At 31.4% G+C, this 144,179-nt stretch overlaps 1 protein-coding gene across 3 annotated transcripts; it reads right to left on the reverse strand.

Annotated features, from left to right (window-relative positions):
- Positions 1-4,269: 4,269 nt before the first annotated feature.
- On the reverse strand, positions 4,270-111,851 carry LOC108915469 (UNC93-like protein). 3 transcript variants are annotated; one of them, XM_018721503.1, is made up of 6 exons: positions 111,467-111,851; positions 45,160-45,871; positions 32,871-33,084; positions 18,980-19,416; positions 11,094-11,430; positions 4,270-5,093 (listed from the first exon to the last, which is right to left on the reverse strand). In XM_018721503.1, exons 2-5 carry the CDS (start codon positions 45,842-45,844, stop codon positions 11,099-11,101), a joined length of 1,668 nt encoding a protein of 555 aa, XP_018577019.1. In that variant the 5' UTR covers positions 45,845-45,871; positions 111,467-111,851; the 3' UTR covers positions 4,270-5,093; positions 11,094-11,098. The 3 variants fall into 3 exon arrangements, with proteins under 3 accessions (XP_018577019.1, XP_018577020.1, XP_018577018.1); XM_018721504.2 differs by lacking the exon at positions 111,467-111,851 and adding an exon at positions 80,226-80,355; XM_018721502.1 differs by lacking the exon at positions 111,467-111,851 and adding an exon at positions 61,860-61,985.
- Positions 111,852-144,179: the final 32,328 nt, after the last annotated feature.

Consider the following 144,179-nt stretch of genomic DNA (forward strand, 5'->3'; position numbering starts at 1 on the left):
ACTCTGACGTCAAGGTAGAAGGGTTTTCAAAGCAATTGCAGCACTAGAAGGGGTACTGGTACTGGGAAGAATTCTCTCAGCAATTTTATTTTTATTTGTAATGGAATCCTCGATGTAGCCCACAGCAACGGCTGATGATTTCCATCCACCATGTCGTTTTACTGTAATTAAATTAGCTCCCGAATCTGCTAACAAAGATGCCGAAGACCTGGGAAACAATGGCCAGTAAATTGCTTCGATCAGGCATTTCAGAAATTTGGCAATATTAGTAGGAACCTTTCCAAAAGTATTTTTCCCAACAGGTTGAATAGTACATTAAAAATTTGTCGTTAATGTAATTTAGAAAAAAGCGACAGTGGATAACGGTGGCTGGCGTTAATGCAGCATATTTATGTAATAATTCATGTAACTTCCCCCGATACAAAAACTACGGCGCACCTTGGTTTTAGTCTCCAAAATATGAATCGATAAGGAGTTTTCTGATTTTTCAATATTATCCAGTGTTAATTTACAAGCTCTTCACGACGACATGCTTCAAATAAATCAAAAATTGATTGACGCAACTTTTATCATTAGATATTTAGTGTCTGGAGTCTCATGCAAACATGTAGATATTAATCTGTTCGCTAGTAAATATTTTCGATTTTTGTCCAATTTCTACACTTTTTCATTTTAAAAACGCTATTTATATTATACGTTATTTATATTATAAAAACGCTATTTATATTATACGCGCTATTATACTTGCTTTTATCTACATTGTTCTTGATTCGCAAACTAGCTTTTATTATAGAGAAATTAGACCACAGTGTTGATGCCTTCCATAAATTACATTTTTCTTCGAAGTAAGCCAAAAGTATATTTTCAGTGAACTTGTGTGCTACTTTCTTCATTTTACACCTTTCAATAAATCTTTTATATGCTGTATCATATTGTTGCCGCGATTTCAAGCGCAATAGATCTAAAGTTGCCCTATTTGCGTGTTCTTCAATATTTGATGGAATAATAGAATTACCTACTTTCATTTCCCGTATTTTCTTCAAAATCCATTTTTTTAGCCATAAAATTTATAATATTTAAGTACTTACAGCATCAAATTTTAGTTATTAATTACTAATTAGTTACCCTTTCCACAGTATATTATACAGGGTGTTACAAATTCGCTTCTCACTACAGGGATCTCGGAAACGGTAAGAAAGAGATACGAAGTAGCTTAAATGGGGGCAAAGTTGCATAATCAGGGGAGCATAATTATACCTCTAAAAAATCAAGGCTAACACGATTACTTTTCGAAATATTTGAAAAAAAACGAAATTTTGGAAATCCGTTTTTGTTTCATTTCAGCCTTGTTTGAGGTAAGATTGAAAAAAGAAGAACACTTTCTGAAGGCAACATTTTGCCCTCTATCGAATGTAATAATTAGTTTTTATATGTAACGTTTCGTCTCTCCAGGACCAACATCAATTTCATTTTTTTAAATACGACCCTGGAAATTTTAGTACATTTTTTGCAAGCCTTCATGACCCCCAATACTGTACTGCCTCAGTCCTAACCAGATTCAGACGTTTTGCCTCGAAAAATTCATTTTTAGTATATTCGTTCCAAATTTATCTAAATTTTTTATTTAAATTTCTTTATTTATTGAATTATCGTACACTGTAACTGTCGTTAGACCCTCTGAAATCCATCTAGTTATTCAAATTCAAATTCAAACAAATTTCGATCTATTTTTTTCAGGATATTCATACAAATACATCTGACATGCTCTTTCACAGTTGCGGTTACAGATATAATAAATTCCGATAACATTATGCTGATCTTCATTTTTAACCTTTGCCAAAACGAAAATGTTTTTGAACATTTACTGAAATTTTTTAAAGAGTAATATTCAGTTGGCGTTTTGGTTGTTCATATGCATTTTTAAGAATTAATTTGACATAATAAAATTAAAACTGTAACAATGATTTAATTTGGACGCAACAACTTATTATGGCCAAGTGATGGAATAGTTAATAATAATAAATTATTATTGTAGCGCGTGGTGGTAATAGTTTAAATAACTAGATGGATTTCACAGGGTCTAACGAGACTTACAGTGTACGATAATTCAATAAACAAAGGAATCTGAATAAAAAATTTAGATAAATTTGGAACGAATGCACTGAAGATAAATTTTTCGAGACAAAACGTCTGAATCTGGTTAGGGCTGAGACAATACAGTATTGGGGGTCATGAAGGCTTGCAAAAAATGTACTAAAATTTCCAGGGTCGTATTTAAAAAAATGAAATTGATGTTGGTCCTGGAGAGACGAAACGTTACATATAAAAATTGATTATGCCATTTGATAGAGGGCAAAAAGTGGCCATGAGAAAGTGTTCTTCGTTTTTCAATATCTCCTCAAACAAGGCTGAAATTAAACAACGACGGATTTCCAAAATTTCGGTTTCTTTCAAATATTTCGAAAACTAATCATGTTAACCTTGATTTTTTAGAAGCATATTGTTGGTCCCCTGATTACGTAACTTTGCCCCCATTTAAGCTACTTCGTAGCTCTTACCGTTTCAGAGATCCCTGTAGTGAGAAGCGAATTTGTAACAGCCTGTATATCTTATCGTCGTAAACACTCATTAAGAATTGTCAGGCACAATGATTTAAAGATCAGACTGAAATTACAGTCAACCTACAGAATCAGTGCCTACTAGCACTTTGTCAAGTATTATAATATGGGTGGCAGGATAATGTAGGCATTTAATCCAAATTCTACAAGAGGCCCAAAAACTCCCAAATGGAATCATCTATCAGATAAAAAATATTTGTCGTTATTGCCTGAAAGAGGAAAAAGTTATGAAAGGTTGTTATTACCATACATCAATTTTGTAGGAGTTGTAGGTCTCAAAAAACATTCTTTATAACACCAAAATGTGTAGATTGAAAGATCAACCACAACCCAAAAATAATCAAAATCGATTATTAGGTACCTATTCGAGTTATTTACAAAATTCAAAACATTTTCACCAACTTTGAGGCCATCTAGCGGCCAAATGAAGCGATTTGGAATATAGGTGAATTGGTTTATATCTGCCTATTTTGAGTCCACGAATCTGCGGTCTTCCGTTGTACACGTTATTCTGGGACACCCTGTATATATTTTTTTTAGATTTCTATGTTTATTGAATTATCGTACACTCTAAGTATCGTTAGACTCTGTGAAATGCACATAGCTTTTTAAGCTACTTCGTATCTCTTACCGTTTCCGAGATCCCTGCAGTGAATTTGTAACAGCCTGTATATACTTTTTTGTCACATGTAATTGAAACGAACGGGTGGAGTGACACGTAAGCGATAGATTGGGAGTTCAAACCAACAGACGGTATTTGTTTTTTACTAACAGTTTTACAAATAATATTGTATGATAATTTGTTAAAAGTGATTTTATTTTGTTCGTGGGGTTGCTCCACTCGCTACGCTCTTTCCGCAATATTCCCCACTCACATAATAAAATGTCACTTTTAAACTTGTATATTACATCTATTTTTTGTTTCCATTAGCATTAAATAGCAATTCATGACCTTTCTTTTTTTTTTAGGTTACAGGGTGATACACATTTTTTTGACATTTGCGCACTTGCCTCTAAATGAGTGTTAGGTAAAGTTATAACTGAGCCATTGAATAATTGTTGTCATAATAGTTTTTTAAATGGATGTTTGGTTACGACTATAAAGCAAACTTGATGGAAATAGTAGTTGACTATGGTCCAGATAGGTAGAGAATTTGTTTTTTGTTTTACGGTTACATAAAATATGTCACAGTTATTTCCACTAAATTCGGAAAAACATGGTGTTCTACAGATAAACAGGTGTAGAAAATATCTAGAAAGTGAATAAGTCCTGTTATTTGAATACAAAATAAAGATATCAATTTTCTGATTTAAAATGTCTAGAATATATCAAAGATTTTTCTGCATCTCTATGAATTTTTGATATATGTACTTACCTTCATTTCTATCCTATAACCACCATGTAGCACTATTTGAATAATGTTTTAACATTTCTTTCCAGAATAGATACTGTGAATTTTTAGTGATTCGTTTAAGAGATACAGATCGTTTTTATTATTTTAATTTTAACATCCAGACACTTTATTGTTTATGGAAAAAAACATCAAAAATTATTTTTTTTGAAATTCAGTTGTTTCATAAAATACTTAGTTGAGCGTGCTATGGATTATTAAGGTAAGGTTTTTTTGGTTGGAAATTAATGAAGAAAATATATCAATAACTTAAAGTTTTTATTGTTACAGTATTGCTCACGAATACTGAATATCTTTATAATTTCAGTAAATTTCTATAACATCCTAATATATAATAATATTTGCTACTAATACCTAATTTCTATAATTACTGTACAGAATCTATAATTATCAGGAAAATAAAATATAAATAAAATAATAACACGTAGGTAGGTATTAACTATGTTGTATCGACGGATATCCAAAAGAAAATATTTGGGTATCCTAGAAACAGCCTAATATATGTATAGCTTAATGTGAATAAAAATTAGTTGAAACACTCATTTTGTGAATGAACAAATACTTTGCGACAATTGCAGTAAACACAAATAACCTTATACAAAAACAAAAATAATTACTTTTTGATTATAATGGCACATATTTAAATCAAAAGATTAATACAAATCAAACAAGCTTGAAAGTAGAATTAAACATGAAATTCCATTTATTTAAGTATAAGGCACAATATTATCATCATCAGTAACTCAAAAAACTATTTTCTTGTTTTATTCCTTAATAATTTACCATCACAGATAATGTAATGATAAAAACTACATTGTAAAAATATTGCGTATACTCCCGTAACACGATATTATGAGTGCTTAGCTATAAGTCTCATGAATATACGTACAACTGTTGCTAAATAATCAGAAATATTATATACAATATATTATACCAGTATGATATGGGCGAATACTGATCTTCTCCAATGCATTTTCATAAAAAAATGTCATAAAAATATACACACTGGTCCCTTGGATCTTGAACACAGCGCATGAATGTACATTTAAATCACTTGGAATGCCTGAAAAAAATAAAAAAGGTTACTTAATATTTATAGGTTATTTTGCATTCATTTCTAGTCCTTTAATTTTTGTTTTAATTTTGCTTTTATTGTACAGTTGTTCTTTTATAAGAAATACTCAATTGGATGGTTGCTGCCAAAGAAAATAAAACACAAGGATGATTAATAGAGGTACGTATTTTTGCTGTATAATTGTTTTCTTTTATTTATTTTTTTAAAAAGTCGTAGAATATTAATTAAAACCAGTGATATCTAAATAAAAAAATAAACAAACAAACTGAAGGTATGTCTAAGTTTTCTAATAGGTATATGCTACAATCTAGTGCAGGCATGTGTTAAACTGTTTAAAATAAAAACAAGTAATAACTAAATGTTTTGACGTTCCATGTAGCGGGTAGCCGAATAACCAAACAATTCGGATAGGTACTCTTAATGGGCCCCACATACAGGATGTTTCCTAAGTGATTCAAAATATTGAGAGGGGGCGATTTATCAAATCACTTTTAAGTAGAAAACTTCATACAAGTATAAACATATACTTAGGTTTAAATTGTCACAACCAGCTTAATACGAGTTTGTACGAGAACTTTGGCTTTCCAGATTTGAACTAAACATACATACAAACAAACGTACATGTGAAGTTAAATAAAAGCTTATAATAATAGAAATGAATAAGTAATCATTTTTAACCAAAATTTGTTACAATCACAATTATGGCAACTGCACGAGATTTTGCTCAGTATATTTAATTAGTATTCGAAAGAAAAAATACTTTAAATTTCATTGAGAATTGCCAATGTTACATACAGAATTTATTTTTTAAATGTAAATAAAACATTAATTGTAGTAATATTTAAAAATATCTTCAGTTTGCACATAAATATTCTATTATTGCTATGTGCTTTGCAATTAATTCCAACAGAATTTATTACTTTCGCGATTTATTTACGGAATTCCTTTTTTTCAGTAATTTTTTTGTCAGTTGAAATCCACGTGTGAGAATTGAAAATAAATAGTTAATGCCGGTAAATAAATTTATGGAAATTGCAATAAGACAAAAGGAAATGCCAATTAACTAAGGTGATTTATTTACTAACGTGATAATTAAAAAACTTATGCGCATCAGACAATTCATTGCCTAAATTCTTAGTTTTCAATCCATTGCTATTATAGAGTATTTCGTTTATTTGTGTAAAAATCTATGGTATGAGTGGTCTGTGGTGTAGATGTCAAAAACATGTTAAAAGCATACATTTCAATAAAATGGCCTTTAGTTAATTAAAAATAGTTTACTCGTAAACGGAGTTTTTGCTAAAAAGATTTCTTTAACTTTTTTTGTTATGTCGAGTGTGCAAACAAAAATGCATTGTTCTGACGCTACGCGATCTACTGATTTTTGTGGTGTCGGATCGCCTGACGTGTTGTAATGTGTCGCGTCAGAACAATGCGCATGCAAAGGTCCTATCGTACACGTAAAATGGCATAACAAATTTATGAAATTTTATTAACTGGACAGGTCCACGAGCATGAATGTCTTTATAATTAAAAATCTTTCTACAGACAAAAATATTACAGTAAAATTAATATTAAATCATTATGTGTGATATTACTTATTATTGCGTTGGTTTTGATACGTAATATATTTTATTTTTGAAAAATTTTATAACAGTTATTCATGTCAAGTACTCGCATTAACGCAGCATGACATCGAATCATCGTGTGATTACATGGAATGACGTCATGCACAAGTTTATAAAAGTAAATATTTAAATATTAAGGATAATAATATAATGAAATTTTATAAATATTAGGCAATTTAAAGTTTTCCTTATTTTTCCTTTATACGTGATAGAAATGAAATACTGCTCCATGCCAGGTTGTAAGTATAATACTTGCAATTATGCCGAAAACGATAGCTAATTATGTAATTAATATTAATTATCCCAGTAAAGTTCTTAATGTTAATTTTATACTGTCACATATTTCTGGTAAAACCACATTTGGTCCATTATTGCATGGGAATAATTGTTTTATATATTACCAGGAATCACTGCTCATTCTTATAAAGAAATGCTAATTGATCCTCAGAAATTAAAAAAAATACTTGACACGAATATTGTTTTCATTCTTCAGAATAATCAACGATCTGGAATTATGTTGTTTTCATTTCTAATGTAGATTATGTCCTAAAATATTAATTTTCCTGAATTTCCATTAAATGTAAGAAATACACGAAATGTAACAATAATTTATTAGCACAGGAGACTTAAATAGTACCTAAATAGAGTATTCTGAAGCGCATTCCTTTAAAGAGGCAATAGAACAAATTATTTTGAATAAAAAGTTTCTGAAATATCTCTAAGGATATTTGTTGTCGGCCACTGATTTATCTAAGTAGAATTAAAAGTCCGCTAAGTTGGTTTATAAATATGTCTATGCCAGTGGCGGAGACACGAGGGATCAGTATCACTAGGAGTCTCATAATATCGACGCCAATGAGTAGTCTGCAAATTCGATTAATGGTATTAATATCAATAGAATTTCCAAGGAAAAAGATCTTTTAAAATTTTGTTCGAATGACAAGCCTTTTAGAGTTCTGATTACGTTGTATTTTATGAAAAGAATAGCTTTAGTGTTATTTTCAATTTATTTAACTGTATTGTAAACTTAACTTCGACTTGTTCTTCAAATAAACTGGGTGCGATTTTATTTCTTAGAATTCCTATAGGTAATAAAAAGCACTAATCGAATTTGCGGAATACTCATTGATCTCGAAGTTTTGCGACTTCTAGTGGTATTTCTACTTGATAAATCAGTGACTCAAGTTTCCTTAGTTTACGTCAAATATCCTAAGGGATATTTCAGAAAAGTGTCATATTTTCTAATATATCTCGACATTTTGATTAAAATAACTTGTTACCTTTTTGAAGGGACGCACTTATTTTAAAAATACTCTGTATAATTCGCTTCTAATTACTACATTTAAAACGGTAACAAATTTTGAATTATGAAATATTTCAGATTAAGCGTAGATAAATAATGTTAATATGTAAAAACATAAGCGTAAAAATAAAGTTTGAGATAGATCTGTCTCCCATTAATTGTTTTTCGTGTACTTGTTCCAAAAAAAAGGATAATCAAAAGATAATACAGCGTCAATAAAGCCTGCCCAATCGTATTCTGTATCTTTAATCAGTATGTAAATAATTCAGAGATTAATTTAATTTTAGGAACGTTCTTAGCAGCTCCTTTTTTTAAATTTCAAGTTCAATTTTATTTATGTATTATGTCGATGTCGAAAATAACCAAGGTTTTTTGACAGTAGACTTATTCGCTCATGCGTTTACTGTCAAGGTAGTCACGTATACTTTCTGCTGTCACAGCATTAATGACCTACACTTGGGAGGGTGCCTGCTACTCTAATAATTCATATCTTACTTAATATTTAATACATACTGAAAATTTCGCGAGTGTTTGCCAAAAATTTTTGTTAAAACGGTGCACTCGGATATTTAGCACATATCTACTTTAGAGCTAGATGGTTTCCAATGTTCCCAGATTATTACAGTGAAGTAATTAATAATAGTTTCCGCCTGTTATAATAAGGAAATTAGCCAAGTTATATTGATCCATGTACTACAAAAATTGTGGTAAATTCCTTAGTTTCAATAAATCGACTAAAAATTTTTAGATAAATTTAATCAATAGTGTCCATTTTATTTCATTTCTATAATTTCGAAACTTTATTTAAGTTGTTGCAGCTGCTGTCTAGTATACAATAAAAGTCTATTAAAGCTAGTGGTACACATTGTTCTTGTATTTCTTCTAAAGTTGGCATCATTAAATTTGGCCACTATTTTAGTGAGTTTACTAGAACACAAATATAGTGAATTGTAACTGTTTTTGGACCTATTATTTTAACCATTTATTGGGTCAAACATTAAGTGTAAAACCCGTTTAAAATCCGATAAAAAAACTGGGTCTAAAGTTCATATGAATATCGACATATATTTGAAATAATATTTTATATACAGTGTGGACCATTTTGGGGATGCATGTATTGGTATCTCGGAAACTGTAAGATATAAAAAAATGGTTAAATGGAGAAAGTTTTAGACAGTTCTGTTGCTAACTTAATGGTACTTGCAGACCGGTCCTAGCTCTTCAGGTTTTGAGTTAATTTGAAAAATAGTAAATGTGGCATTTTTGAAAATCGTATGTAACTTTTATTTAGAGGAATTTTTAAAATCTGAAGACACTTTTTCACAGCAAGTTTTTTCGAGGAATTTCACTGTATATTCAGATCTTCATTGCGACGTTTCGGTTGCGAGAAACCATCATCAACTTTCTTTTTTCTTATGGGGGTCATATTGAATTTTAATCTGAGCAAATAGAGCATTGTTTGCCTTTTCAATGATATAGTATAACTAAGAAAAAAATTCAAAAACTACCGCAAAAATCAATATTCTAATATTTTCAATAAATCTGGCAACACCGCATAATTTTTTGAAACTATTATAGAATAATCTCAAATCTTTGTAAAAGCTTATTATTAATGTCTTGACATTGAGTGAAAAAATGATAGTAATGGCCACAAGTTTACGAAGAAAAGCCCCATTGGTAGTCGATGAATCTCCATGACGATAATAATATTTGTTTCAAACTGCTTGTCATTTTGAATTATTGTTAATCTTCGAGTTAATTATTAACAGTTTGAGTGACACTTGTTTTAAAATCGGCAAAATGGCTTTGCGTTATTCCAATGAAAAAAAAAAAAAATTATTGCCTGAATTATCTCTTTCGTAGTTCTTAGCATGTAGCTTTTCAACATTCTCAAAGTTGCTATACATTTATAAAAATATATTTCATTTGGTGGTTGTCTTTCGGGATAATTTCCAATAAAACTGTTTAATGCCACAGTTGCTTTTTTATTATTTTTACTAAAGCACATTTTTCTTCATTGGAATAACGCAAAGCGTAATTTTTTCACTCGACTTCATGACATTAATGAAAACCTTTTACAAAAATTTGAGACTATTCTATAATAGTTTTGAAAAATTATACGGTGTTGCCAAATTTGTAAAAAATATTAAAATATTGATTTTTGAGGTTGTTTTTAAATTTTTTCTTACTTATTGAAAAACCAAAAAAATGCTCTATTTGCTCAGCTTAAAATTCAATATAGCACCCATAAGAAAAAAGAAAGTTGATGATGGTTTCTCGCAACCGAAACGTCGCCATGAAAATCTAAATATACAGTAATATTTCTCGAAAAAACTCGCTGTGGAAAAGTGTTTTCAGATTTTAAAAATTCCTCTAAATAAAAAGGTTACAGACGATTTTCGAAAATGCCACATTTACTTTTTTTCAAAATAACTCAAAAACCTGAAGAGCGAGGACCGGTCTGCAAGCACCATTAAGTTAGCAACAGTACTATCTAAAACTTTCTCCATTTAATCACTTTCCTATCTCTTATAGTTTCCAAGATGCCAATACATGAATCATCAAAATGATCCACGCTGTATACATTATTATGTTTAGTTCATTCAATACAAATTAAAAATATTAAATAAGTTTCAGTTATTATTTTTGAACCTCTCTAGGACAAATATACCAAACAATCTATATGTGTGATATAACTATATCCATAATTATGTACTCCCTGCCAAATACCGTTGGTTTAGAAAATTGTGAATATAAAATTTGTTTTGTAAATACCTACTCGTATTACCTAAAATAAGGTGTAATACTTTTACTATTACTTGTGTTAATAATTTCTTTGAAAAACATTATATTGAAATAACTATGTTCATCAAACAACATCCTACGTATATCTTTGAAATGGAACAATTAGGATAATTGTGTAAAGTTTTCATCTTAAAACGGATCTGGGGAATCACCTTCAATATTTTAGACTGCTTAGAAAACACTGTACAATTTTCCCGATTTCTATCTCCTATCCCTATTTCTAATAGTGTAAGTGGTATTAATTATAATTACCTAGTTTATAAATGTGTGACAATGATTTCATCGTCGATATCATCTTTTTCATCATCCGTTTCTTCTGGTTCTGGAGGTACTTGTTGTTTACTCGCTTCCAGTGCGGCGGCCTTCTTTTCTTTCGCCTTCTGTCTCCTGATTTTATGTAAGTGGTGAATTTCTACGATAACGTATAGAATAAATCCAGCAAGGAGTATCGTCAGTTGGACGTAAAGTTTCATTCGGCAACACAGATGCGTTGAATAAGCATAAGCAATTACGAATCCCACGCTCTCCCATAACCTATAATTGGAAAATGCGGCTTCTTTGTTTCTTCTGAATAGAGTACCATATAATCCTGAAAAATATACCTTGAATATAGCTTTTATCTACTTTTAATCTTAAAGAATTTAATAAAGCTTTATGGTTGATATGTACAATACAGTGGACTATTATATCAATCAATTTTTCAAATGTTATTTTATAATTTATAAAAAATTGTGCATAATGTAACCTTGCACCTTACGCAATGACTTTTCCTGCTTTCCAAATGTCAAGGAAAGACAGAGGTGCAAAGGAAAATTAACATGCTTTTGACTGTATGATTAACGCATTGAATATTAAATGCAACAAAAAACAATAAATTCAATGAAGATTATTATAATCACCGACAGACACAATTTTCGGGTTAAAGTCTTTTGACTTGTGGCTGTTTTCTGTTGTAGTTAATGAGATTAGTCCTCCGGCAATGTAAACTAGCTAAAACTGGTTCTTCTTCTGCTCCAGGCAAGGCAAGTTAGCGAGTCTCCATGAGAATATACTTCTGACTAAGCAACAGGAATATATCAACGTATTAAAACTTTTATTACTTGGTACTGTTTGTTGTAGCTATTACATAGCATAAAAAAATAATGAATTGCCATCGGCAATATTGCCGCATTTGCGCCAAACTAATGAACATGATTAATTAATTACTTCTACGAATTAGTGATTATATTCGTACATGCCCATTTTTAGTTATCCCGAGTTCACGCTAAATGATCCTACTACTAAAAAAAGCCAACAGGTAGATACGTTTAGTAACGCTACTTAATTAATTAATTATTATTATTATTTATTATTATTAATTTAATTATTTTATGTTCATAATATATTACATTTTAATACTTTTTTCTATAATAGATTGCCATGCTAGATTTCATAAAGTGGCTTGCAAGATCACCGGATCTAACTCAAATTGATTATTTCTAATGCTTAAAACTATATTATACTTAGAAGCAAGTGTAGCGAATTTAATTCATTATTATTATTGCTTGCTACTATTTTTTATGTTTGTATTAGATTCTAAGCTTATATACAGTGTTTCACTTAAAGTCGGTACACCTCCGTATTTAGGAGGGCGTTGGCCGATTTCTAAAATTCTTTTTTTTTATATGGTACTACTCAAAAAGGCCTACTTTTTGATATTACATTTTTTGACATATGATATTTTCAACGGTTACTATCATCAACAAAAGACCCTCAAAAATTAAAAAACATATTAGGTATTTTTTTAAGAAAGAAATGGATAGCATATTCGATTTGATCACAGCTCAAAACCCTAAATACAAAGTTTCACTATTATAGTTTTTACAGGGTGTTCACAAAATAGGTGCAAACTTTGAAAAATTTCACTCATTGCAGTGTCCTGTATTAACAGTGGAAATATTTTCAAGGTATTTTTTCATAATTTTATTAACCGGAGGTATATCCATGCAGATTCATTGATTTCACTCAAACAGGGTGCTCACAATAAGATATATATTTTTTATAATACCAGAAATGAGTTTCACAACGAAATAAAATTTAAATATTACTGTCTTCTATTAGTCCACCATCATTTGGTGTGCACTGTTCAATTCGCCTCCTCTTGTTTCTAATAACTCTCCTCACTTGATGTGGTGATATTGGTCAACATACATGATTGTCTAATTCTATTACATAAATCTTCTGTGCCGGAGCCTTGTTTTATACAATTTATTTTTCACAGGTCCCCATAAAAATATATCAAGGGGAGTCAAGTCTGGAGCTCTTGGCGACCACTCAACTAACGGATTGTTGGGACCCATCCATTTTCTCGGGAAATTCTCATTCAGCCACCGCATTATAAATAGGTGCCCCATCTAGTTGAAGGTAAAGGTTCTATCTTACATGAAGAGGAAGTGCGTGTACTAAATCCCAGAAATCATTATTTAAAAAATTCAAAAAAATTTCTGGGTATATGTAGATTAACGTTAAAAAAGAAGGGCCCGATTATTCGATCACAGAAAATTCCACAAAACACATTCATTTTTTTAATTAAGATTTATGTAATAGAATTAGAAAAGAATGTCGATAAATAACACCACTTCAGTCGAGGAGACTTATTAGAAATAAGAGGAGACGAATTAAACAGTGCATATCAAATGATGATGAGTTAATAGAAAACAATAATATTTAAATATTATTTCACTGTGAAACTCATTTCTGCTATAATAAAAGAAATATGTATATGATTTGGCTGTCTTATTATGAGCAACCTGTATGAGTGAAATCAATGAAATTGCATGGATATACCTTTGGTTAATAAAATTATGGAAAAATACCTTGAAAATATTTCCACTGTTAATACAGGAAACTCTGCTACTCAACAGGGTGTTAGAAGGAATGCACCATACTCAGGTAGGGGTGTATTTTCTTTACTGATATTCATTTGTTTTCAAACTATAGCCTATCACGACAAAATATCCTACACACATTGTTTTAACTGCAGTATTTTTGTAATAAATGGCGTTTCGTTTGTTTTCGAACTACTGCATCTTACACTTATATAATAAAATATAAATAAATATATTTTACATGCGGATTATCCTTTTTTTTTACAAAAACTCAATTAGCCATTTGAATTAATCCGTTGCAGTCACAGGATTGGTCGCGGTGGTCTTATTAGTTGACCTCCAAGTTTTCCAGAACTCATGTCATTAGTCTTTCGTTTGTGTGGTTGGTTAAAAAGTGAGGTGTATAAAGTAGAAGGTGATAGTCGGGATGAACCGACGCGATGCGACGTGTTAGAAATGTTACAACTGATGTTAAAGAAAGAACACCAACTTTTTATAGACGAACTAGACAATATCTACAGGCCAATAGCAGTATTTTTGGAAATTTGTTGATAAGAATGCTACACACGGAAAATATTCTCATTAAAATTAACACAATTGTTCCTGAAATTCACTGAAAATTGCAGACGATATTGTGTAAAGGTTTGTGAAAATCTGCAATTTTCACTACTCCAAAAATAATCACAATGTAAATATTGAATTTTCAAAGTGCCTGTGGAGTTTAGGAACAATTGTGTGAATTTAAATCATAATGTTTTTTCACTGTATATTTAAAACAATGGGGTATTTTGCCATGACGTTGTAATTTGAAAACAAATGAAAATCCTGTAGTATATATTTAGTATTATGGGAGACCATTAAAGAGAAATTTTATAAGGAGACACTCATTATAAACAAACTTGTCTCATGTCTTAACACATTTGAGCAATTTAGAACGTGCCTCTCCTTATAACTGGATTTTAATTCATTTAATGAATTCCTGTTTACACTGTACGTTCTTAGGCTCTTTCCATTATTTTGAATGGTAAAAAATACGATTAATATTCAGATAAATATAACTGTTTAAAATTCTGATACAATTTAAATAACTGCGCTTCATATGAATTCGATCGGCGAATCGGCATTCGTCTTAAATTAAATTAGCGTTGAAATTTATTTAAGTATTCACATATATTGACTTCGCCAAGAAAAGAAGAACTAATATTATTCTACAGGGTGTAATTAATATAATAGAAGTGAATGTTAACTAAGTAAAAAAAACATAAAAATGTGTCCGCAAACACTGTTAAAGTATACAGAAAAAAACAGTTTAAATAAAACGCGATTTCATTCAAATTTGACAATCAGCTTTTTCTCCAAACCGAAAGCAATATTCGAGCATCTACCACTACAATATTATTTAATAGATAAAATACAAAATGTATTTGTTAGACACATATTTAAATTTAGTTCTAATCTAGGAAAAAAAAACGATAAAATTTCAAAATAGCAATTGTTTAATAATTCCAATGCAAAAATATGTTTTATTTATAGCATCGCCGTAGAGGTGTAATTATGTTGTTAAAAAGTGCGAATAATTATAAAACCGATAATAAAGATCGCCAATTAGAAAATCCTCCGTTGTTTAACGAAACACTTGATGAAGTACTTAAATCACCAGATCGGTGTTGTTAAACATAATTCAGTACAGACATGGTGAGAAATTTCGAATTAATTTATTATTGAACAATGTTTTTCCTGCAATTTGTCTGCAAAGATAATTGTTTATGTACTACAATTAATTGACAGATAATTTTCCTTTATTTCATAATATTTTTTTCCAGATAAATAGTTTTCAAATTGCGAAATCAACAAAATTGAGATTCGATTAAGAATGTTTAATTATTTAAAAGAAATCATTGTTTAACCACATTCTTATAAGCTGTTTTTATACCTACTGAGTCGAATTATTTAGGTCTGGAATAGTTGTTGTAAACCGCGTGAATTACGTTTTGTTTTTCGCTCCAATTTATAGGTAGGTTACTGAAAAATCATAATAAAATTAATCTCTTTACATCTTGGATTGGATTGGGTTAGAACTAACCATTAGAGAAGATGATGAACAAGAAGAAGAAATCTATTTTAATACGAAATATATCTAACTAAAGTCTCTATAGAATTTTATGAAAAATTATTTCATGTCGCAGTAGATTTTCAAATGACCAAAAAGTTATTTTTAAAAAGTCATAATTTGGTAAAAACGCCACTAGCAATTTTCTGTAGAAATAATGATAAAACTCAGGAACTGTTACTTTAAATGAATGAAAACTGATTCTTCGTATTTTTTAATAGTAGCAGCCGTTTAGGGGATAATTTAGTTATTTGGCGAACATAATGCGCAAATTTAGTCCACTTAATCATATTTGTTTAAAATCCATCAGCAAAAATTGAATCTTTTGTTCGCATTATCAGTTAGTAAGCTTTACGATGATCTCGTTTTAGTAGGTATTATAACTAGCTTTGTTTATTTATTTGCTGAAGCTGCAGTCCTTGTTGGGCTTATGAACACGAGACGAATTGTGGCAAAGAATAGAGGAAAATTGTAATCTCAGGGAAAATCATGTCATGATAAGTTCCTCTATAAATAGATTAGAAGATGTCAAAAATGTATCGATGCGGAAGGATTTCGTTTTGGACAATTGTTGTAGGACTCATTACTTAATTACTTACTCAACCTATTTGTTAATGTTATTTTATTATTTAGTTTCATTTTCTCCCAGAAATAACATTATTTCTAGAAAAAACCGCCAGTGGTGTTCTTGGCGGACGCTAGTAGCACGCCACTAGTTAAAACCAGGTTTTCATCAAATAAACAGATTAGTTTATAAGGAAAATTCAATAAAACGTAAACACAAGCCCATATATCTCCTAAACGGCTGCTACTATTAAAAAACACCACGAAACATTTTTCTTTCATTTAACGTAATTGTACCTGAATGTAACATTATTTCTACAAAAAAACACCAGTGGCGTATTAGTGGAGTCAAGATAGCTTAAAATTACGCATTATTTCGAAATAATTATGGGAAGCATGGATTTTCCTAAAACCTTTTGAATTTACTTGGAGATAAGTATTAGAAAAAAAGTTATAAACTTATTTTTGTACGCTAATTGTTTTTTAATTATTTAAACAATAATAAATAGTTTTTTTAAGAACATTTAAAATAATTCAATGAATTTTAAATCGAATTCTTTCAAATTGACAATATAGGGGTTTTCGATGTCGCTGAACAAGATTATGAAGTCGGAAACTGAAAATTCAAAATGGCTGATCCAATATGGCCGACTATTTTAAACAATTTATTTAACAATTATCGATTTTAAATCAAACTCGCTCATATTTGTAATATAGAGGTTCGAAAAATGAAAATTATAAATGGCTAGAGATTTTATTGAAAATATGTTTTATTTTTTAAAAAACAAATTTATTACAAAATAATTAATTTTTAAATCTCATCTCATCAAGAGTTCTTGCTCTTCTTCAAAAATAACTGGGCAATTAAACTTTAAACCAATAAAATTGAAAAAAAACACTGATTTTAAATACAAAATTACAAAATCAAAATCAACGTCCCCTATTATTAATCTATTCATTAATTATTTTAAAAATGGATCAATATTCATATATAAATATCAAACTCATCATTACATTAAAGAATTACAAGTGTAGGAGAGTATAACCTCAAAATGGACAAAATATGTGAATAATACACTTTTTAACACTGATAGCAGCAGCTTACTTGAAAACATAAAAATAATATTCTTATACCATTTATAATAATATTATTTAATTCTTATAAACGAAAAACGCTTTTAAAATAAAACTGTAAGTAACAAAAAAATATTTGGTGTGCTCACAACTTCCAAAATTCCCTTTCGCAAGCAAGGCTATTGTATATATTTCTATGTAGTAGAATACACCATGCGCGTGCCATACTCACCGAGCAGGTTTCGAACTTATATTCACAATTTCAGATACAGAATATACTTTTTAAAAATGAATATTAAATCAATTAATTAAAAAACGTTATTTTTTTGCTATTACAACAATTTTCCACTTTTTACTATAAATAAAAAAAAATTTTTTTTCGCATATTTCTCTTCACGTAATTTTCGCGAAGTCAAAATCTATCTTGACTCCACTATATTGTTTTCTTAGGAAAATGGGGCGGCACCTCCAGTAGCACGCCACTGGTTAAAGCCACAAGGTTAATATTACATTCAATAAAAGGTTTAATTAAGTAAATACACTGTAGTAAATTTCATTACATTCCGTCAGCGCATTATGAAGATATAGCAGAAAATATATATTTTTTTGTAAATTTTAACACCCTGTATCTCGAATAAAGTAACAGTTCCTGAATTTATCATTATTTCTACAGAAAATTGCTAGTGGCGTATTTTTTTTTTGGGAAAACATAGCGGCACCTTCAGTAGCACACCACTGATTAATGCCACGAAGTTAATATTACTTTCAATAAAAGGTCTAATTAAGTAAATACGCTGTAGTAAATTTCATTCAATTCCGTCAGCGCATTATGAAGATATAGCAGAAAATATACCTATATTTTTTTGGAAACGTTAACACCCTGTATCTCGAATACCGAGTCCGCAGCAAAAAAAGTTTATAGAGCAAACTCAACTCATTGTTTGGTAATGAATCTAGTCCTGCAGTTTCTGTATTTAAAGTGAAATCACCCTGTATAGTGCGCTATTAAGAAAAAATTATGCGCCATCCTTTTTTCTACTTCATTGACTTTACCACAATGAGATTTTTTTCTAAGGCAAAGGATAAAGCATAGAAGATACATACGTATCCAGAAAGATTTAGGGTTAGACAATTACTAGTTTTTGAGAAAAGACCCACCTAGTACACTCAGGTTTTGAAGGAACGAATAATAAATATATTATGCATTTTCCCTTTTTTATAGTATAGTATAGCTTCAATTAATATCCTCCAAGATTAGATGTCATGTTCCGTTTTTAAATAATAATCAGCCATTACTATAAATTTATACGCTTATAAACGGTCTCCGAGTACAAACATCGATTTCGAAATAATGCACTATTGTGAAATTCGCTAGCAGTTTTGTCACGGTTATAAAATGGAAGGCGTAGATAATTTTGTGAAGGACTAGAGGACTGCGGTTATGTGAAGTGACTCGTTGACCAATATGCAATCGATGCAGGTGCCAATAAAAAAAGAACTAATAAGTATTACGTCGCCCTTACCGTTAACTTGAGTTTGCCACACAGCATCGCCGACACCCCATAGTCCGGCAGCCATGAAGAATTTCATAGGAGCATCAGGGTGAGGCCTCCATATCAACATCCACGACTGTAGACCAGTATGTACAAGGACTCCCAGACCCATAATTGGTGCTCTCCCGATATATTTCATGATCGAACCGAATAAGAGACTGCATATTGCATTCACGCACCCGAAGCAGATCATGACGTAACCAACCTGGGAAACCCCCATAGCGCACGTAATGTACGACTGAGTGAAATCGGCACCGATGAATGCTTGTTCCATTCCAATAAAAACCGTTATGGGAATCAACAACTGTTGATAGGGTTTCTTAAGCTGATAAGCGGTAGCCGACAGAAGTTGGATGGGGGTCATTTCTTGCTGATGGCTGCTCCTTCTTCCCTGTTTCTCACCATATCTACAAATATACTGTGTTTAGAGCATTATATTACTATTATGATATTTTAATATCCGTTTTAACTAAAGCTAACGAAAAACATGTGGTTCATACGCTGACGGCAATATATAACGTATTGATTGCTGTGATACCATGTAAGCAAGTAACCTCTCATATTTGAGCCTCACCCTAATTATGACTAGTACGTAACCTTGACTTGTCGTTTTTTTTGCACAAAGTAAATATAAAACTAGTTAAGTATTTTCAGGAATACGATTGTAATACTAAACTCTTAGGATTAACTTTAAAAACAAAGTAAAACCCCGGTACTAAGTTTTTTAGCTTATGCAAGTATTTCAACCATTTTTCAATGCAATTTATCAGCTAGTTATATACGCTGCTATTCTCACTTAACGTTTACATCTCTTCTATAATTATAAGAAGGTATGCATACACATATCGTTTTCAAATTCGACGGATGAAGTTTTGGATTTACGTTGATATTTAATTCTATTTATAACAATTTAATTTTAATTAAATTGTAATACTATTTGGTAAAGACAATAATAATAAATTGAAAAGGTTGAGGTTAGTAGCAACGCAGTCCAAGTTGTTGCAGGCTAATGCAAATTCAATCTTTTTATAAAATGCTTAGGTGTTTTATAAATGACTAGCCAAATTGTAAAATGATGTGTAAATACAATTTTTCTACAATTTGAAGTAAAATTTTAGGCGTTAGACTGGCTCTCTCCAGTCGTTTTGTAAACGACTGAAAATCAATTAGGCATATCATGAAATATCAATTTATATTATTGCTAGTACTGCATACAATTAAAAACTATTTTCTAATTCTACATAATCTGGCATGAAAAAATAAATACTAATTCTTACATTTGATTTTTTAACAATAAGAGTGTTAAGTTCTAAATCTACTAGTTTAAAATATGTATTATGTCTTGAAACCCAAATTTTTGAAGTGAAAATAGCAAAAAATTGCTGCTAATTTAGCGTTTGTTTACATAATGTCATACCACGGTACAAACTCATAAATTGAGTGAAGTGGAAAACTAATCTAGAAACTAGAAAATGCCTTACAATTCGGATAACTGGAGGACAGTATCGGCAGTAAGCACGCTTGAATATGATCAATTTATTCTAGGCGTAATGTAAAAATAATGGCTTTTGTGTTCATTTTACAATAAGACATAACTATTCAGCATTTTGTAAAATGCCTAAAATTTGCAGTCAAATTATAAAAAAATTGTTATTTACACATCATTTTACAATTTGCCTAGTCATTTATAAAAAGCTTAGACATTTTATAAAAGAATTATATAAAAAATATATAAATATACAGGGTGTCCGAAAAGATCATGTCAAAAAGGAAGGGGTGTACTAAGGAGGTCAAAATAGTTGTAATACTTCATAGAAAATTTGTTCCTATCGGGCTTCGTTGTGGAGTTATTCGCCTTCAAAGAAAGGAGTTTGAGAAACAAATTCCAATTATAACTTCCAAGTTGTTACCATGACAATAATGAAATTTGGGCAATTAAAGTAACTCATGGTAATGTTCATTTCCAAGTTTAAACTGATATTCAATATGCCTGGATTATACAGGAGTAGACGAAATTATTTATTTAAATTTATACATCTTTGACAGCGTTGCCAAATTTCACATTTTTCTTTCATAATTCGATTCCTCTCTCACTTTCCTAAAAAAAAAGTATACCGTATATCAGTTGATAACTTGTATCGTTTTTCTGAAAATCGAATTTTATTAACAACATACATTTATTGTATCATCACTTGTGTATTGTAGCATCACTTTCATTAAAAAAAAAAATAGATTTAACATATTTTATATTATGATTTACAGTGTACTTTCCCAGATTTGTATTCATTTTAAGATCTTAAACCTGTTTTATTTATTATTTACTGATTTTTTATCTAAGAAAGTCATTAAGAAATTGACCTAGTTATATTAGTATACCTACACATAGGTAATGTAAAAATTGGGGTAAATTTCTCAGATTCCCATGATGCTCTGGGTCGTACTCAATGTTACGAATAGTTTTCACGATTTAAAAATGGGCGTCAGTCAATTGAAGAGGATTCTCGACCACGAAGGCTTTCGGCTTCAACTGATGACCACCCACCTTCATAAAGTTAAAGATTTGGGTAAGTAAATCGTCAATTGACTGTCAGAGAATTTATAGAGGAGGTTATCATCTCAATCGGGTCATGCCATGAAATTTTGACTGAAAAACTGAACATGCATCGAGTTGCAGCAAAATTTGTTCCTCGTTTGATGAACGAACAGAAAGAAAATCGTGTAGACGTTTGTGGGTAACTCCTGGAACAATCTAATGACGATGAAACATTCATTCAAAGGATCATAACAAGAGACGAATGCTGAGTTTACAGTTACGAAAGGGGTACTTTGAAGGAGACAAGGACCAATAATGTATAAAATTAATAATAAAGTTAAAAAAAATAAAGTTCGGTTATTTTCTGCATAGACCTCGTATATGTTTATTATTGTGTTAGTTGGATATAAGTTGTAAGTTACAATCTGTTATGGGTTGCTGTTTGATTGAAGATTTTTCTTCTGAATATTTGATAAAATCTGATAAATAAATTATACAGGGTGTATATAAACTTTTTTGATCGCCTTGATGAGTACAATATGGCTATGTATAGCCAGCCCACCTTTTTTGTTACACCCTGTATATTTATGTTTCAATAAATTAGCAAATTCATTTATAAATTTTGTTGACCTTTTTGTTTTTGGCCCCGTTAATCGTTACAAATACTTCTGTCGTTCTGAAAAGAACAATATTCACAACCAAAACAATTCCAGTAACATTTCTGAGAAGAAAACGTTTATCGGCTCTCTTATTATTTATTACAGCGATACAGGTAAAAATGAGTAAACCAGAAAAAATAGGCGCCACACGATCCTAATAAAATGTCAGAAGAAATTATCATATTTTATCCTTATGTAGGTACACGGTGTGCTGTTGAAATTCAGCTTGTCAAAGAATATCTGCGGTTTGCTTTCATGAAATTTCATAATAGCTACAGTATTGTTTAGAAAACAAGCGAAACAAATATAAAACAGTAATATATCTTTTGTAAACAAACAAAAGAAATGAAGGTTACCATAACGTAAAGGTCGGTGTGATTAATATATTTGAAGCACTCGATATTTTCGATTGTGACGGTGACGTCTGTAATATGTATAATTAGTAGACACATTCCAATAAAGTACGCGACCTTGCGGAGATAAATAAATAACAGGCCGTAACGTATCCAAGATGGCGGCCTTCGCTGGAGAAAGGTGGATGCCAAGTCGCTATTCAGCGACGGCTCGTAGTAACTGCTAACCTGCTATATTCGCTTATTTAGTTACAATATCTTTAGGCAAGTATTAGAAAAGTGTGAGACATTATGTAAATCTTAATGGTTTGAGTGCAAACGTATTTCGTTGATGACTCCTTTGTTAGCATGTGTCGATCCTCATTATAAAAAACATGTGGCAGTATGAAGTTAGACTTTTCGAATTTGCTAGTAATTTTGAAATTTGTGAATTGAATTTTTTAAAGGATCTCCGGAAATGAATTGGTCATACTTCAAGGACAGTTTCCTTAGATGAAAATAAACTGATGAATATGTGTTGCAATACAACACTTATTTATTTCGTACCTAAAGCACAGAGGTTGCTAAAAATATCTTCTATCGACTTTCGTTGTTTGTTGGTTGAGATTTTTGGAAAAAATAGGCATTTTATGTAAATCTACTGTACCTATTTACTGTAAAAAGGTATACTATTACACCTCGCTAAAATCCTTCGTTCCAGAGAAATGCAATTCAATTTTCTGCAGTAATTGTTAGGTTCAGAAAACTGCGTATAATTGGAGGTTTTCTAATGTAGGTAAACATCACCCTTTTGTTTTATTAAATACTCTTTAACTATTTCGACGGTTTTAGCTCTACTAGAATGTGAACTCATAGTATATAGACATCTAAATGTTTTTTCATGGATATATACAGGGTGTCCCGAAATTAATGGGACACAGAGCAAGAGTAGATTCCCTACATCAAAATAATGCGATTAAGCCAAACTTACCTTGGTCCATTTGTGGCTAATAAAAAAGTTACAGGGCGTTAAAGTTGAAATTTTGAATTCGAAATTCTTAAAATTCTTATAAAGTTTTCAAAGGATTCTTTTGAAAATTTGGATTAGAGGGTTTTCTGGGACGAGAAAAACGAATCCTTACTTAATTTTGCTGTAAACGCTAGAGGGCGCTACGTAATGTACTCTTGGTTGATAAAAACTGGTTATAACTTTTTTATCAGTGTGTGTACGAAAGTTTTAATAGAAAAATATTGTTCACCTATCTATTTTTTACAAATAAGGGATACTTGTTTTATGTCGAACCGTTTTCGATTTATTTCTTGTTTTTCTATTGGATGCAATAAAATAAAATAAAATAAAAGTTTGTAGTTACTTACGTAAAAAACTAAAAATTATTTTTAATAATAATTTAATTACATTCAGGTGGCTACATTAAATTTTTATAATTAAAAAAATATTCCTTTCACTTTTTTCTTTTTTTCGTTATTTAACATTTTTTGATGAAAAAGATTAGATTCAGTAGTTCAGTAGTTTTAATAAATTATGTATTTTATTTTATTGCATCCAATAGAAAAACAAGAAATAAATCGAAAACGGTTAAATTTATCGACATAAAACAAGTATCCCTTATTTATGAAAAATAGATAGGAGAACAATATTTACTTTCGTACACACACTGATAAAAAAGTTATAACCAGTTTTTATCAACCAAGAGTACATTTCGTAGTGCCCTCTAGCGTCTACAGCAAAATTAAGTACGGATTTGTTTTTCTCGTCCCAGGAAACCCCCTAATCCAAATTTTCAAAAGAATCCTTTGAAAACTTTCTAAGAATTTTAAGAATTTCGAATTCTAAATTTCAACTTTAACGCCCTGTAACTTTTTTATTAGCCACAAATGGACCAAGGTAAGTTTGGCTTAAACGCATTATTTTGATGTAAGGAATCTACTCTTGCTCTGTGTCCCATTAATTTCGGGACACCCTGTATATTATAAGAGCTCGTTTGATCTGACATGGAGGTAAATTAGCCTAAATCATAAAAAATATTTAATACTACAAATTTAGTGGAATGATCGTTTAATTTGATTAGAAACCTGAGATGTCCGTAATTGATATATGTTTTTCTCGGGAACGAAGCATTTTAGCGACATGTAACAAGGAGACATTTTTTACAGTAATAAAGTGGGGTTTCATGAAACGTCACCATCTTCTCTAAGTTTCGTCAAAGTTTCAGGTAATAAATAAGCTTCTACCCAAACACTTTCCTATACGAAATATTTTAAAAAGTGAAGGGAGATCTTACAAAAATGGTATAAAACAAAAATTGTTGAATGTCTATTTATTTTTCTTTCAGTTATTAAATTTTATCCTACATTCTAAAACGTTAACTAGTTAATTAAATAAAGTAATAAATTTTTAAATTCGCCAAAGGGTTAAAAAATTTCGTCACATTTTAATGGTGCATCATCTCTTATCACCCCTTTTTCAGTTAATGCTCTTGGTACACTCACACGTATACCAAATTTCGTTTTCCTAAGTTCAAGTATAAACTGAGATATTGATTTTTTTTTGAAATTTGAAACCCCCACTTTCAAGGCCTATAACTTCTCAGGGGTGCAGCCTAGTATAAAGGTAAGTTGCGTTAAATCACCATATTTTGGGTTCCCCTACATGCCCCTGCTCTGTGTCGGTTCTTATTCAAAACACCCTGTATATCGCACAAAATCAAAATGAGTTATGAAGAAGATTTAAGTTTTACAGTTTTATGTGGAATATCTGGTAAGTATATAGAATTTTTTTTTAGCATATTTTCTTTTATGTGCTATATCAATTTCTTTTTATTACAATTTAATTTTAGTTTAATAATAGTAACCTGACAAGAGAGCAACTGCAGATTGAAATATTTATGATAATGTCGGAATGAGTTAATATTTACATTTACTAAAAAATACGAAGGCAAACATATTAAGTACATATTTATATTTTCGAAATTTCAGATTTCAAAAATACGGGGTATTCCATTTAAAAAACATAATTTACATCTAAAAGTTAATTGTTTCATCTTAAAATTAATTTGATACTTTCAAATGACCGTACAATAGGTTGTTATGGGAAATCATTTTTCTAAAGCGAAAATTAAAAAAAATACTTGGGTCAAAATTTTCCGTACATGTTAATGGTTTATTATTACACTTTTTTTAAACTCAGATGATTGAATATTATTTCAGCAAAATGTTCTTTTTTGCCTTCTTCCCTTCTAATAAATATTAAAAAAAGCAATTGTTTAAGATTTCGTCCAATAAATACTTAAAAATTTATTGTAAATTACGATACAAAAATGTCGTTTGTTTTCCATTACAATGTCAGAAAATAATATTACTCTAATCCAAATTGAACTATTGTTAACATAATTAGTTCCTCGATAGTATGAATAGGAATAACCAGCTTACTCAGTAGGAAAACTACTACATTAAATCCTGGTAAATAACAACTTATCTTTATTTCATCTACGTTGAATTAAGAATATAAAGGAAGTGTGAGAACACTAATTAAACAAAAAATGTTTTTAATGTTTCCTTTCCTAAACCTTATTGTTATTATATATTTATACCACTGATAAATGCACACTTTTATTGGTAAATAATTGACATAAATATTATAAACTCTATAAGCTGTAGTAAACTTAATGTGCAAAAAAAATAAGGCATACTTCTTTATTTATTATGTCAATCTTTACGGAAACGTGCACGACATGCTATCATTTTATTTCACACAATACAATGGCCGATTCACGGTACTGCAAGTAAACTTATGTTTAATATATGCTTCATACGCCAAGGTAACCGTATTTAATTGTTATTTTTAATTACTTTAACTATGAACGTTTAATATATCTGCAATACACACTAATGCGTTATATAACAAAGGACGTTAAAATTAATACAATACCCGCATCCCATATACTACTGCGATTTTTAATGAAGTCGCAAATTTTACAAGCAACACTACATAGTTTTTTTACTGAATATTACCTGGTACAATATTTTGAAATCACTAAAAAACGTAATGTACCTATTAGTCAATGGTTCAATTTGCAATTTTAATTTAATAAATCAGCAAATTTCTTAAAAAAAGATAATGAGATAGAATCTTTTTAAAGGGGGATCGTATATATCATGTCCTTTGTGGTATTTTAAAAGCAGTGGCGTACTATTTTATTTAGAAAAATATGCCACCGATACCCTATATCTCCGCCACTGGAGCATCTAAATTTTAGAAAAAGGCCTCAGATTTTGGACAATGTTTATAACGAGCGTTCAAATAAAAACGTGGTCAAGTTGGTTCTGAAAATTTGGACGTAGGGCGTAGCGTATAGCAAATGAACTTAAACGTCACCTGTCAAAGCGCTATATCGCCGCTATCAATTTGAATATTTTCGTTTTAAAAAGCGTTTAAAATGGTGTTTTCTCAAGAACAAAAAGTGTTTATCATAGAGTCCTACTTTAGAAATGGACGCAAGATTGATGGAATATGGAAGTATTCTATTGAGGCATGTTTCATAGAATTTCAAAATCAATTTCCCGGCGTTGTTGAATACAAAATTTTTCGAAGTGCAGTTCAGCGTTGTGTTAATGTTTTTCATGAAACGGGCAGTGTAACAAGAAAAGAAGGAAGCGGCCGACCTAAAAAGCGGACTGAAGAATTAAAAGAAAATGTCCAACAAATAATGGAAAATGCGCCAAGAATTTCTGTACATGTTTTATCACAAATGGTGGGAGTATCAGTCGGTACCTGCCACACAGTGTTAAAAAAAGATTTGCGTTTGTTCTCCTATCGTTTAACTTGTCAGCAAGAACTTCATGAAGTTGATTTTCCGCGACGGACGGGCTGTATTTTGTGAATGGTTTTTAAACAACTACGGTGAACTTCATAATATCACCTTTTTCTGATGAAGCCTGGTTTCATTTAAGTGGTTACGTAAACTCACAGAATATGAGAATGTGGTCTTCTGATTTCTTTTTGTGGCCTTACCTTAAAAACACTATTTTTGAACTGCCTATTCCTGATTTAAACCATCTGCAGGCTCGACTTATAGACAAGATTCGTGAAATTAACAATACCCCGGGTATCTTAGAAAATGTCTTTAATTCTTTGAGGAACAGGTGTGAAAAGTGCTTGGAACAAGGAGGGGACACTTTCAGCAGCTGCTTTAATTTATTGTTATAACAAGGAGGGGGACACTTTCCGCAGCTCCTTTAATTGTTTGTTATTGTTATCACGATTATTCTTTGAAATAAAGTTATATAGTCATTAACGTTATTGAAACTGACAGCTGCTATACAGCTCGTTGAGAAATGAGGTTAAGTTGGTCGCTATAAGCTACTCCCTACGTCCAATGTGTCAGAGCCAACTTCGACCACGTTTTTATTTGAACCCTCGTTATAAATACGTGTGCCCAATTTTAAATTATTTCACTTACTAGTTTTTATAAAAAAAAATTAAAAATATATTTTTTTTATGTTTAACACCCTGTATCTATTGAACAAAGTTTGTGAATCACCTTGTATAACGGGTGATTTTTTAACTTGAAACTTGTAAATATCTCGAGTAATAAGCGCTCTACGAAAAAAATGTTCATAATCAAAATTTAATGATTCCGCGGGAGAAATATATTACTGCTAAAATTAGCGCTCCCGCTTCCTCTGGTAGATAGGGCGGGGAGTAACTTAGAAATCTTAAATAGCAACTTCTATTTTTTATTGCAGATTCAGATTCTATGGCTAAAAGCACGTAGGATTTGTCTGAAACAGTTATTTCGATTGACAATGAGAACCTACGCATACGATTCTGCAATACATTTACAACAAAAAGTACTACATTTTCACTGTAAATAATCCAAATTAGTCTTAAAACAAATTTTATTTCTAAAATTTTCAGTTATTAAAAAATTACTTGTCAAGGAAGTACCTACTATTATCGTAACCAAGGAACATGCGTCCTTTTTGGTATATCAACGCGATTTCCGCAGCTTATAATTTATTGGAGTGTTTGATTAAATCTGCTTTCAAACGAATTAATTTTTTTGTATTTTGTTTTAAATATAACACTTCTTTTGTTAAAAATAATGTCTATGAAAATGTTTTATGTTTACATTTAACGTTTGTGTCTGCAAAAACACAAAATAAACGTAGAAAGAAAGAAATAACATTAAGGAACAACTCATTTTAATCGAGCACCCTGAAGGAAACAGAAAACTACTATGTCCACGCCGTTGTTTCTGGGTTAGGTGCGCTAAAATTAATTTATTCACCAGCGATTTACATTTCTACAGGTAACAATTTCCCAGTTATTCGAAATTTGTAAAATGAATAAACTTTTTTGACGACGAATTTCGAGTATTTAGGTACATAAAACGTGGTATTTTATATTACAAACAGATTGCAGAATCGAAGAAAATTGAGTTTCGTCGAATACAGTGCCATCTGTCATGAATCGAAAAAAATGTCTCGGACAAAGCCTACATCTTTTAACCGCAGAAACCGAATCTGTGCTAAAAAATAAGGGTTTTTAATTAAGATTTCTAAGTTGCCCCCCAACCCACCTACAAAAAATCACATACAGTACATATTTTATTTTTACTGTTTGGCAGATGCAAGAGCTAATAAAAAATTTTCTCACATGAATTGAATCTTTACCTAAATAAGCTTGATTCAGGTAATTACTAAAAATATCAAGCTATTTAACTTGATAAATTCCTACTCCGTTACAAAATATATAGTCAAAATTTAAAAAATAATTCATAAAGAACTTCAGATTTGGCCCTCTATTCCATGATTCTATTTCAGTTCCAGTTAATGAGCAATATAAGCCAATTGTCTATTTCATCTCAGTAAAATTTTTGTGTTTCCAAGCCATTAGTTAGGATCATATTTTTACATTACTTTTCAATACCGTTTATCAGCACTAAGTTATATGTATATTAATAAACGAGAAACGTTTGTGGTACAACAAAGCCTACCAATGAAAAGTTAATAGAACAATTAAGCTATCGTCAATACTATCTATTGTTTGATTACTTCTAATAACTGTTCCTGGGGGAAAAACTTACAGAACGACGCAGTGGAGTAATAATAGCAGTCAGTATGCTACTTAAAATAACGAATATAATGAAAATCTGGATATAAAAATGAAATTTGAATGAACCCACTAATAAAATTCATGTTAGTTGTCTCATTATTCGAATACATGGTCAGGATTTTTGGAAATTTAAATCATAAGTAAAAAAATATGTTCACAGTAGGTAAACTGAAATATGTGAATGTAAGTTTTCCATTACCACTCTGGAATTGTGCAATTCTGACTAAAAGAGTATATTGGCGTTTAGTAGATTATGTTAAATTCCAAAACTAAGTAAAAGGTGTCACAAAAGTAACGCAGGACTTAAATTGTGAGCCATTTTTATTGCAAAAAGTTGGCAGCATTGTGCAGTGTTATATGTTGAAGTAAACATGCCGCGGTTAGACAAAATGTAACGCTAGACACGAATGAGTGAGTGAAGACTGTGAAAATTCATTTCAAGTACGAAGGGTGTGTAGCTGAGACTGTGCGCAAATTATGTTGAGTTTGCGGTAGAAGGAAAACCCCGAATGACACACTTTGAAAAGACCCGTAATCTTTCAAAACGTACAATGCAGCGGATTTTAACAAAATTATCTGCATCTGTATCCATTCGAGATTCAGCTAACCTAGAAATTGAAACGAGATGACCATTTAATACGCCGGACATTTGTTAATTGGATGTTGGGAATCAACAAGTGGGCAGTGATTTTGCTAAGAAAATCATCTTTCAATGAGGAAGATATCGATAGATGCTGTTGAACTTTTTGTAGTCTCATTTGGCTGGCATGGAATTGGACGACATGATGGCTCCAGGAGGATGGTGCCACCTGCCATAATCATGCGATCTTACGCTATGTGACTTTTCTTGTGAAGTTTCGTAAAGTTCAAAGTTTATTCTGCTCAAATATACCATTTCTGAATTAAAAGCAGAAATTCGGAGAGTTATCAACGAAATTCAGCCGCAGGTCATCTGTCCGATATTCTCTTCCATATTTAATGGCAATGTATACTCTTTAAAAACATGTAAAAACTTTGCCAACTTTTTAATTAAGAAAATCTCCTCCTCATATGAAATTCTGCGTTTATTTTGTTACATCCTCTTTATGTACATAAAAACACATTTGTTTTTTCGTTATTTATACTTACTTATTTGCATAATACTGCAAATATGTAAATAGTTCTTAAATATATCTATATAATTTAGGCCGGTCAAAATCGACACAAAAAATCGCTAAATTTGCAAAACATGATGTATCTCTGATTTTTTAGTATGTTGTTTGGACCCATTAGGGCTATGTATACCCAAGTTTGCAACTCTCAAAAAGTTGTGGAAAAATTTTTAAACACCAAAAACCGCGAAAATTTTGGACTTGTTTCAGATTCTGCTCTATGTATGTCTTATAATCCATGCATTTTTCGTCGAAAGCTACTCTATACGTTTTTAAGAGCATCAAATTTGTGACAAATTAAGCCCCGGAGCTCTGTAGGTCAATTGGTTATCGAATTACGGCACTTTGAAAATAGGCCAGTTTTTCCAAAAATTGAAAATTTTAGTTTTAGACCTTCTTTGGACCGAAATTGCGTCGAAACCATTGATCCTACGAGTAGAACTTGTAGAATATAATTTGTAGGCAATTTCATTACCTTTAAATTAAGCGTAGAGCGGGGTCTGTAAGCCTCATAGTTTTCTCAAAATCGCAAAAAACCTATATAAGGTAAAATCACATTTTTCCAGAAATAACCTTTCCTTTTTGGTTTGATAATGAAAAAGAAGGCATGAAATCATTAAAAAAAAAAACGGTGAAATGTATTTTAATATAAACATTAATCAAAAGTCCAGTAATTTAATCAATCAATCAGTCAATCAAATTAGACACGTAGTCAAATTCTCGCATTGTTTTTGATGGCCCTGGGCCGTCACTTTCGTTGCTCTCTTCAATAGGTATGTCGTCCACTATTGGTGGGTCGCCGTCTTCGTCCCCTGTAGATAGGTACTCCAGTATTGGTGGATCGTCAGGGTTGTCTTGAGGCTCATCATCGTCGTCCTCTTCAATGATGATAAGGGCAGCGTTCTGGCACGTTTCCCCAAAGCAGGTACCACACATCACAGAACATCTGAGCCCTGCTTTGAGGCAAGTGCAGCCACCTCTGCACCCCTTCTTGCATTCGCAAGAGAGGAGTTTTAGGAGCTCTGCGGGGGAGGAGCTTACCGACTAGTAATGGGGATGAGTCCAGCTGAGGTCAATTCCCAACCCCAGTCGGTGGCCTCTTGCTCCACCCCCAACCACTTTTGCACCTGGTGGTATGTGCGGTAGTGGTGATACGACGCAGCCTCTGTGGTTGGAGGCAAACGGACCAGATTCGTTTTGGCGTTGGCTGCTGTCTTCACAAAAGTACGGAAGCCACTTCAGACAAAATCAAGCCCTAGTGGACCAAGCAAGAGTTTTCCTCCAGATAGATGCCACACACCAACAAGTCGCAGCAGCCGGTGACAAGTGCCTAGTTGCCCTATATGGAGGAGACGAAACGAAAGACACCCTCAACGATGTACGCGATTTGATGCTCTTAAAAAACGTATAGAATAGCTTTCGACGAAAAATGCATGGATTAGGAGATATAGAGCAGAATCTGAAACAAGTCCAAAAATTTCGCGGTTTTTGGTATGTAAAAATTTTTCCACAACATTTTGAGAGTTGCAAACTTGGGTATACATAGCCTTAATGGGTCCAAATAACATACTAAAAAATCAGAGATACATAATGTTTTGCGAATTTATTGTCGATTTTGACCGGCCTAATTAATGCACAGTGTTTTTTGTATTTTTTAATTTTGGACGTAAATATTTTTTGTATAACTCTAACTTACATATTTGTAATAACTTTTTCTATCTGTCTGTAGCCATAATAAGATTCAGTTATTGAACATTCACACAGTACCTATAGAGTTTCCTTGTGAAACTCCGTTTATAGTAACAGTAACATAAACGGAGAAGGTGTTTCAGAAATAAAGAGATAGTCAGAGAAGGAACATTACAATATAATGCAGGTGTTATACCTATTATCTATTAGATTTAATATAATTGTTATAGAATCTACTACATTAATTGATATTTGTTATTTGTATGACAAGCTTTAGAGCACTCTTAGAAATAAAATAACTAATTTACGATTAAAAATAAGTATACCTTTAACCAAAGCATAAGGCTCGTTAAACTTACCTCGAAAGAGGATCTACGACGAGTGCAATCATAATTACAGCTGTTACTATGCATGCCAAATAAATTCCGGAAATTTCATAGATTTCGCTATCAGCGGGCCTATCCAGATTGTCATTGCTATTAATTAAAGATTGGCAAAAATTCGCACCACACCCCTCATAGTTCGACGAATTGCCTGAAGAACTACTGCTTCCATGTGCGCTGGTACTTAAAACTAGAAAAAAGAGAGGATTACATTAAAAAAATATTCTATCCTAATATATGTTAAATAGAAAATGTATGCCTATTTGTTCATTATAAATTTAACCAATTATTTTGTAATACATATTTTTTATTTAGAGTTGTTTCAACAACTTGAAACAACTCTGACGAATAAAAATTAATAAATAGGTCACAACATAAAACATGAGTTCTACATGAAAATAATAATGTATTAGGTAATATAATAATCAATATTTTAAGTACATACGCATTAAAATAGACTGACAAAAGCAGTAAATTTTTCGAGAACAAAATAAAGGGTTATTAATTACAATCAGGTACTGTTAAAAACACAAATATTTGTGACAAAGTTGTGATGGCTATTTGTATAGGAAATAGAAAATCAAGGGCAATTACTCGTACTTCGTAAGAAAACAAAATGAATAAAGTTACAGAATAGGTATAAAAAGATAAAAAAGCACGATATTAATAAAAATAAAATATTTCTTATTATGATTAATATATCACTGATTTGGTATAATTTTAATTTTAATTTTCTGTTTTGTTTGTCACTTCGGTGCATAAATAAGACAGCGTGATAACAGAGCATAATGTGTTCGTGAAACGATTTTCTTGAGATGTAGGGTAAAAGGTATAACGAAAGTCAAATGGATTTTATGTTCACTGTGTGTAATATTACGACGTACGTGACCGATAATGACTAATTGCTTCACTGGGAAAAAATGTGATTCTGGTAAGTTTATTTTACTATATAGGGTGTTAGAAGTTTGACTGCCTTAATTTTAACAGACGATAGAATACATTAAAATAAACAAGAAAACCTTATATGACATGGGTCCTAAACTCATCCATTTCCGAGAAAAAAATGATAAAAATCTCCAACTTGATGTTCGACTAATTAAGGAATATTGACATAACTGCGTGCATAGAATACCATAAAATATAATGTTTATCACATTTTTGAACTTCTTTATGCTTACTTCTAAAAAATAATTATACTTTGTAAAAAACTTAAAATTCGATAAAATTCATATCGAGCAATGTGACAACGGCGCGACGGATAACACGAGGTACCTACTAAGCTCTCCAACATTACGCAGTTCAGTTGGTATCTGGAATTGGACCGTGTCTGACTGTTTTTTGCATACTACTATTTCCTTTTCTTGAGGTGTTTTCCAGAGAGTGCGTGAAAATTGGATTCGAAGATGTCGTGCGTACATAAAAACGGTGGTGGACATTTTGAGCATATGTTATAGTTTGCTTTGTACTTGTACGTTTAAAAATTACTGAATTATTCTTTTTGGTAAGTACCTAAATTATTTTTAATACGTATGATTATTTGGATGACGTGAATCCTTGGGTGTTTTAATTACATATTTTTCAAATACGTAATTTGATTAAAAGTTAAGTTCCTGTTTTAAGAGATTCATAATTATGTATTTACTTAAAAACTGGAAAATAATTGTCTTGAAATTTACTACATTTTTCACAATAATAACTGTTTACATTTTTTCCGTAGGATAAGTCTGCCGCATGTACAAGTGGTGTGCATCAGCGGTTAAGCGCTGTTGTCACGTTGTGATGAAACTCCCCAATATTAATACTCGCTATATTTTGAAAACTGTTAATCTTACGCCCCTCTAATATAAAACTTTTTGTTCATTTATGATTACTATATCTACTGCTGAAGTAATAACAATCTTCTTACTTCATACACCCTGTATGATAGTGTATTTTTAAATATCAGTGACTGCACTGATACTGAATGGAACTATTTATCTGCACAACCAATCTCAATGTTTTTAATATTTTATGAATATTTTTGTCGAATGAAGGCTTAAATGATGTTATCCGTCGAATTGAGAATCATTGTAGGATTTAAATTTAATCAGTCAAAAAGCAACGAACAACTGATGTTCGAGGTAGTAAATGTTAATTTGAAAATAAAGGGAAGTTTTCTTTGAAATGTAGTATTTAATTAAATAATAACAAAACATCAGAAGTGGGATAGACCGTGCCTTCGTGTTGCAAAAAAGAGGAGTGAATATATAAAGAGAAATTAAAAAAGAAACAATTATGTGAATATAAAATTAGCGTATCTGTTCCAGCGTAACTAAAAAAATGAGTATTGAAAATATTTCTGATCCGAAGCTACTGCAGCCGACATTGATGCTGTTCAAATTGTCTGTTCCGTATAAATTGCTGTGGTCTGTGTTGCTGAATATGTAAGCAACTTTGCGGGGTCTTATTTCCCATACGATTTTTCTCAAATCGTGTCCTAATGTGTCCATGAACACATTCATGGTAAGCATAATAAACTCTGTGACAGTACCAGCATCAACAAAGGTAAGAGAATATTTAACTTCTAACTTCAGATGTTTCGACCGTTTTCGGATAAAGTATATAACTGTATGGCAATATTAAAAACAGAAGAAGCTCTATGCGGCGAAGGTTGACGTTTTCATAATGGGTGGGCCCCTTTGTCACGCTGCTTTTGAAGAGCATCTGCTATCTGTCTTTTTTGATTATGAATCATTTGAATATTGGGAGATAACATTCAACACGTTTCAGTTTCAAACATTTATGACTATTCTCGAATTAAAATTCGAGATTTGTATTGATTTCGGATTTTCCGTGGGAAAAAGTGTATCCGTTGTTGAGGGTATTAACTGCGATTCTATTTATATGATAATGATGGATTTCAAAATCTTAAAAATCGCGGGGCCATGAAGTATTATGATGAGAACTTATAGTAATGACCTTGTAACAACAATCGAAGGCTACTAAATCGTTATTGTATTGAAAGTAGATTTCCAGGAAACTGTTACATTTGTGAAAAAATTCGGTCTAAAAAGTTCTGTAACTGTAGAAACGCAACCAATGGGTTTTCCTAAAAAGTCCATTACCGAATGTAATTCTGTAAAAAAGTAGGCCATGATGAAAATTATTGTTGAGAAAAGAAAGGAAACGTAAGATATTGAGTGCAAGTGATGATGTCCACATCTATATTCCAGGCAAGGAACCACCAAATCTACGTAATCAACTAGATACACTAGGAAAAGTATTCAGAGAGATTGAAAAACATTGAAAAATTTAAAGATTTCTATCCGAAAATAACATTTCAACTATTAAAGAAAATAAATGGACATCAGTAATTTCTCAAATTGAGACCGTTTCCAATGAATCCAAGTAAAAGAACTAGTTTCACCCCAATTTGTTGATCTTGGTGAAAAGTGTCGATTGTCAGGAGAAAAAGAACTTTTGAAGGGTATCCCTCAATAAAAACTCGAAAGTATATCAGAAACAAGAAAAGTAATGTCCGCTTGGTACTAAATTGTATAGTTTGCCCATAAAATGATAGTAGCAAATACCCAAGTGTCTGGCAGAAAACTGAAATCCAAATGGTTTGTGTAAGTATTGCATTTGCTTGATAATAAAACATAATTGATAATAAGCAAAAGAAGACTTATTACAAAAACTGCAGGACAAAGTTGTCAAAATCCGAAGTTTAATTTTGTTGGCTTTAATGGTTGTTACTTTACTTTTTGACTCTTAAACAGTGTCAATTGAACCTGAACCTTCCATGTTTACTAAATACTTTTTGAATCTTTAATGGTTGTTACTTTATTTTCTGAACTTTAAATGGAGTAATTCTAAATATTAAGATTGCAAATGGTACCAGTTGGACCGACCTTTACTAAGTACTAATAGCGTACCATAACTATGGTAGTAACTGTTACTGAACCTTTAATGGTTGTTATTTTACTTTTCGAACATAAATAATGGTGGCACTTTACTAATTAATAGTAGTATCTATAGTAAATTCCTGAATCTTTACTTTATTTGTAGTCGAGGAAATAAAGCACTGAACCTATGAAATTTTTCGATCAAGTCGGATCAAGATGGGTTTTTTTGTATTTGGTTTATAAAATTATGTGAAAAAAATGTAGCAACTTTGTATTATGTTTTTCGGCCAAATTGCATTTGTACAGTGCAAAATGCACCCGGAAAAATGCATATTTTAAAGTCACTTAGAAAAAATTCATAACTCGGTTAATAATCCCTGGAATGAACTCAAATCAGGGTCCTGGTGGTTTTCGAGGTCGCTGATCCCGAATATGACCTTCAAATTGGTCTATCGCCGACCTGGAGCTTAGGAATGATGAAGAACGTCATCTCCGAGGCCTCTCCTGAATTTCACTCTTAAATGCAACGAGACTTGACGAATCGCTGATTCCTAATCTGGCGTCGGCGAGCACCCCCCGGACACCTGGTGCACCGGAACCTGGAAATGGACGTCATCTCTGGGAGTTTTCCTTTAAAATTCGCATAAACGAGTCGAAAATCGCATCAGGGTTTTTTTCGGAGTGCTCTTCTCGAATCTGGCGTCGGCGACCACCCCCGGACACCTGGTGCACCGAAATGAGATCAACAATTCCAAACAAGTTATTGCAGTATTAACGGCAGTCTCAAATATATTGAAAATTCACTGTTTATTGATTTTTCTGGCGATGACGCCGATTTCAAGGTACCGTTCCGGTGCACCAGGTGTCCGGGGGGTGCTCGCCGACATCAGATTAGGAATCAGCGACCCGAAAACCCCCCCGTGTGTCAAGTCTCGTTGCATTTAAGAGTGAAATTCAGGAGAAGCCTCAGATATCACGTTCATCATCAATCCTAAGCTCCAGGTCGGCGATGGACCAATTTGAAGGTCATATTCGGGATCAGCGACCTCGAAAACCCCCGGGACCCTGATTTGAGTCCATTCCAGGCATTATTAACCGAGTTATGAATTTTTTCTAAGTGACTTTAAAATATGCATTTTTCCGGGTGCATTTTGCACTGTACAAATGCAATTTGGCCGAAAAACATAATGAAAAGTTGCTACATTTTTTCCACATAATTTTAGAAACCGAAAGCAAAAAACCCCCATCTTGATAAGACTTGATCGAAATTCGGCTCTTTTTGTGCTTTTTTTCCTCGACTATTGGACCTGGAATGGTAACGATAGCTAATGAACACATATTTCACTTTTCCAGAGAGTGAATAGTCATTTCTAAACTTTAATTATATTTTATTTTTACAACTGGACAGTTCAGTATTGTAGTAAACTATTATTATAGACAATTATCCTCACCATCATCTTCCTAATACATATTCAGAAATTTTTACAGAATAATTATTTGTATATGATATAAATAACCGTTTCATCAAGAAATTTCTGGAATATAATAACAGGGCTCTGAGATAATTTTATATTATTTTTTAATAGTGGAATTATGTGACCGCCTAATTAAATTTTTTATTCAGCTTTATTACGCAAATTTTATTTTTAGATATATTTTAAACAAATTAGTTTTAATGAAGATGTAATTAAACTAGTTGACAGTTTGTTGATTAAATACAATTTTCTTAGTTATGGGTGATACGAATCTCAACAAAAATATATGATAACTATATCCGCTAATTTAACGAGTTATGAGTCATTTTGGAAGTTAATTATTTTTTATTGGCTGGATTACCTCATATTTTTTTGGTTATTATGATTCAAGATTACATTTTAAATACTTCGATGCTGTTTAAAATTTATTGGACAGCTAATTATAATTCAATCGATTTTTGTTACTAATTCAATCAATTTTTGTTACTACGTAAATAGATAAAATATTAATTACAAAATTTAGCGAAAAAAACTACTACTTTCTATATGTCATCCTGTATGTGTTACAAATGCAATATACAGACAGACTCATTATTCCACGTTATTATAAATAAAAAATACGTTTTATACAAAACTTGCTTGAATATTGGTAGAACATCTGCCAAAAATTTTTTCTTGTGACCCTGTGTGAAATTTTAATGCCTCTAAAAAATTATTTCTATACCTCAATGGCCACAGAAAAATCATTTGCAGAGCTCACTGGTAGGTACTTCGAAGAACAAACAATATTTATTTATGTGATATTCTAAAAAATCGCTGGCGATAAGCATGAACAACCTTGTGTCAATAGAAAAATAATTTTATAGCATGTAACAGTGGTAAAAATTTAGTGACATGTAACAGTATTAACAAATATTGATGTTTCTAGTTGTTATGCGATCTCGGAAGTTTAGGTATTGTACAACGGATTCTTATAAGAGCGAATATCTTCTAGTAGTCAAAAATAATCCAGGCTGAAGTGAATAGTGAAAACCCCGAGTTTACTGAGATTATCTTCATCAAACTGATTTTTTTTTCAAAAACAACTCGAAATCAAAACATTTAGACACGAAACATTTGCATAGTGTCATTTTAAAATTAAATGAGGTTTAGGGTGTTCCATCTAAGAGGTCAAAGTTGGGTAGCGCCCAGGCCAAAGTAAACACCCTGTACTCTGAAAATATTTTTGTCAGAAGTATTACCAGAATTATTGAAGATTCTGTTTTCTTTAATTAATAATGGTAGCTATGGAACAATGAAACGTTGCTAGGACACCACGTACTTATGATCTGACAATGAATAAGCTTATCTACATTGACGAAAATTATGAAAACTCAGAATTTTTATATACCTATATGTAAATAATACAGGAAAAATGTAAATGAATTGAATATACATGATATTTTATGTAGAATTACATGTTTGAGTGTATATTTTCTTTTTGCGCTGTATTCTTACCTTTTACATACTTTTACATTTTAAAATTTACCTTATGTGTTTTTACTATATTTATTTGATGTAAATATAATAATAATACGTGAATTTACAAGATTTGGTTCAACCAAATAGATTAATCCAGTGGGGTATCTCTGCGCCTGTGCAGTGTGCTAGTTTTTCAGTAGGCATGTTTACATTCATTGTGGCGTAATAGTATCAAATATTGCTTTAACTAACTAATATAACGCGTTATAACTAAATACTGAGGTATGACTGTGTAAATTATATAAATCTCTCGACATCTTATGCATTTTGATAAATTATGACATTTTTAATATCATTTTTCATTTTAAAAATAATATTTCAATAATTTTAGAATTTTTTTAATTATAAATCAATTTTATCGAAGAAAATGTATCTAATTTGTCTTAGATAAGTACCTACATACCTACTATTTATTTAATTGCAAGATTTATACGGTTTTCGAGAGTATGAAAACGTATTTGGTAGCTCATATTCAAATTTAAACATTGAAGGAAGATGGCGTCACTAAACAAAGTGTTTAAAATTAAATATATACTTTGTCCCCTTTAAATAAGCATAGGGAGGTTTTTTTACAGATAATGCCTTATTTTTAATTTTTACTAAATTTGTTAATTTAAACCAGCTGTACCAAGTTTTTCATTGTATTATTATTTTAAATTTATTATTTACCTTTAGGTACCTATAATTTAGAAATTTATATTTTACTCTAAAAAAATGTGTCATTTACTGAATTAATAAATCTTCTTAAGTTTATTTAGTGTTATTTTCTCTTCATTTAGGTACGTCGTAACTTATCTTGGAAAAATATTTAAGTATGTAAAAAAGATATACTTTTTAAAAATATTACAAAACAATAATGCCTAGATTTTTTTCTCCCTAAAACTACTATGTAGTTTTCCCGTTTCTTAGTAAAATTACGCTGTAGGTGTAGTAAATATACATATTATTACATCGATAATGTAAATTTACATTTTGAATGAATTACAAAAAATGTAAAATTACATGCTTAGTGTAACTTTACTTGTATGATGTATAATTTTACGTTACCCACTGTATGTGGCGACAAAGTAACCAATAATATAATTTTACAAAAAAATTTTGTCAGTGTACAGTAATATACTACTTTTAATTGTTATTTAATATACACCGTAATAAAAAGTATGGTAAAATTCCTTGAACTTTCTATGGTAATCTGTTGGCATGGAATGTTCAAGTAAAATTCATGTAAGATTTATGTAATATTACTTGAACATTTCATGGCAACAGGTTACCATGGAAAGTTCGAGGAATTTTACCATACTTTTATTACAGTGTATATTACCTATATAAAAATACACATTGTATGTCCATTATAAAAGTTCTAAGTACTTTTAAAATTGAAAATTTTGTAATACGTATTTATTAAGATACATGATAAAGTATAAATATTTTTCTTCCAAGGTCGTTATCTACCAGTAACTGATGACCCAGTAGTGGCGATGCTCATAGTTATTTAGATGGTTCCGCTAAATCACTGTTTTCTTCGTAATTTGCATAAACTAAGAACCGTTTTTAAATTATTCACCTAATCGAATTTTGTCAACTATTTATGCCAAGGACTTTTCAACGTAAAATTTATCTTGCAAAATTAAGGTAGCATGCATTCAAATTTACAAACCATCTAAAAATAAATGAACTTAATAACTCATTGTTATATTTTTAGGTTGCATATTATGATAATATGTATATCTCTTACAATATATGAAATATGAAAAGAACCATAGATTAAAAAATTTAATACCATGATGTGAGAACAAAACATAGTTAGCTGGTGTCAGAAAGATGATTCCTGTATTATCCACATACTGTTCACAAACACACCTCTTTCAGATACGTTTTTAGCAATCTATTCTGAATATCAAGTAGGTTAATGCAGGAAGTTTGTTATTGCAAGTTAGTTATCGGGAATTGAATAGATTCCTAGGTACAGTGTTACTGGCTATAAACGTCAACGATCCTATACTTTTTTTATTTTTCAGTTAAAAAAACGTTAAATCCGAAAGTTGTGTCTGTCGAGTAGGAGATGTTTATGAGGATATTGAACTTTGAACAGGGTGTTCTCAAAAAGCGCGACAAACTAAAATATGTTTTTTTTTTTAAACGAAATATTTAAGTATTCGTCCACGTCTTTTCTTCCATCCGTTTAACACAAAAAAAAACATGTAAATGAAATGCAAAAAATTTTATTAATATCTAGAATAAATTTTTAAATTAGTTTTCTTTTAAATCTATTTGTTTAGTTGTTTTATTACGAACACTTTGAAGATAATGGTGTCAAAAGTGCAATATGGACACAAACCATGCCTATTTGAAGGCCAAATCAACCTAACCGAAGCTGAAACTAGTTTTCAGTATAAGCGTATTGTTGAAAATGTTATTAGACGATTGCAGTTAAATTTCGATTCCCTTCCACCTAGTCCACTTAATATCAGAAATACGGAAAACTGCTTTTAATTTTGGTTAGGCAGATCTGGTTATATTCAGCGGGCTGAAAATAGTCCTGATTTAATCCTCCATATACATTTTTGTGGGGTTACCTTGAATATAAACTTTAATGAAGTAGAACCACAAAAGCTTCAAAATATTCGTGATAAAATGAGAACCACGAAATAAGAGCAAAAGCAATAAATACATTAAAATGCAATTACAAGTTATGTACAGAACAAACAGGAAGACATTTTGAACATTTACTTTAGTAATACAATTTGTCACGTTTCATTACACATTTTTCATGTTGATAAGGATAATGGTTAAGCCAAATATACAGCGTATATGTATATACACGGTGTAACCATTAGAAAACCATAAGTTCGGTTTGTTATGTTTTTTGAAAACACTCCGTACAATGTTTAATGTTATCATATAATACATCTAAAATAAAGAATAACACCGTACTTTTATACACTGATAATGAAAACAAGTTCAGAACATTTCTATAAAATTTCGTAAACCTCTTTTGGTTGCACTTAACAATCATATTATTTTTTAAATTATACACTTTTTATTACTTATTACTAGTTTCTGCACATTATTATAAAGGTTTTAAGCAAATTCAAATTCAATTTACAATTTTGTTTCATCAAATGAAGTTGCATAATCTTGAGGCCAAAATTTGATAAGTAGTCCTGATTTATCTTTGCTCAAAGTAGCCTCATTTTATAGGGTGTTCAATTTGAAATAAATTAAAGATAATATTTTTGTCTGCAACGGAACCTAACATTTTTAAAGAAAAAGATAAAGTGGTAAAGACAAAATAAAGAATTGAGTTATTAAATTTTATAATTAACAAAGAAGCAAACATACACTAAACGATTTTTTAAATATCTATCTCTTTCTTATACGTGATTTTGGTTAGTAACATAATGTTTTATCTTGAAATGGGGCCTGGTTATATCACGTTACTGAAGCAACAAGAAATTGTGTATTTTTTACACTATTGTACAACATGTCAAAATTGAAAATAATCGGTTTATTGGTTTCGCAGTTATAAAAATATTTCGTTTTTAACTTCAACTTAAACATCCTGTAACTTGAAGATGCAGTAACCTGTCTAAAGTATAATACTCATAATTTGGCTCAATAGGAGTTATTATTTGTTTCGGAAAGAAAAAAGTTTGATGGGTCACCTAAAGACAAAATGGGCTTAGAAGATTTTTTTGTAAATTAGTCGTATCCTAAGTATGGTATTCGCTAATTCTTCGGTATTGGGATAACAAATGAAATATCCCATACTACATTTCTATGCTTCATAATAAAAAAAAATAAGGAAAAGTCAGTATAGTCGTGTTAGGGTGTAATTTTATATTTGATTGTCTTCTGATTCTGAACAACATTTCTTAACATATGTTTTTATACTTTTAGAATATGAACAGTTTACACTTGAGCAACATTTAAACGTGCAGTTCTTATACCTACATCATGGCAGTTTTTCGATATTTTTTAGTTGACTTCAGGTGATACACTAACGTTTTTAAATTCAAATTTATATGGTACATCAAATAGGAGCATTTTTTGACATATAATTTTGAAATTTTTATATGATAATTCTGAAAACTATATGTATTGGACTTTATCATACAGGAAATTAACCGGTGCTACTAATTAAATAAAAAAAGTATTACAGCCCTAGGAAGATGGGGTTGGAAATCAATATTTTATAAACTAAATTTATGGAATTAAGAAACAGTGCGAAAGAGAGGAACCAAATAAAGTTCACAATTTAAGCTGGATTAAAGGGAAAGAAAGATATAGAGGAAGTAAAAAGTTTTATGTATTTGGTAACATTAATCTATAATAAAATTGAAGTGGCTAGTGAGATAAATTCGAGAATAGCAAAAGGTAGCGTTATGGAGGGGAGACTAAACAAAATTTTAAGATCGAAACAAATATCCAAGCAATCAAAGATAAGGTTATATAAAACGGCATTAAGACCAACAGTATTATATTAAGCGGAAACGTGGACAATGAATACGAGAACCCAGAATCAACTTGAAAGGTGGGAAAGAAGAATATTACGCATAATTTTTGGAGGGGAAAAAGGTGAAAGAAGGATGGGAAAAAAGAACAAACTGTGAAGTATACGAACTTTTTAATGAAACACTGATTAGCGAAATAGTTCGGACGCGCACATTGCAGTGGCTGGGACACCTGGAAAGGATGGGAAATGAGAGAATAGTCAAAACGATAGCAAGGTGCCAGAAAGTAAGAAATGAAGAGGAAGGCCAAGAAGAAAATGGATGGAGGGGGTTGTGGAAGACTTGAAAGATAAAAATGTGGTTAACTGGAGATAAAAGGCTAAGTATAGAATGAGGTGGAAGAAAACCTTAAAGCTATGGGCCTAAACGCCTAAAGCTATTAGCTGTAAATGCTCACCAACGAAAAAGGGTAGAATCAACCCCGGTCTCCCCTGGTCACATGATACCACAGATCTGGGTATGTTAAAGAAACAACTTCATTTGATGAGACAATTTTAAGAACGTTGAATTAGCTGAATACCTTTCAAGTAGAATAAAAATTTTTATAACTAGTTTTAACTAAAATTATTTTAAAATTTATATTTTATTTCTTCAGGCAACATATCTGTATTGCTTTCAAGTAGCTTTAATAATAAACAGGGAAACCATTTCGTCTTATAATAGTACTATTATGTAACATGTTACAGCGAAGACCTTCAGCTTTTAACTTTTTTTTAGTAAATGTAATCAATAATACAGCAAAAAGTATTAATGAAATTTCATTAGTTTTATATCGCGTGATATTTTTTTATCACTGTAAACTTACAGCACTGTGAGAAAATTACAGAATAGCACCATTAGCGTGAACTATTATAAAGCGAAGAAGACTTACCCAGAGAAGAAATCAAATTTCCCCAAAGTTCTGCAGTCTGCCAGGCCAAGAAGAAGAATCCGAAGAACCTTACGATGATACCGTCAACAGCTTGGTCGGTGAGCTTTGCGTAAACCCCAGCGACTTGCGTCAAGTACGTAGCCTTTGACGCCCACATAGGTGCAGCACCGATACCCAGTAACACACCGGCAGGTACGAGAGTATAAAATTTGGGATAAAACTGCGATCCGATGTAAGGAGCGTAACACATCAGCGACAAACATAGGGTCCATTTTACGGTTAATTTTTTAATTAAAAATGTAGGTACGAAGATACAACTAACGACGAGCGCCGCGTATATAGCACAAAGAGATACAGTACCAAGACCGTCCTTAGCGTTAATACTGCTTTGCAAGTTTGCCGTGCCCTGGAAGGCTGTGAATTGAATCATGAAGGCACATGATATAGCTGAGACATTTTTCAATATTCTCCATTTTTCTTTGGTGGGTAATTTGAATTTTCCCTGTTGGGAGGCTTCTTCGTCGGTTATTTCTCGTGGTGGTTTCTTGGGGTCGTCGTTGTTTCCATCGCCTTTGAAGCCTTGATTGTCGTAGCCGCCAGTTACCGATACTGTGTAAACCCCGTCGTCGTTGCGCTTGTTTGCGCCATTCCTATCAGCGCCCGAATTGTCGGGGGACGCGGTCATTTCTTGGCCGCGATCACCCTCCTCGATCTGAAAAAAAAAATGCACCATTAGTTCTGTTACGAAATAATGAAATACAAGATTGTAAAGAGTAATTATGACAAAAAAAATTAGCTCATACAAAAGTGAGTTGTTTTAATTACAAAAAATCATCAAAATTTAACTTTTCTTTTTCGTCAGAATAGAGAAAAAAATGTCACTTTAATATCGGCTAAGCCATGAGAAAATCCTTATTTTCGCATAATTCAATAGAATACTATATTGTTATATTAGGATTAAAAATTTTAATCCGAATAAAACATGCTATTTTTCTCCAACCGAAATCCTCCATTTAATTATTAATTTGTGCTTTGAAATTATTCAAACTAAATTTTGATAATAAAGCAAAGTAGGTTAAGTAGGATATATCGATGTAGAAATAGATACTTTGTCAAACATTAGTCGCCATATTGATAATTAAGTTAATTTGTGATTGTTTGTGGTTTAATTTGCTGAAAACTTTGTAAAAATGGTATCTAATGAAGATTTAGGTGTACCTACCTGAAGAGTGCACCTGAATTTATATTTGATGATCAAACGCTTTAAAAATAAAAGAACAACATTTTCGCCCTAATACTCATATTGAGGGTTGCAGGTGCATGCCGTTTTGATGAATTAGTCAATTTAACAATTGATAATGTTGAAGATGTGAAATCCGCCTTAATTATAAAAATTCTCAATATCAAAACCAATCACGTTCTTTTACTGTGCTGGAAGACAATTATTTTAGTTTTTATCGAAAATATGTTGCTTTACGTTCACCCCGATTGGTAGAACGTCAATTATTTTTCAGATATGTTAGTGGAAAGTGTCATCAAATGATAGTTGGTATTCATAAAATCAGTGCCGTCTCGCAATAAGTGGCAAAATTTTTGAGGCTAGACAACTGGAAAGAGTACAGTGGACACGCATTACCACGAACGTCTGGTACCCTTTTTGTTGACGGCGGTGGTGATCTCACTTGTCTTAAAAGACAACGGGGATGGAGATCGAGCACTGTAGCGGAAGGCTACATTGAAGACTCATTTTTGAATAAAGAACATATTACGAAAAGAATCTTGAAAGTTGATAGTGGTAATGATAAACCAAGCACCGTTGTCATTTTTGATTTCGCAACATCAGAAAATAATATAATTATTAACGAAACTGGACTGCTTCGAGAATTGCTCCAAAAATGAGGGTAGTGGCCGTTTTAGCGGTTTATTTAATTTTAATACTTGTTCAAACTGTGTATTTAATATCAATGTCGATGGATAAACAAAAATTATTGTAAATATTGTTGAATAAACTTTTATAAATTAAAACTTGATTAACACATAATTAAAAGTGTCAACTTTAGCTCCTAGGATTAAAAGTGAATACTTTTATTGCTAAGACACAATTTTTTTCTCAGTAAGGAAAATGTCAACCTTAGAGACTTCTGACAGTCGAAAAATGTTAGTTTTCCAACGGTTGGAGAAAATAGTTATTTATGATACAAGTGTTAAAAGTGGCATTTTATTTTGTGAGTGAAGATGATTAAAAAACGAGCGTAGCGAGTTTTTTAACTTCACGAACAAAACAAAATCACTTTTAACACGTATATCATACACTATTTTTTCTACAAAACAATCGGAGGAACTTTAAACTCAATAAAAATAAGAAATCAAAAAATACCACACAGATCGCAGTGTTTATGAACCAAAATTTTCGTGTTAAAAGTAACTTACTTTTAACACGCGTGTCAAAATATGACATTTTTAACATCAAAAATGACAATTAAAAAGCCCACTTTTAACAGTTTTGTAGAAAAAATATTTTTATTTCTGATATATACAGGGTGTTTCAGGATTAAGTCGACATTAAGAAGATATTCCTCATAAAAAAATAAGAAAAAAATCAAGTAAAATTTTTTTTCCAGAGATGCTTCATTTTCGAAATATAGGGCGTTAAAAGATTTTTTAAAAAATTCGAATTTTTTAAATAACTTCTGTTTTTTTTAGAAAAAAATAATTTTGATGAAAACAATAGACATATTTAAGTACCTAACATCTAATGTGACTATGTCGTAATGCGACCCTTGCAATACTCCTAAATTTTTTCAGGCGGTTTGTAGTCACTTCATTTACTTGTGTATTTTTAAATAAAATAAGAAGGCAAACAATACATGAAAATTTATTTGTACATTGAAACAATCAAAAAATTAACAAAAGTGAATCAAAAATGAAATGATTTAAAAAATATTTTGTTCAAAATGGGCGCCCCTGTAGACAAGCACGACATCTTCTAATTATGGAGGTAGTGGCCGATCGATACTGAATTGAAGTTAATTTTCAACACGCTTGGATTATTCGCTGTCTTAGATTTTCTAGGGTAGCAACTGGCACCTCGTAGATTCTTTGTTTAACAGCACCCCAAATGAAATAATCCATCGGTGTCAAGTCCGGTGAACGTGCGGGCCACGCTGCAGGTCTTCCACGACCAATTCATCTTCTGGGATAATTAATGTTTAACCACTCCCTAACAGATCTTGAAAACCATTTTCAAGGAACTCGGTAAACATGTCAGTATTTAACCGATGCGGAAGGAAGTAGGGACCAACTATAGTGTTGTCCAACACACCCAACCACGTTACATGGTAATTCACGCTGAAAACTTTGTTCCCTTACCGCCCGTGGATTCTCATAGGACCAAATATGGTTGTTTCTTTGGTTTAAAATTCCCCTTCGGGTAAATGTTGCCTCATCTGTCCACATTACTTTTTGCGTAAACTGATCATCATTCTCTACTTGGCTCAACATCCAGTCACAAAACACGCGCCTACATCGTATGTCCTGTGGCAATAAATGTTGTACACGCTAGATATGGTACGCATGGCGTCCATCAGCTCGAAGAGTCCTCCAAATGGAACTTGACGAAATACCTAGCTCATAGCTAGATCTTCTGACACTCGTGGATGGATTTTCATCGAAATGGTTTAAAATAGTATTCGATCTTACTTCGTCCTGAAGTGGAGCAAAATGTCTATCAGCATAAGTTGGAATACCGAAAGAACCAGTTTGTCTGAGACGACTGAATGTCGTTGAAAATGTTTCCTTTGTTGGTAGTCTGCGATGAAGAAATCTTACTACATATTCACGGCGAGCCGCCGTGGCATTTCCATCACAAAAACCATATACAAAGACCATATCAGCATATTCATTTTTCGAAAATATGGACGGCATTATTAAACTTATTTTTATTATTAGTTTTAACGCTTTATCTAATGGATAATTTTGCAACAATTCGCAAAATAACATTTAAAACGTCAAATTAACATTGCTTGACAGCAGACTACTCGAAAATTTTTGTTGAGGTTAATTTTAAAGTTTATCGACAAAATCCAGAATCACCCTTCCGAAAAATCAATTTTGCCATGAAACTATAAGAGTTAGGAAAAAAGTGAATGTACACTTTTTGTCAATAACAAACTGTTCTATCTAAAAACAGCATCATTTTTTATTTTCAGTAGGGCCGTATTAATTTTTTTATAATTTAATGAGTCTGAGTCCCCATAACTCCGCCACTGGTTGCTTGCGGGACTTCTACTTCTATGGAAAAAATGGTATCTTATAAGAAGATGTGTCATGCCAAATTTGGCTTAAATAGCCTTCTTCATTTAGAAGTAATTTAAAAAATTCGGATTTAAAAAAAATCTTTTAACGCCCTATATTTCGAAAATGAAGCGTCTCTGGAAAAAAATTTATACTTGATTTTTTTCTTATTTTTTAATGAGGAATATCTCCTTAAAGTTTGTCGAATTAATCCTGAAACACCCTGTATATGAAATAAAATACAAATAAGTAACTCCTTTCTAGTTACATAAATAAGGCACAATCGTCGATTTCTGATAATAAAAGATGTTTAACCTTGATAATACCAAGGGAGATCTCATATAACAACAATTTTTCCAAACCATTTGAAATTGTGAATGCCTTTCCCAATTTTTTTGGCAGTACCAAAAGGTATTATTAAAAAAACAATCTGATTCTAAAATGTTGAAAGGCACCACTAATTGCTGTTTTATGACTGTAATAAATGAATTTACAGAGCCTGACATTTTTACTCCATTTCTTAATGAATAATTGAAAAATAAAATTCAAATAAGAATGGAAGAAGCAAACGTTTATTTAACAAAAATGTAAAAGACTATTAAATATATGCAGGTATACGAGACATAAATCTGCCGTTTTAAAATGTTGGCAGCCTACGGTTGAATAAAATTTTGTTGCCAATATTACTGTTTACATTGGATCAGTGCCGAAAACAGACACAATTTCATAACTGCGACGACTAACAAATAAAACTGTAGAATATCTCAAATCTTCACACAGAATAGGCTTTTGTGTGAATCCTCTAACACTTTCCTTTCCAGTTCAAATCAAAATGTGTACATATTTTAGACTTAATAGGTCAAGCATTATGACTTTTACAATAACAAAAGTAATTGTGTTATGTGTTTATAGCTCTACCGTTTTGATAATTTTAATGTGAATACAAGTTCATGTTATGACGATATTTTTACATTACGTAAGCTACTGGAAATAAATATAAAGTGATTTTGATAGGTTCAATTGTCGTATTTGAGGCTAATAATACCTATGTTTATATTCTTCATATTATTAGCGTCTGTAAAAAAAGTTGTAACGTGAGTATACAAATTATTTAGTAATTTTCCTAATGTGGGGCAACTAAAATTATTTTCAAGGTATCATTATAGTAAAAAAAGTTACTGAAAACGTTGAATGATATTAACACGTTTTTCGTGGAAATGGACTGATTGATATACGAGGTCTCTTCAGAAAGTAACCGAACTTTTTGAATTAAGCAATAATGGAGATATTTAGTGATATGCAGTTGGCAGTATTGCGTTCCACGTAACCTCATCTGTAACCACAATCATGTTCTTGGATTCTTTTAAAACAAGCTTACGTACATGATGAAAAGTTACGATTAGTTTTCACGATTTAAAAGTGGTCGTTAGTCGATTGAAGATGATCCTCGACCAGGAAGATCTTCGACTTCAACTGATGATTTCCACGTTCAGCAAGTCAAAGGTCTGGTGCGTGCAAATCGCCAATTGACTGTCAGAGAAATTGCAAAAGAGGTTCGCATCTCAACTGGGTCATGCCATGAAATTTTGACAGAAAAATTGAACATGCATTGAGTTGCATTAAAATTTGTTCTCTTTTGATGACGGGACGTATTCGTGAAATGGAAACACCGTTGAGAAAATTGTGTGGATAGAGGAGGACTGTACTTTGAAGAAGGCAAGGACCAATAATGTATAAAATTAATAATACAGTTTTAAAAAAATAAGTACGGTTATTTTCTGGACAGACCTCGTATAAAGTATTCTAGAATTATTAAGCATGTGTCTATATATCGCACAGAAACCTTCCTTATCAATACTTTCTACAAATTGATTGTACGTATTTTTGTTGCTAAAACGAAAATTCAGTTTAGATTAACAATTTGTATCAATAATAATTTGCCGAACCAAATAAATATAAGATACATCGAGCAAATACAAACACGAACAAAGAAATATGTCCATTTATATTCTGGAACAATAATGGGAGGTCAACGATCTATGTGAACAATTTATTGTCTTTATTTTTGTGAATGTTTAGTACTCGATAAAATTCTTATACCTATATAACATTAATTCTAACAATCTGTATTAAACATTGTCGAAATTAAATGTTTTGTCTATGACCAGTTAATAATTCCACAAAATATTGAATTTACACTGTTAACGTATTATTACAGGTAAAAGAAACAAAAAATCTGTATTATCTTTCTCTGAAGAAATTAATTACTTTGTCAGTTACGGACGGAAAATTTCATTAATAAGTAAATCAATAAAGTAAATTCGAAAGTAATCACAATCCAGCACCTATTTGTAACAGACGTCCACATCAAAATAACGCGAGCTGTTAGTTAATTATATTTGACGTGACACCTTAGACTGTTACCTACATGTGTATCAAGTTATAACAGCAGTATTTTAAAAACTACATTAAATATTAACAAATTTCGCTAAGTGCAAATAAATGCGCACTGTTACATGTTTTTTAGCAGTCCCAAACCACAAATTGTTAACTCTTTGCTGTTTATGGAAAGATGTCCCATTTGTCGTAACTAAAGATTTTTAGCATGAGTGGACCAAGTCATCAAACAAGGTGGTGATATTGCTTTTGATACGTTCCATATAAGATTTTTAAAATTTGATTGGTCATGAGATCCTACACAAAAATCTGTGCTAGACGGATAATAAGCGACCAATGTAAACAAGTGTTGTGGGAACTAGTGGAGAGTCCTATGAACTCGGAATACAAATTTTGCGTGGAACTGGGGAAAACTTTCATGGAAACGTTTCAACTTTTGAAGCAAGCTTACGGAGATGATGTTCTGTGTCGTACACAGTGTTACGAATGATTTTCACAATTTAAAAGTGGTCGTCAGTTAATTGAACGTGATTCTTGACCAGGAAGGCCTTCAGAAAGTCAAAGATCTGATGCGTGCAAATCGCCGATTGACTGTCAGAGAAATTGCAGAAGAGGTTAGCATCTCAAGTGGGTCATGCCATGAAATTTTGACTGAAAAAATTGAACATGCATCAGGTTGCAGCAAAATTTGTTCCTCGTTTGATGAAAAATCATGTGGTTTGTCGGTTGCTCCTTGAACAATTCAATGACGATGAAACATTCATTCAAAGAATCATAAAGGCCGATTCTCACTTATGGGTTTTCACCCCGGGTTTTAACCCTGCATTAAAACTCTGGGACTTTTCAGTACACACTTGTGCGTTATGAGTCTTGTAAAAAAAACTCTGGGTGTTTACCCTTGAAATTAAAACATGTTCTATTTTTCTGTTGTGGGTGACAAGTTTTTCGTGAAAATTCACTAGATTTGTGAGTTGGTAACGTGCTTTTGACAAGTACTAGGGATTTTTTTGTTTTGCTGGCGTTACTTATAACACCACAGTTTTTATGTTTATGTGTTTATAATCTAGGGTTATGGTTATTTATTGTTATTTATAGGGTGATAGTTGTAGAATAAAAAAAAAAATTTCGTGGCTTACGAGTGAGAACTATTAAATGTGGTACAGGAAAAAGCAATAAAAATGAGTGAAACCTGTGAAACTGCAGCAAATGGAAGATTAGAGGATAGATTTATTTGGGAGGAGATTGTTATGGCTTTAATAGAGTTGTACCAAAATTAACCTATTTTATACAATGTAAAACACGTATAGTATAGCAATAAAGTAAAAAGAGAGGCTGCAATATGGTCAATTAAAGATGAGTTATCAAAGTTGCCCTCGTTGAGGCATTATTATGCTTGCTGCCCTACAGATTATTGTAGTTAGCAATATTACTTCTTTTGGTTCGATAACAAGCTTTTTAATATTGTTATATTTATGTTATATTTAACAAGGGAACAATTAAACTAAACTAAATTTTCTCGCTCAGCGTCGACAACTGTCAATGCCTATCAACACAGAACATAAAAACAACTAGATTTGATCCAACTACACCAACCCTTGAATAAACTCATAGTCATAAATATGCATGCGTACGGGATTTCACCCTCGACCTTGGAAAAACTTTTGCTAACAGCTGATGGGTTCACATAAAACCCAGGGGTCAAAACCCTGCTAAAAACTCCTAGGTGCGAATAGGCCTTAACGGGAAAAAGTTGGGTTTATGGCTACAACATTAATTGTGAGACGAAAGTTCAATCATCACAGTGGATTAGCAAAAGATTTCTAAGCCCCAAGAAAGCACGTTAACCTCAATCAAATGTCAAAGAGAACGGTGTTGTGGCGAGACAACTCATGATTCTTGCACCGTGACAATACGCCCTTATAATCAGATTATTGTCCTTGTTCACCCTCCTTACTCACCAGACTTTCGCCACTTTCAGACTAACGATGATATTAAGGCTAAATCGTCATAGACTTTAAAGGTCCTTTCAAATGAAGCTCACTGCTTCGCGAAATGGAAACATCGCTAGGAAAATAATATGAATACGGGGGGGTTAGTACTTTGAAGGAGACAATGACCTATGATGTAAGTATCTAAAATTAGTAATAAAGTTTAAAAAATAAAGTTCGGTTATTTTCCAATAGAAATAAATATAAATTAATTTTCGTAATGATTAGGCAAAATTTTTAATTGGTTACATTGTTCTTGTTTAGAAGCAAAACGGGTACTAGATATTGGAAAACTCTTGTATAAATTGAATTTATGAACGTAAACGAGTACTTTATTACATAGTATTTGTTATTACGTTCGATAAATTATATTCTTTTTAAATGCAAATGATTTGTAACACTCCTATAGAACGATTACAATATGCAGTAAGAATTTGATATAACAGTAACTGTTTACAATATTTAACATGTCAATACAAAGTACCAAATGAGATTCACCAGTCCGATAAAGATCATCAGGAACGTTCGTTAAGATAATTTGCCGTAGGAAACATTTTGCTTTAACAGTTACCAACTAGGAGTACCATTATATCTCGTATAATGTGGGTGCTTAAAGTTTGCATTTTTCAAGGTCGACCAGTTCTACACGGGCAACAACCCCGCGCACCTAATACAACCATATGAAAAGATAAATACGGTCTGAAATGGAAACAAAAAGTGAGTCAACTTTTTAGAACTGAACATCGTGGTCCAAAAAGATAACGTTCTACGGTTTTCTTGTATTCGAAGGCTATTTTTGGAACGTCAGGCGTGCTGCATGCTAAAATTACTGACGAACAAGGAATACACCGAAGCTGTATAACTGGTAGATATAAATAAACCAATCAAGATGCATCTTAAGACGATTTACGTCTATCTTAAGATAATGTGCCGTTGCTGTAAAGCGACTCGACTCTGTGGACGGTTGCCCCTATAACCCAACATAAAATACTTTATCCTCGTTCTCGGAACAGCCTTGTCAGATATGAAAAGAAAAAGTGTATTATAGGCACTGTCCAAATCTATTCTGAGTAGCAAATCAAGTAGAACCAAATAAAAAATGATAAATAACAAGTAACTAAAAAAAAACGTTTTTATCTATTACCCTCTACTGAAACATAATAAATTAATTCGCCTTATTTGTGACATTTCTTAAATTGTTTTTTTTTTCACTGGTATTTGGTTGCAATGTAATATAAAAATGAGAAAAGAAATTCAGATTTTATTATTTAAACACTGCCCTAAAATGTTGCCGATAGAATATTTAAATTACGGAAAACAGAAGAAAAGACAAGAAAAAGAAATTATATCCCTACACGACAAAATTTCAATACGTGTATAAGATCCTAATCTTCCTACACAAGTATGCATCCTATTCCATACTTCTGTTGGATCTGGATTCCTTACATGAATTCGATTCGATAAAAAAATAACGAAGAAATTAAAAAACAATCATTAAGAAAATAATAGTATTGCTACATTTTGAAAAAGAGAATACTAAAAAAAAACTAAAAGAATTACTAAACGGAAGAAACGTCTGGATCCTTTTATCTTCAATCATCAATATCTCGGCGACAAATGGTCATTACAGAGGATTGAAGGGCAGTTTCGAAAACTAGAATAAATTTCCTATAACATGCTGCCGCAACTTTTCGGAAAAAAAATTATTTTCATCTTTTACACGAATTTTAAAAACAGGAAAAAAGAGTAATTTATGGTTTTTTAGATAATTGACGGCTAAATTAGAAATATTCACGTATAACGTTAAGATTGACTTTTACAGTTCGATATATCCAAAAGAACTCTGTGAAGTTTCATCATGATCTAGCGAACCGTTTCTTTGTTTCAAACAGTCAAACCTTTGAAAACATTTTTTGAGCTTAAACACTTCATAATCATGATTAAAATGGAGAAAAAATTTTTTTGAGGTTTTCTCACATTTTTACCGCAAATAACGTCTAAATTGATGAAAAAAAAAAAAAAAAAATCGGATAATTTTCGAAAATAGATTTTCTTTGTGTTTTTGGAAAACTTTCCGGACTTTAAAGAAAACAAAATCCAATTGTTTCCAGCACGATTCGGCTTTTCCATGTTTCTGTTCATCAACTTTTAATTAAATTAAAATTAAAGTTTATGACCCAAACCAAATTTCGATCCCGATTCATACCGTTTATTGAGATAAATTTCTAATTAATTTTTGTGCAGTCTATAATCACTTAAAACAGTTTTTTTCAAATCTACCCTTTTTCTTTGAAAAAAATTTCAAAATTTTTAATTTTTTTTCATCAATTTAAACGTTATTTGCGGTAAAATTGTGAGAAAACCTCAAAAAAACTTTTTTCTATTTTAATTATGATTATGAAATGTTTTTTTCAAAAGTTTGACTGTTTGAAACAAAGAAACGGTACGCCAGATCGAGATGAAATTTCACAGGGTTCTTCTGGGTATATCGAACTGTAAAAATTATGCTTAACTTTAGTCATTTCGTGAATATTTCTAATTTAGCCGTCAATATTCTAAAAAACTATAAATTACTCTTTTTTGAAGACAAAAGGATCCTTTTCCATTAAAAGTCCCATATTTCGATGAAAAATGGTCGTATCGAAATTAAAAATAAAAGGAAATTGAAGCTGAATAAACAAGCTATCTGGTTTATGCAATGGCTTAGCTGAAAAAAATTTTTCCAAGTCCGTGGAGAAAAAAAAATTTGCAAAATTTTTTTGTCCCACTATTAGAATGCATGATAATTGTAGCTCCTAAAAAATTTCTACCGAAAGATCTAAAAGCTAGAATCTTAGAGCTTCAAAATACTTTTATTAATTCCAGATATAACCATTTTTCACTTAAATACAGTCTGTCAAAAATTTCGGAAATTCTTTTGTCTCTAATTTTTTGCATTCGTTTATTGTTCGGTCATCAAATGAGAAATAAATTTTGGTGTAACTTTATGCATCTTCAACTTTTTAGGCAAAATTTCATGGCAGGACCCAACTGAGATGCTAACTTCTTCTCCAATCTTAGGGAGTCATCAGTTGAAGTCGAAGGCATTCCTGGTCGAGGATCATCTTCAATTCACTAACGACCACTTTCAAATCGTGAGAACCATTCATAATATTGTGTACGACCCAGAGCAATATCTCCGTAAGTTTGTTTCAAAAGTTGTGACGTATCCGTCACTAACACTTAAACATGTTGCACCCAAATAATAACATCACGAAAACTAAATGAGGTTATGCGCAACAAAATACTGCCAACAGTGCCAACTGCATATCACTACAAATTTCCATTAGCGCGCAATTCAAAAAGTTTAGTTATTTTCTCAATATACTTCGTATTTATCATTTTCTCTTTTAAAAGTAGGCAAAACTAAGTTTATTAAAAACAAATCCTGGCTAATTTGTATGCCGCTGGGATTTATTTATTATTTTTTTAATAAGTGAAGTAAACTACATAAAAAACTATATGAATTATTTCTTTGTAAATGCGGCAAACAAAATGTAGTTGGTATCAGAATAGCACAAAAGGAATAAACTCCACGCAGGCATACTAATTTTTTGATATTTGCAACGTAAAAATATCACTAGTATCATTTTTACAGTGTCGTAATTAATACAACGAAATAGAGAGTAATTTTCTGAATGTGTAAATAATGTAATTAGTTATGTGGGTGAAGGCTGCAACAAAATTATTTAGAATTGATTTAATTGCACATTTTTTATAAAATAATTCCTCTATACTTGCATTTAAAGGAAAAAGTTTAAAAAATGTTATTATAAATCACTAAAATAACAATTCTGGTACATAAAATGACCGCTCTATATAATTTTTGTAATAGAGATTCAAACTTTTTCATATTCTCTCAGGTTATTATTTTTAAAGGCTATGACTGCTGCGTGCGCATCTTTCGGCAACCTTGGCACTCGGTGGCACGGAAGTGTATAATAGCATGTTTCCGACACTCGAATTAACGATAATAACAAACTAATATGGGAACGTATATTTTTTATTGTATCTATCGCAGTTAATTTTCTAAGTAATCTACCTCAACGTTATGAAAATCGATACAACGGTTAACCTTCATGCACGCTTTATTTCTACATCTCCAGATTCGTCTTCATGGTAAATATTTTTTACACTTTTATAGACACACCGGAACTTACTAGGCAATTGCACTACCGGTTCGGGAAATCTCAAGGAATCCTGAATGAAATGTGAGAAAAACGTATTTTGTTTCATTTCTTGTTATTACGAGGACGCACACAACCATCATTTTTTTTTTCGTCTGTTATTACTGTCATGTTAAAGATACTACGTCAAGATTATTATAGAGAAAGTAAAGGTGTGTTGTTATTTCACCTACATGCATCATGTATTGTTACCGTAAACTATAAACGATGTCATACCTTATACCACCTACCTCTCGAACATTAATATATCGGCAAACATTTCTATTTAAATTTAGACGGCGATTATTTGTTTATTTGTTACCTGAACAAATAGGAAGCAAAGCAGTAACAGAGTAAATAGTCCAATTAATAAATAAGTAGAGCTTACAAAAAAATACCACCTGGAAACAAAAAATATGGCGATATATAAAAAAAATTCTAAGAAAGATAGTGTATTTTTCCTGTGGTGCATAAACGGCGAAGTTAACCTAAAAAGTTCATAAAAGTAAAAAAAAACGAGTTTTCGCTAATAAAAAAAACTTAAAACTCCAATCAAAAAAAGTTTTATGAGAAAGTTGTAGCTATTGAAAAAACCTATCGATTCGTATTTTTAAAGAAAAAATATTTAAGGAAAGAAATGAGCCCTGATTCGTTTCTCTACAACTATTTGTCGAGCAAGAAGAGCCGATTTTCGAGACAAAGTACCTTGTTTTCGAAAAATCGATATAACTCGAAAAATGTTTAATATTTTTTATTCTAAAAAAGTACTTTTTTTGTTTGCCGAGGGCTACATTTACAGCAAGTAACAAGTATCAAAACATTAATTTGCAGGAGATACGGCAACATAAAAAAAAGTCGATTTTTGACAGTTTTTTCGATATATCTCGAAAAGTAATATAGCAATTGATATATTTAAAAATACGAATCGTTAAATTTTTTTAATAGCTACAAATTTCTCATTTAAAAGAAGTTATCCTACGTTCAAGAAAACCTTTTAGTGACCAAAAACAGTGTTTCATGTCGAATCTCTAAAGGATCGTAGAACATTTAGGGAGAGTTTTAGAAAAAATATTGCCTTTTTTTATTTTGACAACGGGAATTAGTTCAGAAAATTTGTCATAACGTCGCTGTCATCCTCTGCATAATTATTATGAAATGCTTACGAGATCTGATCAGAAAATTACACGCTAATGGAGATATTTAGTGATGTGTGGTTGGCAGCATTGCGTTGCGCATAACCTCCTCTATAAAGACATGCTCTTGGATAGTTGATTTCTCATTTAGTTTTTGTGTATTAAGTGACGATTTTTGAAATGTGCGATTTTCTGGAACAACGACACATCGTACAATTTTGCGTGATACTGAGGAAAACTTTCACGGAAACGCTTCAACTTTTGAAACAAGTTTACGGAAATGATGCCCTGGGTCGTACACATTATTACGACTAGTTTTCAAGATTTAAAAGTGGTAGTTAGTCAGTTGAAGATGATTCTCGACCAGAAAAGCCTTGGACATCAACTGATGACTCCTACGTTCAGAAAGTTAAAGATCTAGTGTGTGCAAATCGCCGATTGACTGTCAGAGAAATTGCAATTGGGTCATGTCATGAAATTTTTACTGAAAAAATGACGTTTGTCGGCAAGTCCTTGAATAAACCAATGACGATGAAACAAAGGATCATAATGGGAGACGAAAGCTAGGTTTACGACTAGGTACGACATTAAGGCAAAAGTTCAATCATCACAATGAATTGGAAATGATCTCCACGACCCAAGAAAACACGTCAGTCTCGATCCAATGTCAAAGTTACTTTTTCGACTTTAATGGAATTTTGATTTTTTTCCGCAAAGAGAGACCAGAGTTGTAGCATGACATGGTCCTCGCACCGCCTAAAAACCTGATCTAATAAACCTAAATTCACAAACTAAACCCTCATATAGGTTTAGGTTTCATGGGTTTAGGTCTTATAATTTAGGTTTTATGGGTTTGGGTTTCGTTGGTTAAGGTTTTGTGGGTTTAGATTTTATTGGTTTAAATTTTATGGGTCTGGGTTTTATGGGTTCAGATTTTATAAGTCAGGGTTTTGTGGGTTTGGATTTAATGGATTTAGGTTTATTAGATTAGGTTTTTAGGTTTATGGTTTCAAGAATTTGTGGATGAAGGGTTTACAATTAACTGGATTTAAAATTTATACCTTACATTTGTTATATTCGCTAAATATACAAATTTTGTGTTATCATTTATGGGAAACATTTCTAATTGTAGTTTATAAGAGTATTTAAAATATCGCAAGTTGAGATCTTAAAATATCGCAATTGTCACAGTGACATATAAGAAAGCGGACATAATTACAAGTGTTTAAAAAAATATATTCCAATTTGGACAACTTTTACCACCTCGCACGGAATTTTGAGCATTTTCGCCCATTTCAAATTAAGCTGTCTGTCCAAGACTGCTTGGCGAAATGAAAACACCGCCGGGAGAAGTGTGTGAATAGAGGAGTGGAGTGCTTTGAAGGAAACAAGATCTAATAATGCATATAATATTAATAATAAATTTAAAAAAAATAATGTTCGGTTATTTTCTGAACATAACTCATATTTACCAAAAACAAGTAACATGCAACAAAACAATTCTATTTGTTATAATTATTTGCGTACTTTGTAACTTGTTCTAATGTTGTTTATGACTAGTAGATTGGAAAGAGATAGGGCACATCTGTTTCAAGAATTCAGTTCTATTTTTGTGTTTAATCATGCTGCAACGATCTTACCCGGAATCAGCGATGTTACGTAAATCCGGATATTTGGTGTAATTGTTAACACATTGGATTATTTGGAACAATTTTTGTGAATAGGTAGACCGTTTATAATGTAACGCGACAATAAACAACAATGAATCCGGCGATATGTACCCACATCAAATGAAATAGATATAATTTATGTATTAAAAAACTAAATGTGTTGCTAAAAAAATACTCACATACTTTTATATAATTTTTCTTTTAGTTTAGGGTTTGAAACTCATCAAGTTATACACCCACAAAATATAATTATACAGAGTACCTCTTAATTTGGATGTTACATTTCTACAACTTGATTCTTCGGGGTCAATTTCGACTCTATACGAAGATATAACAGCTTGAAGATGACCTTTTGGCGATTTTTTTAAAAATATCTTCTTAACTTTTAAGGAAATGTAAAAGAAATCAGGATTTCTATTGCATTATTACATTTAAATATCCATCTTTAGTATTAATAAAAATATATATTCATTTTATGTGACGGTGAGGGTCACAGTTACAAAGAACACCATATAGAAGTTAGTTATTCACTCACTTAGTCACTTACTTTCGAATATTTACTTCCTGGGAGCCGTTTGAACATGTCGCAATAGCAAAACATATTTTTTTTATTTCTATAATTTTTTTCTAATTAAATTATTGTTATATAATTTTCATACGTCATCATAAACCAAAAAACTGTTTAAGGACACGGCTACTCTACAATTTCAGTTAATTTAACAAAAAAACTGTGTATAACTGCGATTTATTTATTACAAAAGCAGAACAGGGTTTTCCTACTTTCATTTGTCTAGTTAAAGTAGTAGGTCATGAAAAAGAAACGCAATACTATTGGATAAATTAAATTCCGAAGGTAACTTGTTTTCTGTTTCAAGAAATATTATATTATAGAAAAAAAATGTAGTTAAGTTGAAAAATAAGTAAGAATGTAGGTACAAACTATAACGTGCGGAATACAAAAATTTTGTCTATAAATATTTTGTAATTATCATTTATGAATAATATTTATATTACCATGGGATTTACTAACACCCAATAGAAACTTCTAACAGACATTCGTCTTTGATTCGTTGGCAAGGACCTCGGTAAAGCGAGTGAAAACCTTCTATTTTTGTCTGATGCCATTCTGTTACTGTTTTTCGTAAATTTACACAATGGAACAAATCACTAAAGTCCTTAACCTCATACTGTTTCACGAAGAACGTTCAACATGATTGCACGAATCATGGCGATTTTAAATAAATATTAAGATTGCACTAGGCGTCTCGCACATTTCCTCACTATTGAAGTTTTCAGCACACTATGCGATAAATCCTGCATTATGCGAGGAATTATGAGTATAATTTTATACTGCAGCAACAGCCTTGAGGTAAAATCCGTATATTACGATAAATATTGGCTATTGTCCTCTTACAGTTGCATATTAATTACAATCCAGATATGAACAATTACAAAGGCAAAATCTTTCTCATTTTCTTTTGTATCGGGTGTGCCAAAATTCACGCAGGGTTTGAATTTTGCGCCATTTCTACGGTAAAGTATTGCCAACAAAAAAAAAAGACAGCGTGACAGAATAACGCGTTGTTGAGCAATAGTTTAAAAATAAACTTGTGGGAATTATTTCCTCTTCTAATCCATTTATTTGGATACTGGTGGTTTAAAAAGTCTTTAACAATATAACAAAAATGAGGGGGTGCTCCATCATGCTTAAACCAATGTTCTAGTCTGAGTTGTAGTGGCACCTGGTAAAGTAGATCCGGGAAAGTGTTTTGGAAAAATTCCGCCATTTAGTCGATTCGGTAAAAGGACTGGATCAATTAAATATCGATCAATAACACCGAGTCATTTCCTGGTCGTGTAATTTCCCGTTTTGGTGATCAAAATTTGGGGTTTTTTTGAAGTATAAGGTTTATGCCAATAATTCCACGACCACCCTCTCCTTGAAGGAGGAAATTGACCGCTCTATCAATGAAATTCAGCCGCATGTATACAAAACGGTCATGGAAAATTTCGATAAAAGAGTGCGTATGTGCCAGCAAAGCCACATTTTCGTTACTATACTTTTGGCGCTGTTAGAATTACTTTTCACCTTATAAATATAACCGACTCGCATTTTAGTGAAAAACAATTAATAAATATATGAACTAAGTAACAAACATCGCGTAAACCAAGGACACATTAAGCTGATATTTCAATTTCCCATTCCAATTAGTCACACATATCTATTATTTTATATGTAGATTTGTAAAACAGTATAATTTTTCAAGTTGTAATTTCTGTGGAACTGAAACGAGTTAATAATATTCTAGAGTACGTAGGATCCAAATAATTGTTTTCAAACCAACAAACCATTAAATAATTAGCCTAATATGGAATAGTATATTTCTTTTATTATTTGTTACCTGTTGTGAATTTTAAATACAACCGTAAAATCATAACGATAAATATAGGTCTACCTGTTTCATTATGATGAAGCTGTAGGTGGCCCACCCATTTTTTATTGCTATAATATTTTACATATAGGGTGAGAGCTCGAAATAATTAAAAGAAAAAAGACGTAGAATGTGTATAAGTTGCAATTTCTAAAAAAGTTTACTTTCAATATTTGAAACGACGCCTAAAGTGAAAAAAATAAAAATTATAAATAATTTGGCTCCAAAAAAGGGGGTGAGGGGTAGTTAGAGACTATGTACGTTATTTTTTTCACTTATTTAAATAACCAAACGTCTTATTTTTGAACAGACTGTTCTTTATTTTTATAACATATTATATCAATCATTGTACGAGTAGAGGCTTTACAATTTTTAAATTTGTATTTATAGTCGCTAAAAGTTGACCAAAAAAATTTAGCAACAGCACATTTGTAATTTAAAAAAGTAAGCAATTTTGTTTTACTAAAAAACTTCGTGTTAATTTTCGTTCACTTAAAAAAATATAAGGCAATATTTCATTTTGTGCTATTATTACAATGACTAAATAACACAATTAGTATTTACTGATCTTTAGCAAATAATTATACACCCATATTATACCATAAATTTGTTTAAGGTATTGTGAAACTTGTTTACTGATTTGTTTTTCTAAGAATTATGTAGTTTCTAGGTAGAATTTTTTTATTTTAAAATAAACCAGGACAGAAATATGAGATATTTGGACAATTAGATAGGAAGTGAACATACTAGATTTACTTATAGAACATAAGTGGGTTGCTAAGGATTGGTACCCGGAATTAGACGTATATGAAATGATTTCAGATTTTTCATAATTTCTGGTTTCGCATCATTTATTTTAATTTTTCGCTTAAAATTTTTGCTTGAAAGTGAGGCTATTAATATTTTTTCGTTATTTATTTATAAAAATAAAAATGAAACATATATAGATGTGAGGCACACTTGTTTATTTACTTGACATTTTTAGAAAAGTCGGAATATCCAAACAAATAAAAGAGTACCTATAAATATACGTTAGATATTCGACTACGTGACTGCCTGCAACTTTGTTTTAAGTTTTATTCTTCTGTTCAATTAAGTCTCCTATATTTATTTGGTGTCTCAGGGTTATTTTTCCAGATAATATCTCGGAAATGGTTGAAGATACAAAAACCTTCTTGCAAAAGTTCTATGGTTTTAGAAAAGTCATTATGTTATAGAATCTACAGGGCGAATAAAAATATGTATATTTTTGAGAGTTTTGGTCTCTTTGTTGCATTTTCTACACTGTAGGAAAGTACCGATGGTCTATCAGAAGTTACGTGAGAGCGATAAAGTAAGCCATAGAAATCCATGTGATAGACAAGGATGGCTATAATGAAGGCGTCTAATAGTCAACGCCCATTTCGCCCTAAGAAGTGGATCTTATTTGTGGAAGGGCGAAATGGGCGTTGACTATTAGACGCCTTCATTATAGCCATCCTTGTCTATCACATGGATTTCTATGGCTTACTTTATCGCTCTCACGTAACTTCTGATAGACCATCGGTACTTTCCTACACTGTATATCCAAACAGTGGTTTCGGCGATAGATAGATTTGATGTAAAAATGTAAAAATTCCGTCGCTGAAAAGGTTCGCAAAAAACCATAACGTCTCGATTTCCAGTGGGATACGCTGTACCTACATTCGTAAAAACTTCCTGTCTTGTTTCCTTTAACTTGAAAAATCTATATACACAGGGTGGTCCGAATTTTATGCAGGAAACTTCGAGGACAGATCGATCTCTTTAAAATAATAGGAGTTTACCTTATAAACATAGGTCTGGAACGGCCTCGTTTTAGAGATACAGAGTGTTGAAGTCGTTAAAAAAATATTTTTTGTTTATATCTCAGGAATCTATTAACCGCTCTCAATAAAATTTGGTACAAATAATGTACGATAGTAGGCCTTGCATTCCCTAAAATATGAGCTCTAAGGGTTTAACCAGTGGTGTACAACTGGACAGGGGTCACCCCCTTTTTATAAAAAAAACCTACGCCACTGTATTTTTTACAAGTTATTATAACGGATTTATATTCTAATGCACTAAATACGTAAAAAAGGTGACTTGTATTTTTTCCTTAACTTTCACCATTTTCAAGTTATTCACACAAATACAATCCCCTTGTGGCAGACTCTTCAAATCATAATATTACAAAAATATTTATGTTTATGCTTAAAAGTAAGTGCAATTTGTAAGCACATCAACAAAATTCTTTCCACATCACTTATGAGGTAGTGTTCCTGGTGTGTTTTAGTTTTCCCTGGAGGCATTATCTTTACAAATAAAAACAATTTAAATCAAAATAATAATAAAAATAAATTTACCAAGCACAACAACTAAACAAGAAACAAAATTAACGTTACGTATTTACAGCAATTGTTTAAAATGCGAACCACCCACATCGATACATTCTGACATCTTCTATTAATGGAACTAATTGAAGCTAATATCATGTGGTGGTTTTCTTTTAATTCATTACATCCGTCTTTTATTCGCTGCAGTAGTAGTGGTCTAGTATCTATTGGAGTAAACTTTTCAGTAGGTCACTCCAAACATAGAAGTCCAGGGAGTTTAGATCTGGCGATCTGGCTGGACCCTCTGCACCATTATGGTTGACAATGGCATTTGGTCTTCTACCTATCTACCATCTCATATAATTTCCATTAATCCATTGTTGTATTATTCTCCTAAAATGCGCAGGAGTACCATTCATTCGTATCCAGCTATTTTGTCGTATATTTAATGGAACATCCTCTAATAATTCAAATAAATGGTTTTCTAGAAAGTTTAGAAATGACTCCGAATTTCATGAGGATTTTCTTGTGACCAAATATTCAGATTGTGAAAATTCACTACCCCTCGCCTTGTGAACGTAGCTTCATCGGTCCAAAGTATTTCTAGTAAGAATTCAAACAACCACTGATAAAAATTCAGGCGTCTCTGCATCTCCCGGAAGTAAATTTTGCACAGGTTGTAAATGGTACGGATTTCTGCCATCCTTACGTAGAATTTTTCAAATTTTCGATTTACTCACTCTATGTTGCCGAGACGTTCTTCGTGAACCTACTTAGCCGAGGATCGTCGTCAAATGTTTTCAAAATTTCAATTCTGTGCTTTTCATTCCTTTGTCGTGATTTTCCAAATATTGTTTTAATCCAAAAAGATGAAAGCGATGAGTGTAAAGAATTTTGTTGATGTGCTTACAAATTGCACTTACTTTTAAGCATAAACATAAATATTCTTGTAATATTATGGTTATAAGTGTCTGCCACAAGGACATTGTATTGGTATGAATAACTTGAGAACGGTGAACTTTAGGGAAAAAATTCGAGTTACCTTTTTTACGTATTTTGTGCATTAGAATATAAATTCGTTACAATAGCTTGTAAAAAGTATAGTGGCGTAGGCTTTTTTTTATAAAAAAGGGGGTGACCCTGCCCAGTTGTACACCACTGATTGAATCTTTAGAGCCCATATTTTAGGGACTATAAGGCCTACTATCATACATTATCTGTACTAAATCTTATTGAAATCGGTCGATGGATTCCGGAGATATAAACAAAAAATAATTTTTTTTAACAACTTCAACACCCTGTATCTCTAAAACGAGGCCGTTCCAAACCTATGTTTATAAGGCAAACACCTACTATTTTAAAAAGATCTATCTGCCCTCGAAGTTTCCTGCATAAAATTCGGACCACCCTGTGAATATATACTGTCCTTGTGGCAAAAGTTTTTTTTAATAATGTCAATATTATTTACTTCTAATGAATACGAAGACATGTTACACATCTACGGTGAATGTCGAAAGAATGGTAGATAAGCTGAACTCTTGCATTAAGAACGTTTTTATATAAAAGTGTCAAAAATAGAATATAACATGACATCATTCTTTGGCTAAAAATAATAAATAAAATGAAATGCACCTCTGTCAGTCAGTATTTGATTTTAGTAAAAAAAACAAAAAAAAAATTATTCATGTAATTTAATTAGTTAATGAAACGATTAAAAAAATAAAACTTTGTCCTTAGAAGCATCAGAAAAACAATAAAACATGAACAAAATTTAGTTTAGGCAAATTGTGATGTAAAAACAATTGACTTTCAGGCAATATCAGGAGTTAACCTCCTGCGTTTTGTATCATATACGAGGTCTATTCAGAAAATAATCGTACTCTGAATTACTCGATAATGGAGATATTTAGTGATATGCGGTTGTTCTTGAATTGTTGATATCTCATTTAGTTTTGGTGATATTATTATTTGAGTGTTTAAGTGTTAGTGATGTTTTTGGAAATGTGCGATTTTCTGGAACAACGATACAACGTAAGATTTTGCGTGAAACGGGAAAATTCTCACGGAAACGTTTTAACTATCGAGGCAAGTTTACGGTAATGTTATTAGGTCATGGGCAATGTTACGAATGGTTTTCACGATTTAAAAGTGGTCGTCAGTCAAAATTGAAGATGATCCTCGACTAGGAAGGCCTTCGACTTCAACTGATGACTCCCACGTTCAGAAAGTCAAAGATCTAGTGTGTGCAAATCGCCGACTGATTGTCAGAGAAATTGCAGAAAACGTTATAGCATTTGACTGAAAAATTGAACATGCACCAAGTTACAGCAAAATTTGTCCTCGTTTAATCACGAACAACAGAAAGAAAATCGTGTGGACGTTTATCGGCACCTCCTTGAACAATTCAATGACGAATTCATTCAGAAGGTCATAACGGGACGAAAACTTGGTTTACGGCTACGACATTGAGACAAAAGTTCAATCATCACAATGGAATGGCAAAGGATCTCCACGCCCCAAGAAAGCACGTCAGTCTCGATCTAATATCAAAGTGACGATAGCTGTTTTTTTTCGGTTTTAATGGAATTGAGCCAAAAACCAGATTACTGTCTGCCTTCATCCTCCTTACTCGCCAGATCTGACTCCTTCACGATTTAAATAAATATCAATGCTGTAAGAACGCCATTCGGACTATTGATGACATCAAAGCATATTCGTCACATACTTTGAATGTCATTTCAAATGAAGACTATCCAAGACTGCTTCGCGAAATGGAAACATCGCTGGGAAAAGAGTTTGAATAGGAAAGGGGAGTACTTTGAAGGAGATAAGGATTAATAATGTATAAAATTAATAATAAAGTTTGAAAAAGAAAGTTCAGTTATTTTCTGAAAGACCTCGTATATTATCACACAAACATTTATTTGCTGACATATTGGTGAGGTTGGAGAGTATATAACAGCGTGCGGAAAAAAAATTAGAAATCTTAATTTGTTGTTGTTATCGGACAGTATTTTCATTTCTAGTTATTACAAGCTGACGCTGATGTAATTATTAAACTTCGTCATTCAGTAACTCGTAAGCAGACTTTTGTTTTCGTTCCGTTTGAATTTTCCGATGTTCATCCACTAACAAAGTGTTCGTAATATTCCCAAAATAAATCACGCAGAGTCGTATGTTTATGACACTTGGACTGCATATGCACAGCTAGCCTTTTAATGGCACATTATACTCCTAATCTTCACTGTCACTATCAATAACAGCTTTGTTTGCGCCGCTTGTTCCCTATAAAGCAATCATTTTTCATTTTAATTTTTTGTCGTCCATTGTCAAAAATCACCTATGTGGGTGCCTGGAAAATCATTACAGGCTAGGAAAAATTACTCTGTTTTTAAATATGTTTTTTCTCTAAAAACGGAGCGTTAATAAATTGAATGAATTGTTGTTGTGTTGACTTCATATATATGACGTCAGTGGCATTTTTCTATCATCTTACCAGTTATTTTGAACAAAATATTTGCACTTATGAAATATGCCTATTACAATATTACGGAAGATATTTGTCACATGGTACGGAAGAGCACGAAAATGTTTTTCTTGACAAACGTCTAAAACCAGCATCAGAACAAATGAATAATGGTTGGTTAGAAGTCGATATCATCGAATTTATGTTTGATGGAAGTATTTTCCCAAGACTCTTCTAATTTTTGGTGGAAATAACTTCTAGGCATATAAATGTACCTAAAAGATATAGAAAAAAGAAGAAAAAATTAAATTTATTTTTTTTCAATTTTTCCTGCATGCCTGAAGGTGATGGAGAAAAAAAGGTTAGGTATAAAGGTGGTAGAAAACCCTTTAAGGTTTTCTGATTCCTAAGATGCAAAATCAATTGGGCACTGAGTTAAAGAGATGTAGATATAAAAATAGACTGAGATGGAAATGCAGGCAGCAGCATTCCGCTGCTTTGCCACTGTGCATCCTACCCTCGGGGCTCAAGTGAATTTGGTTTACCTTGTAGAATCTGTTACGCTCATAATATCGCTACTAAACTGCAAGTCTTTATAAGTTAGTCAGTATTACAAAAATTTGGTGGACACATTAGGAGAATTAAAAAAATAGGCCTGTACCTCTATAATTGAAGCTCGATTATTTTCGAAACTTGGGCGATAAAATTTTAAACATTTTTTCATCATTCATTCATTTTCATCTCGATGAATATCGGAGGAAATGACACTTATGATGTACCACTTTTTACTTTTACTTGTAGAAACAAAATTAACTTATTGGAAATAAGGAGAATGCTTAGAGAATGCTATGCACGTGGAAACGGTTACATTTGTGCAAAATGAGATCACAAAATATTTACATCTTTTCCTTGACACAGTTTGTTTATATTTGAAATAAGGGTAATTTTAACCACTACTGCAAATATCTATCACACATGTTTTTATTGATTATTTTAGCTTTCGGTCTAATTGCGATATTCGTGTTCAATAATGGCAGAAAGGATACATATACAAAGTTCATGATATTTACATCACAGGTACCTATAAATAAATAGTATAAAAATAAATGCAGTGACAAAATAATGGTATTAAATAAACCGCAATATAACCAATCTATATTTATCATTATTGTATTTATTATGTATAAATCTATATTAAGAACAATTCAAACTCGTTTGTAACGAATAATATATTGTGGATATAACAAATATAGAAAAGTTGAATCTTTCGTAAAAATATAATTAAACGTATTTGATGGGCCCAATTGCATTACTTTCTACATATACAGAGTGTTTCAAAGCAACTATCAACTTTGTTACTATTGAAGATATAAAACTAGTTAAATATATATAAATAAACATCTAAACAAAAAAACAAGTGTTTTTTCGTTTTGACTCATTTATCAGCAGATCAGCAGCAGAGGCTACCTATTCCGTAATTTAACCGAATTTTGTATCCACTAATTACGAAATTTACAACGGTGCTTGAAACATCCTGTATATTTAATGTTAAAGTTAGTTTTTATAGAAGACTTAAAAAAACTGTCTGACATTGATTTCATTATGCCTTCAAATTAAAGAACGTCTATTAGTTCTTGGTTGTTCGTGCGTCATGTATTCAATTTTAATCTGAAAGAGTTGGTTGCTTTTAATTTAAACTAACTAGTTGGGACATGGAGAAATATGCACATATAAAAACAGCACAAATAAAAAAGAAAGTTGCTTTACCACGCCTAAGACTTTGCTCAGCCCCTGCTTTGCACCTCTTCATTCGATATTCGATTACGATTAGTTCAGTGGACGTCACGTTGATAGGTATTGAATTTTAGTGAAGTGGAAGAATAACGGGATGTTTTAAGCTAAATTTGCATTAATTAAAATAATACAACTAATTTGCAGATGATCAGGGTCGTGGACAAAACAAAAATTTGCTTCTGCTTGACCTTTGAGTGCTAATAGAACCAAAGGGGTTAAATCATGAAAGTCACTGTTGTCTATTGATTTAGGTGCGTTTATTCCATAGAAGTCTAGAATACTAAGTATTACAGACAGTCGCAAATAGTGTTCTGCTATTTGTGGACAAATAGTAATATCAAAGTAATTTGTTGTTGTGTGGAGAATAAGAAAAGTATAAAGGTTTTGAAATTACAATTATCAGAACGTCATAGTCACTTTTAATTTATTATGTACAGCAAGTAGCATCATAAGCCTATTATAAATTCATACAAATTACTTTTTTAAGTAGTAGCTACACTGAAAGAAATGTTAAATGTTAATTAAACTGTTTATCTAGAATAATGTGTATAGTGCATAATAAACCTTTTATAACAAATATACAACTTTTATTTAAAAAAAGCAATCATCTCCATACTCATTATTCAATCAGTTCAACTGGAAGGTGCTTAATACACCTTATGCATCTATGAAATAAAGGTTATAATGAATTACTTATACATTATTAGGTGTTATAGACTTTATATTCCAGTTGTATAGTAGGGAAGATTTGTTGTATAAAGACCAGTATCCGAATTTGTATATAACAATTGTATTAACAGAACTATTCGTTCTTATATTGATTATATTTCCGTTTTAACATGTAAAACGCGTCTTATAATGGTTAAGTGATCGTCACCTCTCGGTGCATAATCGGTTATGATCGTAACATTTCCGACAGTCCGCTGTGCATCGACTTACGACTATTACACGTCTAGTTTGATGAAAATAGACAGCATAGGCACATGATCATATCGCGTTGTGTGAAATGGAAAATTATGTAAGTATCTAACTGTTTTATGGCTTGTAATTGTTTTGTTTTTTCAAATGTAAATCTTGTCTAAATCTTACAAAATATTATTTTGTATGCCCTTTTAGAAACCGCTGATGTAAGTTTTACATAGGATGGAGGAACAGAAGGTTAACGGTGACAAAGAAGAGCATGGGTATAAAGTCAATCAACCAGAGGAAATAGAATTAAATGGAAAGAAGCTCAACCTTTCAGGGGATGCTTCATTCAGGGGATGGTGGAAGAGTTATAGTGCAAATTCTCAAGTAATACAAGAAAATACGGGTGCATCGTTGCTAAAAAAATAAACTGGACAGCTTTGGGAGCGATTTGTTATCATTTCTAATACTTAAATGTATGTTTTATGTTTACATTAGAACCTTAGCTTGTAATTACAGTTATCCAATAAAATTTCTGAAAACTTAACGTCATATGTTTTTAACTCATACAGAGTATACAACAGTTTAATACATTTATTATTATAAAACTTATAACCAGTACTAGATGTTCTAATAACGACATGGAACACTTTAATAACAGCTATTGCTATTATTTCGTAAAGGGTATAAAAAACGTTGTATACTAGTTATACAATAATTTAATAAAGAATAAGGTTTATAGTCACTATACAACTGTGCTAGCAGTACGCGTTTTATATCCAATATTCACTGTCACATATAGTATACAATGGTCTTATAATGGCATATAGAATTCTAATGAAGAATAAAACGCATTTCTTTCAGTGTACTATGGTTTTTCACTAGAATGCTCCTTCAAAGTCATTTTCCTGGAAGAAAGATCAAAAATAAAAATAATTGTGACCCAACTGTGTGATAACAGTATATGATTTTAAAGTTAAGACTTTAAAGATTTTAAACTGAAAATATGTTACTAAAACCTAGCAAAAATTACTTTCAAATGGCGAAATTACCATTTTTTGTAGCAGTTTTTTTGGCGAGAAAACCGCTAACGCGATTAACTACTGTTATCTGCGGTTTGGCGTTTTCTCGAGATATTTTGCCAAACCAGATGAATATACATAAGTATCTAATGATTTACATAAGTCTGGCTGTACATTCCGCAATAATTCTTTAATTTAACCAAGAACTTGAGGTATAATTTGTAATTATTGAGGTTAGAGACACCTAATCCTTACCAAACGAATTTCTGTCGACGAGATCTGTCAAATAACACGAGCAAATTAACTATGTTAGATGTGGTTTTGGTTGCCGAAAAACGCTATTTGTCAGAATTTTGACGACAGATTGTCAATAGAAGAAGTCATTTTGCCTAGAACAAATAAATTATACGATTTTTAGCTTTTTTAGAGCAAATGTGGACGTATGTTGTCCAAAGAATACTAAAAGTCAAAATAGATTATGACTTATGTATTCTAGCGAGTAAAATCCCTAGATATTGATAAAGTACTGCAATTACTCCCCATTTAGGGGCAAAATCCTTATTGCCAAATTTTCTTTTCTTTTTTAATAACGTTAATGTTAAACTTTGCCAGATAGTTCCATTTTGTCACTAAGTGTAATTTGTTTAAAAATTTACATTCAAGACGGTTTCAAAGAAGCTATCATAAAATTAAAGTATTCCCGAACACAACATAGTTTGGAACTTTAGCTAAAAGGCACTAAATCAATATTAGATAAAAGAGGACGTATCCTGTTCAGTGAAAAAGACACACTATTCTGTAACTTGGCAGCTTTTTAGGTATCATCAATGCGTTGCTTTAAAAACAGTTTAAAGGAATTTCAAAAACGTTTCGGGATCTGCTACCAAAGAACTCATTCTCTCCTTTGGTGGATAGTGCCGATCATTGGTAATCAAATGTGATAAATGCTACTTGGTTATCGACAATGTCAAATCTAATAAGGCGTACAATTATTAATTACTCTTTTTCTAACGACGTTGAGTGCAATGTCCTGTAGGTGTCGACAGTCTAAGCTTGCCTAAATTTGTGGTTAATGGTTAAGGGTGACCAACTCTTGTTCGCTCTATATATTCAAGGTTCTGATAAAAATACTAACCTAAGAAATAAATAAATGTAATTAATATGAAATGTCTATACACGGTATAAGTAAACCAGTAAATTCAGATGAGGGAATATCGTAAGAGGCGCATAGCAGGCCGCACATCCTTGTTCATACTTGATAATAAAAACTTTTACTGAATTTGCAATAAATTTTAAAAATGAAATGATTTATTGTGTAATAATTTTCTCAAAGAAGCATTTTCTGCATAAAACTAACACGATCTGTCAATTCAGAGACGTTCGTATTTTCCGTGTGTGCTTGCTGTTGTATTTATTTATATGTTTTTATTTAATTTATGTAGTTAATCTTCTAAATAATCAGTGTTTTTCAACACTGTTAATTGTTAGTTTAGTGGTAAGAAAGCAAATACTGATGGTTTCTTCGATATAAAGTACTCGAACTGTTATAAGTTAGAAAATGGTATTTTCGTTAGAAGACGATAGACGGTAGAGGCCTACTTTCAGTGGTCAACTAGATGTTTTTTGTAACTATAGGAAGAGTTTCCAAATCATGAAGCCGCTGATTATAACGTTTTTGCTCAGCATGTTCGACTTTTGGTGACACGATTCAGAAATACTAGCAGTGTTTGTAAAGGAAAATCACCTGGGAGAAAGTCAGTTTTAACTGAAGATAAACTAGGGGATGTTAGAGAGCGTTTAGCAGCAAATTCCATTAAACCTTTACAACTTTCAGCTCAGGCGGGTAAATATTTATAAAATGTTAAATATCAGCATTTAAAAATATTAATTATAGGAGTGTCATATGGTTCAGTACACAGAGCTGTAAGAAAATTATATTTACATCCGTATAAAGTTTCCACGGTGCAAGAATTATTACCATTAGTCAATGAAAAAAGGGTGAACTATTGTAACAACAACTTAAACGATGACAATCTTTTAGATATAACTTTTTTACCGATGAGGCATGGTTTCATCCTAGTGGATACATAAATTCACAAAATTATCGTACGTGGTCTGCGGATCCACACGTGCTAATGGAAACGTCTTTACATCCTGTTAAAATAGGAGTTTGGGTAGCCATATCTCGGGGAAGAATAATTGAACCTATTTTCTTTGACGATAATATTATATATACGAAACATTTTGCAGCTATTTTTAAATCAGCGACGAATTGCACAATGGTTACTTTCAATAAAATGGGGCAATAGTTAGTTAACAACACAGGAGTTCCTAAGAGAATTTTAGGACGATTGCATTATTAGTCGAAGCTTATGGCCTCCAAGATTTCCAGATTTGACTCCCTTAGATTATTATCTCTTCGGAACACTAAAAAATTCCATATAACAAATAAATTAGCTAATACTAGGTATAGAAAGAAGCAAAGTAAATCTATGTATATAGAACGAAGACAAACAGTTTGAACAGTCATTATAAATAAATTGTGATTATGTGATTTTATTCTTCATTTCAATGTTTAAATAGTTAGAAATTATAACAAATTAATTACAAAAATTATTATTACTAGTAGGGACAGAAGTTTGGTCAAAATTAAAAGTACATATTCACTTTTTTAACTTTAAACCAACAAAGCAATTATCATTTTAAATTTTTTACGAAGAGTAAAAACAATAGGAGAGCGGCACACAAAATATTTGTAAGTAGCGGTGCCATTAATCATTCTGGATTTCTCGGTATAATACAAAACTAAAATACGTGCGTGAGACAAAATTAATTTTAAAGAATTTTGTCAGTAATAATACATACTCTTTACCATTATGATATAAAATGTAATTGTACCAATTATTATTAGAGATATTATAACATTCAGTAAACGAAGACGAATCATACAAGTAAGATATTACGTTAAAGTGCTTCAGAAGCTAATGTATCTAAGGCGATTAGAAAAAGGTCACGAAGTAGTAATAAAACTATGAATTAACAATTTTAGTGTTTTTACATTAGATGTCTATCACGATTGTTATCTATTTTAATGAGCTTTCCTGCACAAATAAAATATTGTCATTACGGCCCTGATCAGCGCTCCTCCATCCAAGGTCAACGAAAACGGCCGATTGAGATCAAAGTGCCCGACAACGGAACTGCTGTTTACATATCTATGCTGTGGTTTAGATATTACTTTGGATCTCTATGGTTGAATGAATTCCTCTAATTTTAAATTACTCTTCTGGACGGCGTACGTTAAAACAATGATTTGAAACAAATTGTTATTTTGTTACTAGGAAGAGGCATGGAAAAATAAAATAAATTATGGACATACGCTTTTACGAATCCCTCAAAGCAGCAGACAAATAAGCAAGTAAATACTTTCAAAGGTCAGCATATATGCATATTAATATATTGACCCAAATTGGTGTAAATAAAGACGTGTATACAAATTACAATTTGTTTATCGGTGGGTAAATTTTAATAAATATTCGCGAAAGCTTTATTTACCGTCCATGACACAGTAGCAGGTATTAACGTTAACAAAAGTGATTTTAAAATTTGTAACACTAAAGTCAAGGTGAAATTGAAACAATTTTTATCGAAAAAACTGTAATTTTAATTATCATGCATTTTGTTAGACACGAACGAATGTTAAAAAGTATTATTGCGCAGACTTGCTTGGATTTACAACGGTAAATAAAATTTATGACTAATATTTATTAATTATTGCACAGCACGTTCTTTCCTTAAGAACGTGTATTTGCAAACATTTGTATAAGGTACAATTACACCTTGTTGTATGTATCTATGTTTCAGTGGTTTACTAGGTGTGTACGTAAATACCACATTTCCATTAATGATTTCTAAGATCCAAGTCAATAAACTTTATAGAAATTTGGTGTAAAGGAAATTTCAATATTCGGTTATACACAGGCAGTAGCAGTTTACACATGTAAGTAGTTAACTAACCTTTTATAAAATGTTGTGCTATAACAAAAGGAATTTGCAGTAGATACAATCTTTTTATGCGTCTTTTATTGTCTTATTTGTATATATTTATCTGGAAAAGGAGGCGAGGATATTTTCAGTGGTATAATAAAGTTAAACCTGTTATTTCTAGTTGTTTTGAAACGCCTTTCAATGTAATATGATAAAAGGAAAGATTCAAAAACATTCCTTGAAAGCAATTTACTTTCGGATAAATAGTTATTTTCGGCTGTTTGCACTGTTTATATTGCATTTAAGTAATTTTAGCATAACTCTACTGTTTAAAATAAGTTTACATCTTGCCGTATTCCTATTTTATTTTATGTAGGTAATAATTCCAACCATCACATATTTTTTATTCATATTACTTCAAAGTTATCGTGACATATGTTAATATTCAGTTTACCTAAATAAAAAATTAAATAAAAGTTATCTAAGTATACATTTTTTGAAAATTGGCAGTATTTATGTACCCATACAAAATAACTCATTTAGTGGGAAAAAAGGAAAAAAATTGTTACCTGGACTTTTATAAGTGGAAATGGTAAAAATGGTTCGTCATCATAGTAGCCATGAAATTTAAAATAACCTTTCAGTTTTCCTGTCAAAAGTTAATTGTAAGTTTTGATAGCATAAAATTTAGCTGGCGTTCTCATTAAAAGTTGTTATGGCAGGACAATACACCTTTGGAGAACTTGCAGATATGCATTTAATTTACGGAAAATGTGACTGTAATACAAGAATGGCAAGTAGATTATATGAACAAACCTATCCAAATATCCAAATAGGAGAATACCTTCTCGAAAATTGTTTATGTCCATCGACCGGCGCCTTAGAGAAACAGGTACTTTTAAAAAAGTCATTATGACACTGGCCGTCCCAGAACGATCCGAACTCCAGGGGCTGAAGAGCGTGTTCTCCAACGTTTTGAAGAAGATGATACTTTAAGCACCAGAAGAATTGCTTTCGCCGAAAATATGCCACATTCCTTGGTATGGAGGATTGCTAGGGAACAGCAACTGCATCCATATCATATGACTAAAGTACAAGAATTGCTTGCTGAAGATTTGCCAAAACGACTACAATTTTGCAACTGGATGTCAGAAAAGGTTCGTGTTGATGCGATGTTCGCCAAACGTATCTTGTTTACTGATGAGTGTTATTTCACAAAAAATGGCATTTTCAATTTAAGAAATAGTCATCACTGGAATGATGAAAATCCAAATGCAACAGTTGTGCGACATTCACAATACAAAATTAAAATCAATTTATGGGCGGGAATAATTGGCAATAAACTTTTGGGTCCAATTGAACTTCCTCTAAATGTGAATGGGGAAAATTACTTACATTTTTTGAACAACGACTTTGTTGAAGTTTTGGAAGACCTTGATTTGGAAACCAGAAGAAATATGTGGCTAATGCAAGACGGGGCCCCTCCTCACTACTCTCGACAATAAGGCGACATTTAAATAATATTTTTGCAAATAGATGGATTGATCGTGGATGCTCCTCAGCCATGGCCACCAAGAAGCCCAGATCTAACTCCTTTAGATTTTTTTGTTTAGGGATACGCAAAATCTAAAGTGTATGAAATTCCAATAGAAGACGAGGATCATTTAAGGCAAAGAATAACGGACACTTTCAATGAAATAAAGACGAATGAAGAAGTTTTGAATAAGCTCCCCTTTCATTTCTTAAAAAGAGTTAGAGCATGTATTAGAGCTAACGGTGATCACTTTCAACATATGCTTAAATAACTTTTTTTTGTAGTAAGTAGTTTTGTTATGTTGTAATTTAAAAATAAATGTTATTTGTTATAACAAATTTACAAACCAAATCCATACCCAGTTACCACATAAAGCATAGCCTTCTTGATTACAGCATTCTTGTTGTCGGGTGCACGACAATAAATTTTGCAAATTTTAAAGAGAACGGTTCATGTTGGCGACATTGAACAAGAGTACCTTTTTGTGACATATTAGTTTATTTTTCAGAAAATTTGATCAATTTTCCGAAAATGCAAAGGACAATTTTATTTTCATAATAAAATCCTATGTGCTACCCCGGCTCTCCGCTCCTGGGCGATGGGAATAAATTGTTTTTGCACGAAATTGTTGCATTTTAGTGTCTAAGAAACTGCACCAAGATTCATTTAAATTGCCTAACTTGTCTAGAAGTTATTGCGAAAAATCGTTTCTCAAACTGTACCTTTATCACCCTGTAACTTTTTTATTACGCATTTTCGGACCTATGTTTACTTGAAACTTTTTGCTCAAAATGACATTTTCTATCTGTCATATTCATTTGGCACCATAGTTTAGAAACACCCTGTATATTGGAAACAAAACTGTTTACATATTTACATAGCTAAATCAATTTACTGGATGAAACTCGTAAACATCGTATTACACGGGCATCTTGCCAAAATATATATTATTGTTTACACGGAACAGTTATCAGGCAATATTTTTGTTATGAATGTAAAAAAATGTGTTACAAACATAATATTTGTTTTTCAGTTAGAACAGGAAATTACTAGTTGGATACAATGAAAATCTACTTTTAGCCAAATGCTTTTAAGATATTTAAAATAGGTAATAATTTTTTTCTTAGCATTTGTATTAAACGTGAAAAACATACCTAATAAAATTTTCATCTCCCACTATTAGTTTAGAGAGCGTATATGTATAACCGTTCATAGGTACGCAGTTAATAATTATTGCATTACGTAAAAGAAAAATTATTACAGGAAAAGCAGGAATTTTCATATTAGGCATCGGCTTTTCTTGTAAGCGGGTAGGCATACCTTGAAAAAGTATGGCTTATATATCGCTTGTCATAAAAATGCCTTGCCAAAAATATGAAATTACTGTCTACAACTTTCCGCTTAAATTGTCTATTTATAAATAAGTACAATTTGAAATATTATATACTACAATCGTTAAAACCTTGTTCTAGAAAATACGTAATTCATTTTTGGATCAAAGGTTGTTGCAAAAGTTGTTTCTTCTATTTTGTTTGTTTATAGTTTGTCCCAAAGTTAAGTCATTTACAATAATTTCAAATAAGGTCAAACCAAAATATGTTTTTCTCTATTTCTTATGCTGTAAACCACCCGGATGCACAACACAAGTATTTACTAATCATGTAAAAAATCATTATAATTTTATTTTTTAACATTAATATGTCAGCGCATATGTAAATAATAATATAAATAAAGGTTCTTCGATAAGAGGATATATTTTAAACACAATATTGACCCGATAAAAATGCGATCAAATACTTAGCCGGATTAGACGGCGACAAAAGTCATGTTTATTTATAATTAGTTATAAATTTATTTTGTAAACACGTCATAAAACTAAACAGATAAACGAACATAAACATACCTGTGATATTGGTGTTGTCAATTAAGTGAAGAATTTTGCTAAATTTAATCGTAAAACAGTCTAGAACCATTAATGACATGGAATATCACTGCGGATAATAATACGCGTTTGTATGCTAAGACTGTTAGGTGACAAACTTGGGTACTGTTTCGTGGCTAATCTTGCTTTAATTTTCAGTCAGATTTCAAACCATCTACCGCGGCCAAGCCAAATAAAAATAGATGAAGCAGTGGACAAAATATGTTATGTATGTGAAGTTGCAAACCGCAAATGTCTTATTTTTAATGAGCGGAAAGTTTTCTTGTTTAATGTCTTTGAATATCATTTTACACAATAGGCACTGATATCGCTTTGAATATTAATATTTTTGTGACATGGAAATTTGGAATTTTATGTAAAGGATCTAATTTTGAATTTAAAAAATCTAGACAATTTGAAATATTTTGCAATACGTATAGAACGTAGAATTAAATTCGTCCCACACAAGACATCCAACATAACTGACCCTTATAACTTAACTTTTTCAATTTTTACCTTTTATTAATTCGTCTAAAAAAATTGAAGTTATTGAGTTTATAAATAATGTTAGTAGTACTATTAGTAGTAGTAGATTGTAATTATTGCAACGCCACATGAGATATTAAAATATATCGAAAAAAGTCATATATGGGGTATAATTTATAATTTATAATTTTTCTTTTCTCAAGAACCAAGCCGTTGCGGACCCATGTTCATATGAACTTTTTTTCTTAAAATTAGTCAAAGATTGACCCTTTAAAGTTTGTACAAGTACTTAATAAACACCCTGTATAATAGTCTAGTCTACTTATTGAACCAATTACGATAAAGTTGATATAGGATTTCTGTGATTTTTTTGTAGTAGGTTTTCCAGAAAATAACATTAGGTACATGAATTTTTTTTATTCATAATCTGGTTACGCAGCCTCAATCAGCATCACTTAAATTTTCTATTCCTCAAATCGCATTAATTACGAGTAGTTTTAAATTTATTTAGTTTCTTTTCAATTTAACAATCTAGGAGGCATTAGAAATGTATGACATCAAATTAACCAATTTCAGATATTCCAGATTATAAACCAGCAAATGGTAGTCTGCTTTTTATGTTATTTTTACAATTTTACTGAAAAAAATAACAATTTCACACCCACATGTTATAAAACATATACATTTTGAATGCCTGAAATTTAAAAATTGAAACAGAAACATAATCAGTTATAAACCTGTATAAAAGAACAATTTTCTTTTCAGTACAGGGTGTCCCACTAAGGTCGTCGAGGTAGGATATTAGAGAAAGTATAGGCCCTAGAGCTTGGGGAAAAAAAAATTATTAATAAATTGACCAAGATAAATCGCTGGAAATAGTTTTCGAGTCGTAGCTCGGCCTCCCAAGTTGTAGGGGCGCAATCTACATACCAAAACATAGAGTAGAATATGGATAGTCGAATTCATTGCGCACAACTATTGTTATTGAGATTTTGGTCTATTTCTCGACAGAAAGGGAGGGGGAAGCCCCCAATGTCTGATCAGAAATGTGCATTTTTTTAAGGATTGTATCATCAAAAGCCCATAGTGTTGTACCTCGTTGGAAAGGTATTTTCATGCTTTATCTCGTGGTGAATGCGCAATGTTATTTACCTCAATATGAAAACCTATACATGGCGTTATTTAAAAAAAAATGCCGTTTTATGGATTTTTTCTCAAAAATTTTAAATGCAATGCTATAGTTTTCCTTACATCAATAAATTAAGCACAAAAAAGTAATTAATGTAATATAAGTTCATTTCTAATGAAAGTGTTGTTTATTTATTGGCGTTATCTATCCAAGTTTAGGTTGTTTCACGTTTTCTTAAAAAAGTGAAATTGCAGGATAAAACTTTGTATGGGTTAATTTGAAGAGTATAATAATAGCTACATTTTGACGCCAAAAAGAATTCGACATCTTTTTCTGTTATCAAGTTATTCGCAAATTAGTGAGCAAAAAATAAATAATGATAGGGAGTTGAGGAACACGACGTTAACGAAAAGACATTTGATTACCAAAACAAAATGGCAAATTGGCAATGCCCTTTAAAAACATGTGAAAACTTTGCCGACTTTTTAATTAATTAAATCTTTTTTCCTCATTCCGCGATTCTTTTGGAACACCCTTTATATTGTAGCTTAGTTAATACTATTTTACATTTAAACGACTTAAACTGACAGTGTGTTGTAAAATGTTAAAAGCAAGTCTCAATTTCAAAAATTAAATATTCCTGGATAATTTTATTATTGGACAAATTCTATTATGCTGAACTATGCTGAATTTAAAAAATATAAGTAGCTATAAAAAAATGTAGTCGGTTGACTAAGTCATTGAAAAATATTAGGCAAAGTCACCAATACAATGGAAAAAAAGGAACATTTAAAAAGATACTTTTGCTGAACGTTTAAAATTAAACCTGAACATAAAGTTAAATAAAAAATTACTTATAATATATTTTCTCGCAGCATGTATAATATTTAGTACCGCGGTACGTTTTGAAGAATATTTAACATGTTGTAGTGTAAGATGTAACTAAGAGTTTGCGTTTTATAAATCCTTAGATACTTTTATTTATATCCATTTCTTGGCACATCCGTTAGATATATGTAATTATTCTTGCGACAATAAATTGAACAGCACACGTGTCTAATTAACAGACCTAGTAGAAGAATAAGCTTTATACGTGCAATTTTCAGCTGCATAATTCGCAGCCATATCAAGTTTCAATCTTTTTATGGTGTTTCCTGTCAACCTAATCGATTATAATCGGCTAAAATCTTATGACTCGAACTATTTATCGTAATATAAACAAGAAGTTATATTTTGCAAGTTATTTTCTCTATCACTCATATAAATCGTCCGTTTAAGGTTACATAAATTTCAATAATTAACGTGTATTGTGTTCATTCAGATTTATTATGTTTTTTTTTATAAATGGATAATTATAAATGAGGGTTTTACCTATGTAATTATATAATTATTTTAATTAGCGTATGCCTATCTTTCTTTTTAAAGGATCGTTTACTACGTGTGAAATAACAATGAGAATATTATCATGCTCGACGTTGGCGTCCTACCTATTTGTTTAGAATGAATTGCGTACGGCAACATAATTTCACTTATTTAGACAATTGTCACTATTAATAATACGAAACGGTTACAGTGTTGTAGTAATCTCTTTGCAGCATCTTAAAAATATCTTGAGGTGAGCGTAGCCGCGGCTAAAAAAATCCATGTAATCTCAGTTACAAATTAGAAACATGGTTAAATTTTTACTATGTTATTTGAGTGCAACGTGTTTAAGTGTTAGTGACGATTTTTGAAATGTGTGATTTTCTGGACCGACGTAACCTAAAATTTTTCGTGAAACTGTGGAACATTCACTGAATCATTTCAACTATTGAAACAAGCTTACGGAGATGATGCTCTGGGTCGTACGCAATGTTGTGAATGGTTTTCACGATTTAAGGACGTTTATCTGATTTGGAATTGACGAACAAATATTCATAAAAAAAATAATATAAGCTTATTAATATGAAGAAAATCCTCAAAAAAATTATGACTAGTTTGGATACCTAAGAGACGAGATATTAATAAAATAATTTTTCATGATTTAGTACAGAGTCTTATGAGAATGCAGATTTTTTTGGTCTTTCCACTTAGAGTGCGCAACAATTAAAACATAAAACACAGCACAGAAATGAGACAACCCCCAAATCCAAAGCCAAAGGCTGTGTGGAAGGGGGCTACACTTGAAAAAAACGCGGACAAACACCCATTATCCATCGATATTGCCAGTGCCGACACCGGGGATCGAACCCGGACCAGAGTAGGAAGCCTGGCCGAGAAATGCTTGCCACCGCACTCTCGACCGACTGCGCTACCGTGGCGAATTGACGAACTGGTTCCACAGCAACTTGTATAAATAGGAAACCGATATCTAAGGAACCGTAAGACAGCTTGTAGAAATCGATTAGGTACTTGTAAGATATATAATTTATAATAATTCTCCTTCAAACTGCTGTCGTTGACTCCATATGCGTAATAGCGGCAACGTCCCGGTCTCGACGTAGCGTATTATTTGAAATTCGCAGGTATTCAAACAAACAGAATGATGGAACGGGAGCGAGCGAACGCCGAGCCGAGCGCGCCAGCCAAGTGCAACGTTGCCAAATCTAAAGGTTTATTACTTTAGTCACTAGCGAATCTACAGAAACTTTCGTTAGACTTTAGACGTACCCCCGTACCCGATAAACCTCCTTAAAAGTGGTCGTCAGTCAATTGAAGATGATTCTCGACCAGGAATGACTTCGACTTCAACTGATGACTCTTATGTTCAGAAAGTTAAAAATCTGGTGCGCACAAACCGCCGATTGACTGTCTGAGTAATTGCAGAAGAGGTTAGCATCTGAATTGGGTCAAGCCAGGAAATTTTGACTGAAAAATTGAACACGCATCAAGTTGCAGCAAAATTTGTTTCTCCATACAACAGAAACGAAATCCTGTGGACGTTTGTCGGAAACTCTTTGAACAATGCAATGACGATGAGGCATTCATTCAAAGGATCATAACGGGAAACACTGAGATAAAAGTTGTCATTACAATGGATTGGCAAATTATCTCCACGCTCCATGAAAGCACGTCAGTTTCGACTCAATGTCAAAGTGATGATCACTGTTTTTTCGACATTAATGGAATTGTGTGTACTATAAAGGCGTTTTACAATGGTTACGTGAAAAAATCTGCAAAAAGAGACCTGAATTGTGGCATAGTTCTTGCACCATCACTATGCGCCCGCACACTCAGCTTTGTCAATTCGTGAGTTTTGTGTCATAAATCAGATTACTGTAAAAGTTTGGTCAGATAAAATTTTAAATAACAAAAGAGTCGAGAAACACGTCATATGAAATTTATTAAAATCGAGAAAATTTGAAAATAATTTATCTGAACAAAACTTTAAATGTATGTGACTTGTTGTAAAAAAGAGTTATTTTTGAAAAGTAAAGGTTACTTTATGTTTTCGTTACGTTTTCTTGAGATATATAGAGAGGTGATCTTGAATTTAAACTTCAAAAAAAAGTCACTGAGACTGAGATTTTGTGATCCTGGTGGCCATTTCTTTTTATAATAAAGAATTCTATATTCAAAATATTTTTTTTCAAAATTTCCAGTTTTTATGTACTGTTTTAGGTTAAAATAGCATGCTCACGTGCTATTTTTAAAAATTAGAAATCACGTAGATGACGCTGATAGGGATATTTTATTTTACAGTGCTCTCGATCAAATATAGAAAACCGACCTGACATTCTAATTCTAATATATTAGTATTCTAAAAAATGTTAGATGTTTATTTTAAACTCAAATAAATATCTTTGTTTCCATATAGATGTAAATATAGAAGTAAGGTTTAAGTTTATTTTTCTTATTAACCTAAAAACGTGTTTATTAGATAATGAATGATTTGAATAACTCCTTAGTACAATGTTAGTAACAAACGAATTTATTAACACAATTAACAATACCTAAATTTGAAAGCAAACAGAGGTAATATACTAAAATATTATTTGTTTAGAGAAATATGAAACTATGAGCATTATTTTTATTTTTTCACCGTTGAAAAACTTAGACTAACTAGAGTTTTTATTCGAACTGTATTTCTTGATTGCACATATATTGCATGTATAGGTATTATTATAAAACAAATAACCTTCACTTCTCAGTAGATGTGAATCTCGCAATTCGCAATCGCATTTATCGTGTGGATGAAATAATATATGAGAGAATGATGTGAGCGATAACTGAATTATTGGAATTATCAAACTGTGTAAAAACACCTTCAGTGGAATAGAGCGTAAAGTTAACATTTAAAATTTTGTCCAGGTAGGTATGTCTAATAAAGAACCTTCATTTGAATATGCATTTCATAAAGAAGCAATGAACACATGAATAATTTTTTTTTTATATGACAGAATATGATACCCATCTGTATTTTGTCATGTCAGGATTTTCCTCTAACCTCAAAAAACTTTTTATTCTTGCACTTATTTCTCTAAAATGCAATCTTGAGTTAGAGGCATTTTGATAATGGTCAAAATTGGTTAAAAATGACTGTAACTCCCCAAAGATGCATTTTACTTACAGGGCGAGCTAGATTTAATGTCGGAAAAGTTTATCATATTAAAATTTTTCCAAAAATTTACCTTTCTCCAAACAGATGCCGATTAAGTTAAAAAAAGGTGATCCAGACAAGAATTTAATTTCGCGTGTTCCATCAAAATTGTCTTGTAATGCAAAATAGAAAAATCAAATTTTCCGTGAAAATCTAAAAAATCAAGTGATTTGCGGAAAAAATGCATTCATTGGAAAATGCACCTCAAGTGCCAAAAAACTGTTTACTTTTTTGATATCGGTAATATGTATATATCGTTTTCTAGAAAATTTCAATACTTAAACATATTAGTTAAGACTTAAAAAATCAAAAGTGCTGTTGATTGTTTTATATTTAACTGATTACCTATATTAATTAAAATAAGAAAAAAATGTATTAAGAGAAGTGGACCTAAAATAAATACATATAAGAAATTTATGCTGCACATTGAAAAGAATGGATTTTGTCAGCAAATGTATTTTTTTCAACTACTGTTTTCCTTACTTTGATTTGTATAATAAGCAACATGTTAAAGCAATTTTGATTCTGGAAGAACTCTTTTCCAGATATTATATTATTTTTCTGAATATATCTTTTAGGTCAAAACACATTTGTGTACCCCCTGCAGGACACAAAAAATCTGCTTTTTTTTCACGAGATTTTTGTAACTGATTGAAACACTTACACTGGGTGTCATTTGGAGCTCGTATCTTACTGTGGTTATATTTAAAAATTTTTTTGGCAGCTTACTTTACATCTTTTTAACTAAACGATTTCAAACCCTTGTCTACAAGAAAATTTTCTTAGTGGAACTTTCTTACATTGTTTTTCAAAAAATTCTAGAACGTCATTGTACTTTCTGCTGTAAGTCATGTGAAAAGATAAAGTAAAATTATACTTTTACTGAAGTGTCGTTTTAGAAACTATTAATACATTCACCAAAAGTAAGTGGTCATCAAAAGCCTTTGCAATTTTTCTGTTTAATACTGTATGCACAGCGTTCTTCGCTCATTTCACTACTAATATTAATAATAGTGATTACATGAAAATCGTACACTCTGTACCTACAGTTTTGGTACACAATGAGAAAATATTAGTATTTAAATATTGTTAATTTATTTTAGGGAATGACGTCAATATTTTACGTATATAAATTACTTGATGTGCCGGCATGGCTAGTTTGCGTTTAAAAATCAAACAAGGTGTGGCACTGAAATACTTGTTTAATGTAAATTAAGTTTCCGTATTTGAAACGCGGGTAATATGCGTCGATATTGCGTCAAGATCTTGGACTATAACGGAAAAATTTGGACTACCTGTTAATATAATAATTTTTTTAACTATAAAGTTTTTTACTTGCGCGTTTTTTGTAGAGCGCTTTTTTCTTAAAACTTATAAGTTTACTATTTTCTCTGATTATTGTATTTTGCCACATGTGCAAAAAAAAATCAAAATTAATTCAAGAGTTGATTTCATGAAACTTCACTTAACGAAAAATTTCACACCATTGAACGCAAATATTGAAACAACTATTCTACTAAATAAAAAATGGCCTTTCCCATTATGTTACTAATTCACAACAGGTTAATCTTGGTCAGGTTAAGTTGAATTGGATTGGGCTGTATTAGGTTAGGTTTTATAACCTTCATATACATTGGAATATGGGTTGATGCATGTAGGGGCTCACGTTTTTCATCACTTCAGGAATCATGAAACCTGACATCTGCACCACAGACATGAAACATTTAAAAATGTCTTCTAAAACTCCATATTTCTTTCATTACAAGTAGCTACAAATCCACAAACGTTAAAACTTGTGTCAGACTTGTTGACTTCTAATGTTGCTAGTTGCAACCGACACGATATCGATTTCGTACATTGCACACGTTGTGACTTGAAACATAGGATTAGATACATGCATCACCGCATGTTTCAATTTGCATTTGCAGTCACTGTCAGGCAAAAGGGAACAAGATCGAAGTTGACGCGATCCTTTTCCAGGGAAACCACCTAGTAACAGTGGTGCCCGTTTCAGTAAAATTTTTTTTAGAGATTTAAAGTAAATAAAAAACATTATGTGACATGGGTCTTAAGCTCAACCATTTCCGAGAAAAAAATTATTAAAATCTTCTTGATGTAGAAAAGTTCGATTAATTAAGGAATATTGACATAACTGCGTGCATAGATTACCATAAAATACAATGTTTATCACTTTCTGAATTTCTTTAAGCTTAATTCTAAAAAATGATTTGCGTTATAACAAATTTAAAATTCGATACTAAGCTGTCCAGCAATACCCAATTTAGTTAGTATCTGGAATTGGACCGTGTCTGAGTGTTTTTTGCGTATCACTATTTCCTTTTCTTGAGGTGTTTTCCAGCGAGTGCGCGAAAATTGGATTTGAAGTTGTCGTGCGTGCATCGAAAATGGTGGTGGACATTTTGAGCATATGTTGTAGTTTATTTTGTACTTGTGCGTTTAAAAATTACTGAATTTTGCTTTTTGGTAAGTACCTAAATTATTTTTAATACGAATGATTATTTGGATGACGTGAATCTTTGGGTACTTTAATTACACAATTCTCAAATTCATACTTTGGTTAAAAGTTCCTGTTTTGAGAGATTCATAATTACTAAAATTCGAGCTAAAATTTAAGCACAATACTATTTTCGTACTACTAAATCGATACATTTTATTTTATTTATTTAAAAACTGGAAAACAATTGTCTTGAAAACTAAATGTTTCACAATAATAGTTGTTTACATTTTTCCCGTAGGACAAGTTTGCCGCGTGCACACGTGGTATGCATCAGCTGTGTGGCGTTAGGTTAAGCGCTGTTGTCACATTGTGATGAAACTCCCCAATATTAATACTGGCTGTATTTTGAACACTGTTACTCTTACACCCCTGTAATATACAACTTTTTTGTTCATTTATGATTACTCTATCTCATGCTGTAGTAATGGCAGTCAAATTTCTTACACCCTGTATATTGGAAAAGGAATTTATCCGGTACTTATAAGGAATTGCGGAGAACATGTTATCTATTAATATCCACTTGATTCCAATATCCAGTCCATTCTATAAGTGAAGTGTTTATACCTAGAGTTTTGGTAGAGTCCACTACAGTAGTAGTCCATGGGCCCATGTACAAAAAAAAATATGGTTATTACCAACCATGTTGTCGTTAAATCGACATCTACTGGCGTCGGACTGCAAAATCTTCTCAAGAATTTTATCGGACAATAAGATACTTTCATTTTAAATCTTATTACCAATCCTTCCCAGAAAAATTAACTTGCTGGTTGTCACCAACCATAATGTCACCAAATAGACATATTTGGGGTGGGGGACTAACTCAAAATGCCATAATTTTTTGTCGGACAAATTTTTTGGGGGGTTTAAAAAATTTATCTTTCACATAAACTTAAAAAAGGTGCTGGTCATAACATTCCATGTTTATGCCAGATTGACATGTTTTCCTGAAAATCACGGGAAAACTTACCACTGTTGAATTTTCCTCGTAGTCAAACCTTGGGAGACTCGTCAAACTTAAGCTGCACGCAAAGTTACAGCTTGCTGGTAATCATTTTTTTCTTTGTACGTGGGCCCGTGGACTATAGTGCTTGTAGAATATTTAAACCATTCTACGACATCTAGTGTAATACAGGGTTACGGTAAACTTGCCGAAAATTTAGAATTGCTTTATAACTCGAAAACGATAAAACAAAAGACATCACATTTCTGAAAACCGCCGAAGATGCTATAGCCAACTCAACTGCACATCCTTATCGGTATATCAGCAATACTCTACAAAGTCATTGTTAGACGACACTAATTGTAACAAGATTTCGCAATGTTGCCAATATAAATCGAACTAGAATTTAGTTGCTTACCAAATTTTATTGTTTAACTTTAGTTGGTATCAATTGAGTTCCACGAGTTTCTGGCGTTCCTGGTGGAGGTAAAATAACCTCACTTTAAATAAGGTTCGTTTGATTATTTTTTAATAGTTATGGATTATAGAAAACTTAAGGAAAGTGCCATTCGTTCACATTTTCATTTGTTTTTTATAGCTATATTGATTATAATGAAAGCATCTCCGACATACATTTTTTATCATTAAAAGAATTGTTTTTTTTTGTTTCCACATTTTATTATGTATTTTGAATGTAATACAATCATAAATATTGTTTATATATTTTTTTAATTTCCGCATCTACATTCTATGTCTTCAGTATATTGATTTATATTTTGTATAATTTTTACCAAATGTTATATTGCTTTTGTTTACATACATTGGCTTTTCTATTACCATCAGAAAAATTAATTAGTAAACATTTTGTATAGCAATAAGTCTAGAATTTCTGTAAATGAATCTAAATAAAAATCTAACTATTATGTCTTTTAATTTGCATTTAATATTACACTTTTCCTAAAAAAAAATGCAGCGGTGTTATTGACTGTTGATTGTTGTGAAGTCATTGTCAAACTGCAACTGCAACTACTGATCCTGATCTATTCATCTGCACTGCCCTCTAATTTTTTCTTCATCGACCTTTTAATTCCTGATACCGCACAATTGTTGTTTTACCTAAGTACATTAACATTTTTAGGTATATATTAAGATAATCATTAAGGAATATTGCCACGGTAAAAAAAAATATACCTTGTGTATTCTTTCTAACCTAAAAAAAATATTTAGGTGTTGATTGAAATATTCGCTCAATATTTCAGTCAACGTTTTTAGTCTTTAATACTTATTGCACCAATTCACTTACCTTTAATAAACCTATTTAGCAAAATAAACTAAACAATATAATACTATTATAACTTGGTAAAAGTTAGTAGTTTAGCAGATGACTTTTTGTGATTTTAAAATTATTATTTGTGGAAAATATAAGCTCGTGATATACAATTAATTTTACGTTACATTTACATAAAAAAACAAGTAAAAGTGCTACAAAATTTGACGCTTAATTTATTACTATTGGGTGTCATTATGCATTCATTTTATTACTTTAGTATTATTTTATTTAATGAGAACTACTTACAAAGTATTTTAAATTTTCCCGCGACACCACTTTGATATTAAACTGAGTAAGTAACTAGATATGTTAAGTTGGCAACGCTGCGAAATCTTGTTACAATTAGTGTCGTCTGTCATTGTTACAAATTTTCCCGACACCAAAATTACTCCGATCGGACCACCCGACCCCTGCGCCCAGCGGTTGCGATCGAACATTTGTTACACTTTGAAAGTTTATAACCCCTTTTCCCTTAAACATTTTCAATGTTAAAGAACAGTGGGTGGATTTAGTTGGAATTGTGAATAGTAAATGATGATACTAAGCCTTTAGCAAATATATAATATGGAAGCATCACATAAAACAGCTAGTGAAGAGAGGTATTACCGTATCGAAAAGTAATGGGATGTTTTAAAGAAAACTTGCGTAGATATTAGGACTAATTTGGTATACTGGTACGAGATAACCTAACCACTTACTAGTACATGATGAACAGTAGTCAATAACATATCAGTTCATATTACGGTGGTAGTTGGTTGTGAAATAAATGTTTTCCCTTTGGGAAAGAGACGCATTATTGGTATGGATGACGACACCGTGGAGTTGGGCATACAGATAAACACAACGAAATAACTTGGCATTAACTTTGACCACATTATGAAAATAACAAACCGCAACGTTAAACTAGCACGGAAGAACGAGGCTCTAGTTCAATCCGGATAGCGCCAAGCAGATGGGACAAGGGCTGGTAAACAAGAGCACGAATAATGAAATGATTGAAGTGTATTTACACTGTAGATAGGGCAATATGTAAAAAATAAAGAAAAATGCTACGAGTCTACCGAGAGGATTGCGTAGCATTTCCTCCTATTTCTGTAAAGATCGGAAATTAAAATAATATAGTCATAAAAAATGTACAAGTACGTCATTTATGCAGAGTTAAATGAGACAAAGTTTTTTGAAATCTATCAAGAGTAAGAATTAAATTCCGCATAAAATAAGTAATAATCATGTTTTAAGTCCGCCAACGGATTAAAAAAATCTGTCACATTTTAATGGTGCATCATCCCTTATCAACACTTTAAAATACTTCAACTGAACTCTACTTATTGCCGATTAATGTTCTTGGTGCACTCACACCGTGTACCAAATTTTTGTAAGTTCCAGTGTAACTGACATATTGATTTTTTTGAAATTTGAATCCCCACATTCAGAGGTAACCGGAGAAAACTATCACGCACTACATCGATTTGACTAAAGCTTTAAGAAATAATACGCCAAAATAGTCCAAATAAATGTATCAAATTTTAACGCGGTCGGTAAAAGGGTCATGAAGTTATTAATTAAATTAGTTTTATTTTTGACAACTTTAAAGGCATGTAACTCAAAAACCAAAAACTTTTTATTTAACTTTTTTCGTAGACCGTATTTATTTATCGTCATGAATATGCAGTCAAACGTTGTCGGTGAGATTTGCGGACATCCTGTATAATGTTCCTCAAATTCTTGATACAATAATTGATGTCTTTAAACGATTTTTAAGACTATGGATGGATTCCCACTATTTTTATTCCTAAAGCAATTTAAAACTGATTTGCAAATAAGTATGACAAAGACGGTCTACGTTTTTGTTTTTAAATCTCTCGACAATTAAGTTTGCGGAAGTCGACTGATAAAACTTTCAAATATTTCTTAGAATATTAATTCCTTTTTGCAATAACATCTCTTACTTCACTTGTCGTGGAAATTCCAGTTTATAACTGGTTCTTTATTATGTTAATGTCATCGTATTTATTTTATGTACATATGTATATTTAAGTATTTTACAATTCACTGAATACTGCGGTGAGGAGTGAATCATTAACAGTATATATTTGTTTAGATTTATTTATGTATTTATGTCGTTAAGTTGTAAAAAAGAGTTAGTAAAATAAAATTTCTATTCCATGTACGGAATTATTTGATAAATTTCATAGATGTAGAATAAGAACTAGTTCAACTAAATAATTGTGCAATCTCTTTTTGTGAACTCGGTATGAATTTAATGATACTGATATTTCTGAAGATAAATGTCTTACCAATCTAGCCAAGAAAGTTAGAATATACGTACCTGAAAAAAAAAGAAGAATATATTAAAGTTTTATATATGTTGGGTGTACCAAAATTCATGCAAGATTTGAATTAGGTGCCATTTGTGCGGTAAAGTGTTGCCAACCAAAAAAAAAGTGACAGCTGACAGTCCAGATTCTATAAAAATTACTTTTTGGGACACCCTTTAGTTCTATTTTTCAATAAAGCATTGCAATTATTCATAGTTCTAGCAGAGGTTCAAATTTTCAAGCTAACCTGAAATTAATTTAAAAAATTTGGATCTCAAAGTATCTTATTTTTAGTCTGATAGTGCACATAACAGGAACAAAATAATATGAATCAATCGTGAAAATAATAACGTAGAGCACCTATCAGTATCAGTAGAATCTTCTAAAATAAATAACACTAATTAATAACAACATATTTTGCTTAGCTATTTTGTACGATTTATTTAATTATAAATCATGCAAACGCGAAATTCAAATTTGTGATGGAACACTTGATGTTGGAGTATTCTTAACATGCAGGTTTATCATACGGTGTTTTTAAAGTGTCAAACGCGTGAAGTGTTTTAGGTTTTAGAATGATTAATATAAATTCCAAGCAAAGCGAAAACAAATCAGATCTTTCTGATATAAGCGATGACAGGTGGTAATGGGTGATCCACTTGTTTTACTTTATTGGATGCTCTTTCTGTTAGAGCGTATGAACTGTATCTAAATTAGTCAATTATATAGTTTTTATTTAAAGATAATGTAGGTTTATTAAAAAATATAGTTTTTTTAGTAACATTTAGGTGTAAATAATAATAACGAAACAAGTATGAAAGAACCATCTACTGATACCAGCGTTAACGCTGCATCTAAGTGCCAATTAATCACTTTTTAATACCACAAATACATATGACCTTCAACTGTATTCCGTAGTTTGTAAATATAATAAAAGGTTTCCAAATCTAGTATTTGTCAGATATGTTCTGCTTGTCAACAAACATGCCAGTAATTAAAACAATGTCTATCTAGTAAGATCCTTAATAGCTTAATTAAAAGTTACTGTCCTTTTCACATTGTCTTCAATAAAGCCGACAAAAGAAACAAAATTATGCTGTGTATGTTTGATATATTTTAAACTCAGATCGTTGCTGATGCTGTACGAGTGTACTCTCATGTAAGATTTTTTACGGTTTTGTAGATGCGAAGCGTGAGCCTTAAGAAGAAGTCGCTGATGGTTAAGGATAACGGATCGAGACGACGGATCATGGAAATGAGGATGAATCACCAGTTAAATGACCTAATGTATTCATAAACGGCAGAATATATGGAGAGAACAGAAGAGAATTAGCATGGAAACATTAACTAATGAAGAATGAATGACTTCATTCATTTGGTCAATCATTTGGAAAGTTAGATTAATCTTTTATAATTCACATGTAGTGTTAATTGTTTCTGTCTATAAAATTTTATATAAGTATACAAAAACTAAAATATACATTGTAAGAAGTTGAGACAGTAGATAGAAAATGTTATTTTAAGCAAGTTTCCTATGAAGGTGGTTCCGAAAAAGCTTAGTTCCAGATTGTTAGAAGCACATGGTAAAAAATGTGCATTTTTTAAATAATTTCAGAAAGACTTACCGGGTCCAAGAGAAACTCGGCACAAATTTTTATGTATTTATTGTAATAATTTCTTGGAAGAAAAAATTGTATATTTTTCTGAGAACATCGTAACAGTTTAAGCTACCTAATTAAAAAAATTCCTAAAACAATCTTATTAAATGAAGTCAAACAGTGTTCTTTGAAACCAATCTAACAATAAGTATGTAAGAGATATCTAACCCCAGGAACAAGATTCCTAACTATACCAATAAGTTAGAAACCTGTATCGAGTTTCATTTCGCTCAATTCAACTGTTTTAAAGTTACTTAATAAAATCTGTTTTTGCACTCCGTTGAAATAAAACTATCTACTAATATCTCCAATTTCATTTAATTCATAACTTTTAATTAGTGATGAATTAAATTTAATTATAATATCCCTACGTTTTTAGATCTAGGTTCATAGGAAACTTTTTTTTAATAACATTTTCTATATTTTGTTTCAGTTTTAGAAACATCCTGTATAAACCAATCTACAGTATACTAGCTGCCTAAATGGGAATTTTTTATGAAATTATTAAAAACTTCGTTAAATAAATATAACGGTAAGTATATATTTAATTGCTGAATTTTAACTTGTATTCATACGAGGTCTGTCCAGAAAATAACCGAACTTTATTTTCTAAACTTTACTAACATTAATTTTATACATTATTGATCCTTGTCTCCTTTAAAGCTTCCCCTTTACCTATTTACTCACTTTTCCCAGAGGTGTTTCCATTTCGCAAAGCAGTCTTGGATAGCTTCATTTGAAATGGTCCTTAAAGTCTGTGACGAATTTGCTTTGATGATACGTTGTCTCGCCACAACTCTGGTCTCTTTTTACGAATTTTTCACGTTATCGTTGTAAAGCGCTTTGAGGCAAGATTTCAAAATGCACAATTTCATTAAAGGAAAAAAACCATTGAGCATCATTGACAATGGATCGAGACTGGAGTGCTTTCTTGGGGCGTGGAGATCCTTTGCCAATCCATTGCCTTCATCAAGCAGTTGCTGACAAACATCCACACAATTTTCTTTTGTTGTTCGGTCATAAAATGAGGAACAAATTTTGCTGCAACTCGATGCATGTTTTCAGTCAAAATTTCATGACATGACGCAATTGAGATGCTAATTTCTTTTGCAATTTCTCCGACAGTCAATCGGATTTGCACGTACCAGATCTTTGACTTTTTGAACATGAGAGTCATCACATCACCTCCGTAAGGTTGTTTCAAAAGTTGAAATTTTCCACAGTTCACGCACAATTTTATGTTGCATCGTTGTTCCAGAAAATCGCACATTTCAAAAATCATCAATAACACTTGAACACGTTTCACTCAAATAAAAATATCACGAAAACTAAATGAGGTATCAACAACTCGAGGTTACAGAGGACATTACGCTCAACGCAATCCTGCCAACTGCATATCACTAAATATCTCCATTAGCGCGTTCGGTTATTTTCTGAACAGACCTCGTACCACTACAATATAGTTATAGTTGTACTACTTAATCTATATTTAACGGTACAGTATTGTTTACACGTAAAGCCAAATCTGAATAAAACAATTGTTAATATTTAATCAGATACAGAATTAATTAAAATTTCTTACACTATCTAATTTAAGTTGAACCTTAAAAACACGAAGGACTTTTCAGTAAAGCAAAAAAATCTTACACTGCTTGTAAATTCTCACGTGAGAAAGATGATATTGATTATACAAAATGACTCGCCCAAAACAATTTACATCAACAGCATATGTCAATTGCATGTGTTATTGCTCTTGTTATATAAAAGTGAAATTTGTGTCCGTAGCCGACAACAATGCAAAAAGATTGTAACAGGACAATTCATAGAAGCAAATTCTTACTTAGAAAGCCGTAATTTTTTAAATGTCTGATTTCAAGAAACATAATTCAGAATTACTCCATATGTTCCGGATATTTTATCTGAACTTCCACTTTAATTTATTGGTGGACTTCCCAAGAAAAAATTAGTATTGTACTAGGAAATGAATAATTTTATATGCTGTACAGAAAATAGTGTATAGAATTTTGATTTAAAAAATGTTACAGGGTGTTTAAAAGTGTATACTTCAAGAGTAGCTGGGTTGCATGAAAATTATCTTAGAACAACGTTCCAGGCTATTAAAAACTATTTGCTGGTTGATTCTAATAGCTGCAATACATATATGCAGTGTGATTTCATTATCATTAGTGTAAAACTATCAACAGCATACGTGACAGGTCATATTGTTATGACTTTAAATGATACTAATAACATTGACGAGAACTAATAAGTTTACCAGTTTATGTATGGTGATTCTCCTGATGATTGATCTTAGCTATTTACTAGATATTGGGTATGCAGTTTAATGTTAGTCGGGGCACAAAGCCCGTATAGTAGCTGGTTCCCGTCAATAATTACATTAATTGACGATAACAATGTTTTAGAATGTTATTTGAAGGAATGCGGGTTTTATAAGATTGTCATAGATGTCTAATATTGCTTCGCTTCATCATGCTTCATTATGCCTTTCGTTTCCAAAGCCTATTAGGACAAAAAATATTTATTGGTAGGTATTTCCTTTTTTTCCTTTTTCCTTTCATCTACTTTTCCGGGCGTCGGATTTGGGTTAATTTCCTATATTTCCATGGCCTCCTGTTTTCCATTCCTGCTTTAATCTCCTATGCTTCTTTGTTATTTTATTCGTTGTTGGTTCTTGTATTTAAATTTTTCTTATTGTTTCGTTTCTTTCGACTTTTAAACTATTCTTCTCAAGTGCCTCATTTCCATTGCGTTTATATTGTCTAAGTTTCACTAATATACAGTGTCCCCCTAAAGTCGTGCACAAATTCATTATTAGGTAAACCAAAGAAATTATTAAAAATTCCCGAAACAGGTCGATTTTTGAATTTAATTTACTATTTTTTCAAATTATAATTTAATATACAGGGTGACCTATGTTCGAGTAATGACGTTATCACAATTTTTTTAAATGGAACATCCCACTTTTTTCCAATTTTCGGATTGCCCTAACTGAGCTGATACCGAAAATATACCACAAGTTGCTTCTAATTGTTACAGGGAGGACAACAATACCCAAATTATTTACAAATACTAAATTTATTTACAAATAAATAAACGTACTAAAAATTGAATCAAATCACCAGAAACACCTAAATTAAATGTTCAAATTATTGACCATTTACTGCCAAACAATGGGCCAGACGGGAAGTAAATTCTTGCTGTACATTCCCAATGACTTCAGGCGGGATCGCTCGAACTTCTTGCCGAATTCGTTCCTTCAGATCGTTAATACTGTTTGGTTTATTGACGTATATTTTGCTTTTTACATAACCCCAAAGAAAAAAGTCGAGCGGTGTTAAATCTGGTGATCTGGCGGGCCATTCCTTAGGTCCTCTTCTGCCAATCCACCGATGAGGAAACACGTCATCTAAATAGCGGCGAACAGCGCTGGCATAGTGCGGTGGTGCACCATCTTGCTGAAACCAAATGGTTTCATTGGGCAAATCTGGATCTTCTTCATTTGGAAATAGAACACTCAAGGAAGGAACTAAATGGAACTGAAGAAATTCCAAATATCTTGCACCATCTAAATTTCCTTCAAAGAAATACGGCCCCAAAATTCGATTACCAACAATTCCGGCCCAAACATTGACCTTTTGGGGATGCTGAGTGTGTGCTTCCATCATCCAATGTGGATTGCGATCTGACCAGTACCGACAATTCTGTTTATTGACGGTGCCATTCAAATAAAAAGACGCCTCGTCGGAGAAAATTATGCGTTTCACAAAATCCGGATCTGCCTGACATTCTTCCATCATCATTTCGCAAAATTCTGTGCGTCTGTCGAAATCATCGTCACATAATTCTTGTACTAAGTGGACTTTGTAGGGATGATACTTGTTTCTGTGAAGAAGTCTACTCAATGTACTTTCACTCATTCCTAAATTATCTGCTACGACTCTCAGACTGGATTGCGGGTTTTCATGAATGGTCAAAAGGGCTTGTAACTGCACTTCTTCATCTACAGTCGGTCGGCCAGATCTGGGCATATCTTTAACATGACCATGATTTCGAAACTTTGCTTCAGTTCGGCTAACCGTGGATCGATTTATTGGTGGACGATTGGGATGAATTTCATTAAACAAAACACAAACTTCCTCATGAGTTCGAATTCTATCACCATATCCGATCATCATAAGAATTTCAATCCGTTCGGTTTCACTTAGAATCATGTTTTTTAATTAATTCAAAAATACTCAATATTTTAAGGAAGAATCATTCAAAATGGATTTACTTGTACAATCTTAACAAACTATTTAAAAATGATTGCCTGCAAGAAATACACGAGCACGTTCTATCAGGCAGATAAAATTAAAAAAGCATCAAAGAAATTATAGCAAAAAATAATGACATTTTATAATGATATGTGGTGATTTGATTCAATTTTTAGTACGTTTATTTATTTGTAAATAAATTTAGTATTTGTAAATAATTTGGGTATTGTTGTCCTCCCTGTAACAATTAGAAGCAACTTGTGGTATATTTTTGGAATCAGCTCAGTTAGGGCAATCCGAAAATTAGAAAAAAGTGGGGTGTTCCATTTAAAAAAAAATGTGATAACGTCATTACTCGAACATAGGTCACCCTGTATTATTATTTGAAAAAATAGTAAATTAAATTCAAAAATCGACCTGTTTCGAGAATTTTTAATAATTTCTTTTGTTTACCTAATAATGAATTTGTGCACGACTTTAGGGGGACACTGTATGTATAGTACAATCGATATAACTATGTTGTATTTACTGTGAGTTTTATATTCTTAGTTTCGTTTCTGATATCATTTCTTTTTTCCTAGTATTTTGTCTGAATTTTTTGTTCTATTTGCTCAGTTCTAATTATACATCGTTAGCAATAGTACTAAGGTGCCACTACAACTCAGATTGGAACATTGGTTTATGCATGATGGTACACCCCTCACTTTTGTAATATTGTTAGAGACTTTTTAAACCACTAGTATCCAAATAAATGGATTAGAAGAGGAAATAATTGCCCAGAAGTTTGGCTTCCACTTTCACCAGACATCAACCAATGTGACATCTTTCTTTGGGGAACGTTAAAATAATGTGTGTATTCCTCGCTAGTTACGTCTCGAGCAGAATTGTGGAATCGCATTACGGATAAATGCACATTCATTAGAAACAATCAGCAGTTACTGGATAGAGTAGACCTCAATTTTCGACAAAGAATAAATTTATCCCTCAAGGAAAACGGCGATCATTAAAAATTTTTATAACTTGTATCAGTGTAAATTGTATGCTATTTTTGTTGCTTCTAAGTTGTTTGGTTTTCTATTAAATTATTCTTATTCCATTTTTTTTCGTGATCGTTAAGTTTGACGTTTAAATTCATAGCCAATTTTTGAATTTTGGATGATTTTAAATAACAGCTACAATACGTATTACTAGTTATTCGTATTATATTAAAATTGGATATAATATTATTAATGTTGACATTAGATAAATTCAATGAAGTATTAAAAAAAATTAAGTATCTATTAAAATATATTTTTTCTGTAACTGAAAGAAGTTTTTTAGCGGTTGAAAAGGAGCAATAGATGTTCACATTTCGCAAGTCATACAGAATATACGTCGAGGAGCCTGAATTTTTAAATTTATTTTCAAATATACATAACGGTTTCAATAACAATACTGTTACTTAAGGTTCAATAGATCATGAGAAATTCTCTACGATTTGGATTATCGAAGTTAATACTATTACAAGGTCGAAATCTTTTTAATATCAGCTACCTTAATACCTGGAAAAGGAATCACGAGCAAAACAAAAACATGTTTGTTTTTTAAATTGTGTTGAACATTTCTATATCTATTTATGAGTAATAAAGTCATTAAATTAAGCAATTTTAAAACACTATGTTTATCATGCCATATAAAAACGCATAGGTGTCGGTGTAGAATAACTTGATATTTTTTTGGGGCCATCACTAATATTAATGCAGAATGAAATCATCTTCTAAAGATGAACAGTATCATTATTTTTTGAATATGTAAATAAGTTGCGATTATTTGTGATTTTTTTATTAACATGGGACCAGACAGAGAAATGACCGATGTTTTGAATATTTCGTTTAATGGCATTTGCACTTTTTTGTAACTGGTATGAGGTTCCATTTTTTCCTAGTCATTTGTACCTTTATTATAATAATTAATATCAAAAGTAAATCCCCGAATGTTTGAATTTTGATTTATTAATATTTAAATATGAACGAATGTAAAATTAAGCCAATTACTTGAATAGGTTATCTGCACGCCGTTTATCAAAACAAATCGCAGAATTATTTTTATTTACAAATTTTTAATGCTCCCGTTATTAAAAGGATCATCATCATTATCAAATAATACCTATGTTATTTTGTTAACCTTCAGTATTCAGTTTATGTGCAAATATTTGTTCCTAAACTAATACATATGAATAATAAAAACTAACCCAAAACTTTATCTATTATTTATTAAAATATTTAAATACATTGCGTTTGAGGGTCAATCGAATTTTAGAACACCAAATTATATGTGGCATAATTTCTCTGAGATAAAGAAATGTTTAAAGGAAGTAAAAAAATCATGGTCTCCGAATGAAATTATTTTGAGGTCAAAAATAATTATTTCTGTTGCAATTATTTTATATCATTATTTTAATTGTTGTTTTACATTTTGGTTATACAACGATGTTGAATGTTTTACGGTGAATACGGTGCAATGTAAATTATTTCAACGACTATCTAGTAAGTGTAACAGTAAAAGTTTATCATTTTACGCACTGCTGCTTAAAATAAATAAAATGGTAAAGTAAGTATTGATTGTTCCCCCGCATGTATTGGTATTATTTTGAAGTTATACAGGTACAGGTCACAACAACATTGCGATAAACCTTTCCTGATAATTGGTTCTATGATTCTCTGCTGATGAGCACCTAAGTTTGTTGTTAAATTTTTAACCGAATTACTTATTGAAGTATGTAAAATAATTTTAATTAATAATCAAATATGCTAATTACTTACGAAATAAATTAATACAAACAGACTTTCTGGGGCAAAACATTGAGTTTTTAGAAGGTTGAATCTAGTTTATTAAAAATATTTATATATTTGCATATTAATAGAGCACTTGTAAAACTAAAATTTCTCGAAACTGTTAAAAATAGCTGACATTAGATTTTAACACATTTGCTAAATGGTAGGTGTAAATGAACGATATTTTCGACACTTGAAAGTGCGATTTGTTGTTTCTCATTGTTCTAAATTTATAGCCAGCTTTAAAAATTCCTTTAATTTGGTCTGTTGTTTCAAATGACATTCTTGAAAGGTGATAAATCTGGTTTTCCTAGAGATGTAGAAAACTGACAATATTATTTTAGGCAATTTAAATATAATTTAACAAATAAATAGATAATTTATATAAATAAATTATTGTTATTAAATATTATTAATGAGGAAAGATACTTTATTATAAGATCTGTCTAGTAAAGAAGAATTTTAAGAAATATGTATTTAGCAAAAGTTTTTTTTCCACAATAAAAAATATCTTCTTATCCATCAACTCTACACAACTGGATCATTAAAAGACAATTAACCTATTTTGCTTTCTGGTTTTGTCAAAAGGTGTCAACATTTACAACGGTTAATAAAAGCAAATAAATAATAATCAAAAAACAAATAAGGGAAATGAACTTATACTCATATATTAGAGTAATTTACAAATATTTTTAAATACATTCAGGAGTTTGACACTAGATATTGAACTTAATTTTAATTATTCCAAGTCTATGTTTCTATTTTTAACTTATATTTTTGTCTTCAAATCTTCTTTTATTAAATATTTAATACTAGACTCTACTTGCATTCCATCAGCAATTACATTTACGCATATTTTTAAATTTCTTTTAATTTACTGATCTGCTAATTTTATTATTTTTTATTTTTTAAGTTTACTAATTCATAGCCAACTTTGGCATTTTCGATTATTTTAAATAACAGCTACAACACGTATTATTCGTGTTTTTGTTGAAAACGACAAAGTTTTTTTAAAACCAACAAGAGTAAGAAAAGTTTTAGAATTAAATTCCCCATATAATAAAGTAATAATTTTTTAAGTCTGCCAACCGGTCACATTTAATGGTGGATCATTCCTTATCAACCCTTTAAAATGCATCAATTGAACTCTACTTACTGCCGATTAATGCTCTTGGTACACTCATACCGTGTACCAAATTTGGTTTTTCTAAGTTCAAGTGCAACGAGATATTGAATTTTTGCGAAATTTGAAACGCCACTTTCAAGGCCTATAACTTCTCAAGGGTCTCCCTTGCACGTCCCTGCTGTGTGTCGGTTCTCGTGCGGAACATCCTGTACTTATTATTATTATTAGACACCTGTTTAATTTCCTGTCTGATTGATATAAATTGATAAATCTGATATTTCTGTTACAGAAATATTTTATTAAAAATAGAATCAAAGATTGTTATTGTCGTTTATCTTTTTATGAGTATTATTTACAAAGTTGATGCCATTTACAAATTTGCTGCTCTTTTGCTTTAAATATTTCAAATTTAAAAAATTAAAATAAGAAAAAAAAAACACCTGTTTTAAAACGATCTGTATAAATTTCAGACCGATTTTTACAGTTACGTTCATTTCTAAAAGGCAATTTCAATCACTCCTTTGTTTTTACTATTGCTTGATTTTATCAATTGAAGATAACCTGCACTTATAAATTCTATAATTAGACATAAATGTTATTTTATCTTACAAATATTGCAGGCTGTAAGTTATTTTTAAATGTTCTGAATCATTACCTTATTACTGATTTATATAAGATTTTTTTTAATGAAAATGATTTAATAAATCAATAAAAAATTGCAACAATTTGAAATCATCCAAAATAGCATTTTTTGTAGTGACCCAAGTGGCCCAACCGAAAAATACTTTAAAAAATTGACATTACAAATGATTTTTTAATTAGTTATGTCAGTCAAGTGTCCATCAAATAATTTTGATTCTTTTTTAAAAGGGATTTATTCGTATCGTAACATAACATCACGATATTTAGTAAATAACATTTAGTTGATTAGCTAATATACACATGACGAAATTAATTGTTATACTGATCATTCCGCAAAAATAACGTGAATTAATTGACAAACAAGTCATTCACTATATACACGGTTATTAATTGTACTTACATAACAATTTAGTCATATAAACATTTTGCATGCTTTTAAAGCTACCTTGGCAACAATAATTGGAAAGTATTTTCGAGGTTCTGAAAACCATATAGCTTTCAAAACCACATTCTAGTATGTGATCAGTAAACTAAAACACAAATAGAGAAAAACTCACTACTAATTGATGTTTACTATATATCATGCATGCATAGTAATGTAAATACGAGTACATTGCCCCAGAATCAATCAAAGGTCGAAGATATACATATAAGAAGCAAAATAAACTTGATAAAACCCGAGAATTATTGTCTGTTTTCTGTTGTAGGTATGTATTTTCTTAACAAATACACCCTTGAAATCTCCATAGATCTTAATTAATTGCTGATTAATTTAAAACTGAATCGTTATCAGTGTTTCTTACAACAATATATACCTATACAGGGTGGGCTAAATTCAACCCTTTTTTTGGAACTTTTCGCATATCGAGAGTATTTCTCTAAAAAATTGTATGACGAAAATAAAGTAAAAAAATACGCTTAGCTTAGTATTAGTCACATATTATTAATATTTTTCTAGGAAACTAAGTCTTCGTCTAAAATATGTTTTACGTCTACCAATTTTTGGCCCAATAAATTGATAAAGAAATTGGCCTAGTTAAATTATTTCCTAACTTAAAAATTGATTAAAAAATTGGCGGAAACAAAAACAGTTCTAATGTATTGTTTAATTTTAGTGCTTTTTAATAACGTTTAATACTTATGCAATAGTACCAATTTTAGTTAGGTAAACCAATAAAATGCTATGAGGGTAGAATGCGCAGTGGCAAAGTACTGGAGTGAGGAGACCTTTGTTCCTAGAGCAAATCAAAACAATTTTCAACAGTCAGACGCATGCACATTTCGCGCATGCACATTTCGATGTAATGTTTACGTAAGATTCAAAATTGAATTGACTTTTATCCATATTTCCTTACTTCTCAAATATTATGTCATTTCGTTATCTTAAGATAATGTTCTTACAGAATAGGTAAAAATATACAAGACAGGTTTGGTTCGTACTTCAAAAGTGCAATATTTAGTTATTGAAAATATTTAAGGAATCGGTAATATAATGCTAGATGTTAGGCAAATATATAGAATTGAACAGTGTATCGGAGGATGCCCTTCTATACTGAAAAATATATTGAAAGTAGCATTTGCTACATTTTGGAGTTTCATGCGTCGAATAGACTGAAGTAGTCCCAACATTGTACAAGCCTTTTGTAAGTTTGGACGTAAGTAGTGGAAAGATGTACAGGATGGCGTCTTTTTTCCAGTTACAAAGCGATTCTCGGCATCGGCATTATCAGAAAAAAGAGATGAATTCAAAAAATGACAATGGTGCTCCATTAAAAAATATATAAAATTCAATTCTTTTTTATATTTCGTTGAGATCCCAAGAACATTTCCTAAAACTTTGGCCTTATCATATTTTGATAGATGAAAGGCAAAAAAGACAAGGGAGGTAGAGGTTATGTCAACGGTCATTTTTATTTTTTGGAATTTAGTTGTTAACTGTAGTTTTACAAGAAATTGTTAATTAATCCTAGATTGGTTTATTCCAACTAATTTTAAAAAGGAATCATAATTAATCATAGATTATTTTCAAAATGTTGGTCTGCCCATGCATCACTAGAGATTATTATTTTTTCAATTACTTACTGTCAATAATATGGCACAAACTACGAGAGACTCAAAACTTTCTCAATTATCATAAATGGAATTTTTAGAAGTAACAATTTTAATTAAAATCGTCATCTATATTCTTTCGAATGACAGAGTATTTCTTTTGTGTAAATAAATCAAAGTTGTTAACAGTATTAACAGGTTTCAACTCAAATTTTGACAGAGAAAAATTTTTCTAAAAAAGAGAAAGGCAGGACGTCGTTCAACGTTATTTACCAGAGGAGACAATTTTAAATGAATTTATGTTACATAATAAATCATTTTCATAAAATATACATACAGCGTGATCTCAAAATACATGAAAAAAAAATAATAATAGGAACTGATTCTACTCATGAAAATAATGATGCATCATAATCCTAAAGTCACAAAGAGCTTAACTGGCCCTTATCGATCAGGAATTGGTTAGAACTTTTTTGTTCCCGGTTTAAAAAAAATAAATAAACGACCAAATATTAAATATTAAAATTGAACTATGTTGAACAGTAATTTAAACATAAAAGCAGATTATGTTTTATACAATTTGTAAAAACTAATGAATTTTAAATTATCATATTAATTTATTAATATGAGTATTAATAATTTACTCAGATTTGAACGGAAAACAATCACAAATTCTTGTTACAAATCATTATTATTTTTTCGACAAAACGGTTAATGTTATGGCTTGGAATATAGAAGGATCCTTTTGTAATATTTTTTAACGATCTTTTAATCCTAAATGGGCATTTCTGTGATCGAAAATGAGCTGAATAATAAGAGTAATTTAAGTTTTTTGTAATGATTTTTTTTTTCGTAAGTGCAGCTTGTTGGGTGTTACAAGTATACCAAATTTGAAAAAAATCCCTAAACCGACAACTGTAAAGATATTTTTATAGAAAAACAAATTAAGGTACATGACAATTATTTGCATATCATAAATTTTTACGTTTAGGCAAATAATAAAAATGTAGATATACTTGTAACATCATGACATAGCACTCACTTATTTTTTGAACTAATCTGTATTTAAGCCATGCTTTAAAATAATATTTGCAAAGTAAACTAAATACAGCTAAATAAGCTAGAAATATGTGAATATTATTTAAACTGAACTTATAGGGTTTAAGGTTTTTCCATTATTTCGTAAAAGCACTATAGTCATTGTATTTTTGCAAATTCCATGATTTTTTTAAGGATCTAATTATTCTAAAAATGTTTATAGCCATTGTAACTACAGTATCTTCTCTGGCGTTGCGTGAATTTTGAATTTCTTTAACAAAACAAAAATTACTTTGGCAGCAAATTTTAGAAATATCGATTTGTGTTATATAAATATAGAATTGCTTGACCAAAATTGTACGTTACGTATTTTGTCATTTATCCAGAAAATAGTACCTACATGCAACAAGAAAAAAATTAGCTCGGACTTTATTGAGTAAAACTGAATACAATTTTAAATAACAGAAAAGTTGATATTGAATATTATTAAGTATGTATGCCCATACCCAGAATCGTGTATGTAGCAAATTTGTGACATGCACATATATTTGTACACTGTTAAAAACAGCATGTTTTTTAATTAAAAAAATATTTCCATAGCCATGAGTTTAATAGCTGCAATAATTATCAAAAAATGTGAAAAGAATACCAAGTTGGGATATGAATCAAGGTGTAACTTACAACAAAAGGATATACACGTCGTCAAAAAAAGAGGCAAATTATCACTCGATTTGATTCGATTAGATTATCGACAGATATATCCCTGTAGTAATCAATAATAATGTAAATTTTTATTACTGTAATTATGCGAAATAAATATGCGTTCCTGTAACTCATACATACTAAGCACACTGTTAGACCATATTACTTCTTTGTTGAAATCGTTAACCTTGAATGCATGGCTTTGATTGCCATTGTTAATAAATTAGATCTTAAGGTTGATGTCGACGCTGTGTTCACACAAGTTCATATGCTTTGCTTATTATATTTACTCAATTTCATGTGTACTTTGTTACATAATTAACGTCACTCACTTTAAAAACAAATCAGTAAAACTGTGCAAAATTTTAATCATGCAATAAATTATTAATTATAAATCTTTTTATACAACGAAATATGAACCTAATAAATACATCCAAAACTTTATAAGCCCATAAAATAGGAGATCTGAACCACATTTTTTTAATTTGATAAAATCTTTCCTCAGTTTGTTTATATCTGTCGTGTAGCAACTAATGCAGCTGCTTTAATTTTTGCTACATGACCAATATAAAGCGCAAGGCATTTTATCACAACACTTATGAAGACAAAACAAAAGCTAATCGGTAAATGCGTTAGTAAAATATCAGCAAGAAATACTTGTGAGGTGATAAATGAAAAACAATGTAAATGGTCATTATTGGTCACTTATTAGTTAGCTATGACAATGTTTAAATAAATAATCCAAACACTAAATAGGCGTTGTTTTCTATTATGCCAGTAATAACAAATACAATATGTAAATACACATTTAGATATATACGTAATATAAAATTTTGTAAAACACCTTTAGAAACAAATTATAATAAATAATTAAGGAAGGTATGGTTTTGTATACGTGGTCATCATGTATATGTGTGATAAATTGCGAATATATGAAGCTATAAATTTTATACTATTTAGGTTATTAAAGTTGATTGCGTAAATATAAAATAAAGATAGACAATCTAAAGGACACTAAAGTTTAAATCAAATTAATCTGCTTGATTGATATTAATAGAGAGGCAAATTATAATAAGACCACATTCGTAGAAAGATATCATTCACAAGCATTAGGAATTTGTGATTTTCCTGGATTGTATTTAAATACAAATTTTGTCCACTCAAGTATTTTAGTAAAATTTTGAATATATTTTTTTGATAGCGCAATAAATCAATAATTTCATAAGTATGTTTCTTATCTTCTGATACTCGAAGGCATTTTTTACGGATGTTTTCTATATCACTTAATCCGATATCCCATATGCTGTTTTCAAAAGCCGAAAGCATGAAAAAATTGAAAATAATTTATTATTTATTGTGGACCCTTTTCGAAAAATAAATTTCCATAGAAAAAAATAAATGTTCGATATTTATGGAACAATGTGTAATAAAATTGAACAATTTTACGAATCAAAAAGTACCTAATGGAACATATGTACAAGAACTGAAAATATTCTGTCATTTTGTTATTTTCTTTAAATTTCGCATTCCTTATGTCGCACTGAATAAAAACGTAGTTGTACCCTGAAGGGGCAGAAATCAGCTGTTTGCGTTACTGTATTTTTCAAAGAGCTAAATTTTAGTTTAATTTCTGTGGCGCAGAAATTTTATTTACTATATTCTGAATATGTGTTAGAGAACATTATGCAAGTAATAATTGCATTACGAAAAACAAATTCCTAAGTTTGCTAGCCAATATTAGAAATATTTTTGTAACCGGATGTGTGACGTATTTTTTTTAAATTGCAACACTCTGTGTATCGGTTTCATGAAAAATGATATATTAGTCGTAATGAATGTTATCTAAAAATCTGTTTCAAGTGGATGTATTTTTCCTTCTAAATCTTGTTTTTGTGTATTTTGTGGATTATACGGACTAAAAAGATAAAATAGAATACTGAATCTAGATTTTGATATGTCATATTAATTTATTAGTTTCCAGATTTGACAAATTTTAATTATGACTTAATTTTTGTGTAAACGTACTTAATTTTGAACGTTGACCGAGTTTTAATTTTTTGCTGATAGGTAATACTTATTTTTATATTTTGAAAACAAGCGACATACATTTCCAAAAAATCAGATGGTCAACGAGGTCATGTCATATATAAGTACATGAATTTAAATTGTATTCGATATAGTCAAGGTTGAGATTCGTCTTTGGGGTATACACAAACATTATAAACAACAGTTGCATTTAACAAATTCTTTACATGCTTGGGATGGTAATGATTGCTAGTTTTTTTACGAAATATTTAATTTAAAAAAATTCTAGATTCTTATTGATTTATTTGGCAGATTCAAATTAATTTTGTACCTATTTGAAAGGTGAAAGGCTTGACTTTTAATAACTTACTGATCATTTCTAACTGTCTCTTTGGTAGTTTATTATTAAAATAACTATTTCTCTTAGACATATTATACTTAATTAGAAAATAGCTCGAAACTCGGTTACCATGAAAAATTAATAGTATATTGTTTTTCTTTCTTAATTTTGAGGAATATTTAAACGTCACTGTATTTGATAAATCCGTATAAGCTTGCATCAGAAACACTAAAATGTATAGCAAATATATGAATATTGTACAATTTATGCCATGCTATTTATAATATATATATAGCATCAACTTTTACCTGCTGAGTTAATGAATACTCTAAACTATTACAAAATCTTAAAATAGACACTTTCTAGGATTACTAATTATCTTCCACTTCGTATAGCATTTACATTACAACAACCGTTAGTGGCTTTATTATTTTTCATATTTCCCTGAATTCTCTGCTTATTTCAGCGTTTACGGAACCATAAAAGAGGGTTATTATATTAATATTCAAATAATTATATTTTAAATTTGTGGTGATTTAACCTACTTTCTCGAAATACAAATTTGAAAGCAATTTGTGAACAAGCACCTTGTATTGTATATAGTAAATATAAAAAATAAGACTTTAAAAAGAGAATTTTATTACATCCAATTTATTTCAATTACATACGTATTCTGGATATATCTGGAATATTCCATCTTAATGGTTTACAATAGTAAATAGATACAAACATTTAACTTGAGTACCTAATTATATGTCCACCAGCTTAAATTTCGGATTACCACGAAAGTATTTACTACAACTACCATGTTTATTACCTGGAACCTACATAAAAGTAGATAACGATGGAAAAACAGCATTATTAGCTCTTTAAGGACGGCCTTTGTCTTTATGTCAAGTAAATAAACGACAATTTATTTCAAATTTATTTGGACGTATTTAATTATTACCAATTTCATCAAATATAAATGACTTCAAAAGTTTTTTTTTTATTTATTTATATAAATCTGATATTAATTAAAATTTTGGAGTACGCTATTATATTATTTAATATTTAAAAAAAAACGGAGAAATATTTAATTCTAATATTTATTGCTAATAACGAGTTTTCAGTATGTAATTGCCGTTACGTGAAATAAAAAAATATTGTGTGTTTAACAGATTGACGCTAAACGAGGCAATAAAATTACGAGTCTTTAGAAATGGATATACGGTGCGCTGGCGGCAGGAAGTTTGAAGAAGAGTGTGGATACTTACTTGAAACTGTTAGGGGTCTAAGCGCCGTGTCCGTTTAGACAGCGAGTTTCCTGAAACTACCGTCGCCGTCCTGGAGACAGACTCTTGGTGAACTTCGCGTCGTACAAGGCACCGGAGTAAATCACAGCGGAAAAATCACAGACACCTATGTTTATCGCGTTTAAAAATTTGAAACCCAGTTTGCAAATTGATACGGCTTACTTGGGGAAATCGTTAAAAATGAGGAAATCAATGAGCCGGTTGTAACTGGTTACTTTCGCGACAAAGTTTACCACATGCACTACGTCGAAGAGCTCGGTGGGTACTGACGGCAAAACCACTGGAGTGGTGGCTGAGGTGGACTGCAGATGCCTTTTCCTGGGACCAGCTTTTACAGAGGAGGTTCACGTGCTTTTGCTAGAGCGATTCTCTTAATGACGCTCTCATCGTCAGTCTGATGCCGTACGTCACAACTTTGATAACAGTCCATGATTTATGACACTTTTGTTTCATTTCGTTGATCTCATCGTAATTAAATTGTATCTGACTGTTTATTAAATACAGCCGTAACTATCTACCATGTACTCTGTATTTTTTCCTTTCCGAGTAATTTTTCGAATGGTCGCATATTACCCATTACGACTATAGGTACCTTTTTCTGTGAATTCTTCATATCTAAGGTGAGAATTTAAAATAGGATCTACACATTATTCCTTAGAGTTATATTTCTAAAAAGATTACGTGTTACATAAAATATTTTTTTTATTTGCGAAATGTAAATAATATGACAAAGTGTTCAACATCGAGTCACACTAAAATTGCAATGTAAGCAATATGAGTTTTAATGTCTAAAAAGTATGTAGGCGTCGGGAGTTTATGTTCTTTGCTTTCATTGAAATCTAATCCAGTCCAGGGACTCTTAATAATTTACACATTTTGTAGTACAACAAAAGTACGAAATTATAACACTTACTATTTTTTAATAGTATTTCCTATTTTGGACTACATGAGAAATATTCAAAGGCTTCAAAACTGTTAGATTTGCTCCAGTTTCTGTCATGTGATAACTGCACTAGAATGTGTTCCAGTCAAGAATATAAATATTTTGGATTGGCTGGTTGTCGGTCATTCCACAGCCAAGAAATGTTGTCATATCGCTCGTCCTTGGTTGGATTTGGTATTATGGTATAATAGTTTTGATATTCAACACTACCTCGTCCTACCAAAAAATTTTTGTGCACTTCATCGAGCGTATTGTGTCAAGTAATTTATTTGTGGCACAGTTTTGGTTTATTTATTGGGCATTTTGCCTACTTTGAAAGACAATAAAGAAAAAATAATGAAATAATCCTTGGGTCAGTCAAGGGTAACTTTTTATTGAACTACTTTTGCCTAACCAATCACATTGAAAAAAACAGACATATTTAAAATACACGTCAATATAATATATCGTGCACAATAAGTTGTTGACGTTTCGAAAATTAATCTGCTTTCAGCAATGACGTTTCATTTTGAAATTATTTTTGACATTCTTTAATTTGTTTCATGATGTCAGTTTAAATTTGTTGTTTTTGTCTGCTTGCGTAGCTGAATCGTATCATGTTTATTTTACTGTTACTTATTTATCAGTTCCAATATTTACAGGTCGAGAGATTTCTTTAACATAATTTTTATTGAATTCACAAGGTTTGCTAAAAGTGCCATTTTTTGAATTTTGGATATTATTTTGCGACAAAAAAGTCCGTAAAGTATGAGTTGACTGAAAAACTGTTGTAAATTAATGTTAAATATGTTACCTATTCTCCTTAATTTCCGATAATACAAGAAATACATGGAATTTTTATTATTAATGTTGTTTCCATTTGTTCTCTGACATAATTTGTTTTATATTCAATATTTTGTACTAGTAAACATTAATACCCTGGTAATACATATTATTGAAAGGTTTAAAGAATACTGAAATTAAAACAAATTATGCTACACAACAAAGGAAAATTTACATCCACAATAAAAATTCCATATATTTCTCCATTATCGGAAAAATTAAGAACAATAGGTAACATATTTAACATTAAATGCAAGGCATTATGTTGAAGAAACTCTGAATCTGTAGATATTAGAATGACACTAAAAAAACGTGAAGATGAGGAATAAAAGTTTTGCGACCACGTTTGGGAAAGCGATCATTATCGGTCAAAATTTTGAAGAAGGAAACAGAAAATTAAAGGTGACCGCCTATTAGAAACCGATTATTTTATTAAACTATGAAAGATGTGTTTTCAATTCCTATGAACTTGGAATCATTGGCTACAGACCAACTATTATATGATTCCTCTAGCTACGCAAACAGGTAAAAACAAACAAATTTTAATTGTTATCACAAAACAAATTAAAACTGTCAAAAATAATTATAAATCCAAACTTCAATGCTGAGTAGTGAAAAAGAAAACATTAGTTTCTGACTTGCTGAAGTAAATAATATTATGGTGATGTGTAATTTCTATTTATATGCTTTTATCCAGAGTGAGTATAATTATTTCCATAAACAGCATCCCTTGACTGATTCTCTTCGCGCAAATCTTTGTATCATAATTTTCTAAATTTTTTTTACACATGCCAAAATACTCAATTTTTAGGGCATCTTCCCAAGGCGCGAGATTCTGCTAGCATACTCGGACTCTATTGTATATGTAAACTGTAGCCTGTAGAAGTAGACTATAGATTATAGACTACAGGTTGTAGATTGTAGACTGTAAACTGTCAACTGTAAACTGTAATCCGCAAACTGTAAACCATAAACTGTAAACACTGCGAGTTATAACTATAAACTGTAAAATGCAAGCCGTTCACAGTAAAATATATACTATGAACTGTGAACTGTACTGTAGACTGTAGGCTGTAGACGGTAGTATAAGTTGCCAACTATAAGCAACAAGTTACAAACTCCAAACTTCACACTCCAAACTAGAAACTGCAAACTGTAAACTATAAATTGTAAACTATGAACTATGAACTATAAAGTATGAAGTATGAACTATGAACTATGAGCTAGAAACTAGAAACTAGAAACTAGAAACTATACACTGTAAACTGTAAACTGTAAACTATAAACTATAAACTATAAACTATAAACTATAAACTATAAACTATAAACTATAAACTATAAACTATAAACTATAAACTATAAACTATAAACTAAACTATAAACTGTAAACTGTAAACTGTAAACTATAAACTGTAAACTGTAAACTGTAAATTGTAAACTGTAAACTGTAAACTGTAGTTATAAACTATAAATTATAAACCATAAATAATTAAATTAAATCATCTACCATAAACCATAAATTTTAAACTGTAAACCATAACCGTAAACCGAAAACCCTAAACCATAGACCGTAAATTATAAACTACAAAATAAACTATAACCATTTAGTAGTACATTTTTCTTGTTAGTTATGTGTGTACCTTAAATGGGGACGCTTTGATTACTGAGCAATTTTATTATATGAACATTGAAAACGTCAGTCCAAAACGGGTAAGTGTTTAACCTTCACATATTTTTTAAAGTTCTACGAGTATGTAGGCATCTAATTGTTGCTTGCATATTGGAAAATTGTCTGACAAGTTCATGCGTCTGACTTGTAGTTGTGTGTGACTCATACACCAAAAATTTTTTTTAGTTCTTCAATTAATGCTAACAGTACGTTGATAAGAAATACACTTGCCTGTCTCGCAATAGCACGAGAACATTAAAATCCATTGAAAACGTTTAATTTTAGATGACTCAATTCTAACCAGTCGTGCACAAACAATGAAGCATAGACAGAATATAACGTTTTCCTATAATATTTTTTGATGGCCTCTAAACATTAAATTATTAAATTCTAGTGATGGATTAAGAGCTGAAGATTTTCCAAAGAGGTTTTTATACGGTATTTTCCGATTAAATTATAATAATGCATTTCTGTGTTGTCGTCAGGAAAAGATTTCGTTCCTTTAATTAAATGTCTTATCATTGATAGGCTATCAAGCATCTATAGACCTATAAAAAGAAAAATTGTAAATGACACAATGGGTTTACCAATCTTTATCGTATACAAGTATTTGTGTCATATTTGTGACCATAAAATTTTAATATTAGGCATACAAAATGTAAGAAATACAGTGAATTTTTCCTGGTAAATAATTAATGGAGATTAATATTTATTCGCAAGTCAAAATTTGCGTGAAGGAAGAATAAAAACTTATTTTCTGGATAACAAAGTTGTTACTGAAGATATTACCAAAAAAGCGACATGATTAATAACTAAGCATCGTTAGCAATTCTTTGTACAAGATAATAATAGCCTTTAGCAGTCTCTGTTAAGAGAATCAAATCTACTTTATGTGACCGGACTGGATTCACAATGCCGGGAAATTTAAACATAATTCTAAGTTTGGAAGAGGTTAGAGTCATTATGGAGTCGCAAGGTAGTATCCACAGAGAAGGTATTTGTTTTGTTACATAGACATGTTGACTATCTGTCCTCCCACTAAGAGAAACTTCGAAGGAAAAATTTCATCAATACTTCAGAAGGTGAAATGATAACGTGAAAGGATAATAAAGTTCTTCTATGCCAAACCACTATTAATATACACTACAATAGATTTCAGGAGGAGATGAAAAATCACAGTACTCTGGAGATAACCTCAGATGTATTTACTTATAAACCATTACCATTACACCGATATAGTGAGACCAATGTTGGCCCACGGAGCTGTTGTCTGGTGGACAAAAACCCAACAGGCAATAACTAAACAGAAGCTCAGTCAGGTGCAAAGAATAGCTTGTCTGAGCGTCACAGGAGCTATGCGAACAACACCAACGTTAGCAATGAAGGTCAGGCTATGTCAGAATCCAGAATTATAAACCACTCTTCAATATTTTCCTTCCCGAGACACATAAATGGGATTGCAATAGAATCGACCTGAAAGGAGCTGTTAGTACAAGAAAGACTCCATACACGTTCATCGTAGACAATTTTGGCCCTTACAACAATTTTATAGGACGTGTAAAATCCTCAAGGATGAATGACTTGTATGGGGTCGCTGTTGTGTAAGCATTAACACATTTCTAAAAATATCCTGCTTGTCCTCAAACTCTTTTGGATGTTTTCCAAAATCCCAACACCCTTCCAGTTCCAGTGTTATAATACTAAGCAGAATTTCATAATTTAAAATAGCTATAAATATAATACACTATAATCCAATATCGGAACAGAAAATTTTATGATGTGAACTCATTGAATAGATTTTATTATCATTTGCTAAGCAGTTTTTGATATAATTACGAGAATAATTATAAATGTGTCTAAGCTACCTAAGTGATATTAAATAATATAATAATTTTTTTACAAGGCAATTGCAATTTCATATCTACAACAATCGAATTACTAGCAATATCTCTCAGTGATACTTTTCGATATTTTTCAAACCAACAATAAAGACACAATCGTAGGACATACTATACAAGGTGTCCCAGAGCTATCTTGACAGGCATTATCTCGGAAACTAGTAGAGATAGAAAGAAATGTTATATAGAAAAGATTTTCTGCTTAAAAAGATGAGTTTAATCATTTTATTTTCAAATATACAGGGTGCCCCAAAAAGATGGTATATTGCGGAACTTCAATTTTTTAAATAGAACACACTGTATATTTTTAAGTTTTTGGGTTCTCTTTTTATTTCTGAACATATTTGATTAACCATGTTCTATACCTATCGTTAACCGTTCTTGAGGTAATGTAGAAAACATTTTTGGAGTAACATTTTTTTAATAAGTACCTACTCTCAGGAATGATACGTAATAAAAAACATCATAGCTATTATAAAATGTACTCAAATTGTCGGCCATTTTCATTTTGACACAATTCATACCTCCTTAAAAGTGCTTGTGTACAAGAAGACCGTTTAACTTCTAGAGATATTTGACGCCAAGACGGTGATTTTATTCTGTAGATCTTCAACGTTAATTGGTTTTTCAGCGTACACAACTTGCTTTAAATGTCCCCAGATATAAAAATCGAGAGGACTTAGGTCAGGTTACCGTGCAGGCCACCTAACAGGTCTCTGATTACCAATCCAGTTGCCTCCAAATCTTTTAGTCAAAAAATGCGTTACAACATATCGTCGGTCCACATAATTTTATAAAGAAACTGAGGGTCGTCATATAATGAAACATAACGTAGTCAATATACTCCAGACGTTTGTTGTAATCATTAGGTCTTAAATTTTGAACTAAAGATAATTTGTAAGGATGTTGTCCATTATTTGCTAGAATTCGGTGAACCGAAGATTTGTTTATATCAATCTCTTCCACAATATTACGAACAGGCGCATGTGGATTGACTGCTATAAACGCAAGAATATTGATTGTATTTTCTTCGTCTCTTGCCAAACGTACATGCTGAACTCCTCTTGGGTTTGGAAATGAACCAGTACGCAATTTTCGGTCTACATTAGAAAATGTCTAGATGGCACATGTATTTTAGGAAATCTTTCCCTATTGTTCCGCGGCTCTCTTTCGACACTCGCCATAAATAAGTAACATACAGGGATGGCCAGAAGTACGGAATAAAATTCATATATTTTGAATGAGTTAATTTTTTTTAAACGCCGAAACACGTTAACTGATTTTGATTTTTTTCCATCTTTCGGTTATATAATAATTAATTTTTCTTCAACCCCCTAACCCCCAGCTACCCATACCTTTTTTTTTCAAATGAAAACATAAGGCGTGAGGGGGCTCGTTGAAAAGCTTATAGAAAACCGAATCCAGCCATATGAAATAAACAAGTTTTATTTTTTCAATAACAAGTTTTTTTTTTATTTAGAAATTGAAACAACTAGATAATTTACAAAAATAAACTCAATGTCGCAAATGCTGAAAATGTCCTCCATTCACTATTTGGCATTCTCCAAGACGATAGTAAAAGCTGTCCACAGCATTCTGAATGACTTCAGCTGGTAAATTATGCATCTCCGCCCTAATCTTGTTCTTTAAATTCTCAATATTATCCGGTCTGTCCTGGTAGACTCTTTCTTTCAAATATCCCCAAAGAAAATAATCCAGGGGTGTTAAGTCGGGGGATCTTGGCGGCCATTCAACTGTACCCCGTCTACCAATCCAGCGATTTGGAAACATTTCATCTAAGTATCTTCGAACATCAATACCAAAATGTGGGGGAGCGCCATCTTGTTGGAACCAAATTCTTTCATTCGGTATATCTGGATCAATTTCATGAGGGAAAATCACAGCTAGAGCAGGTATCAGGTCAAATGTTAGGAAATCCAGGTAGCGTGCGGCAGTAAGATTTTCTTCAAAAAAGAATGGGCCCAAGATTCTGTTGTTGATGATACCTGCCCATACATTAACTTTTTGTGGATGCTGCGTATGCGATTCGCATGTCCAGTGTGGATTTTCCTGGGACCAAAAGCGATAGTTGTGCCTGTTAACCACTCCATTTAAATAAAACGTAGCTTCATCCGAAAAAAGTACGTCTCGTTGAAAACCATTATTGTCGTCACACCGTCTCATCATTTCCTCACAAAATTGTAATCGCCTATCATAATCGTCTTCCAAAAGCTCTTGGACAAGACATACCTTATAGGGGTGGTATTTCTCTTGTTTCAGAAACATTCGAATTGCAGTTCGAGAAGCATCGTGATTGCGGGCCAATGAAACAGTTGAAGTATGAGGATTTTCAACAAGTTCTAATGCAATGTCTAATTTCTTTTCTTCATTCAAAGCACGTGCCCGTCCAGTTTTGGGCAAAGTCTGTACTGTACCGTGTTCCTCAAATTTGTGAAATATTTTACTAACTGTCCCTTGCGAGATTTGGTTTTCGGGATATTTCGCATTAAATAAATCGCGCACTTTAGCCTGACTTCTTATTTTGTCTCCACATCCAAGCAATATCAAGATTTCGATGCGTTGCCTTTCCGACAATACCATTGCAATTCAGTAAATAACTTGATTTTGACACAATAGTAACGTTTCGAACTCCAATTTACAACTAAAGCGAAAACTTAACCAGAAAGGCTGGCAAGTAAGTGGTGCCAAAAAAACGCAGCATAAAAAATATATCTTTTTTGCGTTAGCAGTGATAGGTACAGTTTCAAATTCTTTATTTTATTTTATGCTGTGCAGATTCATGGAATCTTCACTGAAGATAATTAAATTTTATTTCACTTGTTAAGTAGGTGTTTTATACTACCCTAAAAACCTTGCTATTGAAAAAATAAAACTTGTTTGTTTGGTATGGCTGGATTCGGTTTTCTATAAGCTTTTCAACGAGCCCCCTCATGCCTTATGTTTCCATTTGAAAAAAAAAGTAGGGGTTAGGGGGTTGAAGAAAAATTAATTATTATATAACCGAAAGATGGAAAAAAATCAAAATCAGTTAACGTGTTTCGGCGTTTAAAAAAAAATTAACTCATTCAGACTTCTGGCCATCCCTGTATATTATCAACATATTCATTTGGTGTGAATTAATGGCATATCTAATAGTTATTTGAAAATTAAATGGACAGTTTGAAATTTAATTACTGTCAACGAAACTGTCACAAAGCTACATTGAAGAATTTTTGACGTGTAGTCAACATCTACTTTATTTATTTGAGAGTTTGGAAAAGGTTTGAATCAAAATTAAACTGTTCATATATCGTAAACGGTTAATGATAGGTATAGAACATGGTTAATCAAATATGTTCATAAATAAAAGGAGAATCCAAAAACTTAAAATATACAGGGTGTTCCATTTAATAAATTGATTCCACAATATTGGGTCACCCTGTATGTTTGAAAATAAAATGATTAAACGCATCTTGTTAAGCAGAAGTCTATCTCGACTAGTTTCCGAGATAATGCCTATCAAGATAGCTCTGGGACACCCTGTATATCTGATAATGTCGTGCCACCAAAAAAAAAACCAAATGTCAAAGTTAAAGACCAGACTATTATGTATAGTGATACCTACTAATTAAATTTAAATATTGTATAAAAGCTAGTGGACCAACTGCCATACTAAAATCGTTTTATGAATTTCAAATAATAGGAATCTATAATTCTATTTTTTCCGTTTTTTTTTCCTCAATTATAGTGAAATTGCCCTGATTATTCTTTTTTATCCTATTTAAAATAACGAGCGTTCAAATAAAAACGTGGTCGAAGTTGGCTCTGACACATTGGACGTAGGGAGTAGCTTATAACGACCAACTTAACCTCATTTCTCACCGAGCTGTATAGCAGCTGTCAGTTTCAATAACGTTAATGACTATATAACTTTATTTTATTTATTTAAACGATAGGAGAACAAACGCAAATCTTTTTTTAACACTGTGTGGCAGGTACCGACTGATACTCCCACCATTTGTGATAAAACACGTACAGAAGTTCTTGGCGCATTTTCCATTATTTGTTGGACATTTTCTTTTAATTCTTCAGTCCGCTTTTTAGGTCGGCCGCTTCCTTCTTTTCTTGTTACACTGCCCGTTTCACGAAAAACATTAACACAACGCTGAACTGCACTTTGAAAAATTTTGTTCTCAACAACGCCGGGAAATTGATTTTGAAATTCTATGAAACATTCCTCAATAGAATACTTCCATATTCCATCAATCTTGCGTCCATTTCTAAAGTAGGACTCTATGAAAAACACTTTTTGTTCTTGAGAAAACACCATTTTAAACGCTTTTTAAAACGAAAATATTCAAATTGATAGCGGCGATATAGCGCTTTGACAGATGACGTTTAAGTTCATTTGCTATACGCTACGCCCTACGTCCAAATTTTCAGAACCAACTTGACCACGTTTTTATTTGAACGCTCGTTATATAAAATAATTTTATAATTTAATTTCTGCGCATTCTATAGAATTTTAAAAACCAATTTTTCATAATAATGCACTTTAAGTTGGGTAAAATTAGAATACCTAATGCTAACATGTTGAGACTCTCTGGTTGAATAATTCATTTAGAAGCGTTGTGACCAAAAAATTTATTACCTTCACTTCATAACCGTGAATTAATTATAATAAAAGGAATTAACATCAGTCACTACGTAAGGATATAATTATTAATTGCACCCAATAAATTTCATAAAATTATAGGATTTACAGGAACTATTTGGAGAGATTTTGTAATCTGATTTACATATTTTAGTTATTAATGATGCGGCGATAACAGAGGAGAAAAGTATTAACGCAATTTATGAGGCGCCTAACAGGAAATATCATGAATATTCCAACGATTTTAAGTAGTATCAGTAAGTAATTTTTAGACGCTGGTTATTAAGATAAAGTGATCAAATATAGGTTTTTAAGTAAATGCCGATGAATGTTCGTAAGACTGGTATTGAAATATTTTGAATTTATGTGATGGAATGGGGTTATAGTTGGTTTTGTGGTAAGTAAACAGATAAATTTTTGGGGATTTGTTACATTAATAGTTTAAAAATAACACAGCCACACAAAAAAGAAAAGTTGTCTGTACTTTTCATGCGACATATATTATCTGTAGTATTTTTACCTCCTGATCACGAATCCGGTGTCAGAATTGAGCCATCACTTCACAGGAATTTCCTAACCTCAAAAAACAGGTAAAAAATAGCAGAAATTCATGAAAAAGTGCTAGTAAAAATATAATTTTTTTTTTTTCTATATTCAAATGTTCATTTATATAGTTAAGACCCCGCCCCGCGGTCAGAATTAATGGTTCTTTTTCTAAGCTCAAAAAAACGGGTCAATTAAGGTCAGATATCACGAATTTTTAAACAATAACAGATTCGCGCCAAATTTGGTAAACGGGGGTTTTCTGGGTCACAGATCACGGACCAGAGGTCAATTTTGCAAAATTCAAGATGGCGTATCCAAAATGGTCGACCAAATTTTCAAATAATAACAGAATCGCAGCAAATTTGGTATACGGGGGTTTTCGGGGTAGCTAATTACGTATTCAAGGTCAGAATTGCGAAGGGGAGTCTTTCGTATAAAATTTTTATCTAGGACACTTCATTAAAAAGATACAAGGTGTTAAACTAAAAAAATATTTAAAATTTTTTTAAATAATTTGGAAACTAGAAGGTAAGTGAAATAATTTGAAATTGGGCACATGTGTTTATGTAAACATTGTCTAAGGCCTTTTTCTAAAATTTAGATGCTCCAGTGGCATCGGTGGAATATTTTTCTAAATAAAATAGTATCCCACTGCTTAACGGTAACAATCATGATATTTTCGGATTCGTCTTTCAATTTTCAACAAATTACTACTTTCGTATGATTTTCGAAAAATGCTCGATTTTATAGTAAAACTTAAAAAACGAACTGAAAACACTTTTACTTAAATGACATGATAAACACTAATTATTCGGTTATTAAATCGAATAACGAAATTAATAACATTTGCCATCATTTTAATGATTTTATTTGAGTAAATGCTCTAAAATACATACTTCCATTTCCACGAACACAGACGCGGCATCTTTTTAGTAATGAATATGTAATTTGCTCGAAATTTATTGTAGCTTGAATCTGATGAAAGACTTTATTTATTCTTTCTTCTAACTGCTCAGGTGTATTAGTTTGTTCACTGTATACCAGCCGTTTAACAGCACCCCACAAAAAGAAATCCAGTGGGTTGAGATCCGGAATTTTCAGTTTCCACGTTTTCATTGTTGAGTAATATTTTAAAAATGATGAAGGTTTGGTAGTTACAGTTCGCAATTTTCGTAATTCAGTGAGACTGCATCAATTAAACCTTTAACAAGTCGTTCAACACAAAACATCGAAGCAGTTAGTGAGAGTGTTACTGAGACAAGAATTGGACATTTTGAGAAATTCCCTACAGTGTATTCTCACGAAAGTTTTTCATCTTCATGCTTACAAAGTTCAGTTGTTTCAAGAACTGAAGCCTACTGACCACGCAGAACGAAGAAAGTTCGTTGAATGGATTATGCAACAAGTGGATGTTGATTTTTCGAATAAAATCTTCACTCAGCGATGAGGCTCATTTTCATCTTGTTGCATTTGGGGTTTAGAAAATCCAAAATGTGTCTGGTCAGGCAATAACAGTTAATGCTGCCCGCTATTGTGACATAATATCCAGTTGTTTGTGTCTAAATTGAGATATAAGAGAAGATATGGACGTAGACGACAAGGGGTTTCAACAAGATGGTGCCACATGCACATGGCCTATAGCCCGAGAAACGATTCAATTACTGGATGAGTCATTTTCTGATCATGTAATTTCCCGTTTTGGTGACCAGAATTGGCCGCCCAGATCATGCAATTTAACACCGTTGGACTATTTTAATAATAATAATATGCCTTTATTCACAGTAAAAGAAAATATCCTACAAAAAATAATTAATAGTGGGTGGCGGTATCCAACAGAGCTGCTCATACAACCACCCATTGAAAAACCATCATCTAAAATTATCATATACAAAGAGAAGTACCTAACTAAATCGCAATGAAGTAAAAAATAAATTAATTAATATCACGTGTGTTCATAATATACTTCTTTAACATTCTCTGAAACATGTAAAGACTCGTGGCTCTCCTGACATCATCAGACAAGGAATTGAAAATGTTCACAGAATTATACGAGAAGCTGCGCTGAAACATCACTGAACTATGACAAGGAATAACCAACAATCCTCTATGACGAGTCATACGGTCATGTATATCACAATTTTTAACAAGTTTATTTGCTAAATATGCCGGTTTATTTAATGTTATTGTCTTATAAACCAAGCAAGCCATATGTATTTTATATCGTTCGTTAAGCTTAAACCAATTTGAATCTTTGAAAGCCCCTGAAATATGATCGTATTTTCTTAAATTGTAGCAAAATCTAAGGCAGGCATTTTGTACTTTCTGAAGACTGTTTTTGTCCACTTGAAGTAAAGCGGGCCAAAAAACAACATCACAATATGATAACAGGGATAAGACTAAACTATCGGTTAATCTTATTTTAATATCTCTAGATAGAATGTCCTTAAAATTATATAAAACTCTCAATTTCTGAAAACATTTTTGAATCAAGTTGGTTACATGTGATTTGAATCTAAGCTCAACATCTACAACAAGTCCAAGATTTTTACACTCATTGACTGGCTCTATAACTGAATTATTAATCCTAATTTGGAAGACAGGGTTATTTAAAATTAAATGTCGATGCCTACCAAACACAAGTAATTGAGTTTTCTTCTCATTTAGGATTCAATCGTGTGCTGCCGAAAACTTATAAATATTATTCAAATCAGTGTTTATATTACGGATGGCGTCATCTAACTTACTATGCGAGAAAGAATAATAAATTTGAGTGTCATCCACTTACTGATGTACGGTACAAAAATCTAAACACCTAATCAAATCAGAAGTATACACTGAAAATAATAGGGGCCCAAGAATGCTCCCCTGTGGGACACCCTTATTTATGGGAAGAAACTTAGAAGAAGTGTTAGACATAACTATTCTTTGACTTTTAAACATTAATTACTAAAAAAACGAAGTGCAATATCACCGACACCGAAGTACTTGAGCTTAACTTTTAAGGTAGCATGACAAATAGTATCAAAAGCCTTGCTATAATCTAACAAGACTAAACACGTAGATTTATTAGAATCGTGTACCCGAAAAAGGTCATCACTTACAATAAGCAAAGCTGTAGTAGTACTGTAATTGCACCGAAAACCAGATTGAGTGTCTGATAGAATTATATTTACAGTTAAGTATTCAGTAAATTGTTCATGGACGATTTTCTCTAGAATTTTTTACATAACAGGTAGAATACTTATTGGCCGAAAATGAGCAAGCGACGATTGACAAGTAATTTTCGGTATCGGAATTATGTTAGCATTTTTCCACAGTCGAGGAAATTGACCAGATGTAAGATATTTATTGATTATAAATGTAATATGATCAGTCAGGTGTGGTATAAGAAATAGCAGCATTTTTAAAGAAATTCCATCAGAACCTGTGACATTAGATTTAATTTTATATAGATAATAATCTGGAGATTTTATCAGAATTCACCATCTTAAATATAAACTGATTAGCAACATTAGGCCATGTATCATTAACCTAAGTTGACTCAATAAAATTATTATTAACTCCATCGGTTGCAGGTATACTGTTAATAAAAAAAGTATTAAATTCGTCAGGAGTGCCAAGTTCAGATAAAACAGTACGATCAGAATGAGTATTCGATCATATATTTAAATACCAACAAGCTCATGACCACCCATGCTTTGAAGGAGGAAATTGAGAGCTGTATCAACGAAATTCAACCGCATTTATGCAAAACAATAAATCAATAAAAAGTTTTTAGGATCGGTCGATAGCCGCACGGTTTAAGGCGTCAGTACTTAAATCGATGTGTCGAACTGCTCGAGTTTCGAATCCCGCGGCCGGTGACCGTAGATTATCTATACTTGTACGGAGGATTGGCGCCCTCTGTGCAGGTATGGTAGGGTGGAAGAATGTTGGCTTGGGTCAATGTGAAGATTGACACCGGTTGGCATTTGACCACCCCCCTAATTAATGAGGTTTTCCAGGTTTCCCTCATTCCTGCACTGAATGGTGGTTAGGGCCTATCAACGTAAGTCGTTCCTGGGCGCAAATGCGGCCTGCGTAATAATAATATGCCGCCTCCTCTCCCGCACAAGTCTCCGACTTCTGGGCTAATTCTCGTAATTAGAATGAGGAGTAGAGATATTATTTTCAATTTTTAATTAAAAACCTGTGTTTTGTATCTTGTTGCGTGAATTTTGGGACACCCTTTGAGTTACTGTTTATTCCTTTAGTGTCTGGTTTTTTTTTCTAATGAACTCGTCGTTCCTTTTCTTTCTATTTAATTAGCAAAAATTTGTTTTAATTTATATTTATTTCAATATAAATATTGAACCCTAATAACAACAATAATAATAATACTAAAATACGATGCTATCTGAGTACCAGTTAAGTATATTACAATTCCACTGATGACGCATGTCAAGATTGCCACGATATTTATTGCTCTATTTATTGTCAAAGAATTAATAAATAAAATAAATCAGGTTACAAAATCTGTCTAGAAATAGTCCCATAAATCCTAGACTTTATATTCATTTATTGGGTGCAATTAATAATAGTATCTTATATCTTTACGTCTTTAATCATGCTAATACCTTTTATGTCAAATCTTAAGTCGTATCTGGGAAGTAAACACAGTCAATTTTCTAGAGATAACACAGAACCTATTTAAAACGGATTATTTTCCTAACCTTATTCTAGTGAGCTTTATTAACAGATTATCTGGAGATTATAGGCAAATAGCTTTTGGTTTTTAGCTAGAATGAGAGCTGATTGTTTCGCGATTGGAAGATAAAATATATGAATTATGGAAGATAATAAAATAGAATAGAAAATAAGTGTACATGCCGCTTTAAATGATCAGTAACAAATAGGTACTTCTAGACGGTATTTCAGCTTCTAAAATAATTATAGAGATCTATACAGAAATATCGATCAGAGCGCATATTTTTTAAACTAAATTCGACCCTTTTTCGGACGGATCGAAATCAGCAAGATAAACAGAGTCAAGTATTGGAACTGGTTATTCCAAAGTTTGCTGATATGTAAATATAATTACCAAAAAAATACTTTTGGACATTAATGATTGATTTGGTCGAACGTATTATTTAAAACATTACTTTAACGTTTTTATATATACACTTCGCAATAAAAGAAATGCCCCACTAAAACCGCACTAATTTATTGTATTTTTTTAAGTAATAACAATAAAAAACCTCTGTTGACGTCGCTGATGTGAAACTGTTATTAGACATTTGATTGATGATGTCTTTGTTTTCGTTTTTCATGTCAATATGTCAGAATTCATATCGCTATAAACATAAACACAATGTTTAAGTGTCTAGTAATTTTGACAAATAAGCATATCCAATAAAAAACAATACAAAGAAATGAAAGAGGGAAATCTTGGGCATTTGTAGAGTATGATAAAGGAATAGAGGATTTATTTTGCATTTATGTTGATAAAAAGGTATCATGTTCAATTTATGATGAAAAAATATACTGTTTTACACAACATGATAAGTAAACAGGATTGGATTAAAAATCTATTCTAAAAGAGAAACAAGACTGATTTTTCTTGTCAAAATAAACAAAACAGGGGTAACGATGTTTCCTAAAACGTTTTCTAGAGGCTTTATGATTTTTCAGTTGTTTGGCGTGAAGTTTCCAGAAGTCAATTTCACATATAATTTCTTTACACATCCTGGTCGTGATCTACTTTTTACCACACACATATCGCTGTAGCCTTGTAGGAATAACGTCAATAATTTGCATAACTAGAAAGAAATTGTAATTGGGTTATCTATGAGAAGGTGGGCCAAACCAAGAAATTGATTTATGAAAAATGAGCTAAAGAATTGTTTTATAATGATTGTTAAATGATAAAAACATAAGTAAATAAGATAATTATTTTTTTAAAATTAAATCTAACAAACTCTTTTTCTTCAGTTGCATCAATCGGCACCAAAAAAGATATTTTGTACATTATATAAATAATTACTGTCACTTTATAAATAAGTACACAATGGGTAGTGTATGGTTTCCCACAGATGATGATAAATTGATCACCTCAATTCTTTTTATTTTAGACAATAAGAAAAAGTTTTATATGGTGACCATAAGATAGTAGGTAATCAGTCGGATTTGGGTAGGTACTGCAAAATACAATTTTCCATGACCAGGTCAGTCTCTGGATTTTCTTCAGTTCTTCCCTCTCTGTGGTCTGCTGTGTTTTTGGCACCAAACCACAGCGCCATAAAATATCCTAGGTCTTACTATCGACGTGTACATCCACCATGTTATCCTTAGTTTCAGTCCTCAGGTTCTACCGGTAAGACGACGACATATACACAATCACTGCTTCGTCTTACTTACCACTTTTTCCAAGTGTGAATTCCAGGTAAACTTATCATCCCAGTATTTGTTAGATATTTAACTTCCCTGGAAAGGCGAACACAACTTCCCCTAATGTAGGTTCAGAGAGTCCAGTCAAATTTCTTCTCCTGCTACGACCGTCTTGTCCGGGTTTACTGACAGTGCTTGTCCCTTACACCAATCATCTATCCAGTTCAGAGTCTCTATGAGCTCTGAAACGATGGATCTTGTTTCAATACTATGAGAACGACTAAGTCGTCCGCATAGTCTTGTGCATAAATCCCAATTGAGAGCCTGCAGTGTCCCGTCCACTACTGATCCCCATAATAAACGAGACGCTACGCCTTTCTGAGGGAAACCTCGACTTACCTTGCACCGGGATGCCTCTCCCGAAAGTTAGCTGTTATAGTTCGGTTCTTCAACATGGTATCTATCCAGCAACACAAAGTATCATTGAAGCTCCTTTTGCGAACTGCCAAATTAATAGATTCAAAGGGTATTATGAAATGCCCCTTCAACACCTAGAAAAGCTGCCAGAGCTAGATTTTTATCGTCCATCCGCTCTATAGAGTTATTAACTATTGAACTTGAGGAATGAAAATCGATTTTTCCTATAACTTCCTTGTTTTTCGTTAAATTGAGATGATTTTGAGGGTATGTTGAATTCATTACTGATACCGGGCAATATATCAAATATTTGTTATTTGTTCAAAAATATTTAATTTTAAAGATATTTTAATAAATAACGTTAATTGTGTATATCCTCACTTTTTTAGAATAAAAAAGTTGTACCTACTACAAATGCAGTGCTTGTATCTATCTTCATGATTGTATCAAATAATCCCGTAATCCCCCTTAGTCCCATTCAATTAAAATATCAACGCCACGTGTGCTAATGTTGGGTTTGGTTTCCAATGGAAATTAATCATTCATGGTTTAGTGTTGCGAAAATTGAATGAATTTGAATTGTACAAGTACATGAATTTGCCTCATCTTTATAGAAGAAGTTACTAATGATAAATTTTTATATTGTAGTGTATCATAATCGACCAAAAAATGGATCTGTTCGAGCGGTTTTTTTCTTGCTATCTGTAACGAAGATAAAGGAGGGGGTTATACTTAATCCTAGCACTGTTTAATAAAATGCACCTTACAATATCAAATTTGTTAGTAGGTACTTCATTAGAAAATAATAACAATAATATAGTCGTCACGCGTACTTTTTTCAAGTTTAGTTTAGTGATGCAAACAAATCCTGCTAAATTTACTGTTTTTTGATATACAAAATACATTTGAGAGATACAAATTGACAATAAGTTGGAGATGTACGCTTAACTCCTTATGAATTTGAAAACGTATGCCCTCAAATTATAGAGAATTCGAATATAAATCTTTCCTTGCTCCTGCTAAACTTTAACAAACCTTGCCGTTTTAAGAAGAAACATGATTAAGCCGGCGCGACGTCCCATGCATCAGAATTCCGATGTACGATATCCGAAAATATTTTAATTCATACGATTGATAATATTATAATTCACATGCATCTTATATTAATCTCATAGAAATCAAGTATAGAACTACGGAATTTATTACAAGCTTAAGACGAAACATTTTTAAATGATAACCATAGGTATAGATACATCATAGAAAATACATATTTTCTACATTCAACATTATATAACATTTATTTCACTATAAATCTGTCAAACAACAACAATCACAGTATATTAAAAAAGTGAGGTTAAGAAACCTACGATTTCGGACAAAAGTAAAAATTATCTCTACTTTTCCGACGTCGTATAAATTTTTAAAATTTCGGATGAAAATGAGCGGTAAAATATTTGAATGTATATTAACCAATAGGAACATTTTCGGATCTTCGTATCGTCGGAATTCGGATGCATATGACGCCGGCCTTAGTCGAAGTAAATTATTTTAGAACTGTGAATTAGAATCAGCGAAAAGTAAATAGTGGGCTATAATTTATAACTTAAATTTGCAATTAGCAGATACATCATTATTTTCAATCTTCAGCAAACACATACGAAATAATATAAATTTTGAAATTAGCTCATATTTCTTATAGAAAAATGATTACAATGGAAATAAAATTGTTATATTAACATGTAATTTAAACGTACAAAAAGATAAATTTTTAGGCTTTTAGTTAGGCAATTAGGCCAAAACTAGCACTATTTTCTCTAATGCATAAATTTATTCTTCGGCCAAAATGAAAAGTCACTCCAATAACTCGTGATCGCTTTTTATCAAGTTACATTTATTGATAACGCGATTCCATATGTCATCACGTGTTTAGACTTTTGTAGGATAATAAAAACAAACAAAAAAAGCAAAAAATTTAAAACCCGGTATTTTGAGTCGATTAAATAAAAACATGAGACCATTAAAATTTAATTCATGCATTTTGTATCCTGTTTCATGGTTAGTAACTAATGTTAGTTAAATATGGCCGATCTCCATGTCAAATTAACAGACAGCTGTTAAAGTTGATCCTTGAGTTAATCAGCAGTGGAATTCGGCCAAATGGCATTCATTATTTCGTAAATTCAAATTTAAATTTCACATTTGATTTCGTATAAGTTTAAGAAATTTTGTGCTATTTTCAAAATGATCTTGATTTTGAGGACACTTTTGAACATGATGACGAAGAATTAGTTCAACGTATTAATGATCAGCGCATGTATACAGTTCAAGATCCAGGAGATAATTTAATTCAGAAGCTTATTTTCAACAGATTTCAACTAAGGAAAGCGTTAATAGTATTTTATAAGAAATTCAGTATTTGTTACAACTTGTTGATTAGTAGTTAATTATAGTAAATTATGGTCCAAACGTCAAGTCAAAACGTCAAAACATAACAACACACATTGAAGATCAAGGTTAGAAATATCTCGTTAAAGCTCCCTCGCCATATCAGTGTAACCAACAGAAAAAATATTAATTTCCATATTAAATGTTTCTAGTTTGGGTTAATGGTACATTAAACTTAATGTTCTAATAAATATAGTTCAAAGTTGGTAAACAAATGTCGGTAAAATTAAAAGAATAAGATCAATATTATATTAAAGCACAACATTTCGGTCTACCGGCTGTGATTGGTATTATTTATAATACTTATATTGTATATATTATCTATTATCTGCATTATCTAGAGCATAGAAGTAACGGTTTGTCATTGTTCATTGGAAGCAGAACATTAATAGTGGTGACGCCAAGATTTAGGGATTTTTAGTTGACAATACCAGCCTGTAATGTTGCTTGCCTAAACTAGGCGGTAACGTGGCTTGTAAACACTTATGAAGGCTCTGTATTTATTAGATGATTACCATATTCTTTAATCGGCATTAACTAATGTCCAGTTTTAAATAAAACTCAAAGTACCGGGCCTAACATCAGAACAAATATACATTTTTAAAAGAAGCACTGATTAACTAATGTATCTTTGAATAAAATATTAATATTTACAGGACAAAACGTAAAGTTTAATCTTAATTATTATAGTTTGCAATGGTTAGAAATAAACAATGTAGAAGATCTCTAGATTTCGCTTTCGTAATACAAAAAACTAAAACTCCCAGAGTTTTACAATCACCGATAGCTTTGACAGTATCTGTAAAAAATGTGTTAGCTTACGTCTTACGATTCTATCAACAACTTTTTAAATTATCCGAAAGGCAAATGTACACCCCAAGTCGTAGGAGTAAACTTTGGTACAATGCCTTAAGAAAATTAGGGAACTCAGAATTGTACACAAGATAGACTTTCCGACGGTCATCTGCAACCATGTTAGGACACACAGGGGCCGATCTTTTATCAACAAAACGTCATGGTGGGTGGCATTCTAACAGCGTCGCAGAAAGATACATCGATGATTCAATGCGCACAAAAATGATTAGTACAAGCAAAATTATGCATTTAATTGAATCACAAGTATCGCATTCAGCGCATCCAAATATAGATACAATATTACCCACATCAAATTTGCCTTCAACTTCTCTAAATATTAATAACATGACAATTGTAGAATACTTATTAGCTGACACACCGTCAACTTCAGAAGCTAATATCGTGTCATTTACGGAAAATGTTATAAAAACTAATACTCAGTTTCTTTTGTCGCAATTATTTATCACAAGATAATGACAAATAAATGGCATAGGTATGTGATTTCCTGAAATTATTAATGGCATAGGTACAAAAAAGTATACTTATATAGTAATTAAGTACGTAGTTATGAATTTATTGAATTATTGAAGATGTGAAAAAGTGGAAATCAGCACTTTTCTTTCACATACTATACGTTTCCCAAAGGAAATAATCATATTGTTTAGGTAATTATGGGGACAATTATTTCCTCGCTCTATCCGTTTAATTGAATACTACGCATTTAAAAAATTGCTCACAATAAAATGAAGTGAATGGTGATGCTCCAATATGCATAAACCAAGTCGTCTGAGACCCAATGGTAAATCATCTAGCAACAAAGGAAGATTGGTTTGAAAGTATTCCAAATAATTTTGTCCTTTTTGACGATTTGATAAAATAACTTGGACCAGTTAAATGCCTATCAATAATACCAGCCTAAAAATTTATTTTAATGATATTGAATAAGGGTTGATATCTTTTTAATGGAGGATTATCAAGATTAGTGATACCTCTGCGGGTAAAACAAGCCCCACCTGTGAAAAGGATTTTCTTGTGAATGTATTGATTTAAAGTAAACTGACAGAAGGTAACTTGATCTAAATCCTGAGGCAACAACTCTTGGACTCTCTGTGACTGGTAGGGACGCAATAAATTAATTTTAATAATTCTGTAAACAGAACTTCTGTATACTCTAGTTCGCTCAGATAAGTTTCTTGTGCTAATTTATGGTTCATACCCAATTGTCTATAAAATAACTCCTTCATCTTGTATTCTGTTTAAATGGTACAATTCTTAACATCTTAACTGGTACTACTTCTGTTTGTGTACTGTTCCTCCGATAAATACTCTTTCACACTTCTTTGGCAGTTTCTTTCACAGAAATCCAACACTAACAACAAATCAACTTGTTCATTGAAGCGAAAAATTTCCAGTTATTTTTGAAACGACAAAAGAAAATTCAATTATAAAAAGAAACTGAGTGATAAATTGATAGTCCATTAGTAACTTTTTGGTAATTCTAATTCATGTACATTACTTATAATCCTATTTTTCTTGAAAATGGCAGGATTTAGCAAAAGCAAGAAAAGTTTTAGAATCGAATTCTGTATACAGGATGTCTCACCACGAACTCCATCGATTGATATCTGGGAAACCGCTCAAAGGATTTTTTTGAAATTGTGGTGGTGTGATACGGGCCATGGGACCTATCAAGTTAAAATATTTTCAGGGTTATCGTACTTCCGGTTAAACCGGAAGTTGATACCAACTTTCTTATTTTAAATGGTACCTCCTGTATATTATTGAATATTCGGAATGAGCATTTATTTTTAAGTTGAAATCATATAGCATACTCCATACTTAGGATTGACCGTTTCCGAGATAATTTGATTTTTAGGCAAAAATTGACAGATACAGATTGTCAGCAAAATTTAGTTTTCCCGGAAACACAGGTTTATTTTTTGTGAAAATTGGACATTTTGTAGAGGAAGATCTAATTTATAGAATTTGACATGAAAATCTTCCAGTTTTTATACAATGTGGCTAAAAAAATGATCGAATATGAAGTTCAGAAAATGTAGAAAACTCGAAATATTTAAGTGTAAACCACCAATTTTTTTAACGTAGAGCAGCGACCCACAAGGAACTAATCCGAAGGTGTGAAAAATGTTTAGAAGGTGAAGGAAGACATTTTGAACATTTATTAAAATAAATTTGACAATTATTATAAACTTGTGACAGTTGACATGGCCAACTTAAAATGTGCGAAACAAATGGAAACACCATTTTAGGAAAAGGGAAATGTTTATTCATAAATAAAATGAAAACGACTGGGTTTAGGCATAGGGAAATTTAATAAAGTTACACTCAGTTTTAGTAAAGAATGCGAATACGTTAAAAAAAATTAAAAATTTCCAGTTTTCTACATTTTCTGAACTTCATATTCGATCATTTTTTTTGACCATCTTGTATAAAAACTGGAAACTTTTCATGTCAAATCCGATAAATTAGGCCTTCCTCTACAAAATGTCTAATTGGCAGAAAAGAATAAACCTGCATTTCCGGGGAAAACTAAATTTTGCTGACAGTCTGCATCTCTCAATTTTTGCTTAAAAATCAAAATATCTCGGAAACGATCAATCCTAAGTATGGAGTGTGCTATATGCTTTGAACTTAAAAAAATGCTCTTTCCAAAAATGCAATAATATACAGGGGGTTCCATAAAAATAAGAAAGTTAATATCGACTTCCGGTATAACCGGAAGTACGATAGCCTTGAAAATATTTTAGATTGGTAAGCCCCACGTTCCGTATCACACTACAATTTCAAAAAAATCCTTCAAGCGGTTTTCCAGGTATCCATCGATGGAGTTCGTGGTGAGATATCCTGTATATTAGGTATACGCTTTCAAATTGGACAAACGGTAAAACAATCCTTATGGAATTAAAGGTGGGTTTTCACTAATTATCATTTTCCTCTAATTATTATCATTGATGTACCACCCCAATGACCTTGAAGTCTTAATCAATTTATAACCCGTAATGTATCTGAACTGTATACCCAATGTGCTATCTCTAAGATAAAGCCTTGCAGAGATATTTTTGAAATTTGGGTCTTCACTTTGATGACCTATAATTCCGTATACACATAGTGAAGTTTGGTTAAATTACAATATTTTGGGCACCTCTAAATGCATCTGATCTGTCGGTTTTATGCAGGACACCCTATATATGTCCGGCCACATATTTCTTTACATGATTCTAAGATTCTATGTTTAAATTATTGATATTTTCGAGAGCTGTATATTTAATAATGCAAAGTATTTGAAAGTAAGTCACATTTTTCTTCAAGGGCGATTAATTGGACATTGGATTATTTTCGAGAAATATAGAATAAAACAATTAATTGAACTTCTGTAATTATATTTGTATTCCTCTGGAAAGCAATATTAACGTCCGAATATGGAATCAAAAATTTTTTCTTCGATATCCTTGAAGGTCATTTCAAGGTCGAATTTGTTTTTTCTTAATAACTTGACGGGATTTTAACTATCGAGAAAAATGTTACATGGAATATTAGTAGTACTTTTAATGACATTATTGATGACCTTTTATTTGCTCTTGACCTTATGTTCTTGGTCAAATCAAAGTCAAATGGAAAATGTTGAAACCTGTATTCTTAATGTCAAAATAAAGCACCAAATTTAACGTCCAAGTTCAATAAAAGTTCGTTTAAAGATCATAATAATAATAATGATGATATAAAAAATAATGAAAACTTAAAAAAATAGGAAAAAAATAATACGCAATAATAAAAAGTTGAAAAAATTAGAAACAAAGGTTAACGCTGATCAGTATGTTGTGGCGTCTTGATGTAAGTTTATACATTTTTCAGAGTAAATCTTCGAATTGAAGACCATCTACATTTTGACAGTGATCCGTTGATAAAAATTAGACACATCATTTCTAATAATGTTTTGATCTATCAAAGCAGCTTCACGGAGAATACGATCACTCGATTCATTTAAATTATTTGACTTTCTCATTCTCTTTTGGCCTTTTCATGAAAATTCGACCTTGAAATGACTTTAAGGATTAAATTGACGTTGATTTGTCCTTAAAAATTGGAGTCAAAATTAAAGACAAGGTCACATTTTTTGACATTCTACAACTTTTTCCTTAAACTTTTTAGATTGGATTAAGTCCTGAAGAGTTCAGGGTCTGTTTGGGACACCATGTATGTGCAATATTTGTGAGTTTATTTAATAATTTTTTAATGACTTATTGACTCCTATTGACTTTAACATCGAAACGATATTTCATAAATATTGGAATAACTTAAGAAAGCAGATAATATTCATATAATTAATATTTTGAACGTGTCGATTGGCTACATTTATGTGCTGTTTATCACATCCAGAAATAAGTACAATTTACTGGATATGTTTCTATAAATTTGTTAATTAATTAATGGCTAAAAGTATTTGTCGTTCTGACAGAGAATTTTTCCACGTACTGGTGGTTCAAACTGAAGGATTAGTTCAATCCGGATTTTGTCAAAATTTTGCTGAAAATTACGCATTCATTAGTATTTGCTTTTCAAAATTATATATTTGTTCATTAGCTGTTGTATTTTTACTCAATTAAGCTAATTCGCTAATTCAAATAAATTATTGTATACCTATAATAATAAAATTTAACTTCATTTAATATTTTTTGAAAAACTATTTTTTTAATTTATTTGGTTTAGCTTAATAGGTTTGTAATAGAGCAAAAAGTATTTAGTTGATCTTAAATATTATATTCTGCAGTTCTCTCACTAACCTAAGTTAAATAAATTTATGTAAATATACTTAATTACATAGTATGACTTTTAAATTTTCATGCTCTCGAAATTTGCGACTATTGTAAAAGCGTCATTGTTTTTCTCACTAACGATGATATTTTGAATTTAACCACTGTTATAAAAGTAAGTACGAGAAGCGACCCTTATTACACGTTTTATTTGCAATAATTTTTAACTCGAGAAATTGCTACAATTCACTGGATTTATGGGCACATTTTTACATGTAAATAATAAATAAATTATCCAATTTATTGGTAGAATTTAAGACTATTAACTATAAAATTAAAATCAATCCTGATAACAGTAATAAAATTATTTACTTACGTCAGGCCAATGTGTTTACAATAACGAAAAAGTTAGTAGACACCCCTCTAATTTTTTTATAGCTGCCCTAATGATAATGCAGTTGATAATCCGTGATCTGCTGGAACTTTTTTAGAAGTAATACAGGGTGTCCCGAAATTCATGCAACAAAATTTGATCATAGATTCTTAAGACAAATTTAGGGGACCTGTATTTTTTCTTTTTGCCAACTGGCCCCCTCTTTCGGAGTTACAGCCCCCTGAAATTTGCTTATAAGAAGTCTTTTTTATATCTCAAAACCATATTGTACGAGAATCACTAAATTTGGTATACAGGGGTTTTATGACATGTGGAATCTCACAGTGCTACGCTTCCTTTTAAATTATTAGTTAGCTAGAAAGCCATTGAATTTAGATACTTTTTTGTCTCTTGATATTTGTTTCGTAAAATGCAATGTTTTTGAGTAAAATGGCGAAGCACGATATGCATTCGATCACATTTTGACATTTTTCTCGAAAACATTGCGTTTTACGAAAAAAGTATAACGGGACTAAAAGTTTCTAAATTTAATGGCTTTTTAGTGGACCGATAATTTTTCAGAAATTTAAATATGCGACTAGAATTTTTTTGACTCCAAAGACAAGGGGGCCCACGAAAAATTGTCTTAAGGGGGTACCCCGCCAAAAAACGTAGCACCATCAGATTCCACATGTCATAAAACCCCTGTGTACCAAATTTAGTGATTTTCGTACAACAGGGTTCTGAGATATAAAAAAAATGTTATCCTTAGGGGCAGACTTCAGGGGGCTGTAACTCCTAAAGAGGGGGCCACTTGGCAAAAATAAAAAACGCGGGTCCCCTAAATTTGTCTTAAGAATCTGTGACCAAATTTTGTTGCACGAATTTCGGGACACCCTGTATTTGGGAGAATCATTTGCGGATTTTTTTAATTTTTTTTATTAAATTATTATATTTGTTTAAAAGGTTTAATTAATTTATTAAAAAATGGCGAATTTTACTGTTGGTGAACAGACTATACAGGGTGTCCGGTAAGTACCTCCTAATCTCTCGGGAGTGTATAGGGTAGGTCAAAATAAAACTAGTCCTTCCTATAATTTTTTTTCCTAATGTGCCTCCTAACGGAGTTATGGTGGGTCAAAGGGGTACCTAGAAATTAACGTTTAGGGTTATAACTTTGAAACCTCCCTGTATATTTTAATAAAATTTTCGTACGTTGTATTACACATGGAGCTCTACGATTTGATGCTAAAATCAACTGTTTGCTATTATCAGGTGTCCAGAAACGGACTGGCCCTATCACAATTTTTCTCAAAATTTTGACAGAAGTAATTTTATCAAACTGAAAATATTATTATTAGATACTCTGAAGGTTTTTCTTTAAAAATGGTACTCTTTATTTATTTCGAAAAAATGAACGGTTTGTGAGATAAATCGGTTTTGAAAAAAATTGGTAACAAATACAACAATTAAAATTTATTTTTTTATAATAAAATCATTCCCGCTAGTGCCAGCCTACAGATTCACCATAAACATTTACTGGTGGTGAATTAAGGGAATGAATAATGTGTCTAGGTACTATCCAAGTGAATCTGAATCTGCTAGATGATATGAAATTGTGAACTTAAAAATTTTAAATTTAAAAATGTAATAATTTGAAACTAATGACTCATTTTTGTAACAATACGTCAAATAACATTTTCCTTTCAAATAAAATTACTAATCAAATTATTTCCAAAAATCTCTTGGAGATTCTGGACATTTCAATAACAGTACCTCCCGGTTCATTAATACATTCTTTATATGCTAATTTAGTGAATTTTTGTTTTTAATTAGTTAAATCACTAGCCCAAGTTTCATCAATCTACCTAAAGCATCTTCAGATATATGAAACAAATGTGATACATTTTTTAATTTCAACTCTGTATATCGCAAACCAGTAATTTTAGGCGCCGGGTTCATTAATATAGGTGTCGTTTTTTGAATAGGACGAAGAACAATCTCCTGAAAACTCTACTCTACTATTAGTAGTACACTCTGTATAATGTTAAGGAAGTTTTTGGTTCTACCTATCAGTGAATGAATTATGTTAAATTAAGGTTTATTAAGAATAGAATTTGTTGAAAACATTTCTGTTTTGATAAAAAATATTAAGCATGATTTTAATAGAACATTAAATTATTCTGCCAAAGAATCAACCAAATTTAATCGAAGTAGTTCTAATGGACTGCAGATGATCCTCTGTTGTGCAAAGTGAAATAATAACTTACAGCTCCTTTATAATTAGAACCGTCCGTAAATAATTATCCTTGATATGCTATTACACCGAGTTTGTGATTATTTGTAGAGCACTGCTGACTAGTTTACCGAAAGATTACAACGCGTTACCACATTTATTATTTTTTGTGTTTGTTTGCCTTTCAAATACTGAATAACAATATAAGTTTGTCGCATTGTAATTAAAACATTGTCATTGTGTTTTGTCATTCCTGCGTCTCCTCGTCAATGTTATACCTTGGCTTATTATTAAGTTACTTGCTGAAGTGAAAGTATTGATAACAGCAAAAAGTCGGTCAGTTAAATGTTTGTTTTCGGCATAAATAAATAATTTCAGATATAAATGTTTTATCAAATAGAAATTACCATAAAGACTTAAATAGGGATACGGGCCTAAACATAAATAACTAACTACTACTAACACAGAAATGACTTTGTTATTATGCAATCATTTGTTCTGTTCTAGTTATTTTTGGCCAAAATGAAGCAAGAGAAAGTAAAAAAGGTTTTATACTAAAGAGTGTCCCAAAATTCAAGCAAGTAGTTATTTTTAAATAAAAAATTATAATTTTTAATGATTCATAAAGTATGCAGTATAGGGATACGTATGGAATAGCATATCGGATAAATGGCTTCCAAGGCCTTGCTGGCACATATGCTCCCTTTTGTCGAAATTTCCCACGAACCGTTTTGTTGTTGTTGTTGTTGTTGATATCAACCTTAGACTTCAAAAAACTTCAAAGAAACAGTGAACGTTGTTGATGTTCTTGTTTTTCAATAGTCACTCGTCGATTTTTTGAATTCCAAATGTGACAATTTTGTCGACTAACGAACCATCAAAATGAAAATGAGAATTCAGCTTTTATACACATTTGCCTCACTATTATGATACTATAAGCTTTAAATAATAATATATTCTAGCCGTATGAGAATTCCTGGATAGTGATTGTTAAAAGCGCCGAAACACCAAATTATTTTTTAGATTAATATACTCAAGTTAGTTTCAGAACTTCTTCTTAGATGTATCGCTATAGCAGTAAATGGACTAAAAAATCGAAGAATTAACGTCCGCTATTTTATTTATATTGAAAAAACTTTTGATTTTAAAGAAAAGTGTTCAACAAACAAAATATGTGTAATAAAAAGATTTACAAAATGCCGATAGATTAAAATCGGCTAAATTGTTTAAAAGTTATGGCAAAAAACATCAAAAATTGCTGAAATTTTCTAAATATACCTAAAAGTTGTGCGAAAGATGAGCGCTGTGGGTCCAATAGTTTTTGCAAAATTCTATTTTTTATCCCGTCAAGCGTAAAACTGCATAACTTTAACCTTCTGTCTCTCCGAAAGTTATTAACAAAAAAGGGTTTAGAAAGTTGATTTTTAAAGCTTAAAACCTAACTTTGCTTTGTATTTAAATGGAATTTTGATTTTTACAGAGGCACTGTGCTTTTTTGAAAAAAGTCTAATTCGGCTCCAAAAGGGCGTAGGAATTTTTTTTTTAAATGTGTGTTTTTTAATTGGCTATACAATCACACTTTTTATAATTAAATATTATGCATGGTTTTCTTAAAAAAGTGTTATAAACACTGTTTTTTTAATGTACCTAACTACTATGTTAAAACAGTGCATATTTTTAAAATAAGAGCCTAGAAAATCTTACTGTCTACTAATGTAATTTTCACTATCAAAATTTGACAAACACACTTTACACAAAACACAAAATAGAACAATAAAACAAGAATACGATAAATAATTTAAAAGAAATATATGTACAGGGTGTTTCAGGATTAAGCCGACAAACTTTAAGGAGATATTCCTCATAAAAAAAATAAGAAAAAAATCAAGTATAATTTTTTTCCAGAGACGCTTCATTTTCGAAATATGGGGCGTTAAATATTTTTTTTAAAATTCGAATTTTTTAAATAACTTCTAAATGAAGAAGGCTATTTAAGCCAAATTTGGCATGACACATCTTCTTATAAGATACCATTTTTCCATAGAAGTAGAAGTCCCGCGGAGTTATGGGGACTGAGACTCATTAAATTATAAAAAAAATTAATACAGCCCTACTGAAAATCAAAAATGATGCTGTTTTTAGCTAGAACAGTTTGTTATTGACAAAAAGTGTACATTCACTTTTTTTCTTAACTCTTCTAGTTTCATGGCAAAATTTATTTTTCAGAAGGGTGCGTCTGGATTCTATCGATAAACTTTAAATAAACCAATCAGAGAATGATGATAAGTTTACGCAAAAACTAATGTGAACAGATGAGGCAACATTTACTCGAAGGGGAATTTTAAACCAAAGGAACAACCATATTTGGTCCTACGAGAATCCACGGGCGGTAAGGGAACATAGTTTTCAGCATGAATTCCAATGTAACGTATGGTTGGGTGTGTTGGACAACACTATAGTTGGTCCCTACATCCTTCCGCATCGGTTAAATATTTACCGAGTTCCTTGATAATGGTTTTCAAGATCTGTTAGAAGATGTTCCGCTTAATACTCGAATGAATAGTTGGTTTCAACTAGATGGTTGTCCTGCCCAATTTGGTAGAGGTCCTAGGGAGTGGTTAAACATTAATTATCCCAAGAGATGGATTGGTCGTGGAGGACCTGCAGCGTGACCCGCACGTTCACCGGACTTGACGCCGATGGATTATTTCGTTTGGGGTGCTGTTAAACAAAAAGTCTACGAGGTGCAAGTTGATACCCTAGAACAGGGGTCGGCAAGTAATTTTAGGTGGAGTCCGGATATTTTTGAAAAAAAAACTCATATTCCTTACCTACTAATTTTTTATTTTGATTTGCATTCAATCAGGCAACATTTGCGGTCTTGAGTCAGTTTCTTTACTAATCTACTAACCATGAAAAAATGATAAGGGTGGCACTCAAACGAATTGTTATTGACAAAAAGTGTACATTCACTTTTTGTCAATACTACTATCTGTACTATCTAAAAACAGCATCATTTTTTATTTTCAGTGGGGCCGTATTATTTTTTTTATAATTTTATGAGTCTGAGTCCCTATAACTCCGCCACTGGTTGCTTGCGGAACTTCTACTTCTATGGAAAAATGGTATCTTATAAGAAGATATGTCATGCCAAATTTGGCTTAAATAGCCTTCTTCATTTAGAAGTTATTTAAAAATTCGAATTTTAAAAAAAATCTTTAAAGAAAAATATATATATAAAATATTTCGAAAATAAAGTCTCTGGAAAAAAATTTATACTTGATTTTTTTCTTATTTTTTTATGAGGAATATCTCTTTAAGTTTGTCGAGTCGACTTAATCCTGAAAAGAAAATATGGTCACTTTCCACCTCCACACATTTCCCAAGTCTACGTATGTTATTTGTTTGAATACGAAAAAGCATTTCTGGGGTAATAATTTAATAGGTCCATACGTTTTTGAGGAACGTCTGAATGGACGTCGATATTTAGAATTTCTGTAAAATCATTTGCAGCCACTATTAGACGATGTTCTATTATACACCCAAAGAAACGTTTGGTTCATGCACGATGGGGCTCCTCCCCATTTCAATATTGAGGTACGAAATTATTTATCCATTGTGTTTAATGATAAATGGATTAGGAGAGGAGGCTCAATTTCATGGCCACCACGTTCTCCAGACTTTAACACGATGGACTTCTTCCTGTGGGGATACCTGAAAAGTTTAATGTACGCAACCCCAGTGCAGGCAAGGGACGAATTGCTACAAATAATTAATTTCCATTGTGATAATATTAGACATACTGTGACATAAAATCACAAATATTTCCTAAACTGTTAATTTTACCGAGTTGAACCAAGAAGGTATTATCATTATCAAATTCATCACGGAACTTTTTCTTGATACATGCAGATTGCGATCGTCATCTATGTAAAAATTCAGGGTTGTTTATCATTGGGCATAGTCAGTCCCTGGAGTTCTGGGCATAATTCTGGGTTTCACACATCAAATATAAGGGGTATGCATGTGTTATCGATCATCGATCAGGCTGAAGTTATTAGTTTAGATTGTAAATAAAAATTACTTTTTAATTTTCACCTTTGAGGGCCCGTAACTTGTTAACAAAGGCCCGTATGAAAAAAAAATATATGAAGAACTAACATGATTTTGACCTCATCTGTTTGTCCTCGACTTTTTTGTATCAGTACCGGAACACCCTGTATATTGCTACAGTCAAAAATCTACTTACAGTGGTTTTTGTGACCTGACTGTTGTAATTTTGAAAACTGGAAAAATGGAGTTCCGTGTGTTAATAAAGTTAATGGGAGAAAATACCGATCAAGAAAAGCAATGGCTTGACAAGTATTATTTGAACTCTGCTTCATCGAGACAAACGGTAGAAAAGTGGTAATTCCAAAAAACAAAAAAAGTCCACACTGTAATTTGTGCACCAAGTGTTAGATTCTCTCTATGTTCTCTATATGTCATCTTAAGAACTTATTGAGTGATGCATTATTTGTATTTTCACAATGCGTTTATTAAAATTTTTTCTTCAGCAGGATATAGGTATTATAGAAAAATGACAAGCATATTTTTTAAATATTTTTAAATTTCAATGCCCTCTATATTTACTATGTAGCATTTTAGGGAAAACATGAATATGATTTAATCTATTACT

This window comes from Anoplophora glabripennis, unplaced genomic scaffold (assembly GCF_000390285.2).
Source record: "Anoplophora glabripennis isolate ALB-LARVAE unplaced genomic scaffold, Agla_2.0 scaffold737, whole genome shotgun sequence".
NCBI lineage: Eukaryota > Metazoa > Arthropoda > Insecta > Coleoptera > Cerambycidae > Anoplophora > Anoplophora glabripennis.

What these genes read in the sequence shown, in the direction of transcription:
- LOC108915469 (XM_018721502.1), bottom strand. Translation starts at nt 61,970, where the DNA reads ATGGCATCAGACAAAAATAGAAGGTTTTCACTCGCTTTACCGAGGTCC. An exon ending in GGGTGTTAGTAAATCCCATG is followed by an intron (nt 45,872 to 61,859) that starts GTAATATAAATA and finishes TTTTTTTTTCAG; the next exon opens with ATCGAGGAGGGTGATCGCGG. An exon ending in AAATTTGATTTCTTCTCTGG is followed by an intron (nt 33,085 to 45,159) that starts GTAAGTCTTCTT and finishes TCTTTTTTCTAG; the next exon opens with TTTTAAGTACCAGCGCACAT.